General features: G+C 52.4%; 7 protein-coding genes and 2 pseudogenes across 20 annotated transcripts; 5 read left to right on the plus strand and 4 right to left on the minus strand.

Annotated features, from left to right (window-relative positions):
• Positions 1-7,499: 7,499 nt before the first annotated feature.
• On the plus strand, positions 7,500-28,846 carry Ddr1 (discoidin domain receptor tyrosine kinase 1). Of its 13 annotated transcripts, none has more exons than XM_075979311.1 (19): positions 10,138-10,731; positions 12,800-12,952; positions 16,168-16,297; positions 16,385-16,487; positions 16,834-17,062; positions 18,293-18,440; positions 18,654-18,753; positions 20,202-20,388; positions 20,485-20,731; positions 22,061-22,144; positions 22,239-22,390; positions 22,930-23,095; positions 24,015-24,125; positions 25,059-25,303; positions 25,489-25,616; positions 26,299-26,517; positions 26,889-27,123; positions 27,680-27,829; positions 27,918-28,846. In XM_075979311.1, the coding sequence occupies exons 3-19, from the start codon at positions 16,210-16,212 to the stop codon at positions 28,056-28,058; spliced, it is 2,733 nt and encodes a 910-aa protein (XP_075835426.1). In that variant the 5' UTR covers positions 10,138-10,731; positions 12,800-12,952; positions 16,168-16,209; the 3' UTR covers positions 28,059-28,846. The 13 variants fall into 13 exon arrangements, with proteins under 13 accessions (XP_075835432.1, XP_075835424.1, XP_075835435.1 ...); XM_075979312.1 differs by lacking the exon at positions 10,138-10,731 and adding an exon at positions 10,818-11,201; XM_075979309.1 differs by lacking the exons at positions 10,138-10,731; positions 12,800-12,952 and adding an exon at positions 7,550-7,714.
• A 6,067-nt stretch (positions 28,847-34,913) lies between these two features.
• On the plus strand, positions 34,914-40,401 carry Gtf2h4 (general transcription factor IIH subunit 4). 2 transcript variants are annotated; one of them, XM_075979341.1, is made up of 14 exons: positions 34,916-35,079; positions 36,039-36,181; positions 36,444-36,548; positions 37,259-37,390; positions 37,606-37,702; positions 37,887-37,975; positions 38,133-38,244; positions 38,364-38,432; positions 38,596-38,679; positions 38,872-39,004; positions 39,161-39,291; positions 39,453-39,500; positions 39,647-39,725; positions 40,116-40,401. In XM_075979341.1, exons 2-14 carry the CDS (start codon positions 36,042-36,044, stop codon positions 40,286-40,288), a joined length of 1,392 nt encoding a protein of 463 aa, XP_075835456.1. In that variant the 5' UTR covers positions 34,916-35,079; positions 36,039-36,041; the 3' UTR covers positions 40,289-40,401. The 2 variants fall into 2 exon arrangements, with proteins under 2 accessions (XP_075835457.1, XP_075835456.1); XM_075979342.1 differs by lacking the exon at positions 37,887-37,975 and having other exon boundaries at positions 34,914-35,079; positions 37,259-37,386.
• Positions 40,402-40,522: 121 nt separating this feature from the next.
• On the plus strand, positions 40,523-52,087 carry Vars2 (valyl-tRNA synthetase 2, mitochondrial). The gene is made up of 29 exons (XM_075979305.1): positions 40,523-41,053; positions 41,164-41,245; positions 41,335-41,435; positions 41,831-41,952; positions 42,033-42,099; positions 42,196-42,293; positions 43,582-43,663; positions 43,773-43,892; positions 44,214-44,325; positions 44,785-44,873; positions 45,562-45,652; positions 45,741-45,868; positions 45,945-46,048; positions 46,279-46,360; positions 47,008-47,084; positions 47,165-47,240; positions 47,366-47,471; positions 47,560-47,630; positions 47,726-47,851; positions 47,931-48,035; positions 48,122-48,190; positions 48,281-48,359; positions 48,454-48,581; positions 48,654-48,806; positions 49,361-49,567; positions 50,696-50,807; positions 50,921-51,096; positions 51,201-51,323; positions 51,841-52,087. The coding sequence occupies exons 1-29, from the start codon at positions 40,853-40,855 to the stop codon at positions 51,934-51,936; spliced, it is 3,183 nt and encodes a 1,060-aa protein (XP_075835420.1). The 5' UTR covers positions 40,523-40,852; the 3' UTR covers positions 51,937-52,087.
• Positions 52,088-52,676: 589 nt separating this feature from the next.
• LOC142853512 (serine/threonine-protein phosphatase 2A catalytic subunit alpha isoform-like) lies at positions 52,677-54,038 on the plus strand (annotated as a pseudogene).
• Positions 54,039-60,410: 6,372 nt separating this feature from the next.
• Sfta2 (surfactant associated 2) lies at positions 60,411-60,972 on the minus strand. The gene is made up of 3 exons (XM_075978698.1): positions 60,912-60,972; positions 60,639-60,727; positions 60,411-60,497 (listed from the first exon to the last, which is right to left on the minus strand). The coding sequence occupies exons 1-3, from the start codon at positions 60,970-60,972 to the stop codon at positions 60,411-60,413; spliced, it is 237 nt and encodes a 78-aa protein (XP_075834813.1).
• A 4,054-nt stretch (positions 60,973-65,026) lies between these two features.
• On the plus strand, positions 65,027-71,601 carry Mucl3 (mucin like 3). Its single transcript, XM_075979333.1, has 4 exons — positions 65,027-65,108; positions 69,187-69,914; positions 69,966-70,550; positions 70,959-71,601. The coding sequence occupies exons 1-4, from the start codon at positions 65,027-65,029 to the stop codon at positions 71,106-71,108; spliced, it is 1,545 nt and encodes a 514-aa protein (XP_075835448.1). The 3' UTR covers positions 71,109-71,601.
• Positions 71,602-105,172: 33,571 nt separating this feature from the next.
• On the minus strand, positions 105,173-105,279 carry LOC142855220 (5S ribosomal RNA; annotated as a pseudogene).
• Positions 105,280-121,492: 16,213 nt separating this feature from the next.
• C7H6orf15 (chromosome 7 C6orf15 homolog) lies at positions 121,493-124,127 on the minus strand. The gene is made up of 5 exons (XM_075978699.1): positions 124,061-124,127; positions 123,265-123,876; positions 123,063-123,183; positions 121,829-121,961; positions 121,493-121,504 (listed from the first exon to the last, which is right to left on the minus strand). The coding sequence occupies exons 1-5, from the start codon at positions 124,125-124,127 to the stop codon at positions 121,493-121,495; spliced, it is 945 nt and encodes a 314-aa protein (XP_075834814.1).
• A 3,994-nt stretch (positions 124,128-128,121) lies between these two features.
• Cdsn (corneodesmosin) lies at positions 128,122-132,486 on the minus strand. Its single transcript, XM_075979332.1, has 2 exons — positions 132,402-132,486; positions 128,122-130,300 (listed from the first exon to the last, which is right to left on the minus strand). The coding sequence occupies exons 1-2, from the start codon at positions 132,484-132,486 to the stop codon at positions 128,754-128,756; spliced, it is 1,632 nt and encodes a 543-aa protein (XP_075835447.1). The 3' UTR covers positions 128,122-128,753.
• Positions 132,487-138,222: the final 5,736 nt, after the last annotated feature.

A 138,222-nucleotide genomic window follows, 5' to 3' on the forward strand; every position in this document is an offset into this window, starting at 1 on the left:
AGGTCACAGGCATTATACATCCCGAATTCTGAGTTCACAGGCATTATACATCTCGAATCCTGAGATCACAGGCATTATACTCTATGCCCGGCTTGTTGGAGATATTTTCAAATTCCAGACACCGTAGAATTTTATCCATATGGTCTTTGGCCTGGCCTTCAGTCCTCACTAACTCCTTATAGGCTGAAAACACAGAGTCAACGCACAGTTCGCTGTAAGACATTCTATGAAGGTTTAAAACAACACAGTCAAGCTGATGAAACGGCCCGGTGGGTAAGTGAACTAACTGTTCATTACAGGTAAAGACGCTTGCTGCTGAGCCTGGCAACCTGGATTCAATCCGTGGACCAACAGCAGGAAGGAACAGATTCCAGGAAGCTATCCTCTGACCTCCATAAGTAAGCTATGTATCCAGGTGCACCCCATACAAATAAACATACCTTTAAAAACAAACCAATATAAGTAAAGACAAACTGATGTTTTCTAACCAGGTTAGCAGTTCATACTTATAATTTCCAGTACTTAGGAAGTCGAGGCAGGAGGATTGCCACATGTTAGAGGCCAATCTAGCCTATGTAACAAATTGCAGGTAGGTCTAAAGAGTTAGAGTCTGTCAATCACTTAACACTAATCAAAACTCCAGTAATATGTAACCCACTCCACTACTGCCAGGGCCTGAGGTTACAGACTCCACAGCGCTGAAAAGACTTCCTCTGTGCCTTTTATAGCCCCTAGCTGAGGTTTTGGTGATAATTAGTGGGCAGAAGAAAGAGGGCTGGTATTCCAGGTTATAGAGTCTGGCAAAAATAAGAGTATTAATGTACTGTGTAGTGAGCTGCATGGTATAACACCTGATGGAGATGTATAATCAACTCCTGAGATGGCTAAGGTCTGACCTATGCTATGATCACGCAATGATTATCAGCTGCCTGCATATGCGTGAACCTATGGGCAGTGCCCACCTGGCAGTTCGGGGTTGGCAGCCCATGCGTACTTAAGGGCTGGGAGAGGGTTTGCCGAGAGAGGGAGGGAGGGGGGGGAGAGGGAGATAGAGAGAGAGAGAGAGAGAGAGAGAGAGAGAGAGAGAGAGAGGGAGAGGGAGGGAGGGAGGGAGGGGAGGGGGGGAGGGAGAGAGGGAGATAGAGATAGATTGCTGTGAATAAAGTCCTGAAAACTGCAAGAAGAGCTCCAGGTGTTGCATTTTTCCTTGCTGGTCGAGGGTGGACGTGACAGTACTGCTTCTCATTAGGAGAGATTCATTAACCACAAAGTAATGTAGACATCCTTGTAGAAAAATCACACAACCTATGGGGCTGGAGATGGCTCAGTGGTTAAGAGCACTGACTGCTCTTCCAAAGGACCTGGGTTCAAATCCCAGCACCCACATGGCAGCTCACAACTGTCAGTAACTCCAACATCTGACACCCTCACACAGACATAAATGCAGGCAAAACACCAAGGCACACAAAATAGATAAATTATTTAAAAGAAAAATAAAGCTTACACAGCCTAACAAAACAAAACCCTGGGACTCCCAGAGCCAGGAGCTTCCTGGCCTGGTTCCCGAGCTGAAGGGTTCAGCTGGAACAGCAGTGTCTCCTCACACTGACAGCCAAAGTGAGCAAAGCCAGGCCCGTGTTCATCTGCAGAACACTCTAGAAAATGCAAACTTGTCTCTGTAGAGGCAGGAAGCCAGTCAGTGTTTGCTTGGGAATGGGGGGAAGAGAGAAGGAAGAAAGGGGGTGAGGGATGTGCACTCTGTCTGGGGAGATCTGGCTCCACACATGACAGCACTTACCAGTTTTTTTTCCTCCTCCTCCTCCTCCTCCTCCTCCTCCTCCTCCTCCTCCTCCTCCTCCTCCTCCTCCTCCCCTTCCCTCTCCCCCTCCGCCTCTTCCTTCTCCTTCTCCTCCTCCTCCCTTCTCCTCCTTTTTGTTTCAGACAGGTCTGATGCCAACACTGTATACATAAGTAAATTAAAATAGAAAAAAAAAGCCAGGTGGCTGGGCAGCTCATCACCGTACACCCGCCCCCAGCCCTCCCTGCAGGGACAAGTCAGCCTCCTCCAGCCCTCCCTGCAGGGACATGGGGAGTCCACAGGGCACTTCTGGGAGAGATCTTCTGCCTCTGGAAATGGATGTGCTATTTGTAACTAAGGCGTCTGGTCAGCATCAGGAAGTGAGTCTCCATACGCGCAGCAGGGAGAAAACTCCCTGTGACCTGACGACCCCCGAAGTCAGAACCTTCCAGCGTCTTTAGTTAGCTGTCCTCTTATACTCACAGCGGTTTCTCTGGGTAGCCCTGGCTGTCCTGGAATTCGCTCTGTAGACCAAACTAGTCTGGAACTCAAGAGATCTGCCTGGCTCTGCCTCCCAAGTGCTGTGATGAAAGGCGTGCGCCATTTTGCCCAACCAACCACAACATATTCTGTATCTTTCTCCTTTCCTTCTGTTAAGAGTCCAGCCCTTCAAGGCACGATTGCTGGGCTCAGGCTCAGTTGGAAACATGCTTGCTTATCATACACAAAGCCCTGGGTTCTGTCCCCAGCACTACATAAAGCAGACATCATATTCATCTTGTCTGGGGCCGGAAGCAGGAAGATCGGAGTCGTCTTTGGCCACATAACGAGATGGAGGCTGGCTTATGCTATAGGAGATACTATCTTACCACAAGAAAAAAATAATGCATGTATATTTATTTAGGAAAAATTTAGATAGTTCAGGTTGGTTTTGTTGTTGTTTTGAGAAAGAGACCTCCCCCCCCCCCCAAAAAAAAAGCCAAATGTGGTGAATGCCTTTAATCCTAGCTCTCAGGAGGCAAAGGCAGAGGTTCCTGGGTTCCAGGACAACCTGGCCTACACAATGTGTTCCAGGACAGCCAGGAGAGAGAGGTAGAAAAGGGTCTCACTGTGTAGCCCCGGCTGCCTGGCTGATCTGGAACTCCACTGCCTCTTCCTTCCCATGATTAAAGGGGTGCACAATTGTGTCTGGCCTCGACATCCCTGTTTTATATAGTGCTGGGCTTGAATCCAAGACACCGTGCATGCGAGGCAGGTACCCTGCCAACTGAGACACATCCACAGCCCCTCATTTTAATTCTTGAGTCTGTTCTTTAAACCTGCCTTGGCATTCACCCCATCTCCACTCTGTCCCAGGTTCCAACTCTCTTGAGCTCAGTCTTGAGCAGGAGCCGGGCACAGGGGACTTTGACCTTCACTGGGGATTCCAACACTACAGTCTCCCCCTGGAGTCTCCTGAGGCCCAGGTTCGCGTTAGTCCTGCAGTGAGGAGACTCTAGGGAAACATGCATGGCTGCATGAGCAGACGCTTTTGGAAGAACAGTCCTTTTTATGAGCTTGGCTGAAGCTATTTTTATCATGCGTGCAAAATCAGCTAGCTATGAATTCTGCATACTTTAGCAATTAAACAGCGATAAAACCGCAAACAGAGTAGCAACTAACATAAGCAAAAGACAACTTGGAGATGAACACCAATTTAAGGTGATGAATAGCGTTGTTTGCCTGAAACAAGGTTGCTGCTGCGACGTGGACCCCGCCCAGTGCTAGGTTCTTTTGAACTTGGCAGGGGTTTTGCTGTGTGCCCAGCAATGACTCACTTCTTCCCTGGGTCAGGTCTATTTGAATTGCCAAGAAATACGTTAGTACTGGCCTTGTGGCTTTCACTTGGGATGAAAGCAAGAAGACGTTGAGGCTGCACAGGGTAAACACCCACGTGAGTCAGGTGTTCTCCTGCAGGCAGAGTCTTTGTACGTGATCCACACGTGTTTTCTATAATGTTCAGTTTCTGAGGAAATGAAAACACCAAGCGAATAATTTTCACATAGACCCACAGAAGTCTCTGACTTTTGTTGGGAGACACTGACCTGGACTTCCAGTGTGGCCTAAAGTTAATCATTTGCCACTTAAAAATTCATTTAAATTTTTTTTATTTATTACCATTAATTATTATTAGTAATAGCATTTTGGTTTTTGTTGTTGTTTTTCGAGACAGGGTTTCTCTGTAGCTTTTTGGTTCCTGTCCTGGAACTAGCTCTTGTAGACCAGGCTGGTCTTGAACTCACGGAGATCCGCCTGCTTCTGCCTCCCAAGTACTGGGATTAAAGGCGTGCGCCACCACCGCCCGGCTGCATTTTGGTTATTTTGAGACAGGATCTCGTTATGTAGCCTTGACTAGCCTGGAGCTCATTGGTAGACCAGGCTGGCCTAAAACTCAGAGATCCTTTGCCTCTGCCCTCTGAGTGCTGGGATTAAAGGTGTGCGCATGTACCATCGCACGCAGCTGAACTTATTTTATGTGTACGAGTGTTTGATTTGCACGTATGTAAGTGTGTCATGTGTGTGCAGGGCCTGTGGAGGCCAGAAGAGAGTATCAGATTCCCTGGAACTGGAGTTACAGATGGTCGTGAGCTTCAGGTAGATGCCGGAAACCTAACCCAGGTCCTCTGCAAGAGTAGCAGGTGCCTTTAACCACTGAGCCACTCCGCCAGCCCCTTTTCAGATCTCTGTCCGTTCTCTGTGCACAAACAAGAAAGAGAAGTTGCTTGACAGCATTCTCCTGAGAGATGAAGGAAAGAGTTAAGGCCAGCGTTCTTTGTTTTATCTCTTCCTTCCTTTCTTTTTTTCAAAACAGGGTTTCTCAAGGCAGGCAGATCTCTGTGAGTTCGAGGCCAGCCTGGTCTACAAGAGCTAGTTCCAGGACAAGCACCAAAAACTTCAGAGAAACCCTGTCTCAAAAATCCAAAAAAAACAAAAAAACAAAAAACAACAACAACAACAACAAAAAACAGAACCAGGGTTTCTCTGTGTAGCCCTGACTGTCCTGGAACTTGCTCTGTAGACCAGGCTGGCCTTGAACTCACAGAGATCCGCCTGCCTCTGCCTCCTGAGTGCTGGCATCAAAAGTGTACACCCCGGTATGCAATTTAGAGTTCTAAAAACTGTGTTTTTATTTATGTTTGAGTCTGTGCACAGGTGAGTGCCATGGAGACCAGAGAGTGCTGGATTGTTAGGAACTGAGTTACAGGTGTTTATGAGTCACCTCACACCGGTGCTGAGAAACAAACTCAGGTCCTCTGGGAGAGCAACAACCGCTCTAACCGCTGAGCCATCTCTCCAGCCCTGCCTCCAGCAAGTGGATCCATAGAGCAAGCTGACCCCTAGAACTCTGAAGCCCTTGAACTGTCTGTTCTCTTTAGTGATGAGATTACAGGCCTGTGCCACCATGTCTAGCAGGAGTGAACATATTTTAAATTCTCCATCACAGCAGGGCCTGGTGGTGCATTGAGGAGGCAGAGGCGGGCTGATGACTTTGAGTTCTAGGCCAGCCTGGTCTACATAGCGAGTTCCAGGACAGTCAGGGCTACACAGAGAAACCCTGGTTCTGACATAGTGAGACCTTGTCTCCAAAACAAGACAAAACAAAAGTTCCCCATCATAGAACTGCTGCGTGGATCAAACTGAGAAAGTCTGGAAAGGGCCTGAGGGCAGCCTGGTACATTATAGGCTGGCCGCTGGTTCTAAGGGCCCCTTAGCAAATGACACCAGGAGAGAAAGCGACATTTTGACATTTTTCGTTTTGGAGCATAAATGTAAACAGCCTGGCGGCCCCGGCACTGACATTCATCCTTTCTGACCCATCCCTCAGTATTTGTGGCTTGGGGCTCCTCCCTACCCTCCCCCGCTCTGCCAGTTTCCCCACCCCCAGGCCTTTCTCTTCTCCGTTCGCGGTCCGTCTAGGTCACCTGCGCGGCAGCGCCCCCCAGTGGTTTTCTTGTTCGTTGCCATCACTGGGAAATCACGGAAGACAAAGTCTATCGATACAGAGGTTTGTCAAGCGCGCAGAACTCAAGAGGCTCAAGATTGCGTCCAGGGAGCCACGCTAGATCCCCACCCCCATTTTTGGAAAAGTGATATGGAAGAATCCAGAGCTCTGAGAGGGAAGAATCAACTTGCTTTGTACTTAGGGCAAGTTCCACCATCTCTGGCTCTGGTTGGTTGTTTTTTATGAAGAGCCCTGGCCACCCTCCTCCGAGGGCTGGAGAAGACAACACAGAATGGATGGCTGGAGAAGCGACCTACCACGTGTATTACTTTCCATTGGCTATGATTGCCACCATAGGCCATTTCATTCCTGGCTGGGGTGGAAGGTGAGCCACCAGGATAAAGCTGGGGTTACCTACTTTCTTCCCTCCATCGGGGGGGGGGCACCCTAATCCTGTCATTTCCCAGCTCACAGCCCCAGCGCTCTTCTTCAGGGGGCCAAGCTAGTGATGAGAGCGGCCAAGCTGCGGTGCTGGTCATCCTCCCTAGGACCAGACTTCCTGCTAAAGCTGCGGTTCAGATCCCGTGCCGCCTCAGCCAGGAGGGGCCCTGCCTCATCCGCAGATCTTGACCTCACCTAGACCGGCTTGAAGTTGTGCTCTCACAGAGGCCTCACTCAGTCTCCTCCCACCCCTCTCAGGAGAACACATCCTGACTCTCTCCTGGCTCCCATAGCTCTTTCCAGCTCTGTCTACGGCACGTGGAGCCTGCCTTCTGTGCCTACTACACTCTCCCCCTGGAGGCGAAACCCTTGAAGAGAGCATGCTCCATCCCCACCGCTCTGAGCTCTATCAGAGTCCTGCCCCGTGCAAAGTCTTACCAACTCTGTGAAATGGATTAGGAGGCGGGACTCAGAGATCCTCGGCGACACTTCGGAAAGCCGCAAAGGAAGCTGAGGCCAGCGCAGTTACCGCCCACACGAACTCCGGGGCCCCTCATCTTAGTGGGAGGGAACTGCACTGTGGAGACTCAGCCAAGGGAAGGCAGATGGGACAGGGAGTCAACCTTTCTGAAAGCGAGCGCAGAGCCCGGCTTCCTCTCACGTGCTGAGAGTTGTCACCTCCCCCCCCCCCTGCCGGCCCAATCAGTCAATGTCTTTTGGTTTGGGATTCAGTTTTCAGAGCACCGACCGGAGTCCTCTGAAGATGCCTTTTTCATAGAGCAGACGAACTCCTGGAAACAGAAGTTGCCTTTTGGCTTCGGGGGCTTCTGTGGGCCATTGCTAAAGCAGGGGAGCCCTCGCAGTAGAACGCTTTTGTGACAGCCAGTTAAGAAACAGGGATTCTTCTCAGGGAACAAAACCAAAGTTCCAGAAAAGGGGGAGGGGGTGCATTGTTGAGGACTCAGAAGGAGGTCCCGAAAGGACCACCCTTAGTTCTAAACCGTTCTGTTTCCAACTTCAGCCCCCACATCCCACCTTGTCCTCTGCTCTGCTGGGCGAACACAGCTCTAAGCCTTTGGCTGCAGCCAGCGCCTGCTCACCTCCCGAGCGGCCTTTGTCTGGGGGTCTCTTTGTCTAGAGACCCTTTTGGTCCAGTTTCACTCTGTCTCCCCTCCCTTTCTCTGGGTTAGGCCGTCCCCTCCCTCTCTGCGGGGGCTGAGAGGCTCAGCGAGGGGAGCGGGGCTGGGTTGCCATGGTCACCTTGAAGCCAGCCGCAGCTGGCCAGGGCAGCTGCTCTTGGGCCCCTGAGGCTGGAGCTTGGACAAAGCCTGGAGGCTTCAACGGCCTCAGATCTGGATTCTCAAAGGTCTGAGCCTAGGGACACTGAAACCCAGGAGAACCTGGAGGTGAGAAGGAGGAAGTCAGACCTCACCTGGGAGAACAGGAGCAGACCTTGGGGCTGGGCGGCCTTTGCCTTTATGAGGAGGGACCAGGTAGGCCTGGAGGCGTGGTGGGAGGGGAAAAGGATGGAGGCCTTGGGCCGAAACAGGTTGACGAGCCAGCGGGCGGGGCCTTGGTGGCCGGCAGCCTGGAGACAGGATCAATTCCATCTCTGGGCCTTCCATCTATCTTGAGGTTGTCCTTCCTTTCTAGGTCTGCTCCCCCCCCCCCCGTTCTCCCTCCCTCCCTCTTTCCCTTCCTCTCTCTCTCCCTTTTTCTTTCATTCAAACTCCATGCCTCCCCCATATCTTAATTTCATTCCAACCTTCCCTCTCTGTTTTCTCCATCCCTTCCCAAACCTTTGCTTTCCTTCTGTGTCTGATCAGCTCCCCTCCATTCAATCCTTTCTCCTTCCTCTACCTCCCATCTTCCACTTTGGCTCCATCTGCCTTACTCCCCTCTCTGGAGTCAGCTCTGTGCTCCCCCCCTGCTGGGTCCTGTCACCATTGTCTCTCTCCCCTAGTCCTCCATCCCTTCTGGGTCCCTTTCCCAGACTATCCTATCCACGGCTAATCTCTCTCCTTTTTCTGTCCTAATTTATGCCTTTGATGCCCCAGATTTATCTTCCTTTGTCCCCATACCCCAGGCCTCAGTTTCCCATTTGAACACAGTGGTTTTAAAATATGACCCAAGGCTAGGGTCTTTTCCAGCTTCCTATCCTGCCCCTCCCCACCCACCCACCAGAGGCTTCCCACTCTTCCCAGCTGCTGACCCAACCTGCTTCCCCGGAGGCAGCTGCATCTCAGGGCAGGGACTATGGCTGGTGTCTGTTGGGGGTGGTGAGGGTGGGCCCATCCGGTCACCCTCCTCTCCCTGCTTCTGGCCGGCTTCTCTGCAGTGGCGGGTGGTCTGCAGGCCCGCGGCTGAGCTCTTATTTCTCCCGCGTGCCTTTCTTCATATTTTCCCCCAGCTGTTTCTCCTCTTCTTCCTGGGCTTGCAGGGGGGAAAAATCAGCCCCGCATAGGAGAGTGTGCAAGAGCGAGAAGCCAAGAGCCCTTCCCAGGTTCTAGGGTACGGTGGGGGCTTGCGGAGCCACGGATGGGCACACTCTTGGTTCTTAGCTCAGCTCTGTAGGCCCCTGAATGGCTGGGATTTCCCTCTCTGGCCCCTGGGAATCTGGGCTCCAAGCAGCACATTCCAGCCGGCTCCAGCTCCCTTTCTGCTGTCACTTGACTCCGCTGGGCCCCAGGCCTGTGTCCCTCCTACTTCTCCAGCCCTGGACTGGGGCGAGGTGGGCATCACCGACTAGGAATTTTCCCTGGGAGGGTGTCAGAGGGTCAGAGGCTTCAAGACTGGCTCCCTCCATCCCTCCCATGGACCCTTCACTGGTCAGTGTGAGTCTGGGGCGTGCAATGTCCCACGGGGTGTGAGGAGCTCAAGTTCCGCCTATCCCGGGCTTCCCCAGAGCGTCTCTCCTGGGAGGAGGGGCTGTTAACGTCGCAGGTGAGGTTACCGTGAAGCCTTGGCCCCACCCCCAGTCGGACTCCACACCCCGCCCAGCCTCTGCAGGGCCCAGATTTCCTATTGCTGTCTGCAGAGGGGTACGTAATTGGGGGTGGGGGGAGCGGTGTCCCTAAGGGCTCGGTGGAAAGGCCTGAGGCAATTCTCCCCGTGTCCACGAGGGCTATTAGCAGGCCCTTCAGCAGCGGGAGCGTCCCTGGTTTGTAAACTGGATATCTAGCCTGCCTTGGCTTCTCCCTAGGGGCCGCTTATCTTCCTGGTAGCCTTTTCTGTTCTTGTCTGGTTTTTCTCGAGAGTCTTTGGAAATGCTTTTGAGTGTGAGTTTTGAATCAGGAGGTGCAACAGGGTGGTGAGACCGGCAAGGTTGCTGGAGACTTTACTGTGATCTGACATTGTAGAGAGAGGCAGGACTCACAGGTGGTGCTGAACGGGACAGAACACCTCCCACACCAGCTCTGTTGTGGCCCCGCTTCTGCCCCCATCTCTCCCTTCCGAGGCTCAGCAGCTCTCCCCTATCGTTGTTTTCTTGCATCCCTGGGTCTTGCGTTCCAGTCTTTTGGGGCAGCATGTGATTTTCAGGGCGCCTCTCTATCTTTCTCCTCCACCCCCCCTCCTCGTCCTGGCTCCATTTTGCGCTTCTCCTTGCCAGAAACCAGACTCTGCGGCTCCCACCAGGGACTGAGCTGGCTGGGAACTGAGGAAGGCTTGCCTGAGGAGAACTCCAGAGCTAGCCTGGATGGAGAGGGAGCCCAGGGGGACCCAGAGCCTGGGAGTCTGGACTTCTGGGCTCCTGAGAGAACAGGGGGGAGCTGCAGAGCTGGAGAGAGGTTCTGGAAGAAGGGGACGAAGAGAAGTGGAGACTAAGAGTGTGTCCCACCCTCAGGCTCGAGGATGATCTAAGTTGGGAGTGGGGGGGGGAGGGTGCTAAAAGGTAGCAAAGTGGGGTGGGGTGAGAACCAAGTGAGTCTAGCTAGACAGGTGAGCCCGGCTCCCTTCCCCCAGCCGGGTTCCCGTTCTCGCTCCCGTGCTGGGCCTGTGGGAACCCGCTGCTTCCTGCGTGCCCTGGGGCTGCTCCTCCGCGCCTCTCTCCCCCTCTCTCCAGGAACCGAGCCCAGAAAAGGGGGGGAACCATCTCCCAGCGGGGCCACGGCGTGGGGGTCCTGCTGGTGCTGCTGTACCCTAGCCTCCCGGGTGGCGGGGGATGGGCATGCGGATCACCTAGAGGAGGCGAGGGGCGCAGGGGGAACTGCGGGGCGGGCTCCGAGCTCGGAGAGAAACGAGGGGCGGCGCCGGGCGTGGGAGCGCGGGCGCCGGGGCGGGAGGACGGGCGGGGGACGGGCGGGGGACGGGCGCGGGGAGGCGGCGCCTGGGCGCGATCCGGCCCCGCGCTGGCTCCTCTCCCCGGAACAGGCCCCCGACAGCTGCTCGCGGGAGCCGCCTCCCGACACCCGAGCCCCGCCGGCGCCTGCGCTCCCCTCCCGTGCCCCGCCGCCGAGGAGGCCCCAAAGCGGGGCCGGACGCCTGAGTCGGCCCGGGAGAGCGATGAGAGGTAGGGAGCGAGGTGGGGAAGAGCAGGAGGCAGGGGGCGCGGGTTGGGAAGCCCCAGCTTGGTCCGCCGCTTGGGGTTTCGGTTTCCCCATCCGAAACAGAGAGGACCCTGACTTTCCGAGAAAGTGTTTTCTTGTGTAGGGAAGGATTTCTCTTTTCCTGGGTGAGGGGAGAACCGAGCCCCAAGAGGACAGGTGCGCATATGTAGCCCACTGAGTCATCCTATCCGTGTTCCTGGTGCCGTGCCTACGAGCATGCTCTGTTAAGCTGACCCAGCCAGAGGGAGCCAGCCTGACGCCCAACCTACCAGACCAGCCACGCTCGGTGGTTGCCGGGTCGTGCCAAGAGACGAAATCACCGCCCAATGAGCAACGCTCCCAGGGTACCCTCTGGCCGGGCATTCCTGTCCAGCACCCCTTCTCCCAGCCACCGCCCGGCAGACTTGGGACTGACTGGCTGAGGAGGATGGAGGTGTGTCCAGACCCTGGCGGCACTGTAGAGACGGGTCACGGCAGAATGAGTGAGAAAGTGAAGAAATGGCCTTGTGCTTCCTGCTGCTTTTCCCACCCCAGTTCCACCTGTCCCCACCTGCTCTCGGCTTCCCTCTGGCTTAGTCACCCATGCGTGTTTGGGAGGGGCAGTTCTCTGGGGAATCCTGAGTGGGTTCCCCATTGTCTTCTGATCAACGCAGCCTGTGTCTGCCAGTTAGTATTCACAGGTGTCTAAAGGTGGCAACTCGCTAGCTAAACGGTGAGATCTGGCTGTATGGATGACCTCGGGGTGCGTGGCACACACCTGTAATCACCCGATTGGTGGAGGCAGTCGGATCAAGAGTTAAAGGTCAGCCTGCCTTAGCATCATCGTGAGTTTGGAGGCTTCAATACTTGAGACCTTGTCTCAGAAAACCAATCCACTCTCTTGCTGTAGTGGAACACGTCTTTAATCCCAGCACTCAGGAGAGAGAGGCAAGGGGCTCCTGATTAATTCAAGGCCAGCCTGGTCTACCTAGCTAGTCCCAGGCCCACCAAGACTATATAGTGAGACCCTGTCTCAAAAGAACCAGAATAACAACAAAAATTCCTCCAGCCAATCAACCAGCTGCCCACTTAAAAAACATAAAGCAATGAAACACACAACAAAAGATGCTAAGGTGTGTGTGGCGTGGATAAGAGTCGTGTGTGAGCTGGTCTCAGTGGGACATAGGCCAGCAGGATATGCTGAACAGGCAGGAGGGTCAGGAGTTAAGAAAAAGAATGTGTGTGTGTGTGTGTGTGTGTGTGTGTGTGAGAGAGAGAGAGAGAGAGAGAGAGAGAGAGAGAGAGAGAGAGAGAGAGAGAGAGAGGTGGTGAGGCACCTGGAGATGTGAGCGTGGTCACTTAGTTTACTCTGGTGTTTCCAGTGGGCTTGTTAACACTCCACCTGCGTGTGTACCTGTGTGGAGCTGTGTGGGCGGAGTGCTCTGGACTAGGGGATGGAGTTCAGGAAAGAATGAAGAGCCCGAGGCTGACAGTCCTGACCCTTGGCTTGTAATTGGTTGAAGAAGGGCCAGGTCAGGTGCCAGTGAGGTGGGACTTCCAAGCCTGTCTGGCTGTGGGAATCAAGACCTAGGGGACAGAGAAAGGGACTGCCCCAGACCTTGCCGGCATGCTTCTGCAGCTCCTCCGCTTGGCTAGGCGCCCTGCTGTTTACCTCCAGCTTTGTGTTTCTGCTCCGTCTCCCCCTGCCTCCTGTCCCCGCCTGGCTTTGTATCTCTGCCCCAGGCTCCTCTCAGCACTGTCTGGCTCTGATGACTCATCTGGGATAGGCATGAAGGTTACTCAGGAGAACAAGGGCCTTGCTGTTTCTGCAGAGGTGGGGGTGGAGAGTGGCACCCAGGAATTCCCTGCCAGGCTTCCCAGGCCCAGCAGCCCGCTCCCCTGCACCATGGGGCTGTACCCCCCAAGGGACTGGTTATGGTGTCTTTTGGTTCTAGGCTCTCCTTTGATAGCCAAGTGGCTTCTGGCAACCCAGTCAGCTGCTGCTTCAATGATGGGGGGGGGTCTCAGCTGCCTCTTACATTCCTGCCCTAGAGCATTATGGGAGCAGCTGGAGGACAAAGGGATGGGGGAGACTCCCCCCAACTCCTCCTACCTCCTGGGGTGACCTGGCTTCCCCGTAGTTAAGCCCGCCCTCGTCTCCAAGGCAACTCAGTCTTCTCTGCTCAAGGCCTTCTGCTACCCTCAGTAAGTTGGAACTTGGGGGAACTGGGATGTTAAAGGCAGAGCAAGGAGAGCTGGGGGTACCTGGTGGCAGGGCTGTCAGAGGCTCAGTAGGTGTCCCTCTGGATTCCAGGATCTTTAAAATTCAGTACAGACCTCAGGCACTGCCAGGTGTCAGGAGAGCTTCTCTTTCCCCGGGACAGAGGATGCATGTACCCCAGAAGGAATAGAGAAAGAAAACCATTACATGGAGACTCTGACCCTGAGGGTCTAGGTGGGGTCCTGAGTCTGACAACCGTCAGAGGATGTCCAGTCTGCTGGTCTGACTGCCACAGTGACATAAGGAACTGCAGAGGGACCATCAGGTTGGACATGGATGGAGTCTCGCCCTTAGAGGTTTGAGGGGCTCAGGCTAGCTGGTATTTCTATTGTATTTTCCTCAATAAGCCAACTAAACTCTAGGACTTAGGTTTTGGAAACCAGAGTTAAGTTTTACATTGGTTTATACGCTACCTGGCTTTGCCAGTCTCGCAAGTTTAGAGAGCGGACACAGCCAACCTCTCTCCTCTTCGTGTGCGCTTCCCTGTTCACGGTCACGCACAGCCTCACTAGACATACATGTGAGAGTGTGAACAGACGTGGGTTTGTTTGTCCTTTGCTTTCTCGGGGTGTAGTAGTTCCCGCAGTTCTGAGTCTGGCTTTCCGTGTTGAGCAGTGGCATGGGGGACATGGGGGACACATGCCAGGTCAGATTCATACTATTTTCAATTTAAAATCATCTTAATATATATGTATATGGGCTGGAGAGATGGCTCAGTGGTTAAGAGCATTGCCTGCTCTTCCAAAGGTCCTGAGTTCAATTCCCGGCAACCACATGGTGGCTCACAACCATATGTAATGAGGTCTGGTGCCCTCTTCTGGCCTGCGGACATACACACAGACAGAATATTGTATACATAATAAATAAATAAATAAATAGAACAGCAATAATAACAATGCTTAAAAAAATATATATGTATATATATATTCTCTTTATGAGTGCTTTGCCTGCCTGCATGTCTGTGATGTCTGTGTGTACCTGGTACCCACGGAGCTCAGAAGAAGGCATTGGATTCCCTAGAACTGGAGTTATGGATGGTTGTGAGCCGTAGTATGGAAACTAGGAACTGAGCCTGGTCCTCTGTAAGAGCAGCAAATGTTCTTCACTGTTCAGCCATCTCTCCAGCCCGTACTTCGTTACTTTTGTTGGCTTTTGGTTTTGGTGTTTGACTCGGGGTCTTATATAGCCCAGGCTAGCTTCGACTTTAGAACAAGGCTGAGACTGACCTCCTGGTCTCTCACCTCTCGAGTGAATTGCTGGTGTATGCTACCACACCCTGCCTTTCTTTCAAATGTATTATTATAATTATTATTTTATATGTATGGGTGTTTGGGCTTACATGTATGTCTGTGCACCACCACGCATGCATGGTGCCCTTGGAGGCCAGAAGAGAGCGTGGGATCCCCTAGGACTTGAGTTACAGATGGTTGTGAACTGCTGTTAGTTACATTTATTTTCGTGTATATGGGTCCAAGGATGGCTGGTAGTGGCGCACACCTTTAATCCCAGCACTCAGGGGGTAGAAAGGTGAAGCTCTGGGGGCTTACAGCCAGCCTGGTCTACAGAGTTCTGGGCTAGCCGGTGCTATGTAGAGAGACCCTGTCTCAGAAACATAAGAAGGGTCAGTTTTCACCTTCAACCCCATTTTTTCTTTCCACTTGTGAGTCCCGGGGATAGAACTCAGGTCCTTGAGCTTGGAGCCAAGTGCCTAACCCCGCATCGTCTCTCTGGCCCTCCCCTTTTTGTGTTTTCACAGCTACATAGAAAATGAATGCCCCCAAACTCCCAGAACACCCCCATGGGCACTCACATAGTTTAGGGATTTCTGGGGACAGTTTTGAGTTCTTACTTCTCCTGTTCCCTGTGTTTGCACCATCTGGCATGCTCATATTGCTAGATTGCTTACCAAGTAGATTCTGATACTATAACAGCACATCCCCCTCCCCCGAATGGTGGTTTCCCTTTTGTTCCTCTTTCCATGGAAGATAGAACCCTTGGAGAGATGGCTTAGTGGTTAAGAGCACTTACTGCTCTGGCAGAGGACCCAGCACCCACGTGGTGACCACTCATAACCATCTGTAACTCAGGTTCTAGGAGCTCTGCTTCCCTCTTCTGGCCTCTTCAGGTACTGCATGCACAAAGCACACATACAGACAGACTGATATGCATAAAAATTTTTAAAATAAATCTTTTTTTAAAAGGTTTTCTTTTTTAATATTTATTTATTATGTATACGATATTCTTTCTGCGTGTATGCCTGCAGGCCAGTAGAGGGCACCAGACCTCAATACAGATGGTTGTAAGCCACCATGTGGTTGTTGGGAATTGAACTCAGGACCTTTGGAAGAGCAGGCAATGCTCTTAGCCTCTGAGCCATCTCTCTAGCCCTAAAAATAAACCTTAAAAAATACTTTGTCAGGTTAGGTGTCAAGTGTGTATCTGTAATTCCAGCATTTGGGATATGGAGGCAGGAGGATTTCTGCCAAGTAAAAGACCAGCCTTAGGATGTATAGTAAGTTTGAGGCCAGCTTGGGCTACACCAGAAGACCCTGTCTCAAAAAAAAGAAGCATTCCTTTGTCAGTCTGATTTGTATTTTTCTAATTCCAGTGAACTTGGATATGTTTTAAAATATATATTTTAAACATGTTGGCTCTGCTTTTCTATGAAGAGAATACTCAGAGTCTTGGGCCATTTCTATACTGGGTTGTTTATAAAATTGTTTCTTTATCTATTTATAAGAACTCTTAGTTTATTATAACTATTACGCCCTTCTCTTCTGTGCGTTGCCTACATTTTTGTAGCCATTGTTTTGTTTTTACTTTTGTTTTTGTTTTTATTTTCTCTATTGATTGGGGGTGGGACTTTAGGCATGTTATTTAATGAACAGATCTCTGGTTTCTTTGTGTGTTAAATATGGATCATAACATCTACCTTATAAAGTGGCTGATGATGAAGTTATGGACTCTGGTTTAAGGCTCGGCCGGACCCGATGTGTAGGAGGCAGTCTAAAAGTAGAACCTTGCTTCAAACAGCAACTTACTCTTCTCATTCCCAAAGCTGCCCTCCTGTCTGTCTCTTGTTGATGTCTATACCTAGATCCCTTGGTGAGCAGACCTTCTCCCTGTTTGTCCCCTGCAGAGATGCTGTCCCCTCCTCCATAGGCTGGAGGGATCAGGAGCGATGGGGACAGGGACCCTCTCATCTCTACTGCTGCTGCTACTCTTGGTGACCATTGGAGATGCTGACATGAAGGGACATTTTGACCCTGGTAAGGAAACTGAATCTTGGGTCTCTGAGGAATACAGCTTGGGAGTCAGAGAGTTGGGGGGACCCTGACCCATCCTATGTCCTTCAGCCAAGTGCCGCTATGCCCTGGGCATGCAGGACCGCACCATTCCCGACAGCGACATCTCCGTGTCCAGCTCCTGGTCAGATTCCACTGCTGCCCGCCACAGCAGGTACCTGAAACGGGGGGTGGGGGAGCTCTTAAGTGGACCCCCCTCTGCACAGGCCAAGGGGCTTTTGAGAAGGCCCCGGCCCAGCGAGACATATGCCATGTAGTGGAAATAGGCTCCACATAGACCCACGACTAGGCTGGCAGTGTGGCTCAGTTAGGGTACCCAGCTACTATAAAACTCTTTATTCAATTCCCTGCACCCATAAATGGGTGTGGTGTTGAATGCTATAATCCCATCACTCAGGAGGCAGAAGCAGGAAGAACAGAAGTTTGAGGTTACATAGTGAGGCCAGCCTGAGCTACAAATGACATTGTCTCAAAAATAAAAACCTCCTCCTTCCTCCCAGGCTGGAGAGCAGTGACGGAGATGGCGCATGGTGCCCTGCAGGGCCCGTGTTCCCCAAAGAGGAGGAGTACCTGCAGGTGGACCTTCGGAGGCTGCACCTGGTGGCTCTGGTGGGCACACAGGGCCGCCACGCTGGGGGCCTGGGCAAAGAGTTCTCCCGCAGCTACCGATTGCGCTACTCCCGAGATGGCCGCCGCTGGATGGACTGGAAGGACCGCTGGGGTCAGGAGGTGAGGCACCTGGGGAGGATTGCTCTTCTCCTTGCCAGCCTGGCCACCTCTTAACATCCTGTGGCCTCTCCAGTGGACCTCAGTCCCCACTCTTATCCCAAATCTGTTTCTTTTTCTTGTTCTCAGCTTGGGGAAATTACCCCTCCCCCCTCGCATGACCACAAACTAAGATGGTATTGGTGACTCGCGCTCTCTCTCTCTCTCTCTCTCTCTCTCTCTCTCTCTCTCTCTCTCTCTCTCTCAGTTCCTCTCTGTGCCCACCTTCTGGCATTTTCTGAACCCCATCACTGTACACCCCCCGCTTCCAGCTCTAAGCCGTGTGTTCTTTCACCCTGCAGAGATGAAGTCTAAACCTTATTCCACCTGCTTCTGTCCCTCTCTACAAACTACCAAACCCCTTCCTCAGAGAACAGCACACAGTAGCTGATGTAAATCAGATGGCCACACCCAGCTCTCAGCCCAGCACTGAAACAAAACAAAACAACCCATTCTTTGAGTGCAAAGCCTGTGGGTGAACCCAGTTTCAGCTCCAGGGGGTCTTGCCCCCTCCTCTGGTCTCTACTAACACTGCATGTGTGTGTCCAGACCCACATACATGTACATACACTGCCGTACGGCCTCTGTTGCCAGGGCCCCTCCCCACAGTCAGGGACCATCACCTGCTGCTCGCTGTGCCTGGCAAGGCCTCCTCCCAACACCAGAGACTCCCCCTCCCTCCATCCAGTTCTCCTCGGAGATGTCTCCTCCTGCAGATCTGCTCTGGGCACCACCTCAGGGCTCTGCCCCATATACTGCCTCTTGTTCCTCACAGCTGTCCTGGGAGGAGGGGTTGACTTCACCACTGAGATCATGTCCGGTCCAGGGTGATCATGTCCTTTGAATGAACAGAGGGAGTGGGGTGAAGCGGGCAGGGGTGCTGAGATAGGATTCTGGGCAAGGGTCTGGGCACAGCGGCCCGAATGGCTTGGGGACACATGGGAGCAGGCAGGGGAGAGGGTAGGTAGGGTACGACTGAGGACAGACCTTTAGAGCCTCGAGAGGTATCAGTGCCCACTGCTTCCAAACTTCCTTTTGAAAATGCCCAGCTGCATTCCACAGTGTTGCATGTTCCCCTTGCCAGCCTCTCGGTGGCCCCTGCAGGCTGCAGGCAGGGAGCCTCTGAAGCCTGGGTGGTTAGGTCTGACCTGTAGCTCTACCCAGCCATCCACCCTTTTCCTCCCTGGCCCTCAGGTGATTTCAGGTAATGAGGATCCCGGTGGAGTGGTGCTGAAGGACCTTGGGCCCCCCATGGTGGCCCGGCTGGTCCGCTTCTACCCCCGGGCTGACCGAGTCATGAGCGTCTGTCTGCGGGTGGAGCTGTATGGCTGCCTCTGGCGGGGTGAGTAGCTCAGCCCCACAAGAACCCCTTTCCGGGCCTGGAAGCAAGAAATAGAGACGGCAGAGGGCATCAGAAGTCCTTGTCTGTCAGGACTGTCACTGAGTCAGGAGAAAGGCTATGCAGTGTTGCCTTCTCCACACCAACAAGAAGGGGCTGAAATCCGCCCCTCAGGCCTGATGCCTCCTTCTGACTCCCCTCTTTCTACCCTCCCAGATGGGCTCCTGTCATACACAGCCCCCGTGGGGCAGACCATGTACTTATCTGAGGCGGTATATCTCAATGACTCCACCTATGATGGATATACGGCTGGCGGGTAAGAGGGAGGGCCTCCGCGGGGCTCGGAATGGGAGAGAGCTGTAGCTGAGGGTGTGGTGCATGTGTGTGTGTGGTGTGTATGTGGTGTGTGTGTGGTGTTTGCATGTGTATGTGGTGTGTAGGTATTTGTGTGTGAGAGGTGATGTGTGTGTGTGTTTGGTGTGTGTGGTGTGTATGGTGTGTGTGTGTGTGGTGTTTGCATGTGTATGTGTGTGGTGCTCGTGTGTATGTGGGTGTATGTATGTGGTGTGTAGGTATTTGTGTGTGAGAGGTGATGTGTATGTGTGTGTGTGGTGTTCATGTGTGTGTGATGTGTGTGTGTTTGCGCGTGTGTGTAGTGTCTGCGTGTATGTGGTGTGTTTGTGTGTATGTGGTGTGTTTGTGTGTGTGTGTGGTGTCCATGTGTATGTGGTGTGTTTGTGTGTATGTGGTGTGTTTGTGTGTGTGTGTGGTGTCCGTGTGTATGTGGTGTGTTTGTATGTGGTGTGTTTGTGTATGTGTGGTGTGTTTGTATGTGGTGTGTTTGTGTGTATGTGGTGTGTTTGTGTGTATGTGGTGTGTTTGTGTGTGTGTGGTGTCCGTGTGTATGTGGTGTGTTTGTGTGTATGTGGTGTGTTTGTGTGTATGTGGTGTGTCCGTGTGTATGTGGTGTATCCGTGTGTATGTGGTGTGTTTGTGTGTATGTGGTGTGTTTGTGTGTGTGTGTGGTGTCCATGTGTATGTGGTGTGTTTGTGTGTTTGTGGTGTGTTTGTGTGTATGTGGTGTGTTTGTGTGTGTGTGGTGTCCATGTGTATGAGAGGTGAGGTGGAGCACGGAGTAGCCTGAACAGTGAAATGGAAGAGCTGAAGAGAATGCCGGTTAGGTGGGGGTCTAAAAGGTCAGACCAGGAATGAAGGACAGTGAGGTGACCACTAGCCCAAAGGGCACTTTGTTTGGATTAGAAAGAGGTGTCCCATAGTGCGGACAAAGATCACCTCGTAAGAAAAGCCGCAGGGCATCTGGAACTGCAATCCCAGTACTTGGGAGGTAGAGGCAGGAGCATCAGAGCAAGTTCTAGGCCAGTCAGACATTCTCTAAAAACAAAGCAAGGCACCACCCCGGCTAGGAACATCTGTTGAGAATTCTCACATTAAATATACACACCATAGACTGACCCATGTGCCTTCGTGGTGGCTCTTCAGCAGGGTGTGCGACCCACCTTGTGATAGTTTGGGGTACGATGCATGCAAGAGGGGAGAGGGTTGCAGGACGTTGGTGTGGGCTGGGCAGGGAGAGCGGAGTGAGAATCGGCTGTTCAGGCCACCACTGTGTGTGTGTGCGTGCATGTGCGTGCGTGCGTGTGTGTGTGTGTGTGTGCGTGCGTGTGTGTTTGTGCGTGTGTGTGTGTGTGTGTGTGTGTGTGTGTGTGTGTGTGTGAACAGTCCTTTCCCATTCCTTCCAATCAGGCTGCAGTATGGTGGTCTGGGCCAATTGGCCGACGGTGTGATAGGGCTGGATGACTTCAGGCAGAGCCAGGAGCTACGGGTCTGGCCGGGCTATGACTATGTCGGATGGAGCAACCATAGTTTCCCCAGTGGCTATGTGGAGATGGAGTTTGAGTTCGACAGGCTGAGGACCTTCCAGACCATGGAGGTGAGCGAGCTCCGCCCTCCTGAGGATACCGGGGCCGGGGATGGTGCTGCTGCAGCTTCCCGGCCACAACTCAGTGTCCCTCCCCTCTCTTCTCAGGTCCACTGTAACAACATGCACACGCTGGGAGCCCGCCTCCCTGGCGGGGTGGAATGCCGATTTAAAAGAGGCCCCGCCATGGCCTGGGAGGGAGAGCCTGTGCGCCATGCCTTGGGGGGCAGCCTCGGAGACCCCAGAGCCAGGGCCATCTTAGTGACCCTGGGTGGCCGCGTGGGCCGCTTCCTTCAGTGCCGATTCCTCTTCGCAGGACCCTGGTTACTCTTCAGTGAGATCTCGTTCATCTCGAGTAAGTCCCAGAGTGTACCTGGCTCTGTGGTCCTTAGGTTTATCTGACTGTTAACCCTGTAGTGTTCCCAGCATATGGACTCCTGGTATATCACCTGTCACCCGTGAGACTTCGAAAACTGAGGCCAAAGAATCAGACCCCAATCCTCTGTAGAGTCTTTTTTCATTTGTTTGGTTTCCGTGGGTTTTTATTTTATTTTATTTTGCTTTTGGTGTTTTGTAGGTTCTTTTTTATCTTTTTGTATTTTTTGAGATGAGGTCTCACTATGTAGCCCTGGCTGGCCTAGAACTCATAGAGACATGCCTGCCTCTGCTGTCTGAGTACTACCACACCCAGGGAGACTCTTTTTTTAAAATTTAACTTTTAAAGATTCTCTTTAAAAATTATTTGTGGTGGGGGGTAGGTTGGAGAGATGGCATAGAGGTTAAGAGCCCTGCCTGCTTTTCCTGAGGTCCTGAGTTCAATTCCCAGCCACCACATAGTGGATCAAAAACCATCTGTAATGAGATCTCACTGGGCATGCAGGCATACACACAGACAGAACACTATAAACTTAATAAATACATCTTTTAAAAATATTGTTTTTTTGAGACAGGTTTTATAATGTAACCTGCACCAGCCTAAAACTTGTGATCCCCTGCCTCAGCCTCCCACACATTAGGATTATAGATGTGGGGGGGCTGGAGAGATGGCTCAGTGGTTAAGAGCATTGCCTGCTCTTCCAAAGGTCCTGAGTTCAATTCCCAGCAACCACATGGTGGTTCACAACCATCTGTAATGAGGTCTGGTGCCCTCTTCTGGCCTGCAGGCATAGACACAGACAGAACATTGTACACATAATAAATAAATATTAAAAAAAAAAGGATTATAGATGTGGGGCTGGAGAGATGGCTTAGTGGTTAAGAACATTGCCTGCTCTTCCAGAGGTCCTGAGTTCAATTCCTGGCAACCACATGGTGGTTCACAACCATCTGTAATGAGGTCTGGTGCCCTCTTCTGGCCTGCAGACATACACACAGACAGAATATTTTATATATATAGGATTATAGATGTGTAGGATCTTGGTTGTCCCCAGACCTCTCTCTTTCCCTTCTCTCTTTCCTGTATGAGTCCCTCATTCCTGATCCATCTGAGAGAGGGTGACCAGTTCTTGTTCTGCCTCGTTGAGAAAGAGCTTCTTCTCTAAGCCTGCAGACCCACGAGGCCCCTCCCTGAGCTCTCCACTTCCCCTCAGCCAGGGACCTTCCATACTGCTGTACCAGCTGGCTAACCGACATCCCCTCGGGTCCCCTACACTGACTAGTCTCCTCTTTGCTTCCTTCTCCCCAGATGTGATGAATGATTCCTCTGACTCCTTCCCACCGGCCCCCTGGTGGCCGCCTGGCCCACCTCCCACCAACTTCAGCAACTTCGGTGAGCAGTCCTCGGGCGGGCGCAGTACCTCCCGGGCCTTCCCCTCTGGTGCGGCAGGCCTCCTGCTGTGGTGCTGACCATTCTCCCCTGTCAGAGCTGGAGCCCCGGGGCCAACAGCCAGTGGCCAAGGCGGAAGGGAGCCCCACTGCCATCCTCATCGGCTGCCTGGTGGCCATCATCCTGCTCCTACTGCTTATCATCGCTCTCATGCTCTGGAGGCTGCACTGGCGCCGGCTGCTCAGCAAGGTGGGCGGGGCATGGCGTGTGTGGGCGGGACAGATGCACCGTCAGGGTCAGTGTGATCTATAGGGCTTGGCTTAATATCGGAAACAGAGACCCCTCTCAAGAGTAAGCATGGCGTTGTGAGACGAACCTCACCAGAGCTAGGGAGGACCAAGAACCTAGAGTCCTTAGGGTACCTTGAAACAGGCAGGGCCTTCCAGAGCAGAATGTAGCCTCACTTTCTGTCCTCCAGCCAAGCTCTATCCGTCGGAGGTCCCTCTCTCAAAGCCCAACCAATATTGGGAACAGAAGCTGGAGACGAGCGAGTGAAGGGGGCGGGTGTCAGGCCACCTGCTCTCCTTCTGCCCTGGACTTCCCACGTCTGGGAGGGTGATGTCCATTACAGTTGATAATTAGGGCCTGGTCAGATGTGGTTGGGTGCTGTGGGGTGACATCAGGGAAGTGGGGTTGCCATGAGGAGAGAATAGCCGGACTTTAATCCAAACACCCAGGAAGCCATGTTAAGTAGTAGTTCAATTAATGTTGTCTAATCTCATGACAAGGCTGAGCGCCGGGTGTTGGAAGAGGAGCTGACAGTTCACCTGTCTGTCCCTGGGGACACCATCCTCATCAACAACCGCCCAGGGCCCCGAGAGCCACCCCCTTACCAGGAGCCTCGGCCTCGGGGGACTCCACCCCATTCTGCGCCCTGTGTCCCCAATGGCTCTGGTAAGGCCTGCCTTGTTCCAGTCCCGCCTTGTCTTCTGCCTGTGTTCTTGTCTTAGCCCCTCTTCTCCTTTACTGTCCATGCCCAGTCCCAGTTCATTTTCTTATTTCTATGTACCTCCATCTAGTCTCCCCAAGGTTGTCCTGTGTATTACCCAGAATGCCAGTGGTCTCACCCTGTCATTGTGTCATAGATTTCTGTTGTGCCGTCATTGTCTCCTTATCCCTCAACATTTGTTCTTTCCACTCACCCATCCACCCACCCACCTACCCACCCATCCATCTACTCATCCATCCATCCATCCATCTACTCATCCATCCATCCATCCATCCACCCAGCCACCCATCCATCCACCCACCCATCCATCTACTCATCCATCCATCCACCCACCCATCCATCTACTCATCCATCCATCCACCCACCCACCCGCCCGCCCATCCATCCACCCGCCTGCCCATCCATCCATCCATCCATCTACTCATCCATCCATCCATCCATCCACCCACCCATCCATCCATCCACCCATCCATCCATCCATCCATCCACCCATCCATCTACTCATCCATCCACCCATCCACCCACCCATCCACCCCCCCACCCAACCTTGTCCATCCATCTATATTCATAAACCCATTTGTTTCTCCAGCATTCAGCCTCAGACAGCAGTTTTTGCACTCACCGTCATCCACCATCCACTCATCCACGCATACACATCCATCATCCACCATCCACTCATCCATGCATACACATCCATCATCCACTCAGCTCTCCATCACTCTTGAGGGCCTTCAGTGATTCGATCTCTTGTCTCCTGCACTTTCAGTCCCATAAGCCCCAGGCTTGCCTTATTCCAGGTCTCCCTGTCTGTCCAGCCTTGAGTCTCATCCCTTCCCCGTGTCTCCCCCCTCCTTCTCCCGACAGCGTTGCTGCTCTCCAATCCGGCCTACCGCCTCCTTCTGGCCACTTACGCCCGTCCCCCTCGAGGCCCGGGCCCCCCCACACCCGCCTGGGCCAAACCCACCAACACGCAGGGTAAGCCCCTCTGCTGCTGGGCTCTGCAGGCTCCCGGACTTCTACTGGGCAGAGAAAGCCCTCAGACCTTGCACTATCCACTTCCCCACTGTGGCCTTTTCTGCTCTCCTGAGCTCCCAGCTGGAAGCTCTGCGGCCCCTGGAGCCAAGGGGACCTCGCTTGTGCGAGCTGGTCTTAGCTCTGTCCCCTCCTCCTCTCGCACTGCTCTCCAGAGCTAGAGAGGACGCTGCTGTGGTGCGCTCTTCTGTAACTCCGCCTTTATTCTCCCCTCTCTCTAGAGCTGCGAGGAGGAGGGCCTCACCCTGGGCGCTTGCCCTCTCCCCCCCTGTGTCCTCTCTCCACAGTCCCAGAGGTGAAGGCTCACGCTGCCCCTCCTGTCTGCTCCTCTTTTCTGTGTTGCTTCCTCTTTGCGGCCCTTTTCCCAGGGCCTAGAGGGGACAGCTCTGCCTCCCTCCTGTCTGTAAACTTCTTGCTGTGAGGACCTTCCCCCCTCCCCTCTCTGTGTGCCCTGTCTCTGCCTGTCTTTGAGCTTGGTGTGTTTGGGATTGGGAGCCACTGTGACTGGGAGGGGCTGGGCCGGCAGCAGCAGGAGCTGGTGATCAGTGGGACGGGGGTTTGGAACATGGAGGAGACTCATGACTCAGATGCTGGGTGGAGGAGTTCCTCTTCCAGCCCAGGCTTACCTAGTGGTCAGGGTTGTGCCAGGAAACCCCCAGAGGGGGAAATTTTCGGGTACTTTCTGCTTAACTGCCTGTGCTGCCTCGAAAGCTTTTGGGTGTGGCACACAGTTCTCGCATCGGCCTTCTCTGGTTTGAGGCTGGGACAGAGGGGACATAGGGGCTGGGACCTCTGGGAGATTGGGGCGTGAAGAATTGTACCGCTCAGGGCTGCTCCTGAAGCCTCATCCTGTCTTCTCTCCCCTCACCTCTCCAGCCTGCAGTGGGGACTATATGGAACCCGAGAAGCCCGGTACCCCGCTGCTACCCCCACCTCCCCAGAACAGCGTCCCCCATTATGCCGAGGCTGACATTGTTACCCTGCAGGGCGTCACTGGGGGCAACACCTATGCTGTGCCCGCCCTGCCCCCAGGGGCAGTTGGGGATGGGCCCCCCAGAGTGGATTTCCCTCGGTCCCGGCTCCGCTTCAAGGAGAAGCTTGGCGAAGGCCAGTTTGGGGAGGTAAGGAGAGTGCCTGTCCTGGGCCAGTTTGGGAAGATAAGGAGGATGCCTGTCCAGCTTCCACAGCGTCGAGCCGGACTAGGGCTGTCGCCACGGCTGCATGCTTCCTTGACTGTGCTGTGCTGCCCCTCTGACACCATGGCCTTGGAGGACCTTGTGACGCAGTGATGACCTTCCCTCTCCAGGTGCACCTGTGTGAAGTAGAGAACCCTCAAGATCTCGTCAGTAGTGATTTCCCTATCAGTGTGCAGAAGGGACACCCCTTGCTGGTGGCAGTGAAAATCCTCCGGCCAGATGCCACCAAAAATGCCAGGTGAGACCCACGGCAGTAATAATGATAGCACATGCCGGCGTAAAGGGGCGACCACGCGGGGCCCCACTCGTAGATGGAGATACAGACAACCAACAACTTCTGAGAGAGGGAGAGCTCATCCTCCCCAGAGCTCAGCCCCCTGAAGGGTTACCTAGTCCCAAGTGGCCAGCCTTACAACCTACACATACTTTAACACTAAATGGATTGGGCAGAGTGCACACATAGATTTATCCATGCACGTATATATAACAACAGTAATTAGCCAGGTGGTGGTGGCACACGCCTTTAATCCCAGCACTCGCGAGGCAGAGACAGTGGATCTCAGTGAGTTTGAGGCCAGCCTGGTCTACAGAGCGAGTTCCAGGACAGGCTCCAAGACATAAACAAAACAAAAACCAAAAAAACACAATAATAATTAAAGAATGATTAAAGAGAGGCCATAGATTGAGGAAGAGTAAGGTGGATGGAGAGCCTAGAGAGGTTGGAGGGAGAGGGGGAGGGGAGATGATGTAGTCATACTTTAGCTAGGTAAGGACTAGGGGTGATGTCTAGAAAAGGGGGGATGCCATGGCAATCAGGGAGCAGCAGAGCCTGGTATCTGGAGGGAGGGAGGGAGGCCCTTAGGGGAGGAAGGAGGATGCACTGCCGTGGCACTTCTCCAGCCTCCTCCCTGCTTCCCCAGGAATGACTTCCTGAAGGAGGTGAAGATCATGTCCCGGCTGAAGGACCCAAACATCATCCGACTCCTGGGCGTGTGTGTGCAGGACGACCCTCTCTGCATGATTACCGACTACATGGAGAACGGCGACCTGAACCAGTTCCTCAGTGCCCACCAGCTGGAGAACAAGGCAGCGCAGGGCGTGCCTGGAGACAGAGAGTCTGACCAGGGCCCCACAATCAGGTACCTTCCCCAGAGCACCCCAGATGGGTCTCCTGGCCCTCACTGAGCTGGGGAGGGAGGAGGGGAGCATGGGGCAGGCCTAGGATGAGGAGCTCATCTCCATGGTAGTCCATGAACTAGGCCGGGAAGGCTGAGCTCTTAGGAGCAGGTGAAGAGACTGCAGCCTCCATGATTCTCTCTTGCCTCAGCCTAACAAAGCGTGAACTCCTTGGGATTGGATGGGTAGAGTAGGACCTGCCCCATTCTGAACCTCTTCCCTGCCAGGATCAGAGAGTGGCTGAGGTGTGGGCTCCACTCCCTCTCCTAGACAGAAGTACGTCAGGTGGGGAGGAGCCAGGGCTGCTCTGTGACTTTCTCTCTGCTTCTCTCAGCTACCCTATGCTGCTGCACGTGGGAGCCCAGATTGCCTCGGGCATGCGGTATCTGGCCACACTTAACTTTGTGCATCGGGACCTGGCCACCAGGAACTGCTTGGTTGGGGAAAATTTCACCATCAAAATCGCCGACTTTGGCATGAGCCGGAATCTCTATGCTGGGGATTATTACCGTGTGCAGGGCCGGGCAGTGCTGCCCATTAGGTGGATGGCCTGGGAGTGCATCCTCATGGTGAGCACCCCAAAGACTGGTGTGTGTGGGGGGACACTGGCTGCCCCTCTGCCATGGTGAGCACCCCAAAGACTGGTGTGTGTGGGGGGACACTGGCTGCCCCTCTGCCATGGTGAGCACCCCAAAGACTGGTGTGTGTGTGTGGGGACACTGGCTGCCCCTCTGCCATGGTGAGCATCCCAAAGGAGCAGACTAGGGGGGGACACTGGCTGCCCCTCTGCCAATTTTGTGACTCCTCTTGCCTTTCTGGGGCTCTACTTTTCTCCCTTGAAAATTGAGGGTACCCTGGATCAAGGAACTGGGAATAGAAGAAACAGGAGATTCAGGAGCCAAGAGTGGGTATTGGGCTGGGGGGTAAGAGTTGGAAATGGGCTAGAAGAGGTAGGATAGAGACTCAGGACCAGCAGGTGGAAAGGGATAGGACCAGAGCAGGGGGAGGGGTGGGGAAGCCAGGAGCAGAGAAGCAGGTGCGGGAGTCAGGTAGGACAGCCCAGGTAGACTTTGAGTCTCTCCTGTCTGAGGTCTTCCTTTGCCTTCCTTGTGTTCTGTGTGTCAGGGGAAATTCACGACAGCGAGTGACGTGTGGGCCTTTGGAGTGACCCTGTGGGAGGTGCTGATGCTCTGCAGGTCCCAGCCCTTCGGGCAGCTTACAGACGAGCAGGTCATCGAGAATGCGGGGGAGTTCTTCAGGGACCAGGGCCGGCAGGTCAGAGCTGAGGGAGGGGCCGGGGGGACAGACCCTATGGTGAGGGTACCTGTCCCTAACTCTCGTTCACACGGCGGGCGTCTCGCAGGTGTACCTGTCCCGGCCACCCGCTTGCCCGCAGACCCTCTATGAGCTGATGCTGCGGTGCTGGAGCCGGGAGCCAGAGCAGCGGCCGCCCTTTGCCCAGCTTCACCGGTTCCTGGCAGACGATGCGCTCAACACAGTGTAAACTCAGGACCCTGCAGCCCTCGCCCGCCGGAGCCATCCAGGGGACGCTGGACACCAGAGAAGCCTATGGCACCCCACCCTTCCATCCCCGAGAGGCAGCGTTTCTGCAGGTGGGCTGGGCCTGCCCAAGGAGCTGAAGCCTCTGTCACTGGACACGCACCCTTCCTGGTTCCTTCCTGAGCACCACCCACCCAGCTGGCCCTGGGGTTGGGACCCTGCCTGACTTCTTGTAGCCACCCCTTGGGGAAGGATGGGGGCAAATGCAGGGCGCACACTGGACGAGGCCCACTGGAGCACCTGGGCCCCACTGGACAACACTGGTTCCTGGGGAGGTGGCTGTGGCCCCGGCCACCTTCCTGTTACACACTGGACACTGCCAGCTGAGAAACTGGGGGACGAGGTGGACAAGGAGGCCTAACCCCTACAGCGATCCTCAGCCCTGGCTTCCTTCTGTTCCGCCCCCTGACACACTGGACCCGGGGGTGATCCCTGACCTGATCCTCGATCACACGCCCCTCCATCCCACCCTCTATGCTGCAGCTAGAACTTCTCAAAGCCTATATGTTTCTGTGGAGTAAATACTAGGATGGGGGACGGAGGGATCAATAGCCCGAGGCTGGGGGCGGGGATCTCTATTGTAGCTACCACATTGGTTTTTCTATAATCACGTGGGTTTGTACATTTTTGGGGGGAGAGACACAGATTTTTACACTAATATATGGACTTAGCTTGAGGCAATTTTAATCTCCTGCACTAGGCAGGTAATAATAAAAGTTGAGTTTTTCCACAGCTGCAGGTGCATTTCCTGGGGGTTGGGTACGTCTGCCTCCCCCCACTCACTCCCAGCCTGCTGTCTTCCCTTTCCCCAGTCCGTGTCCCACATCCTGCCTGACCTAGCATTGGTCTGTGGTCACATAATCCGGGCCCATGCCCGCTGGGCCCTGAGAGCCCTGTTCACTCCGATGCTCTGCAGGGAGAATAGTGACGTCCACTGGGGGCTGGCGAGCTGGCTCAGTGGACTCAGGTTCAATTCCTGGCACCCACATGGCAGCTCTCAATGGTCTGACACCATAAGCAAAACAGCAATGCACATAAATAATAATTAAAAGCAAACATAAATAAATAGTGGTGTCCAAGACTACAGTGCACAACCCCAGAGAAGCGAGGTAACAAAGAGGGCCCTAAGAGAAACATCCGTAGATCCTCCTAGAAAGGAGAAATAGACAAGATCTTCTGAGTAAATTGGGAGTGAGTGTGGGAGGGAGGGGTGGGGGTGGTAGGGGAGGGGGGAGGAGAACGTGAGGGATCCGAAGGTCAGGTTGAGTGAAGGACAGAGAGGGAGAGCAAGGAAAGAAATATCTTGATAGAGGGAGCCATTATGGGATTAGCGAGAAACCTGGCACTAGGGAAATTCTCGGGAGTACACAAGGGTGACCCCAGATAAAACTCTAAGTGATAGTGGAGAGCTGGACTGAACTGGCCTTCCCCTGTAATCAGATTGAGGACCACCATAACCGTCAAACCTTCATCCAGTAACCAATGGAAGCAGATACGGAGACCCACAACGAACCACTAGGCCAAGCCCCTGAAGTCAGTGGAAGAGAAGGGGGGTGGCGGTATGAGCGAAGGGGTCAAGACCATGATGGGAAAATCCACAGACGACTGACCGGAGCTAGTGAGAGTTCTCGGACTCCAGCCTGACAGCTGTGGAACCTGCATAGGACCGAACTAGACCCCCCGAATGCAGGTGACAGTGGACTGGGCAGTTTATGAGGCCACTGGCGGTGGGTCCAGGATCTATCCTGAGTACAGGAACTGGCTTTTGGGAGCCCATTTCCTATGGAGAGATACCTCGCTCAGCTTAGACGGGGTGGGAGGGTGGGAGAGGGGCAGCTTGCTCAGCTTAGACACAGGGGGAGGGGGGCGTTGGGGGTGGGAGAGGGGCACCTTCTCAGCTTAGACACTGGAGTGGGGGAGGAGTGCCTTGGTCAGACCTCAAAGCGGTGATGGGACAGACTTCCTTGACTCCCCATGGGAGGCCATACCCTAAGGAGCAAGTGGTGGGTGGGGTGAGGAGAAGGTGGTGGGGGAGTGGGATGAGGGGAGGGAAGGAGAGATCTGGGATTGATATGTAAAATTAAAAACGAAAATTAAAAAAAGAAAAACCAGTGGTGTTGATCGGCGGCAGTCAACAGCTACCTCAGAAGCCACCAGGAGTTCTCTCACTCCCCATAGATTTTGGGTTGAGGGTATCCAAAATAAGGGTGTGATTTCTTTTCCTTGTCCGATTCTCGGATCCCAAGGGTTGGGGAGACCCAGGTGATGTCTGGGTTTGGTTTTGGAAGCATGCTCATGACTCCTGCCCGTGAGTTGTCTGGTGGAAGCCACAGCTATGAGCCTGGATGTCTCAGGCCTGCAAGGACAAGCTGCAGTCACTGGGCAAGCTTGAGAGTTCATTTTGGGAAGCAAGGAAAAAACAATCGAGTTGCAGGTTTGGAGAAAGCAGCCCCATCTTCACAGCCATTTCTGTGAAACAAGGACCCTGGGGTTTTGGCTGACGATATTCACAAAGTGAGCCAAACAGATAATGAGAGGACAACAGTAAAGATAATTTAATCTGAGGCTGGATTAATGGGCTCTCAGGGCCCAGGTCACAAATCTAACAGTCTTGTTAAAGCTGCGGAGGTCAGGCTACTGCCTTACGATTAAGACAGACATTGATGGGTTAGAGTTCAGAGGTCAGACGTTAGAATAATAAGCAATGGAATTCCTGGCAGGGAGCCATAGCTCCCAGGGTTCTGTGCCCAGACTTGCTTTGAGTAAGCTTTGGAACTATGTAACTCTGGCTCCTGTGAAGCTCAGGACAGCGTGTCCAAACCTGCCCCTCTCCCACCGTGGCAGCAATGGCACCCTCGATCCTCCTCCATGCTGAGTCCAGTCCAGTGCGCAGCTCATAGGTCCGCTGCCAGATCTTCGTTCTTCTCGACATTTCCCCTGCCCGGGCACAGGCTGCTACACTGGCGTGTCCTAGCTAGTCACCCAGGACCGCTTCTGTCCCTCTCCGGTTTGTCTTTAGTTCTGCAGCCTCAGTGACCTTTGTTTTGAGGCTGGATCTTATGGTCTCATGTGGCCCAGACTTGTCTTAAACTTGCTGTGGAACTTGCTCTGCCTTTACCTCCCAGGTGCTGGAGTTGCGGGCACACAACGCCGTGCCGGGGCCTCTGTAGCTTGTATTTCAAAAATTATTACATATTAAATCTATGTAGTGTGCGTGCATGTGTGCGGAAGTGTGTATGCATGTGTGTGCATGCGTGTGTGTGTGTGTGCGTGTGTGTGTGTGTGTGCGCGTGCGTGTGTGTGTGTGTGTGTGTGTGTGTCTAGGTTAGAGACAACCTGCAGGAATTGGTTCTCTAGCTCCACCATGTGGGTCCTGGGTAGAAAACTTAGGTATGGTGGCAACTGCCTTTACCTCTGAGCCATCTCACCAGCCCCTTTAAATTGTTTTTTACTATATTTTATTTTATGTTTATGTATGTGTGATGACAATAATGGTGATGAGTGCAATGCCGGGGTTGGACCCAGGGTCTTGCACATGCTTGGCGAACTCTCTCCCACTGAGCTGTACCCCTAGTCGCTTTTGTGGATCTTTCTGTTGCTTTATTCAGATGGGGTCTCACTGTGTAGCCAAGACTGGCCTGGCTCCCTATGTAGACCAGGTTGTCCTTGAACTCAGAGATCTATGGACCTCTGCCTCCTGAGTTCAGGAATTAAAGGCCTGTGCTGTTTGCTATAAGAATCTCACTACTAGCAACCCTCCTGCCTCAGTCTCCTGAAAGCTTATAGTAGAAGTGTTCCACCAAGTCCATTTCTGATTGCTCTGTCCAGGGCTGACTTTCTGGGCTAGCACACTCTCCTGCACACACCACCGTTTTTTCAGCTTCTCCGAGGCCGAAACTGTTCCCTGGGTTTTGTGTGTTGCTAGCCTTCAGCAATCTCCTCTGGTCAGACCAGATCTCCACCAACGCTCTTCAGCCCATGGGGTTCCAGAGAAACCCTGTCTCGAAAAACCAAAATAAATAAATAATAAATAAATAAATAAAACTGAAATTAAAGAAGCAACCAAATCTTAGCAAGAAAGAAAAAAACAAAGCTACGTGTGGCGTTATGGGCCTGTAATTCTGCCCGGGGTGGGTAGGTGGAGGCAGGAGGGTCAGGAGCAGTCACGGAGCACACCTTATTCCCAGTGCTCAGGAGGCAGAGTCAAACAGATTTCTGTAAATTCAAGGCCAGGCTGTCCTACAGAGAGAGTTACAAGACAGCCATAAAGAGACCCTGACTCAAGAAACAAAACAAAAAAACCAGGCAAACTGTAAATTCCTAATCCTACTGCCTCCGGTTCTGGAAGGCTGAGATTCCAGGCAAGCATTACCACCTGGAACTAGCTCTTGTAGACCAGGCTGGCCTCGAACTCACAGAGATCTGCCTGTCTCTGCCTCCCGAGTGCTGGGATTAAAGGCGTGCGCCACCACCACCCGGCATTGTTTTTATTCTTTTTGCTTCTTTTTTTTCCCCTCTCCAGTCTGCATTCCTTCCACCACCTTTAATTGCAAATCAAAACTTTCCCATCTCTTTACAAGATGGGATTTCTTACTATTGCTTGCTATTTCTTTTGCTAATCTAGTATGTTTCTTCTTCCTTATTTTACTGTTAGATTTTTGAAGCATCTTAAAGAGACAGGAGGCAGAAAAGAGGCTGGAAATGGACCTCAACAGACTGAAGTGCTTACTTCAAACATAGAGGGGCAGACATGGCAGTAAGGGGGGTGTCTGCCAAAGACGAAAGAGATGCTTGGGCTTTATAGAGGAGGTCTGGGGAATGGGAAGTTAAATCCACCTCTGGGGCTGTGTGCAAGCCTTTGGTTTCTCTTCTTGGAGTTGTTTCTAGACAAGGTCATTTTATGTTTAGAAACTGCCTTCCCCCTGCTATCAGGATGAAGGTCATCGTGAACGAGGGGGGAGGGGCTGGCACAGAGTTTACTTTAACATTGACAAACAAGACAATGTCAAATGACTTCATTCATTATTCCTGTGAGTGCAGGAGGGCAAAGGCGGGGGGGGGGGCTTCATATTGCCATGGCACGCATGGAGAAGTCAGGTCACCCGGTGAGCACAGCGAGTCTTTACCCACTGAGCCACCTCACAGCCCTTGTTGTCTTTTTTAATTGCTCCATAAGAGGTGCTTTCTGTCAGTTCTGCCCATTTCATCCAACATTTATTCCCAGACTGTGACTCTTGTGTTTGAAATATACAAACACTGTACCGTGTGCTGAAAAGCGCTGTCAGCTTCGTGATTGATGCTCTGCTAATTGTAGATACCGACTGGCAAATAGTGGGCATAATAAGTCATAACAAAGTCTTACATGGTCCTGCCATCTTTTGTCCTTTGTAAATGTGTTTCTTATCCCAGCACTGCGGATCTCTTGTGCAAATTCCTTATTCTTGTTGGGCTTGGTATTCTGTGATGTAAGAATAACAGAATTTAAGCCGGGTGGTGGTGGTGCCTGCCTTTAATCCCAGCACTTGGGAGACAGAGGCAGGAGGATCTCTGGGTTGAAGACCAGGCTTGTCTACAGAGCATGTTCCAGACATCCAGGGATTCACAGAAAACCAAAAAACAAACAAAAGGCCAAAAATCAGAATTTGACTCATAAGAACTGGAGAAATTATAGTTGACCTTGGTGGATGTCTTCCCTTGCCTTACCTTTCTCTCCGGTAAATTCATCAACCAAATCAGAGCAAATGGCAGCTTTCTTTTAAAAATTGTAATGGAAGCCGGGCAATGGTGGCGCACACCTTTAATCCCAGCACTTGGGAGGCAGAGGCAGGAGGATCTCTGTGAGTTCGAGACCAGCCTGGTCTACAGAGCTAGTTCCAGGACAGGCTCCAAAGCCACAGAGAAACCACGTCTCCAAAAACCAAAAAAAAAAAAAAAAAAAAAAAATTGGGGGCTGGAGAGATGGCTCAGTGGTTAAGAGCATTGCCTGCTCTTCCAAAGGTCCTGAGTTCAATTCCCAGCAACCACATGGTGGCTCACAACCATCTGTAATGAGGTCTGGCGCCCTCCTCTGGCCTTCAGGCATACACACAGACAGAATATTGTATACATAATAAATAAATAAATATATTAAAAAAAATTGTAATGGAGCTGGGCGGTGGTGGCACACGCCTTTAATCCCAGCACTCGGGAGGCAGAGGCAGGTGGATCTCTGTGAGTTCGAGGCCAGCCTGGTCTACAAGAGCTAGTTCCAGGCCAGGAACCAAAAAAAAAAAAAAAAAGGTACAGAGAAACCCTGTCTCGAAAATCAAAAAAAAAAAAATTGTAATGGAGTCTTCCAACTGTTTAAGAGCTGGAGGGGGACTCTGGAGGAAGGCGAACTGGAATGTGTTAATCCTCGCCTCGTGAAAATGCTCTGCGCGGTACATTATCTCAATTTCGTGGGGAACAGCAGAGGTCAAGAAACCCAGTTTTTAGGTCTCTAAATCCAACACTTGGCCACCGAGCGGCCTCAGCGGGCCTCTGATTGGAGGCCTCGGGAGCATCTCCAGATTGGTTGCCGCCTCCTGTCTGGGCGGGACAAGGACTCTTAGAGGCAAGGGAAAGAGAGAAGTGGAACTAAATGGTCTGTCGTAGGGTGTTCTTAGGGAATTCAATGAAAAACCAGCTTCTCTCGGCTGGTAGTCTTGCGGTGCCTTTCGGGAATTGTAGTCAAACCGTCCTCACGATGCTACAATGCGGGCAAGGAGAGGACTACAATTCCCAACACGCCACGCGGCAAGCGAGTGCAGTGCCTATTCTCATCCCCTTTACTCTTCACACTTTTTCTGTGCTTCCTACCCTTTGGACTGGTTATTGGCTGGTTCCTGTCTGTGGAAGACTTCGTGGTTCTCCCACCGTTTTCTCATCCTTTATTTTCAGCCAATGCGAGACATTGGCTCTGATTAAGCGACGGCTCGTGACCCGGGGTATGCGAGGGGGATCCGAGTGGCGAGGGGGCGATATGAGAGAGATAAGGGAGAGAGAGTTAAGCTAGAGGTGGCATGAAAGGAAAGCCAGGAAGAAGTGAGGAGCTCGGACGGTGTGGGACGGTGAGAGGGTGAGGCTGGCGCTGGGGAAAAGAGATAGAAAGGGATTTATACCAGCATGGAGGTAGTTTATAGCCGGGTCTCCAGATGAGAGCTAAGGACTCGACAGTTTTGGATCTTGTAGACCGATCTGACCAGGAGGGTGGAGGAGAGAGAGGGCTGGGTTCAAATAAGCATCTTTGTCACTGCTACGATAAATTTGAGGCGTCGTTAATATGCAAAACTCTTTTGCAAGTATGGAACAATAAATGATTCACCTGGCCACATTGGTGAGGATCTAGACATGATCCTCGGGGCCACACACAAAAGTGGGAATAATCCCACCAGTTGGAGACTGAGAGAAGGTTTAACTTTAGGGGAGATGTGGGATGAAAAGCCAGCATTGCTACATTCCTGTAACCCCAGCACTTGGGAGGTGGATACAGAAGGATCAGGTGTTCAAAGCCATCCTTGGCCACATAACAAGTTCAAGGTGATCCTGGGCTGTTTTGTTTTTGTTTTTTTTTTTTTTTTTGATTTTTCGAGACAGGGTTTCTCTGTGGTTTTGGAGCCTGTCCTGGAACTAGCTCTTGTAGACCAGGCTAGTCTCGAACTCACAGAGATCCACCTGCCTCTGCCTCCCAAGTGCTGGGATTAAAGGCATGCGCCACCACCGCCCGGCGATCCTGGGCTGTTTGATGAAGAAGCAGGAACATGAGGGGTTTGGGAGAAGTAAGGAAAGAGTAGCACCAGGGAGGAAGGTGTAGAAATGGTGGGTGATGGTGGACCTGATAGATCTGAAGGCAGAGCGACACTGGCTTGGATCGTGGGGGAGTACCTCTGATGTTTGTACCTCTCAGGTGATGGAGAGCGCCCCTGCAAGGGGTGGACTGAACCGAGCACACCTACAATGTAGGAATCTACAGGAGTTCTTAGGGGGCCTGAGCCCTGGGGTGCTGGACCGATTGTATGGGCACCCAGCCACTTGTCTGGCTGTCTTCAGGTGAGAGCCTCTCAAAGCAAGGACCGTGGTTTGGGGAATGTAACGGGGCCTGCAGACTGGAATCTTATGGGGAGAGGTTTAGCTTAGTGTGAGCACCGGCGCGTTAGACATTACCACATGGTGTGGCAATGCAAAACAGAGTGTGGGGGCAGTGGGACTGGTAAAGAGGTGGGAGGTGGGGTGAGACGTTCCAGAGGCAGATGTGGGCCGAGGTGCAGGCGTGAGGCAGCTTCTGGTAACCTTTGGCCTCTGAACCTTTCAGGGAGCTCCCTTCTCTGGCGAAGAATTGGGTGATGCGGATGCTTTTTCTGGAGCAGCCTCTGCCGCAGGCTGCAGTGGCCCTGTGGGTGAAGAAAGAGTTCAGCAAGTGAGTCCTGAGCACAGCTGTGCCGGCTGCCCAGCGGCTGCATTCTCAAACTGCACCGCTAGGATACACAAGAAGCTAGGGGTCAAACCTCGGGCCTCTCCGCAGGCTCTGCCCTGCACAGGGAATACCCTCCAAGAGTACACTTGCAGTGGTTTCCCCTTTGGAGGTTGTGATTTCTGTAACTAACTGGTTGTATGCTGACTTAAAAAAGAGAGCAAAGAAAAGAAAGAAGCAGTCCTGAGAGTTGGGAGGGAGAGCTAGCAAGAGCAGAAGTTCAAGGGCTCCACGGTAAGTCTGCTTCATAGGACCCTTTCAAAAACAAAACAAAACAAAAGAAGGAAAAAAAGAGAAAAAAGGGATTAACTTAGAAAATTAAAGAGAGAAACAAACAGTGATTAAAAGAAGAGAAAACAGCCAGGTGGTGGTGGCACACGCCTTGAATCCCAGCACTCAGGACATGGAGATAGGTAGATCTCTGGGGCGGAGGTCAGCCTGGTCTACAGAGTGAGTTCTGGGACAGTCTCCAAAGCTACAGAGAAACCCTGTCTTAAAGAAAAAGAAAAACTAGGCTCTACTTAGCGCTGTAGTTAGAAACACAGCTTCATTCTGGGACACTGTTCCAAGGGCTGCCAGTTTAGAAAAGGTAGAAATGGAAACCCTGGAGGTCTCTTTCTGCTCGTAACACGCCCCTTGCCTCTGCTTCTGTCCAGGGCTCAGGAGGAGAGTACAGGGCTCCTTAGTGGCCTCCGCATTTGGCATACGCAGCTGCTCCCTGGTGGACTCCAGGGCCTCATCCTCAACCCCATCTTCCGCCAGAACCTCCGAATTGCCCTTCTGGGTGGGTATGTCATTTCCCTCTCTTCCTGAGCTAGGGCAGGGGAACTGCTGATGGCAGCGATGGAGGAGAAGCCCCTGAGAGGCCCCCTCCCCCTTTGGAAGCTCCTTCAAAAATATATTGGACCGAGTGTGGGTACAGGGTGTAGGAAATGCCCCCTCCTTGTGGTCCGTGGGGAAGCAGACAGGGCTCCTTACTCCTACTCATCCTGGCTGGCCGCAGGGGCAAGGCCTGGTCTGATGACACAAGTCAGCTGGGACCAGACAAGCACGCCCGGGACGTCCCCTCACTCGACAAGTACGCCGAGGAGCGCTGGGAGGTGAGGACCGGGCCTCTGTGTGCCTCTGCTCTGCCCCATTCCTGGAACCCTGAGATCCAGTCCGACCCCTTTGTCTCTGCTCTGCCCCCATCCCTGGAGCCCTGAGATCCAGTCCGACCCCTTTGTCTCTGCTCTGCCCCCATCCCTGGAGCCCTGAGTTCCAGTCTGACCCCTTTGTCTCTAGGTGGTCTTGCACTTCATGGTAGGCTCCCCCAGTGCAGCCGTCAGCCAGGACCTGGCCCAGCTCCTCAGCCAGGCTGGGCTTATGAAAAGGTGAGGAGGACAGAACACAGCAGCTCCCTGCTCATTGGGTCTCAGATAAAGCGGGTGTCCAGTGCTCAGAAGGATTGAAAAGAAAGAGGTCTGAGTAGGTATAAGAAACAGGCAGCCCCTCTCTGCGTGCCGTTACCATCAGCCCCTCCGTTTCTAGCGCTGAACCTGGAGAGCCGCCCTGCATCACTTCTGCTGGCTTCCAGTTCCTGCTGCTGGACACGTCTGCCCAGCTCTGGTACTTCATGCTGCAGTATCTGCAGACAGCGCAGGTAAGAACCTGGGCCGATGACCATGTGTCCGCTCTCCTCTGGTCCCTAGACTGCGCTCCTTAACCCCCTCTTCCTGCCACTCTGCCTCATATCCTCTCTCACCTCCCCTTTCTCCTCAGAGTCGGGGCATGGACCTAGTGGAGATTCTCTCCTTCCTCTTCCAGCTCAGTTTCTCTACTCTGGGCAAGGTAAGTAGGGGCTGGAGGACAGGGAGATAAAGAGAGGTTATGGAGAAGTGGAGTGTATGAATGACCACAGAAGTGCCTGAGAAGGCATGAGGTGGGCAGTGCAGGGGCTGGGTGGCCAGTGGTGGGCTGTGTGCCCAGCCTTCGCTGGCCGTTTCTTCCCCAGGACTACTCCGTAGAGGGTATGAGTGATTCTTTGTTGAACTTCCTGCAACACCTGCGTGAGTTCGGACTCGTTTTCCAGAGGAAGGTACACACACCCAGCCGCCTGGCTTCTAGGAGAGTAGGGTATTGGGGTGCAGAAAGCTCTTGCCAGGACTGAGTGCTTGGGTTATTTGGGGGGGAAGTTCAGGGTTGGTTTTGCACCCTGAACCTGGGGATCTGTCTATCAGGAAGATGCTAGGGTGGTGACAGAGGACCCTATTTCCCCGTGCCCTTCCAGAGGAAGTCCCGACGTTACTACCCCACGCGCCTAGCCATCAACCTCTCGTCTGGCGTCTCTGGGGCTGGGGGCACTGTGCACCAGCCGGGCTTCATTGTCGTGGAAACCAATTACCGACTGTATGCCTATACCGGTGAGGCTGGATGGAGGTGGAGGGGAGACGCAGGAGGGATTCCAGTTATGCCATGTTTATGGTTAGGAGCGCTCTGGTATTTTGTCTAACACACGAGGACAGGGCTAGAGGGAGGCAGGAGTAGGCACCTCCTCATTCCTCTTCATCCCTGGCCAGAGTCGGAGCTGCAGATCGCTCTCATCGCCCTCTTCTCTGAGATGCTGTATCGGTTCCCCAACATGGTGGTGGCACAGGTGACCCGGGAGAGCGTGCAGCAGGCCATTGCCAGTGGCATCACAGCCCAGCAGGTATCCCTACCTGGAAAGAAGGTTGGGAGATGGGGGACAAGTCTTCCTGTCATGGAAGCATAGCTTCAGCTCTGTCTGGCTCGTGGCTAGCAAGTGCAAGAGATGCTGTTTCAGTGACAGAGACCGCTCAGACGGCTTTCTGCATTCTTGTGTTTTCTTAGATAATCCATTTCCTAAGGACAAGGGCCCATCCAGTGATGCTCAAACAGGTATGGGTGGGTGGGGTACCAAGATGCTGGAGGCTGGCAGCCTGGGCACCTAGCGACGGAAGAATGGATGGAAAGAGGCATCTAAACCACAGAGACTGCTTTGGGCTCTTGCCCTGGGTCCTATAGCCCCACCCTTGTTCCTGCAGACTCCTGTGCTGCCTCCCACCATAACAGACCAGATTCGGCTGTGGGAGCTGGAGAGGGACAGACTTCGTTTCACTGAAGGTGCGTTGCTTCTGTTGATCTAAGAGGCAAGGCCAGCAGTTTGGCCATGGTGAATGAAAAGGGTCTCGGGCATTTCTTATTTGTTTCCCTCACAGAGAGGGAGAGGAAAGCTGATCCTTTATTTTGATATATTTATTGGTAGCAGGAAATAGGTCCCAATTCAGTGTAGTTTGGGTTAAGCTATCTAGGTGAGGGTAAGAAGCAGGGTCATTCAGTCATCGCCCTGAGTAGGTTTGCATGGTTTTTCTTGTGGTATTCCGTTGTCTTTTCGAACGTCTGGATGGCACGAGTTCGTTCTTAAAACTGGTCTGCTGCCTCTGCCCTGATGCTGCCCGAAGGGGCCGAGGCCACTGCAGCCCCTCACCTCCTGCCTGTCCCACCCAACCTCAGGCGTCCTGTATAACCAGTTCCTGTCGCAAGTGGACTTTGAGCTGCTGCTGGCCCACGCGCGGGAGCTGGGCGTGCTGGTGTTCGAGAACTCGGCCAAGCGGCTGATGGTGGTGACTCCGTCCGGGCACAGCGACGTCAAGCGCTTTTGGAAGCGGCAGAAGCACAGCTCCTGAGCCGGCCGGGTCTGGGCCCGAACGGACGAGCGGGCGGGCAGCTTTCCAACTCAGATGTATTTTGTTTACACACCAGGACATTTCTTGTTTAATAAAATTAAGGAAAAAGCTAAGCGGCTCCGGACACCTGTCCGCGTTTTCCCATCCGAGGTGGTGGTACCCACGGCTACACAGTAAACCCTCGGAGCGAGCGTCTTCTACGCACGCGCCGGCGTGGCCCCGCCCCTGCGCGCTTGCGCACACTCGGCGGCTTGCTTGTCCGCACGCCGAATCCGCTGGGGAGTTCAGGATAGAGTGGCGTGTTGGAGGTTTGGGGGTTTCCTGGTTTCCGGACCCCAGACTTCTCTTCCGCGTGTCCGCGTCAGCGCAGGGTGACCGCCAGAGCCCCTGCCTTCTGGACGCCAAGGTTTCAGCGACCCAGAATGGTGTTGACACCATGCACTCCGCCCCCAGGCGGAAGGACAGAGTGAGAGGGTCCAGCCGCTGGGCTGGGAGTGACGGGCTGTGACCTCCTGCACCCCGGCCTCTTAATGAGCGCACCTGACTTCTTCCCAAACTCTCCCCATGTCTCATTTACCTCTGGCCTTCTTCCGGCCACCGCTTTGGGTGCTGAGGCCCTCCTGGGGTCCCTCCAGGCCCCAGCCACTGTGTACACAGCCAGAGCTCCAAGGCTCGCCCCTCTCTCGGAGGAACCGAGAAGCCAAACAGAAGCGCCTGCGGGAGAAGCAGGCGGCCCTCGAGGCTGGGCTAGCTGAGACGAGCAAGGTCAGGGGTCAGTCCTTGGGAAGGGACTGAAGGAGATCTGGTGCGGGGATCCAGATGACTGTGGTGTACTTACTGCGATCTGCAACCCCCCCCCCCATTTCCTCCCACAGTCACCTGCAGTGCCCACCAAGGCCTGGAGCCACAAGGAGGTAGTACTGTATGAAATCCCCACCGAGCCAGGTGAAAAGAAAGGTAAACTGTGGTTATGTTTTTGCGATTTTTGTTGCTCTGTGGTCTGCTGAAATGCAGCTCAGTAGTGGCTCTCTCTTCTGCTTGAACAGATGTTTCTGGGCCCCTGCCTCCTGCTTACAGTCCCCGATATGTTGAGGCAGCCTGGTACCAGTGGTGGGTGCGAGAGGGCTTCTTCAAGCCGGAGTATCAGGTCAGTGCTGGGCAGAACGGGGCTGCGAGGGCCCAGGGACCAAGTGGACAGCCCTTGAACTTTGTGGGCACAGGCCAGCTTCACAGCTCAGCTTTCTTTCCACCCCGACTGCTTTAGAGGTTTCTTTTTGCTTTCAGTACATTGGATGAAATTCTATTAATCATCATCATCATCATGATTTGTTTTTTTGAGATAGGGTCTCTATGTAGATCAGGTTGGCCTCAAACTCACCGGGATCCACCTGCCTTTGCCTCCCGAGAGCCAGGATTAAAGGTGTGATTTACTACACCTGGCCTCCTAAAGTTCTTTTTGACCTGGGCACAGCAGAGGGTGCTGTTGCCCTCCAGGTAACACACAGTCCTCTCTTGTGCCTCAGACCTCCTCATTCCTTCTAGGCGCGGCTGCCCCACGCTACAGGGGAGACCTTTTCCATGTGTATCCCACCTCCCAACGTCACTGGCTCCCTGCACATCGGTCACGCACTCACAGTAGCGATACAGGACGCGCTTGTGCGCTGGTGAGAGGACTTGGGGTGGCCGCAGTTCTGAAGGGAAGGGTGAGTGAACTCAAGGGTCCCTTCTGGTGTTTCCGTTTCAGGCACCGGATGCGTGGGGATCGCGTGCTGTGGATCCCTGGCTCAGATCACGCAGGAATTGCTACCCAGGTGGGTCTTTCGTCCCGGTTCCCTTTCTCGGTCAACGGCGCAGTCTTTATCCAAAGCACCTGACCAGCTTTTCATCTGCTCCTGATCCCACTCCAGGCTGTGGTGGAGAAACACCTGTGGAAGGAGCAGGGTGTGAGGAGACACGAGCTGAGCCGGGAAGACTTCCTCCAGGCCGTGTGGCAGTGGAAACATGGGTACGATGGTGGGGCCACTTGCATGACTGACTGGCTGAATCTTTGCTTTCTCCTGACCGGTAGCATTCGGTTCTTCCAAACCATCTCAGGGCAGAAGCTCTGGGTCTCAGCGTTTGAGGGACCGGGTGTCCAAGCTCTGTGTGTGTGTGTGTGTGTGCGCGTGTGCGCGTGTGTGTGTGTGTGCATGCATGCTGTGTTTATGTCAGAATGTAAATGTCGTATATGTGTATATTATGGATCTATGCACGTATCTGTGTTGTTGGGTTTTTTGTTGTTTTTGTTTGTTTGTTTGTTTTTTTAATCCTGTCTGCTTGTCTTATTTCCTCTTGGATTCCGTCCTCTCCCTCGCACCCGGGCCTGTCTCCTTCACGTCTGTTGTCACATGCTTTTGTCTCTCTCACTTTCTTAGGTTTTTCACCGTGTGACTGTTCCTGGGCAGGCATATACAACACAACCTGTGGCCCGTGGGCCACGTGCATCCCAGCATAGCTGTGAATTGTAAACTTATTTAACATGTTGGGGACTTGTTTTGTGTGTGTGGTTTCTTTCTTTTGCTTTATTGCACAGTCCTCAAATGTGAACTTTCAAGATGGCAATGTCGTGTTACGGTGTTGTGCAAAAAGCAGTGTCGTGTTATGATGTTGTGCAAAAGCAATGTTGTGTTATGGTGTTGTGCAAAATGAATGTATGTGTGCGCTCACAACCCATGGGCTGTAGCTTGTGTGTGTGTGTGTGTGTGTGTGTATGTATGTCTATGTCCATGTCCTCATAATCCGGGGCCACAGTGTAGACACCACAGGGTGTAGCCCAAGGCAATTATTAATCCTGCATGGCTCAAAGAAGCCAGAAATTTAGACACCCCTACGGAGACCTCTGTGCAGCTTTTAAAGCCGTGGAAAGCCCCACCCTGGATGTGTGGTTCTGTCTCCATCAGCTCCACCCTGGGTGTGTGGTTCTGTCTCCATCAGCTCCACCCTGGGTGTGTGGTTCTATCTCCATCGGCTTCCACCCTGGGTGTGTGGTTCTGTCTCCATCCGCTTCTTCCCTAGGTGTGTGGTTCTGTCTCCATCGGTTTCTACCCTGGGTGTGTGGTTCTGTCTCCATCAGATCCAGCCTGGGTGTGTGGTTCTGTCTCCATCGGCTTCTACCCTGGGTGTGTGGTTCTGTCTCCATCCGCTTCTAGCCTCTGCTGGGCCAGTGCCACGTGCTACCCGGCATTGGTGAGCATTCTTGGTTAGTGTGTGGGAGGTGCTCTGGTCATGTTTACCGATAGGAATCTCCGGTACAGGAAAGGAGGGGAGATTTATGAGCAGCTGTGCGCTCTGGGTGCCTCTCTGGACTGGGACCGAGAGTGTTTCACCATGGACGCTGTGAGTTCACGTTATAGTCGTTGTGGGTTTTCTGGGGAGGGTGTTGGGAGAGGAACGAGGGGAACCTCTGGGTTCGGCTGAGGGAGCATGTCGGGTGTCATCCTTCGAGGGCTCCTCGGCAGCTGTGACGGAAGCGTTTGTGCGACTCTACAACTCGGGATTGTTGTACCGGAGCCGTCAGCTTGTGAACTGGTCGTGCACTCTGAGATCGGCCATCTCAGACATTGAGGTGAGGAAGAGGAGGGAAGCAGGCTGGCGGGGTCAGGCCCTTGCCGCTGGCAGCTGTGTTTGCCTGTCTCAGCTCTAGACATCCTGTTGCTCCCCTCAGTCAGATGGTGGCGCTTGCCTCGCGGGGGCACTGTAAAGAGTCACAGAATTTGTACTCAGCGCAGTGCACTGCCTTGGCTTCTGAGCTCTGTGACTTTACCGTGGACGTTGGCTCGTCAGCCCTCTGGGTGGACGCCAGGGAAGCGGGACACATGGTGGTGGATATCCTGGATGTGAGCTCTGTGGAGAGGCTGCTCTCTCACCTGCCTCCTCAACCTTCCAGGTAGAGAGCCGGCCCCTGCCTGGCCGCACAGTGCTCCAGCTGCCCGGCTGCCCGACCCCTGTGTCTTTTGGGCTCCTTGCTTCTGTTGCTTTCCCTGTGGATGGCGAGCCCGGTGAGTGTCAGCCTAAAGTTGCCCTCTTTCCTCTGCTCCCCATTTTCTCGAGCACATACTGGGCCTCTGGGACCCCTGGTAGGTTCACTGCTGTGGGTCCTTACTCTGGGGGTCCTCTTCTTTGGGAACTTAGGGTTCACTCAGGAAAGAGGTGAAAGGTTAGTTCTGACTAATGATGGCACACTTGCGATCACAGTGTTTAGGAGGCAGAGGTGGGAGGATTCCAGGTTTAGGGCTCACCTGGTCTACCTAGCAAGTTCCAAGCCAGCCAGGGCAACATTGGGCCCTGTCTCAGGAAAGCACGCAAAGGAAGGTAGCTGTAGCGTGTAGTTTTTAATGCTTCAGCTGGTCGGAAGGGGGCAGGAGGCAGCATGGGGCCAGCCGGGCCTTGTCTGCTTCACCTGTGTCAGGGGAAGGCCGGGCGGTAGCTGACTGCAGGGCTTGAATGCTTGTCTCCAGGTGTGGAGATTGTGGTGGGAACCACGAGGCCCGAGACGCTGCCTGGAGACGTGGCTGTGGCCGTCCACCCCGATGACCCACGATACACAGTGAGTAACTGGAGTGGGCCTGCACCCCACACTGCACCCTTTCCTCACTTTCCCCTTCTGAGACCCCTCCTCCCAGCTCTGCGGCGGCCCAGTCTGTGCCCCCTTCTCTTTGGCTATTCTGCTTCTCCTCACGCTCAGGGTTAATCACAGCCCCCAGACCAGGCTGCTGCCCTCTGTATCCACCACGCTCATTGGCTCCTGTGCTTCCCATGGCTGCCTTTGTAGGAGCAGCGGAGGAGCTGTTCCAAGTGTCTGCTCCTTGGCTCACTCGCCAGGCCTTCTGCCTTCTGCCCTCTTGCTCTGGGGTCTCACGGGTGGACCCTCTGTCCCTCTTGCTGTGGGGTCTCACGGGCGGACCCTCTGTCCCTCTTGCTCTGGGGTCTCACGGGTGGACCCTCTGTCCCTCTTGCTGTGGGGTCTCACGGGCGGACCCTCTGTCCCTCTTGCTCTGGGGTCTCACGGGTGGACCCTCTGTCGTCCCTCTTGCTCTGGGGTCTCATGGGGCGGACCCTCTGTCCCCCTCGCTGTGGGGTCTCACGGGTGGACCCTCTGTCCCTCTCGCTCTGGGGTCTCACGGGCGGATCCTCTGTCCCTCTCGCTCTGGGGTCTCACTGGGCGGACCCTCTGTCCCTCTCGCTCTGGGGTCTCACGGGTGGACCCTGTTTCTGACACTCACCTTTCCCTTTAGCATTTACATGGGCGACAGCTCCGTCACCCTTTGACAGGACAGCTCCTCCCGCTCATCACAGACACCACTGTTGAGCCACATGTGGGCACAGGTGTGTGGAAGCCAAGGGTTCAGGGAGAGGGGGGGACACAGTGGGAGAGTCATGCGAGCGGGCACCTCACAGCAGCTCCTTCCCCCAGGGGCAGTGAAGGTGACCCCGGCTCACAGTCCAGCGGATGCCGAGATGGGGGCCCGGCACGGCCTGACCCCACTGAGCGTCATCGCAGAGGATGGGACAATGACGTCCCTGTGTGGAGACTGGCTGCAGGTGGGGCCCGTCTTGGTGCTCCCCATCTCCTGTGGGCACTCTCCACCCTGCCTCATCCTGTCTGTCACCTCCCCAGGGTCTTCACCGATTTGTGGCCCGGGAAAAGATTATGTGCGCGCTGAGGGAGCGGGGGTTGCTCCGGGGCCTGCAGGAGCACCCCATGGTGCTGCCTCTCTGCAGGTAGGGCCGTTTGTCCTCCACTGGGGGCCGTCCCGAAAGGGGGTGAGCTCTGTGCCGGGGCTTCTGTTTGAGTCGGGGTCTTGATCGTGTAATCTGAGCTGGCCTGGAACTCCCTGCCTCAGTCTCTCTGGTGTTAGGATTATAAAGGGGCACCACCAGTCCAGGGTCCTGTGAGATTTTGGCCCCAGCTGCTCCCTAGCACATGGGTCCTAACCCTGCCACCCTTGCAGCCGTTCCGGGGACGTGGTAGAATACCTGCTGAAATGCCAGTGGTTTGTCCGCTGCCAGGAAATGGGGGACCGAGCTGCCAAGGTAAGGCCCAGTATGGGGAGGAGGGGAGCCTCCGAGGATCATGGTGAAACACAGACTGGGATCCGTCCTAAAGGCTCTGTGGCAATGGAGGCAGGTGGCCCGAGCGGGCTGCCATGCACCCTTGTTCTTGGACAGAATTCAAGGCCCTTTCTGTTTGTTTTTTTCCCCCCGCGAGACAGGGTTTCTCTGTGGCTTTGGAGCCTGTCCTGGAACTAGCTCTTGTAGTCCAGGCTGGCCTCAAACTCAGAGATCCACCTGCCTCTGCCTCCCAAGTGCTGGGATTAAAGGCATGTGCCACCACCGCCTGGCTTCTTTCCTTGACCGGCAAAAGCTCTGGCTGCCACACTTGGTGCTGGAAGAGAACAAGTTGACCTATGACCTCTATGTGTGTATACATACATGGACATATTTTCTAAAACTTAAATTATTTAATCGCCTGTGTGTTATGTACACAGGTGGAGATGAGAGGCTAAAGTGTGGAGTGGGTTCTTCTGTGGGGCTAGAATTCAGGCTGTCGCTCTGTAAGCCAAGCAAGCTCTTTGCCTGCTGAGCCATCACACTGGCGGGACTGGAACAGACTGACCTCACACTCAGAGGCCCACCTGCCTGTGACTGGGATTAAAGGCGTGGGCCACCTCTATTTCCAGGCTGTGGAGTCAGGGGCTCTGGAGCTCTGGCCTGCCTTCCACCAGAAGAGCTGGCAGCACTGGTTTTCCCACATCGGGTAAGGGGGGCGCTCATGAAGGTGGGGAGGGGGAGGACCACTGGGCACATCGAGGCATCAGCTGGGATCATCTTTGGCAGGGACTGGTGTGTCTCCCGGCAGCTGTGGTGGGGCCATCGGATCCCGGCCTACATGGTGGTTGGAGAGAAGGCAGAGGTCGGTGAGCAGCAGCTGGTGTGGAAGGAAGCCCCAGGCGGGGAACTCGGAGCCCAATGTGTGACAGTACCCCCAGGCGGTTTCTTCTAGAGAGCCTGCAGCATTAATCCCGTGCTTTTTTTCAGGATGACGGGAAGGAATGTTGGGTGGTTGGGCGGTCAGAGGCTGAGGCCAGAGCTGTAGCAGCAAAGCTGACCGGGAGACCAGGAGCAGAACTGACCCTGGAGAGGGGTGAGTGTGTGGCTGAATCTGTGAGGGGCACTGGGACTGGCAGCAGCAGCCAAAGGTTCTAGCTGTCCCCATTCCGTTCTGTCCCCAGACCCTGACGTCCTGGACACTTGGTTCTCCTCGGCTCTTTTCCCCTTTTCTGCCCTGGGTTGGCCCCAAGAGGTGAGGTGGTTAAAGCAGAAAGCATGCGGGTGGGCACCACAGGTGGACAGAGCCGGCCAAGGCGGCCGTGGCCCTTACTGCTTATCCTGTCCTAGACGCCAGACCTCGCTCGTTTCTATCCCCTTTCACTGTTGGAAACCGGCAGTGACCTCCTGCTGTTCTGGGTGAGCCGCATGGTCATGCTGGGGACCCAGCTCACTGGGCAGCTCCCATTCAGCAAGGTAATGTACTCTAGTGCCCCACATGCCCAGTCTGCCCCTGGTCCCTAAGCCCTTCTGCTGACCCCCTCCATGTCTCCAGGTGCTTCTCCATTCCATGGTTCGAGACAGGCAAGGCCGGAAGATGAGCAAGTCCCTGGGGAATGTGCTAGACCCACGGGATATCATTAGCGGGCAAGAGCTGCAGGTAAGGACAAAGACTTCAGCTCAAGGGATGAAGAGGTCAGAGGGGAGCACAGGGAGCATGGTCCATGAACTCGTCACTCGCCCCAGGTGCTACAGGCCAAGCTGAGAGATGGCAATTTGGACCCGGGAGAGCTGGCCATTGCAGCCGCAGCACAGGTAAGACCCATGGCCAGGCCTCTAACGTGGCTGCCAGCTTTCCCTGCAGCCTTGAAGGCACTGGCCACCTCTGTCTTCCTTTGGTTGCAGAAAAAGGACTTTCCTCATGGGATCCCTGAGTGTGGGACAGATGCCCTGAGGTTTGCGTTGTGCTCTCATGGAATCCTGGGTGAGCCTTGGCGGCTGGCATGGCAGAGGGCCCCTGTGTGGACAGCCAGCCCTGCTTGCTGAGGACAGGGAGACTCCTGTTTCTTTCCCTCCAGGGGGCAACCTGCACCTGTCTGTCTCTGAGGTCCTGAACTACCGCCATTTCTGCAACAAGCTCTGGAACGCCCTGCGCTTTATCCTCCGTGCCCTGGGGGAGAACTTTGTACCCCAGCCAGCAGAGAAGGTGGGAGACGGCAGCCTGGAGTGACCGGGGACAGGGCCCAGCCATCCGGGTCCTCATGGCGCCTGCTTGCAGGTGTCTCCCTCCTCCGCCATGGACGCCTGGATTCTGAGCCGCCTGGCCTTTGCAGCCCACGAGTGTGAGAGGGGCTTCCTCAGCCGGGATCTGTCGCTCGTCACCCACACCCTGTATCATTTCTGGCTCCACAACCTCTGTGATGTCTACCTGGTGAGTGGTAGGGCAGGGCCTAGAGTTTCCAGAGTTCTGGGGTGCGTGCACCTGTTCCTCCTTCACTGCCTGGCCCCTGGAGTGCAGCCCAGCACTGCTGCCTGTCAAGGTTGCTTCAGCCACTCCAGCTGCTGCGTCCTAGGGGGACTGTGTGATGGGTTTCAGACCAGGGTCTCTAAGCATTGTCCATGACAGTCACCCAGAGTGCTTGCCTGCCTAAGTTCCCCACTCAGGGTCACTCAGGGCATGCAGCGGTGGCTGTGGGCTGGTCTCCCTCGCTGTTTCTCAGTCTTGTTCCAGGGCAGAGGACTTGGTGCATCGGACACTTCTGTCCCCAGCCCTGCAGGGAAAAAAAAACTGTCCCACTTTCTCTCCCACACCTCTGGGAAACACTGCACGGGGCCCTGTTCACATGCACATCCAGGGATAGCATGGTGTTGGTGATGCTCAGGACCTTAGCATGTACCCCAGCCCAGGAGCTGGTCCCACCGGCACAGCAGTGACAGGCAGGCAAAATGCGGTGTGGCTGTTCTACCTGTCAGCTTCCTCCCTAGGAAGCGGTAAAGCCAGTGTTGTCGAAGGTTCCATGTCCCCCAGGACCCCCTCAGGTCCTGTTCTCCTGCGCCGATGTTGGTCTGCGCCTCCTCGCCCCACTGATGCCCTTCCTGGCAGAAGAACTTTGGCAAAGACTGCCCCCCAGGCAAGGTGGTCCCCTTGCCCCCAGCATCTGTGTGGCCCCCTACCCCAGTGCCCACAGCCTGGTAAGTCAGGGTTAGGGGTGGAGGGGTAGCCTTGCGATGGCTGAAGGTTGTGGGGCCACTGCCACTTAACCATGGGGCTTTTCACATGAGTTCCAACTCAGGTTACCACGCTTGCCTGGCAGGCATTACCTGCTGAGCCATTTCCCAGCCTTGTTTTTTGTTTTTCCCATTTTGAGACAGGGTCTATGTAGCTGGGCTGTCCTGGAGCTCACTGTATAGACCCGCCTACCTCTCTGCCAAGTGCTGGAATTCAGGGCATGTGCCACCATGTCGGGCACTACTGTTTCTATACTGTCTCACTAAATTGATTCGTACCTCTAATCCTAGCACTTGGGAGGCAGAGGCAGGAGGATTTTGGTGTTTGTTTTTTTTCGAGACAGTGTTTCTCTGCAGCTTTGGTGACTGTCCCGGAACTAGCGCTTGTAGACCAGGCTGGTCTCGAACTCACAGAGATCCGCCTGCCTCTGCCTCCCGAGTGCTGGGATTAAAGGCATGCGCCACCACTGCCCGGCAGCAGGAGGATTTTGTAAGTTTGAGGCCAGCGTGGTCTACATATCAAGTTCCAGGACTACATAGAGGGGAAAGGCCGGGCAGTGGTGGTGCGCGCCTTTAACCCCAGAACTTGGGAGGCAAAGGCAGCTGGAGCTCAGTAAGTTCGAGGACAGCCTGGACTGTTACACAGAGAAACCCTGTCTCAAAAAACAAAACAAAGAGGTGGGGGGGAGTCTGAGACTAGAGAGGTGGCTCAGCAGCTAAGAGCATCTGTTCTTGCAGACGACCAGGGTTTGATTCCCAGCAGCCGCACTGTGGCTCTCAACTGTAACCCCAGTTCCAAGAGATCCCGCAGGTGTGCATATGCTGTACCGAGTACTTGCTTGCAGAACATTCAAAGTAAAACTGTTCATGATTTGAACCTGACACTGGGCTTTGTGTCTTGATAGTATTTGGATTTCTCGCCCAGTGGGGATTGGTTGGTACTGCAGAGTGAGTACAGTCATCAACTACTGGTCGTGCATTCCCGGAGATGGTGGTGCCCTGCTCCTGCAGGCGGAGCGCTGTTCTCATTGATGAGGCAGGTGGAGCGGGTGCAGCAGCAGCAGCAGTGCTGACTCTGGGTTTTCTCACCAGGAGTCCTGGCGCCAGCCCCAGCTGGAACGCTGCTTCTCCAGGGTCCAAGAGGTTGTCCAGGCACTACGGGCCCTCCGAGCCACCTACCATCTCACAAAAGCCCGACCCCAAGGTGAGGCTGGTCCTGGGTGTCGTCATGAAGGGGCTGTCAGGGAAGGGCAGCCAAGGGTGGGGTGGGAGCTGATGGCCTCACTGACCCTGACTCACTGTCCCTGCCTCCACTAGTGCTGCTCCAGAGCTCAGATCCAGAAGAACAGGGCCTATTCCAGCCCTTCCTGGAGCCCCTGAGCACCCTGAGCCACTGTGGGGCTGTAGGGTTCCTGCCCCCAGGGGCAGCAGCTCCCTCCAGCTGGGCCCTCGCCCCACTGAATGACACCATTAAGATCTACATGGAGCTGCAGGTGAGCAGAGGAAACTGGAGGGATCTCAGAAGAGGATGAAGGGGAGGGTCTCAGGGTGGAAGCTGCAGGCTGCCGGTGTCTCAGCCCTCACTCCTGATGTCTAGGGCCTGGTGGACCCCCAGAGCCAGCTACCTCGGCTCGCTGCCCGGAGGCAGAAGTTACAGAAACAGCTCGCTGACCTCTTGAATCGGACTGCGTCAGAGGGGGTTGCAGAGAGGCAGCAGAGGGTAGGTGAGGAAGCCCAAGCCCTGGCGGGGATGGTGTGGAGCCGGCTCACCCATTCTCGTCCTCCTCGGCCAGCGGGGATGGTGCGGAGCCGGCTCACCCATTCTCGTCCTCCTCGGCCAGCGGGGATGGTGCGGAGCCGGCTCACCCATTCTCGTCCTCCTCGGCCAGCGGGGATGGTGTGGAGCCGGCTCACCCATTCTCGTCCTCCTCCTCGGCCAGCGGGGATGGTGCGGAGCCGGCTCACCCATTCTCGTCCTCCTCCTCGTCCAGCGGGGATGGTGTGGAGCCGGCTCACCCATTCTCGTCCTCCTCCTCGTCCAGCGGGGATGGTGCGGAGCCGGCTCACCCATTCTCGTCCTCCTCCTCGTCCAGCGGGGATGGTGTGGAGCCGGCTCACCCATTCTCGTCCTCCTCGGCCAGCGGGGATGGTGTGGAGCCGGCTCACCCATTCTCGTCCTCCTCGGCCAGCGGGGATGGTGCGGAGCCGGCTCACCCATTCTCGTCCTCCTCGTCCAGCTTTCCTCCCTCCGCCTGGAGTTGTCAAAGCTGGACCAAGCAGCCTCCCACCTCCAGCAGCTGATAGAAGAGACGCCCAGCGCCAGGGAGCTCTGAGCCCCACTTGCACCATGCCAGCCTTCCTTCCCAGACCTGTGGTGCAGGGCGGCCTCAGAAGTGACCCGTGTGCCTTCCTTGTCTTGTAAAGGAAGCAGACCTGAAGTCCCCACAACGCAAGAATGAGGAGAGGGAGATAAAATGATGAAACCCCAAATATACCGCGTGTGATCCTTTCTCTCCCTTGCTCTGGGAAGAGGGCGGCTGCCCTGGCGCTCTGGTGTGACACTGGTTCCAACAGTTCCCTAAAGTTAGAGGCAGGGCCCTGGTGACCCTGTGCCTAGAGGCTGATACTTTTTTCTGGGCTTTAGGGCGATAAGGACTCTGGGGAGCACAGACGTACTCAGTGTCTGAGTTCCATGCAGATGCCGGCAGCCACCTGCACCCAAATGCCTCACCTCAGTGAAACTCAGAGCCTGCTCAGCCCCTCTGCACAGAGGGACTCAGGGTAGATGTTTGTGTTGAGCCTTCTGTGGCTGGGTCTTCTGTCACTCCTGATACCTAAGAACAGACTCCTGTGGGCTTTAGCTTCATCTGGACACAGCCAGAGAATGGAAGGAACTCACCCAGCTCACCAACAGGGACTCAGCCTAGCTGACCCAGCACCCCGGCTCCGGTGCAGCGCTTTCTGCTGCAGTAACCACATTTCAAACACGACGGTTGCTCTGACGCATGCTCCTATTGCTGGGCAGAAGGGCAGGACTCGGCTGCCACCTGACACATTAGCTCCAGTTGCTGCCATGCGTCTGCATGCTTATCGAAGGAAGCAGACAGGTCTCCTGGTTTTCCCCCCTCTGGGTTCAGTGGGTGATAGTTTAAAAGTCATCAAATGCAGACTGGAGAGAGATGGCTCAGTTCCCAGCACCCACATGGCAGTTCTAGGGAACCCAACATCCATGGCAAAACACCAATGCAGACAAAAATTTTAAAAGTCACTGAACGCGAGGGACAAAGGGAAGACAAGGGAACTGAGTGTGTTGAAATATAAAAGGGTCAAGAATCTTAGATGGGGTTAAGCAAAGACTTCTGGGAGGTTCAAGAATAGCCAAGTTGGGGCAGCTACCCTTACAGAAAGTCCTGAGCTAGGGAGAGCAGAGGAGGAGGGCCAGCAGGGCAGGTGCTAGCGCCTAGCATCCACCAGGGGGCGCACAAAGCATGGGGCGTGGAGGCCTGTGGCCCAGGTGCAGGGGCCGGGCTCACGGGAGCAAGGCAGAGCGGCAGCTGGTTCATCATCACGGACAATAAGTTATCTACCAAGGAGCTGGACCAGAGCAGCGAGCACAAGCAGCGTTCTGAGTCCCAGGTCAAGAGCCTGCGGGAAAGCTAAAGAAATCCTGACAAAGGAATCCAACCTGCAGAGGTTCCATGTCTGGTCACTGTGTGGGGATGTACATGGGCAATTTCATGACCTCCGGAACTCTTTAGAAGGGTGGTAAATCAGATACAAATGACTTGTTTATGGGAGACTATGTGGAGGAGGATACTACTCAGTTGAAACAGTTACATTGCTTGTAGCTAGCTCTTAAGATTTGTTTCCATGAGCAGAATCACGACAGCACACAGATCACACAAGTTTATGGCTAATACAGAAATGCAAACGCTTGGAAATACTTCAGACCCTTTCGACTATCTTCCTCTCACTGCCTAGGTGGATGGGCAGATCTGTCTACCATCCACAGACACACCTTGTAGACCTGAGACACGGGTCATCCTTGAAACTAGAATGCCCCCTTTACGGTGTTCGGGGGCAGCTTACGCCCCAGCTCTTGGGATCTCTCAGCTGCTGGCCCACCAGAAATCACTCCCCTGCCATCAGGGTCTCATGCCCAGAGCAGCTTCAGGCTGCTCAGAGCAGAGGAAAACAAGTTGTTTACAGGAAACTCAGGGTCTGGTGGTCCGCAGTCCCTAACAACACTGGATCACATCTGAGCACTTGATCACCTCACGAGGGTCCAATGTGTGACTTGCTGTGGTCAGATCCAGGTGACTGTGGCGGCTGGGGGATATCTCCTTGAGGAGCTAGTTATATCCTTGGCCAAGATATTTCTGAGACATTTAATCATGCCAATAGCTGTATGTTGGTGTTCAGAGCTCACCAGTAACTCCAAAGTGTCAGAAAATAGTTAACATTCAAAAAACTTTTTACACGGACCAAAAGATGTGCCTTATAAAAATACAAAGCCTCTTGTCATCAACAGCCATGACCACTTTAGAACAAACCAGTTGATTGCATGCTAACGCGACATTGTTGGTCAAGAATCCAGTTTCTACCTGGATGCAAACATTAACACCTGAGTGCAGCTGACTCCCACTTAGCTGTGGCTTACTCAGCATGACTGTAAACAACAGCAAACAATCACTGGGGCTTAGTGAAAGTTTTAAATAAGCACCCAGGCCTTCCCTCTAGCTGTTTCTTTTCAGGGATACCATTTAGTTTAATTGTGTGATTTGTCTGCGCACACGTTGTACTTTGTTGTCAGAAACCCTGGTGAGTTGTTTGGATGAAACCGTTTCCCTCCTCTAAGATGATGTCACTGCACAAGTCACCTCAAGGCTTTCATAACTGGAGAAAGGAGAGAGAGAGAAAGAAAAGAATAGCCAAGTTGGTGGCCGGGGAAAGAGTGTTCCTCAGAGAAAAGCTGAGATGGGGCACACAAAAGAAAGCCCAAAGGAGGTGAGATAGCAGAAGGGTGTGGTAGGGAGCTGTGCCGTGGCCAGCTACTCAACTGCAGGAGTTCCCTCAAACTGGCTAGCGGCTGCTGCAGGGGTCCAGTTATAAAGCGTCTCGTTACAGAGGTTTGTATCGTGGGGCTCTTTGAAGGGCTGGACTTCCCTCCAGAATGGAAACCCTTTCCTCAAGGATATTAATATCTGCCCCCCCTTGCATCATGTCGGATAGAATATCATCATATAGCCAGCCAAGCTGCAGAGGGAGGCAGGAGGTGTTCCTTAGGCGCCAGGTACCAGCTCAGTTCCGTGGCCCTAGGGAAGGAGAATGGCCGCTGGTCTTTGCCAAGCCTACTGTCCCATTATCAGCCACAGCTGACAGTGTCCATGGTGCCCACCTCCTGTTTGGTCCCCAGATGTGCAGGCTGGAGGCTTTTGGAGAGAACTGGTTATTCAAGCGCCACACTAGAGACTAGTATCACTGAAACGGGTTGCATGCATGAGTTCTTTTGCATCCTGCCTGCAAGGTTTCAGACATGCTGGGCCTGCATCCAGACCAGAGCATTTGCCAGTCACTCTGCCCACTTACCAAAAGGAACTGGCTGTTCATCATGAGGCCAAGGGTTTAAGGCAGAAAGCAGTCATAGGGTGAGATCCTTAAAGTGATCTCAAACTATGCCTGGAGGGGCAGGGGCTTCCAGCTGGGAGGAAAAGTCATGGTCCCAAGGATAGAAGAGCCCATGGCACAAACATGGATACCAAAAGGACACTCCTGGGGCTGGAGAGATGGCTCAGAGGTTAGGAGCATTGCCTGTGCTTCCAAAGGTCCTGAGTTCAATTCCCAGCAACCACATGGTGGCTCTCAACCATCTGTAATGGGGTCTGGTGCCCTCTTCTGGCCTGCAGGCATACACACAGACAGAGTATTGTATACATAATCAATAAATAAAATATTTAAAAAAAATAAAAGTAGCCGGGCGGTGGTGGCGCACGCCTTTAATCCCAGCACTCGGGAGGCAGAGGCAGGCGGATCTCTGTGAGTTCGAGACCAGCCTGGTCTACAAGAGCTAGTTCCAGGACAGGCTCCAAAACCACAGAGAAACCCTGTCTCGAAAAACCAAAAATAAATAAATAAATAAATTAAATTAAAAAAAGGACACTCCTGACCACTCGAATAGTAATATCCTCCAACCTCCAGAGCTGCCCCGACCACAGTGACCAGACAGAGGCCATCCTTCAACCTCCGGATCTGCCTCGACCACAGTGACCAGACAGAGGCCATCCTCCAACCTCCGGATCTGCCTCGACCACAGTGACCAGACAGAGGCCATCCTCCAACCTCCGGATCTGCCTCGACCACAGTGACCAGACAGAGGCCATCCTCCAACCTCCGGAGCTGCCCCGACCACAGTGACCAGACAGAGGCCATCCTCCTTCCATCCTCTGGAGCTGCTCCGGCCAGTGAACAGACAGAGGCTAAGGAATGGCACCTGAGGTGGAAAGGACCAGCTGAACAGGGTAGTCCATCAGAAGCTACATTCCCCTCTAACCAGGAAACTGGAACCTAGAAAGAATGGACTGTGGGTGCTCAAAGGGCCCTGCTAGCCTCCTTGTTTTTGCCACCCTGCAGAAGCCAGCAGTCCCTGCTACCCTAACTGTGCCCTTGTTTCTGGTGCTGCCAGGAAAGCGCCTCCTTAATTGACAGCTCCTAGCTAAAACGAAGGGCTTAATGATTCTGCAACAGTTTATCAAACTTCACAAGCAAGAAACCCCTCCTCCCACCAGCCAGCTCTCACCCACGCCAGCATCCACTCACAGGTGCAGACCTCTCGGTTTTTACATACTGATATTTTCTACTAGACGCCATTGGGGGAAAAAAAGTCCTCCAGTTTATATTAAGGTCAGGTCCGTGTGCAGAAAAACACCAGGTGTTCCCTTCTTAGACCCACGATCAGTCCTAGGAAGGACCATGGGAATCTCTGCTGATGAGGGCCATCTGTAGGCAAGAGACACTGAAACATCTTCCAGACCTTGCCAGAGCATCCTCTTGGGATTTTACTGACCTGGTATGTCAGTACCCTCTCCTTTCTCAGTAGGACCAAAGAGAAAAGGGGGAGTTTATTCAGATTAATGAATTCCCTTGCCAAAAAAAAAAAAAAAAACAAAAACAAAAAAAAAACCCACCACTCAAAACAAAACCGGGGTAAACATTCCATCGAACCATCTTTCCTCCTCAAGTCTATAATCTGTAAGCAAGCCCAGCACCTGGGGTGAATTATTTATCACATGTACCTGTGATCTAGAGAATACAGAAGCCCCCCCCCCCGCCGCCTGTTTATGTTATAGCAACTGGAAATTAAAAACAAAAGTGGATGCCCAGGGTGTGAGGGGGCAGAAACAGGCAGCAAAGAGGAAAAAAAATAGAAGCCTGGAGATGTGGGGTGGAAAGAGCTGGTGTGAAGACCCAGCGGAAGCCGCAGCTCCAGCCTCCCCTAGCAGACTGAGCCTCCCCCAGCCGACCGAGCCTCCCCCGGGCACAGAGCCTCTCCCCCGGTCGACCGAGCCTAGCAGTTACTGCTAGCAGCTTGGCTAGAATCTGACCCTAGGCTGCTGCAAACCTCAGTGCTGGGGATGGAACCCAGGCCCTGTGCAAGACTAGGCAAGCCTTCAACCCGTAAGCCAGATCCACAGCCCTACAGCCTGTTTTTCCAGCCACAGGACACTCGAAGTTCAGGGTCTCAGCAAGGGGAGTGGGGAGCACTGCACACACAATAGGGCTGGGGGTGGGGGATGTCTGGCGTGGGGAGATCCTGATTTAGAGGATGGGGTAGGGTGGAGAGGTCATTTGTCCCGTTACTTCAACAGTAGCCATTTGGGTTCTGAACAAACAACAAAAGCCGTCGGGGTAGCAGCATGCAACAAAGCCTTCCTGCCCCTAAGAGACCCCTGACCGCCTCACCTGTCGCTGCCTCCACTTTCAGACACTTCCAACTCAAAGCAAGTTTGCCACCTCTTTCCTCTGCCTCAAGACCGCTCTGAATTCTCCAAAGTTACAACAGCTTAGGAAGCAGTGCAGAGAAACGACTCAGCTCTTCAGAAAACCTAGGTTTTCATTCCCAGCACCCAGGTCTGGGGCACACAACTGCCTGTGACTCCAGGGGATGTCTCTGGCTTCTGCGGGGCGCAGGCGTTAACGCGCCGGTAAAGCTGAGTCTTCCCTACCCCCAATACAGCCCACCTCCAGGTGCCCGCACTTGAGGAAGCTAAGGCCCTACCCCATGGTCCTTTCTCAGGTGTGCTGAGTGAGGAACCTGCCCGCTGCAACCCTTCCTTCCCAGTACCTTGGGGCCTGGTTTGTCCTGTCTCTGCTTAGGAGTGGTGACTTAACCCGCCACCGTGGTTCTCAAGAGAGAAATCTCTAGCTGGTCATGTAGGAGCTGCTGAGTGTGTCCTCTGGAGAACTGAACACCGGGGAAAGATAAAACACAAAGCTGCAGAATCAGAAAAATAACAGCCCCAAAGTTGATCATCTACTAACGGGAGCTGGCTTGGGTGTTATATAAGGTCCCTGGGTCCGCCCCCTTTCACCTATTGGCCCTTTTTAGAAACCCCGCCCCCATGCCATCCTGCCATTTCTTCTTGCAATGTCTTCTGGGAACAAGAAACCCCCACCTCAGGGAGATTTTCATTTTCCTTGTCCCCCTCACAACTGCGGTGAACCCCAAGGCGGTATCTCCACTGCTATAGGGAAAGAATCCAGAAGCTACGCGCTGATGAGCCCAGGCCTTGAGCACTAGGAGCTGGACAGAACAGACGTCTGTCTGCTCCTCAAGCCCCTAGCTCACCTGGAGTCTGCACGCCTGACCCGTGGGGGCCACTTCCCTCCTGGGGCAGTCCAAGCGCAAGTCATAGAACACCGGGGTCCCCCGGGGACCTATGGGTTACCTCTCCTTGATGCTGCATGTTCCAAGACAGCCAGAGGAGAAGAGAGGCAGAGCAAAATGTCTGCTTCTGCTTCCTTCCCATCTGTGCGTCCTCGGCTTCAGAGATGTTCTCTCTGGGCTTCAGAGATGTTCTCCCTGGAGTATCTTCCACACGAGTCAGCTCTTACGTGGGGTGACGGTGGCATGGGTGGAGACCGGGAAGGACAGTAGCAGTCATCCCAACCCTCCCAAGGGGTCAGTCAGGTCTAAGGTTACAGGATTTAGTCAGTTTTTGAGACAGGGTTCCACTATGTAGCCTTGGCGTTATGCCCGGATCATGGGGACCCCCAAAAGACCACCAGGGAGACTAAGCTTGAGCTTAGTCTGTCTGAGGCAGAGAAGAGAGCCGAGCGCTCCGAGCCCAGTTGGGGTGGGGTTTTCATCATAGTAAAAGTTGGAGTGAGGAGATTCCTAAGGTTCAGGACCCCTGATTGGGTGACATTTGTCTAGAGGTGTCTGGGTGAAAGGGATGGATGCGTGCTGGGCTAAGGAACCTGGCAATCCTATCTACAGTGGCTGGAAAGGCAGGTATTGTCCCCTTGGATACTGATTGGTCCGTTCCTGGGTGGTACCTGGGTAGTCTCAGTTTGTGGTCTTTCCTGGAGTCAGGCATTGCTTAGGGTAAACAGAAACTTGGGCCTACTTTCTGGGGGGTCTCACTGCTGCTTGGGTCCCACACCTACCTGTCCTGGAACTCGCTCTGGAAACCAGGATGGACTCAAACTCAGAGATCTGCCTGCCTCTACCTCCCGTGTGCTGGGATCAAAGGTGTGCACCTATAGGCCCAGCTCAAGATAATCTTGAGGAAGGCAGTAGGGTAAAAGTAGAAAGAGGCATCTGGGTACCTGGCAGGATTTGAACTGATTTACTCTGACATCAGTCTGTCCCAAATGTGCCCACCTACAGTATGGCAGGCTCTGCGACCCATCCTCTCGAGTCTACCGACATTGTTCTCAGAGGAGTCCTAGCATGCAGGCTTTGCCACCACCCCCATCTTGTGAGTAGAAGCTTGAAGAGGACCCACCCTTCGAGGACACCTGTGATCCCAGGTTCACATGTCAGGTGTCACACACTCCTCTAAGGGCTGCCTCCCTCCAGCCTCCGGAACTGGAACTCGAACTTGCTGGCTACTTCTCAGCTTCACCCCTCCCTTGCCTCTGAGCTCCCTCTACCCCGCTCTCCACCCTGACCAGCCATGAAGGCCAGTAGGACCCAGGGCCAATGGGCTGTGTATGTCCTGAGATGTTCTGTCCGCATTCCAAGGGGTTCCTGGACCTACAGCCCCGAAGCTTAGGACAAGAGGCTGCAATTAAAATCTTCCTTAAATAAACTAAGACATCTGTATGGCACCTGGTTTCATGGCGGCTGTTGGACCTCAGGATAACAATGCTCTCTGGTCTGGATTTTCTCTTGTAAAAGAAGATACTCTTTCAGAGCATTCGGGAAAAGCCGGGGACAAGGAGGACCACAGCCGGAGAGGTGTTCCCTCTGTCTGTCTGTCGTCTGTCTGAAGTTATCTCACTCCTAATATTCTAGGCTTCCATGATGTACAGAGAGTTAGCACCTCTGCTCAGAGAACAGGAGAATCACTCCACCCAGATGCTGGCATGCCCTGTGCTCACAGACCCAGACGCTGGCATGTGCTGTGCACACAGACCCAGACGCTGGCATGTCCTGTGCTCACAGACCCACTGCACACACCAGGCCAGTCATTAGATCCCACCTGTTTATTAGCATGTGGTATGGCGGCGAGGGCCTGCTAGGTCAAGGCCGGCTCACTTCTGTTACCCACTCCTCAGAGCTGAAAGCTGAATTTAGCTGCCCTCAAGTTTTGCAGGTGAGATGGTGTAGTGGCCCCTTGTGATGGAGGGTCATGTTGGTCCCCGATGGGAGGTGGAGGAGGAGGCAGATCTGGGGAACAAAAGTGAGTAGAGGTTGAGCTGCAGATGGTACCCCACTCTCTCCCCCTCCCCCGTGACTCAGGCAGCCCGAGCAGAGACCCGCAGGAGCTCAGAGAAGCACACAGCACCCCATCCCCTTTCTAAGAACTACCTTTTGGAGCATGCCCAGGAAGCTGGAGTCCTGGGAGGCCTTGGCCTGGAAAACCTCCGCCAACTTTACTTTCAGAATAACCTTTGGTCCTGGGAAACCAAAAATGTGATTCAGGGCCCAAGAGTCAGGGTCATGATACCTCCTGGTGTGTGTGGGGGGGCATGTCCCCTGCCTCCGCCCCAGACTCCCTTTCCTCCAGTGCTGCCCCATCAGATCAGGGACTCAGTACCAAGGAATCCTCCCCCCCTCTCGTGTCCACCCTCCAGCCCTCACCTGTTGCATGTGAGGTGTTGAGGAGAGCCAAGAGGAGGAAGAGGGGCATCGAAGACCCCATTGTGGCTACCTCACTTCTCCCACGGCAGAAGGGAAATGGAAACAGCCACTCTTTACCTGGGCCCTCAGCACTGGTGTGGGGGGCACTAAGAGACCCGGCAACTGGATTTTCCAGTTCTCCCAGAGTGGTTCCCATGACCCTGGAGAGGGCCACTCACTGGCTCCTGGGTAATGTGGAGGGGTACCCCCCCATTGTTTGCTTCAGACCTCAGAGGAGAGAGAGGTAGGGACAAGTGGGGGCCCTCCTGCAAGTGCCAGGCCCCACCCAAGCCTGGGTCCCTCAGAGGTTCTTGAGGGATTAATGATTAACTGTCCTTAGCTGTCATCATCCCTGCCAGAGAAGGGCTCTGGAATGTGCACCCCAAAGGGAGGGGTGGGTGGGGCCTCACCGGGTCCCTCTTGGTGTCTTGACAACCCAGTCTCCGTGGCTTGCCAGGTGGGAAACCTGGGCAGCGGAGAGCTTCCATCTTTGAGATTTCATTTCTATTTTGTCTTCTGTGAGTGAGTGTTTTGCCTGCATGTGTGTATGAGCGCCACGTGTGTGCAGTGCTCACAGAGACCAGAAGAAGGCATCGGATCCCTCTGTAACCAGAGTTACAGACGGTTGTGAGCTACCATACAGGAATCAAACCCAGGTCCTTTGGAAGAAGAGCAACAAGAGCTCTTAACCCCTGAGCCGTCTCTCCAGCCCCCATGCCGGGCTTTTTATGTGGGTGCTGGAGATAGAACTCAGGCCCTTTTGCTCGTACAGCAAACACTTTACCAATGAACCAATGATAATTCCTAAACGGTAACGTGTGGCAGGTGTGAACCACCGCTGCAGGCTGGTGCTGTGTGTTGCGGGCACACTCTTCAGAGCGAGAACTGAGCCGTGGGTGGAGCAGCCTCTACCTCAAAGAGATCCTGGGAGCATCACATGAGTGTGCGTGTGAGGCACTAATCGCGCTGACTCTTAATCACCGCCGCTCCTGCTCAGCAAAGAACCCTGACGACTGGGTGGTCACAGGAAGCAGTACTCCACGCAAGAGCCCAGATCTGGGCAGTTGGCCCCCGGACCTCCTGATCAGGACATCCTATTCATTTTTCATCTCACAGACATGCCAGTTCTGGGGGAGATGAGTTAGGAGTGAAGCTGTGACCCCTTACATTGCTACCATCTGGCTGCCAGCAATGCTCATGACAGGTAGGGCTGAAATGGCTAAAAACAAGATGGCTTTGCTGACCTTGTCAGTTCCCACAAGAGGCTCCCGTGACTGACTCCCCTGCCTCCGACTCAGACAGAGTCACCTCTTGTGACTGGAAGATGTTTGCTGGCCTCGTCAGTTCCCACAAGAGGCTCCCATGACTGACTCCCCTGCCTCCCACTCAGACAGAGTCACCTCTTGTGTCTGTAAGATGCCATCTTGGGCCAGGCATGGCAGTGTCTTCCTGTAATCTCAGCACCCAAGGGGCAGAGGCAGAAAGAGAGTCACCAATTGGGGGCCAGCCTGGTCTTCATAATGAGTTCCAGGACAACCAACGTAAGATACCAAGATCCTGTCTCAAAAAACAAAACAATTTAGTAGTCAGGTATGGTGGTACATGCCTGTAAGCCCAGCACATGAGGGGGAGATCATGAGTTCAAGGCTATCCTCAGCTACATAGCAAAATCAAGACCAGATGGAGTACAGGACACCTTGTCTTAAAGCAAAACAGATACACATATGTACATACATACACACACACACACACACACACACACGAGAGAGAGAGAGAGAGAGAGAGAGAGAGAGAGAGAGAGAGAGAGAGAGAGAGAGAGAGAAAGGGAATTAAGACAAGTAAAACAGGGGCTAGAGAGATGGCTCAAAGGTTAAGAGCACTGTCTGCTCTTCCAGAGGTCCTGAGTTCAATTCCCAGCAACCCACATGGTGGCTCCCAGCCATCTGTAATGAGATCTGGCGCCCTCTTCTGGCCTGCAGGCATACATGGAGGCTGAACACTGTGTACATAATAAATAAATCTTTAAAAAAAAAGACAAGTAAAACAACAAAAAATTTAAAAAGATAAATTGAGTGCCTAGGGCTGGAGAGGTGGAGAATACTCACTGATCTCCCAAAGAACCAGGGTTTGATTCCCGGTACCCACATGATGGCTCACAACTGTCTGTAACTCCTAACTTTGATCCCAGGAGCTCCAACTCTCTATTCTGGCCATGGGCGCTGCGCAACTGTTTTGCAGACACACATGCAGGCAAAACACGCATGCACATGAAAAAACATACTTAAAAGAACAGCGGTTAGTGAGTTATTCTAGAAACCGAGTCTGTTGGCCTCTACCCATGCCAGGCTCCTTCTCTCTAGACAGCTGGGTCTTCTGTGAGCTGTGACCACAGTGGGAGGAGGGTGTTTGTTCACAGGCACTGGTTGGAGTTTACTCCCAAACAGAAACTCTTGTGGCCAGCAGCATCTCTAGCCTCCTCCCGCTAGATACCCGCAGCACGCATCTCTGTGACATGGATGCTCCTGGAATTCCCGAGTCTCCCCTGGGGAGGAAAACTGGCCCTTTCCACAGGGAGCCAGTGTCTTGGAGCTAGGGACTCTAGAGGAAGCGTGGTGTAGAAGACAAGTGGAAAAGGAGGCTGTCAGGGGCTCTAGGGTCTGGATGGAGCTGCAGGGAGAGGCCTGTCTCTGCCTCAGGGTCCTCGTCCTGCAGGCTTCGCTGTGATTTCACAGGCTGCCCAGCTCTGAGCTGGCAGTCTTAGGCACAACCACAGAGGCTCATTAATCTCCCGTTAATTGAGTTCATGGCAGTTGACCTCTCTCCTTTCCTGATCCAGCCCTAAGGGCGTAGGCACTACTCATGCTGGACCACTGGTGCTCAGGAGCCTCAGCTGCCCCAGCCCCAGCTCCTACCCTGAGGATCTCAGGTCCCCCTATCCCCTCTGCTGCCCACTTCCCTTAGGGAGCAACGGCCCTGCTTCCATCCCGCCAGGGGACTCACATCTTTTATGGTGTTGGAGTTAACACAATCACTCCCCATTGAGCCACATCCCCACACTGGCAACGGATCGCTGACTGACTGTCTGCTGCACTGCCCCAGAGACTGGGGATGTGGATGTGGGGGGGGGGGACGACAAAGGCATTGCCCCAGGGTGCTCACAGTGTAGGAGGCCTTCGAGTAGATCAGATGTAGGGAGGGGTAGGGGCTCCTCTCTCCTAGAACCTCGGTGGAGCTGGTCTCTAAGCTAACACTTGCTCTAGGTAGGGAAAGAGTGAAGTCTCAGGTACGGGGTTCAAAGGGGATATGAGGTGATTCCCCCTTGAGCCCCACAACTGAGACTTTTCAGTGAGGAGAAAGGGGGGCAGAAAGTCTAGAAATAGGAGGTGCAGTTTTCTGAGCAGGGGCAGACGCAGCTTTGAGGTCGAGGCAGCTGCTGCCTGGGATGGCAGAAGAGGTACAGAAAGGACAGATGTCCCCAGAGGGGACAAGTAATGTCAGCCCTGGGGTTCCCTGCCTCAGCTGTCCTCACAGCCTATCCTTACGCAATGGAAGCTTCTGTGTGTCATGGACCACGTGAGGGCTGCCCCCTTCCCTGCTCTTTCACCTAGACTTGGGGACACTCCACCCAGGGCAGAAAGTGTGGCTGGCTATGTGTGAGTTAGGGGCGTGGGGCTGGATGACGCTAGAGACACAGGAGGGTGAGTATGAGCCTCCTCCCAAAGCCTGGACCTGTCCAGTGCCCTGTCCAATCCCTCTAGAACACAAGAATTGGCTCAGAGCCTGCAGGCCACCCCATACAAGCCATTCCTTCTGCAGGGGCTGGATAAGGAGGCACCCTGGCTACCCCACCCAGATCCCTTCTGAGTCTCCAGATCCCACGCCTTTGGTGGAACCCAGGTACCTAGCTCATGACACAGCTGCGGTCTCCCATTATCAGGGCACCCCTATGGGTGGGGCAGCTCCATTTGCTTAAGGCTTAGCTCAGAGTAGCCCCAGCCCCCGTGACGTCAAACCTGACCCCTTATAAGATGAAGGGTCCCTGGTCCGTGGTCCCTCAGCGGCCTCCTAGCTCTGACATGGCTCAACTGACCAGCGGTCTCTGTTCCACGTTTGGCTTCCTCTGCTGCCTCTTCTTCCTTCCAGCTTCTTGGGAGGCAGGTAAGATGCTCAGAGAGGTAAAGGGGTCGCCATTATATAGGGGATAGAAATCACAAAGGTCTTATTTCTTGGTGTGGATGGGGCTGGATGATCGGCCACAGCAATGAACTATGGCGAGCGGCACGAATGGCTGTGAAGGGTTTTGCCTAGTGTGTTCACGACACACAGGAGAGGAATCTAGGGTTAGGGTTAGGGTTAGGGTAGCAGCACGAATGGCTGTGAAGGGTTTTGCCTAGTGTGTTCACGACACACAGGAGAGGAATCTCGATTCTGCTCCGTTTCTTTTGAGATGGTCTGGGGGGGGGGCTACACCTGCCTAGAGCTTCAAGCTGACATAAAGATGCTGTGTAGACTTTAGTTCTAGGGGGACAGGGGAGGGAGCTCGCACATCCTGGGCACTTACCACAGGTAAGGAACCCACTGACACTCATGGTGCTTCTGCCGGTGTCTCCTTAATTCCCCAGAGGGTCAATGATCTCCATCTTCTAGCGGAGGAGTCACACAGCTGGGGGTCTTTGCAGGGCAAGAGCGCAGGGTGGGTTCCGGAAGGTTCAAGACAGACCCAGCTCCCCCACTTGACTCAGCCATTTAGCTCACCTGTCAATGATACAGCAGGAAGGATGCTGACGGCCTGTGCCCGTGGCGGGGGTACAGCCTACTCTGCACAGGCATGGTTCTGGCATTTCGTCCATATTTATTCATTTAACCTTCACAGCAGCTCAACGAGGTTCTGTTTCCATCTGATAGGTGAAAAATATCCCAAGACTTGGATAAGAAAAGTTTGCCGCACACAAGAGACGCTAGGGAAGGAGGTAGCATCGTTAGGTCAGTTCACTTAGTTAACAAACAGTGCTGGGACAGGGAGTAGAGATGCCAAATGCAGGGAACACTTTGATGGGGCCTGGACCTCTACGGGGGCGTCTTTATCATGTAGACAAAAGTGCAGAACTCCTACCTCCCTAACAGATGTGAGACCCTCAAACCAGAGTTCTGGGGGTGGGTACTTCTGGGGCATGGCAGGCAGCACCTTCTTCCAATAGGCTCACCTGGCGAAACTGAGCTGGGGCTCCTGCCCTGAGCTCGGGGTCTTGCTGGGGTTCCCGTGGGGTGGCAGGGTTGGGAGCTGAGACTCTTTCAGCACCACTGACAGACCTCTACAGTGTGCTCTGTCGGCATTCTGAGCTGACGGCCGTGCTCCTACCCAGATGGCCCTGCGGCACAGCCCTAGAGAGCCTGTCCGAGCTTATCTGTTTCTCTCCATGTCTATGGATGTCCACCTGGTGTCAAGCTGCTGCACGAGTGCAACAAACCAGTAGGGGGCGCAGGGGAGCAAGTTCACCCTAGTCACCTGGAGATTTGCATCAGGACAGAAGGCTGGGTGCAGCAGTGGTGATGGGTGAGGTCGGGGAGTGCCCTTGGATATTGGTGGGGCAGGATGCGGGGAGAGACTGGAGGGTACACAGGCATGTGCACACAAGTGTGTGTGTGTGTGTGTGTGTGTGTGTGTGTGTGTGTGTGTGTCTGGACCAGGGTTGGGGCACATGACTGTGTACGGCAGAAAAAGAAAGTGGGCAAATTCCTCTGGACTGTTCCGATGTGGTCCAGCATCTGTCCACAGGACCTGTTGGTCCCCAGACTCAGGTAGGGCACAGAACTCCAGAGCCTACCCAGGGAAGTTCAGACAGAGGATGTGGGAAGAGGGGCTGGGGCTGTCGTTACAATGGTGCAGTTCTAGGCAAGCATGCTTGAAGCCCTGAGTAAGGTTCCCCGCACTGTGGTGGTGCACAGCTGTAAACCTAACACTGGGGAGATAGGTGTAGGAGGATCAAGACAAAGTTGATGGGGACAAAGCCTGCACTTCAAGCTTGTCCCTCAGTTCTGCAAGGCCAGTGGGATTCAGCACTCTCCGCCATGAGTGACTCATTGGTTCACTCTGTGGGTCTCTATCGGGCCCTTGGTGTGTTTGAAACATGGAGGGTAGTGGACGCCTGGGTAGTGGACACCTGGGTAGTTAGATCTCAGCTTCCTCCCCACCTGTAAAAACGTGGGTTTGTGAAAAAGATTAAATAAACAAACGTGTAAGCTGCAGCAGGGCCCTCCCCTCCCCAGAGAGACTGACCCGGTTCTCAGGGTCGGTGCTGAGTTCTTAACCAGTCCTAGTCTGGGGCTGGCATCCTAGGATGTGTGTTCAAATCCTGACTCCACCTCTTACTGGCTGGGTATCCCAGGGATTACCTAACCACTCTGAACCCCGTTCCCTCCGTATACAGCAGGGAGAACAGAAGATAGTTCTCACCCGCAAGAGGTCCTTGGGGCAGATAAATGAGGATTATAGGAAATACTGAACAAAAGTTGTTGTTGCTAAGCGGGGGGGGGGTCACTTCCTCCATGAGATTCCAGTTCCACAGATGGAAAAACGGGGAGACTGGCAGCTTCTAAGAGCCTGGTGAGGGCTGGAAGCTCAGCCGTGGTGAGTGAATATCTGTGAAGGTATCAGGTGCCTGGCTTGCTGCGTTAGCTCTCCCTACTTGTAGCAAGATGCTGGAGGTTATGGACTTATGAAGACAAAAGTCTTGTTTGGGGCCATAGTTTTTGATGATTGCATCCATGAACAACTGGCCCTGGTGCTCTGAGCCCATTGCAGCCCGTTCTCATGGGACAGAGTGACGCCATTCCCTGATTGGTCAGGAACAGGAAAGAGAAAGGAGCCGGTAGCCTAGCAGTCTCTCCAAGGGAATGTGCTATAACCCAACCTCCTTTCATAGACCCCGCCTCCCAACGGTCCCATCACCTCCCAGCAGTGCCCATCTGGGGACTAGGTATTTAACTCCTTTAGGGGCAGTCTGGATCTACACCATGGCATCTGGAAAATGGTGCTCCCAATCACCGAGAGGAGAATGCTTTCAAAGGGAGATCAGAGGGACAGTGAGGCCTCTTCCTTGCAGCTCATGGGACTTGGGCTTCTCTATTCTCACCTCCTGGTCCGCTCTTCCCACACTTCCTAGGACTGAGTCCCCAGCCCCCATTCTCACCAGCGGGAAGGCAGGTGGATCTGTTTCCCACCACTGGGAATCAGCCCTGAGCCGGGTGCCACCCTGAGCTAACAGTGCTGACAATCTCAGCTATGTCTCTCTACTCCCTGGTAATCTCCGGGCTCTCGTTCTTCTGGTCAGCGTCAGAGACACATCTGTCCCTATCCAGTTGTGTTTTCACTAAGGCCCATATCTGCCTGCTGATAAAGGTGTTCTCCTGCACACCCTGTCCCTAAACAGAACCCCTCCCAGAATCCAGCTGATTGCTCACCGCTGCCAGGACCTGCCAGGAGAAACCGTTTTCTGTCAAGAGTCTCCCTCATCTATTCTCAGACATGGTACAGAGAGGGGACCCAACGTGGGTAGAAACAAGGGCTGAACTACCTCCCTTCGCTCAGACCAAACTTCAGCACCCGAATGGAAGTCTCCCTTTTCCTCTCCCATCCTCTTCTACCTCATCCTCCTCTCTCAACCTCTCACCTGGAAAGTTCTGCCTGAAGTGTGCCTCAGTTTCTCACATTGTCACCTCTGGAATGGAACTGGGATGCCACAGAAAGACCGAGATTCTGACATGAATTCCTTTTCCTCTCAGCAATTCCGTGGGAAGGGAGACCGAGGCAGGTGCAGTAGGAAGGAGATGTTCACAGGCACACAAGCAAGCGAGAGGTTATTGGAGGAGTCAATGATGATACGTTTGACAGAATGTGTCAGCCAATGGGAGGACCACAAGAGTCCAAACGTGTCCCACAGGGTATGAGGGAGAGACCATATTAACCAACGAGAGATACTAGATCTAAAGAGGACCCAGGAGAGATGCCAGAAGGCTGAGAAGAAAGTTGAGGTATGGGTGTGGGGAAGGAGAGAGACTACATTTTTGCTGAAGGTGCAGTTTGGGCAAAAGTTCCACGGCTAGAGGTGAGAATGGGGTTAAACAGTGTGGTATTCTAATGAGCCTTCCAGAGAAGACAGCTGTGCATCCTGAGGACGCCTAGTACAAAGGCAGGCAAGACTGTAGGGAAGCCCCTCATCTGTCTCTCTCTCCACAGGTGCTAACACAGTTCAGGAACTTCAGAAGACCGGTGAACCTTCAACATCTGATCATCTGCTCACCCTTACTCCAGGCCTTACTCACAAGGCTCTTTCTGTCCACACTGATCTGAACCCCCAACGAGCTCCGGACCTCCCTAAGTCTACAGCAACCCAGAAGCCCAAAAAGCGGTGCACCACCGTACGCCTTGACAAACCAGTTCACAAATCTGTAGACAACTCCAAAGCCACAGATAACCAAAACACCACTGTTCGCCATGAAATGACCCCTGCTTTGGAAAAGAATGCCACCAGTCCAGGAAAAGACCCAATGATCCAGAATGGACGCTCAGCTGATGACCCCAAATCCACTAACACAGAGAAAGGATCAGAGGGAAGTCATCCAACCTCAGCACCCAGGAGAAGAACAACCTGTAAATCTACAACAAGCAAAACCAGAGTAACGCGGAACTCAGGTACACCAACGAGACCTGTGGATACCAACACTGGGCTAAGGACCACCTCACATAAACCCACAACTCCTTCCCATGACTCAGAGCTCAGTAGAAAAACCACATCTTCCTCAGTAAAATCCTCAGAAGCCCCAAAGACCTCATACAGGACTCCAAGGACCCCAGCAACACCAGCAGCTGAAGCTCACAGGACTCCATTTGCCTCAGACAAGCCTGAGCAAACGACTACAGAACACATCAAAGAGACCACATCAGCCAGCGAGAAGACCACAAGAGTTCAAGTGACTCCGGCAGAGCATGAGGGAGAGGATTTATCAGCCAGTGAGAGGACCACAAGATTCCAAGCAACACCCACTCAGTATGAAAGTGAGACCGGCTCAGCCAATGAGAGGACCACAAGAGCCCAAGTGATGCCTGTAGAACATGATACCACACTGGCCAATCAAAAGACAACACAAGTCTCAGCAAAGTCTACAGAACACCCAGAAGAAGCCACGTCAACCACCCAGGAAGCCACACGAGTCTCACAAAGTCCCACAGTATTCCGGAGGAAAACCACACTGACCACTAAGCCCATAAACGCTCCAGGAAACCCAGAGAAAACAGTAGCAGTCCTCGTGAGCACGGGGCCTCCAGTCAAGGTCACAGAGGGCAAGTCTACTGCTCTCTCTCCTCGTCTCCCTAAATCTGAGACCACACAGCGGGGACTCCTCTGCTCTGGGACAACTAGAACAGACCTGGGATCCAGCACTTCAGGGACTCACCAGCAGCAGAGCAGCCACAGCTCACCTGGAGGCCTCCACGCTGAGGGGGCAAAGGGAGAGAACAATTCGTTCCCTGCGTGGGCCATAGTTGTCGTGATCCTCCTGGCCGTGATTGTCCTGCTCATCTTCATTGGCCTGATCTTTTTGGTAAGGGCAATGGGGCAGGGCTAGGGGAGACAGACTGAGGAGAGATTAGGGTTCGGAGTTAGAGAGAATAGTGAGCTGGGGTATAAAGAGGAGAAACCCAGCAAATCTGTAAGATGGGAAGAGTTGGAAGAGAAGGCCATGGCTGAGATGGAAGGGGTGTGGGAGAGAAAATCTGGGAGTTGGTTGTAGTCTTGGGTGTGAGGGTAGGGATTTAAGGATAAGGTGACCAGGGCAGAGGGGGTTGTGTGTGGAATCTGGGACTCTGTATTGGAGCTAGGTCTGGAATATGGACCAGGGCTTGGATAGAACCTTGGACAAGCAAAAGGTGCAGGTTCCGAGAGAAAAGCCCAGGGGTGGTTGACAAAGTCGAACAGCTGGCGGTGACCTTACTCCTTCCTGCCATCTCAGGTTGCCTGCGCGTCGCGAACACGCCGTGTACCGACGACCCAGAACTCAGAGGATTTCGACCCTGAGGACAGAGGGGGCCGCAATTCCTACCCCGTCTACCTGATGGAGCAGCAGAATTTGAAACCAAGCCAGATCCCGTCCCCTCCATGATCTTGAGAACTGCACCCCCAGCTCTTCCAGGCTTCTCCCCTTTTCTGGAAGATGAATTAGACTCACGACGCCAACTTCCTGGGCGTAGAAAGGGCAGCAAAAACTGACAGATAACAGCTGTAACCCCTATCGGCCATATTCTTAACTGAGTAGTTGAGGAGTCACGTGGTAAGGGTGACATGTACCTGTGGGGGGAAAGAGAAGAATGAATAACGCAAGCGCTCTCTGTTGAAAGTGGTGATGTGGGAATAAGGCGGTTCACGGACAGCAGGGGCGGGGCCAGGGCAGGACCAGTTCTGAGAGAGGCGTGGCTATATGAGGCTTTGGCACCTCAGAAGAGAACAACCCAAGAGTGAAGTAGGACCCTGGGAGGCAGGAGGAATGGAGGCAGTGCCCAGGTTTAAAAACTGATGTATAGCAATTCTGTCCACCCCCACTTAAAGGTGCACACAATTCTAAGCTCCCCGAGTACTAGATCTTATTTTTTTAATTAAAAAAGGACCTAGGAATAAAGAAAGATTGGAGTGTTTTCTTTCCTATCCTCTCCATTGCTTGGAGAGAGAGACCCCCAACCAATCTTGCGAAGATCCCAAAACTCCTCTCTGTGACTCTTCCCGCCTCCGTGTGAGTCCCTTGGTTGTTCTGGGTGTCTTTGGCGGGTTTTCTGTTTGTGGGTGGGTATGCACAGAGGAGCTTATGTTTGCCTGTGGTCTTACCCACCCACCTCACGCCCAACCTTCCCTGGTGGTGCACCCACTCAGCATGTCCTCTGGCATCTTTCCCCAAAAGTGGGTACTGGCTTCATCTTGCAGCGCCACCAGCTGCTCCCCGCCGTGTCCCCTCTCCACACTCTCCCACCACGCTCTGACGTTTCCATCTTATAGGCAGTTCATCTCTCCAATTTATCCCATCATTCTATCTAGTACTGATGGGGCGGGAGGGGGGTTAGTAGACAGAGGACAGGTGCCCTCTGCTGGATTTCTTGTTTTTGTTTTTTTTTTTTTTTTTTTTTTTTTCGAGACAGGGTTTCTCTGTGGCTTTGGAGCCTGTCCTGGAACTAGCTCTGTAGACCAGGCTGGTCTCGAACTCACAGAGATCCACCTGCCTCTGCCTCCCGAGTGCTGGGATTAAAGGCGTGCGCCACCACCGCCCGGCCCTCTGCTGGATTTCTGCAATAAAGCAGTAGGGACTCCAGACTGCCGACTCTCAGGTGTCCATGGCCTTATGGGTGACCCTGGGCAGGAGGCTGGAGGGCAGGACCGGAGTTCTTTGAAGATCCAGAGAGAGGAGATAGGATTTCTGTTGGTTCTAAAATGGCTATGTGGGTTCTAAAATGGTTCTAAATGGGTTTAGGCAAAAGCTCAGTTCAATTTTCAAGGGAGGGGGTGGAAAATTTAGTATTGATAAGAAAGGTTTTATTATTATTTTTTTAGACACACACACACATATGCAGTTGCCCACAGAGGCCAGAAGGGGGCACCAGATCCTCCTTGGTGTCGGGAACCAAACTCAGGCCTCTGCGAGAGCAGTGCTTGCTCTCCACTGTGGAGCCATCTCTCCAGCCCAGGCTCTGAGGCCACTTCCACTGGAGACCCTGGACAATGGCAGTGTCTTCCACAGAAACCAGAGCACCTGATATGCCCACCTCTGCTTCTGTTTCCCTGACCCTGGAAGGGACCCCATGCACACTATCAACAGCTCCAATGCGTCTCACCTGGGCATACATCCCTGTGGCAGCATCATGGACCTCCATCTTAGATCAGAAGGACCAGTGTCTTAGGCAGGGTTCCTGTAGCTGTGAAGAGACATCGTGACCACGGCAACTCTTACAAAGGAAAACACCTCATTGGGGTGGCTTACAGTTTCAAAGGCTTAGTCCATTATCATCATGGGGGCTTGCAGGCAGACATGGTGCTGGAGAAGGAGCTGCAAGTTCTACATCTTGATCCCCAGGCAACAAGACGTGAACTGTCACTAGGCAAAGTTCGAGTGTAGGAGACCTCAAAGCCCACCTCCACAGTGACACACTTCCTTCAACAAGGTCACACCCACTCCAACAAAGCCACACATCCTAATAGTGCCATTCCCTATGAGCTTTTGGGGGCCAATTACATTCAAACTACGACAACCAGACAGTTCATCCATTAACTGACCCAAAGACAGGGCCATATAATAGGGTTCGTATCAGCCAGGCCATGGTGGCACACGCCTTTAATCCCAGCACTCGGGAGGCCGAGGCAGGCGGATCTCTGTGAGTTCAAGGCCAGCCTAGTCTACAAGAGCTAGTTCCAGGACAGCTAGGACTGTTACACAGAGAAACCCTGTCTCGAACACCCCCCCCAAAATAAACAGGGTCTGTATCAACAAACACCCCCCTCCCAAACAAACAGGGTCAAACCAGCTGGATATTTTCATTCGCTCCCTCATTTCTCTAGTTTTAGCCGCTGTGGGTGTTGTGGGACTGAGTGTCTGCGTGGCGAGTGAGTTTGTTTGGAAAGAGGGAACTTTCCTAGTGCTGCCAGATATTGAGAACGTGGAGCCAAGGCAGAATGGCTTTGGTCCTAGCCCAAGTCACCGTGACCTCAGAAACAAACCTGTGGCCTCCCTAGGTCACGTCCTGCATCAATAGAAGCCATATCAGAAAAAAGAAAGTCCTGTTCAAGTATCCAAGCTATGGGTTTTGGTGACATTTAAATAGAATTCTTTAAAAAAAAAACTTCTATTACATTTATCAGTTGGTTGCAGGAGGCATCCCACCTCACACATGGAGGTCAGAGGAAAACTTGGAGAAGTAAATTCTCCTCCTACCATCTGAGTCCTGGGGATGGAGCTCAGGGCCTCAGGCGTGACAGCAAGCACCTTTACCCACTGAGTCATCTTGCAGGCTCTAGAGTGGAATTTAAATAAATGGAACAGGGCAGGGCTTTAGGGGTCAATGGAGGCTCTAGACTGTGAGACTCCATTTTCTTCAGAATTACACAGTATAGTGTAGACCTACCTCCCACTCCTGCCTCGACTTCCCTCAGACGGGCCTGAAACCGTAAACCCCTTTCTCCTCTAATTTGCTTTTGGTGGGGGGTTTTATTGTAACAACAGGATGAAACAGTAACACTCTGTAATGGACCAGGGTCCTGGCTGAAAATATGCTGAGGGAAAAGAGAGGGGCTGGGGAGTCTTCTTCAGGAAGCTGTTGAGTTGACAGGACAGGAGGCAGTGCTAAAGTTAAAAACTAATGAGCCAACCCCGGGGATGCCAGCCTATGAAGCCAGCACTCGGGACTGTTGCAGGCAGTCTGGGCTGTGTGGCCTGACCCTAGATACACAAAAGACACCTGCGTTGACACCGGACGTTGAAGAACCAGGAAGCAAGAAGCAGCCATGGAATTTGAGCTCAAGGTATTTCAACCTTGGTGGGACCAGTCCAGGTGGCATGTCCAGTAGTCCTCATTTAAATCACGAACCCTCCCCGAGAATATAAGCTAAAATTAAAATCATCCTTCATACAAGTAAAATCACCTGCCTCTAGGCATGGTACGGAGGAGGGTAAGGAGCCTCGGGAACAAACACAGCAGTATCTAATGTAACTCCCAGCTAGATGAAAGACCTCAGTCCTGTAATACTTGAGGCTTAACCGCTAGAGTTGAGATCTTTTTTAACATATTTGAATTTATTTATTTAGTGTTATTTATTTATTTAAAAGAGGGACTCACATTCTGTAGATCAGTCTGGCCTCAAACTCACAAAGATCTGCCTGTCCCTGCCTCCCATGCACTAGGATTAAAGGTTATGAGCCATGCCTGGCTTGAATTTGTTTATTTTTATCTTGTGTGTGTCTTGCTTAGATACGTGTAAATGTGTCACGTGAATGCAGTCAGGCAGGGTCCAGACCAGGACAGTGGATTCCCTGGACCTGGAGCTTTAATTGTCTGTGAGCCATCACGTGGGTGTGAGGATCCTAACCTGGGTCCTTTGGAAGAACAGACAGTGGTCTTAATTGTTTTTTTTACAGGGTTTCTCTGTGGTTTTGGAGCCTGTCCTGGAACTAGCTCTTGTAGACCAGGTTGGTCTCGAACTCACAGAGATCCGCCTGCCTCTGCCTCTGCCTCCCAAGTGCTGGGATTAAAGGCGTGCGCCACCACGGCTGTGGTCTTAATTGTTAAGACCGGCTGTGGTCTTAATTGTTCAGTCACCTCCCCAGCCCCTACAAAAGCTTTTTATTTTTATTTTTTTTTTAATATTTATTTATTTTTTTATTATGTATACAATATTCTGTCTGTGTGTATGTCTGCAGGCCAGAAGAGGGCGCCAGACATCATTACAGATGGTTGTGAGCCACCATGTGGTTGCCGGGAATTGAACTCAGGACCTTTGGAAGAACAGGCAATGCTCTTAACCACTGAGCCATCTCTCCAGCCCCTACAAAAGCTTTTTAAAAGCCAGGTGGTGCATGCCTTTAGTCCCAGATCTCTGAATTCGAGGTCAGCCTGGTCTACAAAGCAAGTTCCAGGACAGCCAGGACTACACAGAGAAACCCTGTTTCAAAAAACCAAAATAAACAATCAATTTAAACAATATATTCAATGTAGTTCAAAGCGTTTGCTGTGCTGGAGACCTGGTTCACTACACAGCACCCACAAAGGTGACTTTCCAGCTGCAGGGATCCAGTACCCTCTCCTGCACCACCTCCATACTAGTAGATTTTGTTCTTTTAGACAGGGTCTCTCTTTGTAGTCCTGACTGTCTTAGAACTTGAGACACAGATCACAATGGCCTTGAACTTACAAAGATTCCCCTGCCTCTGCCTCCTGAGCACTGGTGTTAAAGGCCTGAGCCACTATGCCTGACATAGGATTGTTTTGGTTTGGTTTTTTGAGACAGGATTTCTCTGCCTGGCACTCACTCTGTAGACCAGACTGGCCTCAAACTCACAGAGATCTGCCTGCCTCTGCCTCCCAAGTGCAGGAATTAAAGGCATGCATCACCACTGCCCAGCTAGAATTCTATTTTTTTTTAAAAAAATATTTATTTATTTGGAATACAATATTCTGTCTGTGTGTCTGCCTGCAGGATCTCATTTCAGATGTTTGTGAGCCACCATGTGGTTGCTGGGAATTGAACTCAGGACCTTTGGAAGAGCAGGCAATGCTCTTAGCCGCTGAGCCATCTCACCAGCCCTAGAATTCTATTTTTTTTTAAATATTTATTTATTTATTATGTATACAATATTCTGTTTGTGTGTATGTCTCCAGGCCAGAAGAGGGCACCAGACCTCATTACAGATGGTTGTGAGCCACCATGTGGTTGCTGGGAATTGAACTCAGGACCTTTGGAAGAGCAGGCGATGCTCTTAACCACTGAGCCATCTCTCCAGCCCTAGAATTCTATTTTTAAGGAGGAAATGTGGCCTAGTGTGGTGGTGTACACCTTTACTCCCAGCGCCCAGGAGGCAGAAGTTGGGGGAGGGGGGAGATCTCTGTGAGTTCAAGGCCTTCAGTCTCAAAACACAACAAAAGAAACAAACAAAAACTCTCAGTCTTTCTTACAAGCCAATCTAAAGACTCTCCAACCGGCCACACCTGTGTGTGCTTGGTTCGAGGAGGAAGGTCTTTCCTTCAGCCTGGCCTTCAGACAGGTACTCTAAGAGAAATCCACACAGAGTCAGAAATCCTAAATGTAAACAAACATGAAATAAAGAAGGCTCAAGTCTACAAAGACTTTCACTGTCAGGAACATTGTAACTGTAAAGTAAATGGGTTTGAATGTGTGTCATGGCTTCATAGCTACCCACAAATATCCACGGCCATCGTTAGTTTTGCTCTTTGTTTTCGAGGGGTGGGTTAGATGTGAACTGAGACAGAGTTTCATGTACCCTAGGTTGGCTTTGAACTTTCTATGTAGTTGAGGCTGATTTTGAACCCTGTATTCTTCTGCCTCTGCCTCCCAAGTCCTGGTGTCCTAGGCGTGTGCTATCATACACAGTACGGTTGCTCAAGTTGTGTTCCTCAGTGTCCTTTGTGCCTTCGTGGAGCTGTGTGACAATGTTCGGCTGATGGCATTTAAACAAACCAGTAACGTTAGTCTCTCCTGAAGGAAAAAGGATACAGTAGAATTTAAGCCAGGGGGCTGCAGCTCTGTGGGGGTGTAGAGCGCTGCCTGACATGCAGAAGGCTCAGGCCAAGCACCACACAGACACAAAAAGGCAACACAGATTGCTGGGTGTGGTGGTGCACACCTAACACAGGAAGGACAGGGCGGGGCTGGGGGGCCTGGAGTTTGAGGCCATCCTAGGCTACATAGCAAACCCCTGTCTCAGGCAGCAAACAGACTCACGGCATTCGGGTGTGACCCTGGAGATGAGTCATGAGAGCTATTGAGGTGTTCCAAGTTCCCTGTTTTGAGTGGAGAGATTAGTTACTTTTAGATTCTGATCAGTACACCCAGCACAACTTTTGGAAAGCTGCTAAATCACAGACTGAATTTGCAGCTAAGATCCTTCCCTCCGGCTAAGTCTGGATTGGGCTGGCCAGATCTTTCTTGGAGAGCCGACAGTTTTTCAGCTGTAGAGTTGCTGGGCACCTAAAACCTCACTTGTCACTGCAGGCTCTTGCTTTAGTCACAGGAGTGGCCCATCGTGGCCACAGGGGAGACCCGCTTCTGAGCCTTTCCCAACGCCACATCCCTTGCTGTCTCAGACCCTTTCATTCCAAGCTGCGTCCCAGTTAACAGCCAGCTTCCTCACGACAGGTCTTATTCATGAAGATCGTCTGCTCGCCTGCACACAGACCACCAGAAACGTTTCCTCCTGCGTGAAGCTTCTCCTGTTGCACAGGAGGGTGAGGGGCAGGACGGAGTGACAGACCAGCGCCCCTCCCCCCGTACTTCCGAAACCCTCTGCTCATTTGGATCTGTGCGGTCACAGTCGTTTAGTTGACTGTGTGCTGCAACATCCTGCAACATCTCTGCTGGCAACATCCAAGTGTCCAGACCAAACTCAACACTCCCAGAAGACCCAGACTGTCTAAGCCCACTTCCGTTAGACTCAGTCTTCCCAGGCAGGGCCTGCCTGCGCCTCGCCCAGGTGTATACTCCTGAGAGGCGCCTTGTTCAGAAAGATGAAATGGCATGTTGGAAGGAGGGGCACATCCATGGTTGAGAGTCAAGCGGTGGGACCTAGCAAGAGGTGACTGGGGTTTTGAGAGGGGTCACTGTTTGTCTCATGATGAGGGGGAGTGTTTTCTTGCTCTGGAGAGAGCAGGGTGTTATCAGAGAACCTATGATATTCCTAAAAATCCTTTCTTCATACCTCACCATGTGATCTGTTCCGCTCACACGTGTTCTGCCATGACCTGATTCACCATCAACCATCATCATGATGGAAAGAAGAGCCTTCACTACAGGCAAGCAGATTGGGGCTGCCTAATCCTGGACTTTGAGCCTCTTAAACTATGAGCTAAATCAACTTTAAAAAAAATAAAGTATTTTAAAAAAATACTTCGGGCATTATCCTGAATAACTATAATTGTCAACTTACCACAGCCTAGCATCATCTGAGAGGAGCTGTCTGGATGGAGAAATTGTTCTAATACATTAAGTCTGTAGGAAACCATTGATTGTTAGTTGATAGAAGAGGGTCCAGCCCACTGTGGGTAGCACCATCCCTAGACAGGTGGAAGAGGGTCCAGCCCACTGAGGGCAGCACCATCCCTAGGCAGGTGGTCTTTCACTGTGTAAAATAGCTAGCTGATCATGGGGCCAGCAAGGGAGCCAGGGAGCAGGGCAGAGAAGCAGCCTTTCTCCATGGTTTCAGCTCTCCGCTTCTCTTTGAGCCCCTTCTCCGACTTTCTTCAGTGGTGGACCATGACCTGGAAGTGCACGTTAAATAATACATCTTTTCCTCCCCAAGCTGCGTTTGGTCAGAGTGTACGAAACAGCAACAGAGATCAAATAGGACAGGCACTTTGTTATAACAACAGAAAATAAACAAGGAACCCAAAGAAGGCATTGCTAACGATGGCTCTCTCTTCCTCTATTGATTCAACGCAAGTTGATGGGTGTCTGCCACTCACACTGCAACCCAGGAGCCCAGATGCCTACCGACTGCTGCTCCCTTCGGAGCCTCACGTTTTCATTTGCTTGGGTGACGTAGGGCCCTGCCCTTCAGTTGGGGTCTTTGGGGCTTCTTCTCTGCTGAAGTCAAACCACAGAATTTCTTGACCAGGAAACAAAATCTTGAGCTAGAACAGGTTTCTGAACCCATCCCTGCCTCAGGGGTGGGTCCCTTCTCACTGGCAATTTTGATCTCCTTTCCTTTTTCTCTTCCTGTTTCAACCCAGCCCTGTGTGACTGGGTCATTTTTTGTGCCATCCCCTTGAACCTTAGGCCGCTGCCTTCCCAGGCTCAGGACTGTTTCCTTACGTGCTCAGCATTGGCAGCCCGTCAGGGTAAGTGCCCAACCGCTCCCTGACCCACAGGAATCTATAAAGGTCTCAATGATCAGAACGAGGAGACAGCTTGGAGCTCAGGAAGCCTAACAGCTCAGGCATCCAGCCACCCCCTCCCCAGGAAGCCCTTAGAGGAACAGGACTCCTGGGAGCTCATCTTCATCTCTTCTTTCTCAAGAACTCTCTAGAACTTGGCCGCATTTGGGATCCAGGTATCTTCGCTGGCCAGACACAAGGAGGCAGATGGCAACACGGAGGGAGAGCCATTTCTGGTGCTGGCTGCTTTTGCAGCTCCTGCTTTTGGGAGATGGTGGTGAGTGATTTTATCTAAAGTTGGATGATCCGGGAGCAGCTGAGGAGATGGGAGAGGTTGTGGCAAGCCCCGAGTCTCCCCAGAGTCCAGGAGGAGCCAGCAGCTGACACTATGGGCTCTGGTCTCACATTGCTACAAGCTGTGTCATGGCTCCACTAGCACTGTGGAGGCTTCCCTGTGCCTCAGTTTACACATCTGTGAAAGGGTGACACCTGTGTGGTATGGGTCAGGTGTTGAGTAAGAAGAGTTTGCTGAGTTTGCTGGGTTTTTAAAAAGAGAGATTTATTATTTATTTAATTTGCACTGGTGTTTTTGCCTGTATGTATTCTGTGTGAGGGTGTCAGATCCCCTGGAACTGGAGTTACAGACAGTCAAGAGCTGTGTCATGCGGGTGCTGGGAACTGAACCTGGATCCTCTAGAAGAGCAGTTTGTGACCTTAAGCACTGAGCAATCTCTCCAGCCCTGAGTTGATTGTTTTTTAATATCAATTTTTCATATTGTAGACAATTTATTTTATTTTTATCATTCAAAACATTCCCAGTCAAATCCACCCTTTTCACATGTCATGTCTACTTGGGTAATCCTTGGCTTTCCTGCCAGGGCTGGGGGAACCATAGTCTGAAATTGTGGCTAAGTCCTTCCGCCCGTAAGGCTGCTTTGTTGGATTTTATAACAGCAACAGAATCTGTTATATTTACACTGAGGCTCAAATACAGGGCTTTGCCCACACTTGGCAAACACCACTAAAGTGCAGCCTTTGTAATTCCTTTATGATATTTTTATGGGGCTGGAGAGATGGCTCAGTAGTTTGGAGCACTGACTGCTCTCCCACAGGACCCAGGTTCCACTCCCAGAATGCACAACAACCCTCTGTAATACCAGTTTAGGGGGATCTAACACACTCTTCTGCCCTCTACAGGCAGCAGGCAAACATCAATATTTCCAATCTCAACGTGAGATAATTGATAATAATGGTGTCCACAGAGCAGGTCATGAGCACTGAATAAAGTCACCCATGTAGTGAATTTGACCAAGCAGGAAGCAGATAGCAAATATGTTCAACATGCATGGTTATCTTTCATGGTGATATTAAAAAAAATTTTTCTCTTATACCATAGTAAATACCAATACTACGGCCACAACAACCTTGACCTCTGCATCAACACCAAAGACCACAGAGCCAAAAAGATCCACTGAGTCTCAAAACACCCCAACCACAGCTGAGACCAGCACAACCATCAACTCTACACCCACCAAGAACACAGAAGAGACCAAGACAACCATCAACTCTATACCCACCTCAACAACAGCTGGGACGAACACAACAATCACCACTACACCCAGCCCAACCACAGCTGGGACCAGTACAACCATCCACTCTACACCCCCCTCAACGACAGCTGGGACCAGTACAACCATGAACTTTACACCCACCTCAAAGACAGCTGGGACCACTACAACCATCAACTCTATACCTAGCCGAAACAAAGATGGGACCAGTACAAACATCAACTGTACACCCACCAAAACCACAGATGGGACCAGTACAACCATCAACTCTATACCCACCTCAATGACAGCTGGAATCAGTACAACCATCAACTCTACACCCAGCCCAACCACAGCTGGGACCAGTACAACCATATACTCTACACCCACCTCAACAACAGCTGGGACCAGCACCGTGTCTGGCTCTACACCCACCTCAACCACAGATGGGGCCAGTACAACCATATACTCTACACCCACCTCAACAACAGTTGGAACCAGCACCGTGTCTGGCTCTACACCCACCTCAACCACAGATGGGGCCAGTACAAACATCAACTCTACACCCACCTCAATGACAGCTGGGACCAGCAAAGTGCCTGGTTCTACAATGACCTCAACCACAGATGAAACCAGTACAACCTTCAACTCTACAGCCACTCCAACCAAAGATGGGACCAGTACAACCATGAACTCTACACCCAGCCCAACCACAACTGGGACCAGTACAACCATCCACTCTATACCAACCTCAACGAAAGATGGGACCAGTAAAACCATCTACTCTACACCCACCTCAACGACAGCTGGGACCAGCACAACCATCAACTCTATACCTACCCGACAAAAAGATGGGACCAGTACAACCATCCATTCTAAACCCACCTCAATGACAGCTGGGACCAGCACAACCATTAACCCTACACCCACCCCAAACACAGCTGAGACCAGTACAACCATCCACTCAACACCCACCTCAACGACAGCTGGGACCAGCACAGCACCTGTCTCTACAACCACCCCAACCACAGATGGGTCCAGTATAACAATCAAATCTACACCCACCCCAATGACAGCTGGGGCCAGTACAACCATTAACTCTACACCCACCTCAATGACAGCTGGGACCAGCACAACTGTCAACTTTACACACACCTCAACGAAAGATGGGACCAGTAAAACAATCAACTCTATACCCACCTCAACGAAAGATGGGACCAGTACAACCATCAACTCTACACCCACCTCAACGACAGCTGAGACCAGTAAAACCATCAACTCTACACCCACCTCAACGACAGCTGGGACCAGCACAGCGCCTGTCTCTACAACTACCACAGGTGGGTCCACTATAACAATCAAGTCTACACCCACCCCAATGCCAGCTGGGGCCAGTACAACCATCAACTCTACACCCACCTCAACAACAGCTGGAACCAGCACCATGCCTGGCTCTACACCCACCTCAACCACACATGGGGCCAGTACAAACATCAACTCTACACCCACCCCAACCAGAGCTGCGACCAGCACAACCATCAACTCTACACCTACCCCAACTACAGCTGGGACCAGCACAACCATCAACTCTACACCTACCCCAACTACAGCTGGGACCAGCACAACCATCAACTCTACACCCACCTCAACCACAGCTGGGACCAGTACAACCATCAATTCTACACCCACCTCAACCACAGCTGGGACCAGTACAACCATCCATACTACACCCACCTCAACAACAGCTGGGTCCAGTATAACAATCAAATCTACACCCACCTCAATGCCAGCTGGGGCCAGTACAACCATTAACTCTACAGCCACCTCAATGACAGCTGGGACCAGCACAACCATCAACTCTACACCCACCTCAACCACAGATGGGGCCAGTACAACCATCAACTCTACACCCACCTCAACCACAGATGGGGCCAGTACAACCATCAACTCTACACCCACCTCAATGACAGCTGGGACCAGCACAACCACCAACTCTACACCCACCTCAACGACAGCTGGAACCAGCACCGTGCCTGGCTCTACACCCACCTCAACCACAGATGGGGCCAGTACATACATCAACTCTACACCCACCTCAACCAGACCTGCGACCAGCACAACCATCAACTCTACACCTACCCCAACTACAGCTGGGACCAGCACAGCCATCAACTCTACACCCACCCCAGCCACTGCTGAGACCAGTACGTCCTCCAGCTCTGGCTGGACAACCCCCCACAGCGGCTCTAGCCTGGCAGTTTCAACCTCCACCTCCAACCACACCACCACAGTTGTAACCCCAGTGAACGCAGCAAAGCCCAGTGGGTCCTTGGAGCCATGGGAAACCATCCTCATCATCCTGGCCTCTGTTGTTGTGGCCACAGCACTTTTTGCTGGAGTCTTCCTTTTTGTGGTGAGTGCTTGATATGTAATAAGGTGCTTAGGGAAAGGAGCGGGTTGTGGATCACAGAGGCCCCAACTCAGAGGTAGATAGGGAAGAAGTAGAGATCAGGAGTTACAAGTAGAAACAACAAGTTATAGTCAGAAGGATGTATTCACATCCCAAGGAAACCATGGAGTCTGAGCAACAGTGTTAAGAGGAATGAGGGCCAGCTGGGGGTTTTAGGGGAGGAGATGGTTGTAGCATAAGAAAGAGCTGTGGGAGAGGGGAACGGTTACAGAGTCATCCGTGGTACATGCCTGGGAGGGGCAGACATGGTTCTTAAACTATGGACTCTTTTTGCAGAGGAGTCTCCTGTCTCTGAGAAATGCTGCTGACATAGCTGTCTACATCCCCCACAACTGCCACCCTGGTCCTGGAGAACCCCACATGCCTCCACGGAGCCCTACCTGGTCCTGGAGGAGACCAGTAACCTCCGGGGTCATGGAGATAAATGAGAGATAACAAGTTCTGCCCACGAAGCCCAGGACTGCATCCTTCAGAGGAGATGGGGGCTGCTTCGTATTCCGTACCCCCCAGGAGTCCCTTCCCAACTCTGTTTGGGTCCCTTGAGAAAGATGCATTCTTCCCTTTCCCGGTTTTTACCAGACACAAGAAGGAGGACAATGCATTGGTCATTTCACAAAGAAATAAATACATCCAACATGTCTGAGGAGAGAACCTATGTGTATGGGTGGGTGTCTAGAGCTCTGGAGGGAACTGTCCGGTTACATGAGGGAGCTTTCATGGTGGAATCTGTGCAGTCTTCACAATCTCCACAGCAAACTCCAGAGACCTCGCTTGAGATTCTTGTGTTCCCATTTTCTTAGTCTTCCTGCCCCAAGCAGGATCCATTATCCTGGTATTTTAGCTATTTTTCTATTGCTGTGATGAAACACCGTGACCAAGGCAATGTATAGAGGAATGTGGAATCAGCCTTCACGTCTGGATGAGGAGAATCACGCTGGGGCTGGGAATAGGCTAAACTTAGAAACAAGGCAGACTTAGAGCCATGTTGAAAAGATGATATGACAGTGAGAATCAGGAACTACGATATTTGCTAAGTAAGCAGTGTAAGCCACGCAAGGTCAGTTTCAAAGCTGCACTGGGTCCTTTACACCTACTGCTAAAATTCTTTTCCAGGGGGAAAACATGAACAATCTCCCCCCTTCTCCCAGAGTCCCTGTGACAAACCGAGGCACAGTTCCACCAGAGTTTATTCGGTTTCCCTGGGGCGCATAGAGAAGAGGCTGTTTACAAGTGTGGGCGCTCACTTGTCCTTGGGCACAGCCAGCATGACTTCAGGGGTGGACGTGATTAGGGCAGCACAAGAATGAAGACAAGACAGATACACAGAGAAACGCGGTAGGCGGTGCTCTCTGATGAAGCTGCAGCACCCAGGAAGCTCGGCACATTTATAATATAGTGTTGAACTAGGGGTGGGTATTGCGTACAGCTAAATAAGGAGGCCGGGTTTGGAGTGCACAGCTGAATCAGAGACCTGTTTAGCTAATCTTGGCAGGAACAGTCTTTGGGCTGTAAGCATCCAGAAGTGAAAGTGATGGACGTTTTCTGGGAACGCTATCAAGACCCAAACCAGAGGAGGCGTTGTCGTTCCTCTGAACCAGCGGGGAAGGCTTTGCCATTTCCCCATGAGTCTGAGGTTATGGAGTCCTTGACACGATTGTCCACACCAACAACACACATCCACTCAGGGATCCGTCCAATCCCCACATAACCCACAGTAAGTGACACATGGAGAGGCTTTGCCCAGCAGGGATCAAGGTTCCCCATAATTACATAGATAGAACCCCCCCCCACTGTGTTCCCTGGCCTTTATATATTCTAGTTCCTCCCCAACGTCACAGGCAATTTCATACAGAATTTCATACAACAGACAGCAAGGAGCTATTGATACTCATGTGTGGGTCTTGTGTCTCTTCTTAACTCTCCATGAAAGTGGTGTAAGCAATCAAGAAGCCCAGATGGAATAAATCTTTTGCTCAGAGACACAGCTGAACTCGCCCGACAGCAGTCACTTGGCTCAAAGGAACACTCACAACAGACGTCTCTACTTTATCACGTGCTCCTCACACTGATAAAGTCATAGTTCCTAAATTCCTTGTGCTGTCAGGTCTTAGAGAAACCTGGGACAAGTCTCACCCCGTACCTCCGGCTCCTTCCAGCACTTCTCGCCCCCCCCACTACCCTGAGCCCCTCCCTCTCAGGGGCTGGACTTCCTTCCCTTCGCCCAGCTTCTGGCCCCTCCATAACTTAGCCATTTTGGACACACGGTCTCTTTGTCTCCTGGCTTGCTCCTGGCCTCTTGGTCTGCTTGCTCCCCTCTCTCTTCTCCTCTTCTCTGGCTCTCCATCCAACCCGCCCTCCGACCCCAGCTCATGGCCTGGTTCAGTCTGAACCCTTCCAGAAGCCTCTGGCTGGCTGTCCCTCGTATCTACAGTAACTTTCTCCCCAACCATACCTAGAAGCAGTCATGTCCTCATTTTTTTTTCATCCAAAATTGACCTCTCTCACTGAAAACAAGCACGGGCTCTAAGCCTGAAGCCCCTGCAAGTGTCTCCCTTTGCAGCCATTGGCTTTCCAAAGAGGCACACAGAAAGTGTCCTCAGAATGCCGGGCGGTGGTGGCACACACCTTTAATCCCAGCACACGGGAGGCAGAGGCAGGTGGATCTCTGGGAGTTCGAGGCCAGCCTGGTCTACAAGAGCTAGTTCCAGGACAGGCTCCAAAGCTACACAGAGAAACCCTGTCTCGAAAAAAAAAAAAAAACAGAAAGTGTCCTCAGACTTGACAACTTCCCTAGGTCAAACTGCTCCAGAGTCATTCACTGTGACCTGTCTCTTCTGATGACACTGTTTTCAAACTCACGTGGCCGGGCCTCCTCAGCACTGGCGGTTTTATAGTCTAGATACATTCTAACCATGACCACCCCAGAATTTTTAATCCAGAACCCATCTATCCTATTGATGGAGTAGTGTGTTCATCAGTGGTCTGTCAATGTAATAAAGTATCTGTCAGTGGTCTGTCATTGTAACAAAGTGTCTGTCAGTGGTCTGTCATTGTAACAAAGTGTCTGTCAGTGTTCTGTCATTGTAACAAAGTGTCTGTCAGTGTTCTGTCCTTGTAACAAAGTGTCTGTCAGTGTTCTGTCATTGTAACAAAGTGTCTGTCAGTGTTCTGTCATTGTAACAAAGTGTCTGTCAGTGGTCTGTCATTGTAACAAAGTGTCTGTCAGTGGTCTGTCATTGTAACAAAGTGTCTGTCAGTGGTCTGTCCTTGTAATAAAGTGTCTGTCAGTGTTCTGTCCTTGTAACAAAGTGTCTGTCAGTGGTCTGTCATTGTAACAAAGTGTCTGTCAGTGTTCTGTCATTGTAACAAAGTGTCTCAGTGTTCTGTCCTTGTAACAAAGTGTCTCAGTGTTCTGTCCTTGTAACAAAGTGTCTGTCAGTGTTCTGTCCTTGTAACAAAGTGTCTCAGTGTTCTGTCCTTGTAACAAAGTGTCTGTCCTTGTAACAAAGTATCTGTCAGTGGTCTGTCATTGTAACAAAGTGTCTGTCAGTGGTCTGTCATTGTAACAAAGTATCTGTCAGTGGTCTGTCATTGTAACAAAGTGTCTGTCAGTGTTCTGTTCTTGTAACAAAGTATCTGTCAGTGGTTTGTCCTTGTAACAAAGTGTCTGTCAGTGGTCTGTCAATGTAATAAAGTATCTGTCGGTGGTCTGTCCTTGTAACAAAGTGTCCCAGTGGTCTGTCCTTGTAACAAAAGGCTGAGATGAGCTACTTACCAAGAGAGCTTTATTTTGACTGCAGATTTTAGGGGTTTCAGCCCATGATCACCTGACCCTGTTGCTGTGGGTCTGTGGGTGGCAGAAGAGGAGAGAGGAGGGGGCCCCCATCTTCTTCAAGGTTCAGTCTCCAGTGGCTAGAAAACCTCCAACTAGGCCCCATCTCAAAGTTTCCACTCCCTCCCAATAGAGCCACACTGGTTTAGTTTTTGTTTGTTTGTTAGTCTTTGAGATAAGGTCTCACTGTGTGTCGCTCTGGCTGGCTTCCCATGCATGACAATTTTAAGGCCTCCTCAGCCCGAGCCTGCTCTAAATCATTGGGTTTTAACTCAGGCATACACTCATAGTGACTCTTCAGAATACACCACCTTCTCCTCCAGGAGGCTCCTCCCTGCCCCTCCCTGTCCCTCCTCATTCCTACCAGCCTGAAGTAGCCACTATTTTAACTTAATCATCATTAGTTGACTTCTCCCTGAACTTGCCCTCTGCATAAATGAAGCCACACAATAATAGCCACTGCTAGAAATCCTTTTGAAGGAGTGGAGTTGAAGCACCAGTACTTAGGAAATTTAGACGTGAATTCCCACCAGAAGGATGGTCCTCTCTGCCACCAATAGAAATGAGGGTCCAAGTACTAAGCAATGACAGCAAACGGGAGTGTGTTTTCCCTGACACCTGTGACCCCGTGGCATGCACTGAAGCTCACCGCTTTGAGAAGCCTAAAATCAGTGTTCCTGGTGGTTAGAACCATGGTCAATGCTGAGAAATCATTATGAAAGACAGGCCCAGGGGGATGGATGATTCTGAGCTTCCTCCCCACTCCTGGAAGAGGACAACAGCCTGCTTTATAGGACCCCAGAAGCTGGACTCAGTCAACACCCACCTTCTCCATCCTTAAGGAGTCCAGGGGCCACGGAACATGTCAGTCACACAGCGACACCCTCCAAACCCCCACCTTCCCTCACATGGAAAAACTCAAGTTTTAAGATGTTTACAATGTTGTATGTTGCCTGCATGTGTATATGTGCACCCTGTATGTGTGTGGTGCCTGAAGAGGCCCAAAAATGGGTGTGGGATCCCCTGGAACTGGAGTTACAGGCAGTTAAGAGCTGCTTGTGGGTGCTGCGAACTGAACCTGGGTCCTCTGCAAGCAGGACACAGGCTTTTAGCCTTTCCAGGCCCCCAGGTGAGATTTTAGTGGCTGATTAGCATCTGATTCCCAGGTGCACTCTGATTAAGTCACTGTGGCCAAGGATCCCGAGTCCTGACCTGGCCATGGTGAGGCCTCCATGGAGGAAGAGCCCAGCCACAGGCTGTTGTCTCCCTGCAACCCTGCCATACCCCTGAGATCAACAAAGGAGTGATTCAGCCCATAACGTTTCTGCAGCGTTGGGGGCGGAACGTGAAGTTCTGTGCACATTAGACGAGAACTCTACGCCTGAGCTACAGCCCCAAACCTCCCCGCTGCAATCAAGGACAGGCGTCCCACCACCATACCTGACAAAGAGCTGCCCAGATCTTGTCACAGATGTGGGTCGGTCGGTCTGTGCCTCTCCCTTCTGAAGCCTAGATGAAGGAAGCTTCCATCAACCCTTCTGGGAGGACACACTGGAGTCAGTCACACAAGTAAATCAGCTCCAATATAACTAGTCATGTGAGCACACCTTTGATATCAGAACTTGAGAGGCAGAGGCGGGTAGATCTTTGTGAGTTCAAGGCCAGCCTGTCTACAGAGAGAGTTCCAGGACAATCAGAGCTACAAAGTGAGACTCTTATCTTAAAGAAAAATAAAGGAGCCGGAGAGACACTCAGTGGTTAAGAGCACTGACTGCTCCAGAAGAAGACAAGGATTTGATTCCCAGCACCCATGTGGTGGATCACAACCATCTACAACTCCAGTTTCGGGGATCCAATGTCCTTTTCTGACCCCCAAGGCACCAGGCACTCATGTGTTACATGGACATAACACATGCAGACAAAACACTCATCTGCATAAAGTAAATAAATCTCATAAGAAGAAAAATAAATATAAATGAATCAATGAATGAATGAATAAATGGAGCTGAGCGGCCAATATATTCTCTCTACCTGCCAGCCCCGCCTATCCTTTCTCCTCCCTCGCTATTGGCCGTTCAGTCAGGTGTTTCAGACAGGCAAAGAATCACAGATTCACCGACTTAAACAAATTGCAGCATAAAAAAAAAGTCACACACCTTAAAACAATATTCCCCAATGTATGGATGTATATCACATGCATGCCTGGCGCTCAAATACCCTTGAACTGGTTTTACAAACAGCTGTCAGTCACCATGTGGGTGCTGGGACTGGAACCCAGGTCCTCTGCAAGAATAAGTTCTCTAACTGCTGAGCCATCTATCCAGCCCCTTTGGTTCTTTTTTTTTTTTTTTTTTTTTTTTTTTTTTGGTTTTTCGAGACAGGGTTTCTCTGTAGTTTTGGTGCCTGTCCCAGAACTAGCTCTTGTAGACCAGGCTGGCCTTGAACTCCCAGAGATCCACCTGCCTCTGCCTCCCGAGTGCTGGGATTAAAGGCGTGCGCCACCACCGCCCAGCCACTTTGGTTCATTTTAAAGGAAAAAAAGTGTGAGAAATTTTACTTCTTACACAGGGTCACCGACCACACTCCTTGTCTATCCCCCACATGGAACATTCCATTCCAAATCAACTTACAAATGTCCCCCATTGTCCATTTTCAGTACAGGGTCTCATGAATCCCAGACTGGTCTCAAACTCACTGTGTAGCTGAGGATGGCCTTGAACTTCTGATCTTTCTGCCTCAGCTTCCTGAATTCTGAGATTGCAGGTGTACACCACAACACCCAGATTTTATGCAGTAATGGAGATCAAACCCAGGGCTCTGTGAATGGTAGGCAACAACCAACGGAGCCACATACCCAGCTCATCTTCCAAGCCCTTTCCCAGGTTTTATAAGAGCGTGATTCTTGCCCCATCCCCAACCAAAACCCCCTTTTCTACCATGATCCCTTCTCTTCCTACTTCTAGAACTTGTTCACTCAGGCTTTCTTGTATATTTGAATAACAGCTCCAAACGAACTCCTAAGTCCCCTCTTGCTCACTGAAGGTTAACGACAGTACCCAGTAGACACTCATGAAATATCAGTCGCCTGGTTGTGAGCATCCTTCCCTCTCATGGCTGCATACACACACTGGTTCATATGTACCTCTTAATACTCTGAGATCCTTCCTCTGCCAAGAAGCCAGGTTCCTGGAGAACGGAGCAACAGCTTGTTTGGTCACACATCATATAAAGTTAAAATTCCCACAGTCTAGCCTGAAGCTTTCACCATGCACTATGGTCAGACATACCACCAACACCTCATCCCATCGGCATCTCTGTTCCCTCCTGATAATTCTTTGCACTCCTTCCCCTGGTCCTATCAAATGTCAAATGAGATGTAAGCCATGCATGGTGTCTAGTCACAGTTTTTGGAGGAGGTGGGCTGGTATCTTAAATGATATTGGCTGAAGGAGTGGAATGTGCTCCCACAGCATCACAGAGCTTAGAATATGGAGGCAGGAGGATCAGGAGTTCAAGGCCAATTTGGGACACATAGCAAGTTTGAGGCCAGCCTGTATTACATGAGATTCTGACTCAAGAATTCAAAAGTAAATGAGTAAAAAGAGGCTCTATAGCAGAGTGCTCGCCTAGCATGTTCGAGACCCTAGGTTCAATTCCCCAGAGCTGCTGGTAGGAGCTCAACTCCCTGGCAAAGGGAAGAAAAAGCTGGTGGCTCAGCTTGGCTGGCAGAGCCCTGCTCAGCCCAGGGAGGGCTTCCCATAAATGAAAAGGAGGACCAAGGAGGGTCTGGCAGCTAGGGCATCCTTCTAGTCGGCATTGCTCTTGGTAAGTCCTTCTGAGTGTGACTGGGGTAGGGGGGCTCTGTCTGTGGCTAAATTCTCACTGCCAGTGTAAGTCACAGGATGCAGAGCTGGAAAGAAGTGGGCGGCTTGGCTGTGCACACACGGGCAGCTTGGCTGTGCACACACAGGAAGCTTGGCTGTGAACACACGGACAGCTTGGCTGTGCACACACGGACAGCTTGGCTGTGCACATACGAGTGGCTTGGCTGTGCACACACGGGTGATCTGGCTGTGCGCACATGGACAGCTTGGCTGTGCACATATGAGTGGCTTGGCTGTGCACACATGGGCAGTCTGGCTGTGCACACACGGGCAGCTTGGCTGTGCACAAATGGGAAGCTTGGCTGTGCACACACGGCAGCTTGGCTGAGCACACATGGGCGGATTGGCTGTTCACAAATGGGAAGCTTGGCTGTGCACACTGTCCCCACCATGCATGCACTTGACGTGTGTGCCTTCCTGAGTGCAAATCAGAGCAGTGTTTGATTCAGAAGTGATGAGTTGAGGCATTTTTATCTTATTTTTAAGTCATTTAATTCATTCTAGATTAATACTATTTAATTTTATTGATGGCAGTTTCATTAAAAAAATACTAAAAATGTAACAATAGGCTCTTGCTACAGTCATATGCCAACACGAGTCTACCTCCACAACCACACCCCAGATCCCGTACCCCAGAGGTGTCGTCCTTACAACCTAGTTCCCACCCGGTATCTCTCCCCACTCTCTGTGACACCCAAGGGCCTGTCTCCAGGTCTCATTCACCTGAAACCTCCCCTTTCCAGAGTCAGTTGGAACCTCCTTCTCATGTCCTGCTTCCCCAGGTGTCCCAAGGCCTTCCCTTGACTCTAACTGACCAACCGTGGAAGCCAGAAGACATTAAGCTTCAGGCCACATCTGCCGGGTTTGCTGGACTGTGTGCCAAGGCCAATGAAGGTTCCTTGGACTGGCGGCTCCTAAACTTTTGTGTGCATAAGTGTTACCTCATAGCAGTAAAGGATATGTTTCCATCTCCCCCACCCTGACTCCTCTGACCGTCTTCTTTAGAAGGATTCAACGCCATCTGGAAGGTTGTGCGGCGTGCACCCCGGACCCCCCCACTGGAAGGTTGTGCGGCGTGCACCCCGGGCCCCTCCACTGGAAGGTTGTGCGGCGTGCACCCCGGGCCCCTCCACTGGAAGGTTGTGCGGCGTGCACCCCGGGCCCCTCCACTGGAAGGTTGTGCGGCGTGCACCCCGGGACCCCCCACTGGAAGGTTGTGCGGCGTGCACCCCGGGCCCCCCCACTGGAAGGTTGTGCGGCGTGCACCCCGGGCCCCTCCACTGGAAGGTTGTGCGGCGTGCACCCCGGGCCCCTCCACTGGAAGGTTGTGCGGCATGCACCCCGGGCCCCTCCACTGGAAGGTTGTGCGGCGTGCACCCCGGGCCCCCCCACTGGAAGGTTGTGCGGCATGCACCCCGGGTCCCTCCACTGGAAGGTTGTGCGGCATGCACCCCGGGCCCCTCCCCTGTCCCTTTTGTGCACGCCGTCTGTAAAACCCCGCGGAAGGCTGGAGAATCAACAGCACTGCCCGCTGTGACCACAGGTCGCTGCCTCCTGCACGCAGATGTGGGTAGTTATGGGCTACACACTGACTCTGGGGTCGGATTGAGTTAAGCCTGCTCCGCTACTGTCTGCCCAGAACGGTTGCTTTATTTTGCTGATTTTCAGTCTCCTTGTTTCTAAAATTTGGGGGATGACAGATGCTGCCTCATGGAGAGACCATACAGATCTGAGATACTAATTCCTATGTGGGTGGCACTTTGCACGATGCTTGCAACATAGTGAGACTCCATAAGAGACAGCTATCATTATTGTCATTGTAAGGAGCAATATGAGATAGTAGCCGCTGAACTAAGCTAACTTTACGGTGGAACTGACCAGCAACACTTCCTCTGTCTCCTACCCCACTACGCCATGCACAGTTTCCAGTCAGAGCCCCATAAGCCCTGACCCTGGAGCCCCACAGTGAATCCCTCTGGAGCCACCACACCTGGGACAATTATAACAGTGGCAGCTCCTGGGTCCAGCACGGTGACAGCAGCCTCCGACATCAACAATACAGCAGCTACAACCTCCAGTGTCACCAGCGCAAGCTCAGTCGCTGCAGGAAGTGAGGGAAGCCTAGCGGGCCAGCTGAGACCATGGGAAGTTGCCCTAATGGATTCGGCCTCAGTTGCCCTGGCTACAGTTACTGCTGCAGGGCTTGCAGCCTCTCTTGTGAGTACTGACCAAGTAGGAACCCCTTTTCTAACCAGGAGTGCAGGCAAGAGGGTAGACAGCAGAGCCTCTTAGTGGGGGTAACAAGGAGAGGGACTGAGAAAGAGTTACTCAGAAATGGTGGGCTAGAACGGGCAAGAGAGAGGGTTGGGAAAGCCAGGTACTATCTAGATGATGTATAGCTGGGCAGAAGTAAGGAGTGAGCTCCCACAGGGCTAAGGGTGCTGCGGATGGAGAGATGGAAGCGGGGCCGTGCCTCTCAAGGCCCCTGAGGGGTTTCATCTTGCTTCCTAGAAAAACTATCCTTGCCTAAGAAACCTCCCCACAAACCTGAGCTACCCCCAGGGCCCCAGCCACAGGCTACACCCTCAAGGCTAACATGAGCCAAGCACCACTGGAACTGGTTTCAGGGACCAGAGTCCTCCTGCAGCCATGGAGCTAGCTGGAAGAGCTGTCTGTGTGATCCAAAAAGCAAAAGTCAGCTCAGCATCCTCAGCAGGTCGGGAGCTGACCTGGAGGACCCAGCCCTAGGGGAGCAGCCAAGTAGCCTCCCTCCTGCTTCCTTCCCACCAGGAAAAGGAAAAGTCTACAGCTAAGACTGTGTGATTAAAGAGAACTAAATGAATCTACCGTGCACAGGAGCCTGACTGTGGATGTTTACACATCACTGAAGACAGGTGCCTACCCCAGTGATGCAGCTTGCTCTCTCTCTCTCTCTCTCTCTCTCTCTCTCTCTGTCTCTCTCTCTGTCTCTCTCTCTGTCTCTCTGTCTCTCTCTCTGTCTCTCTCTCTGTCTCTCTCTGTCTCTCTCTGTCTCTCTCTCTGTCTCTCTCTGTCTCTCTCTCTGTCTCTGTCTCTCTCTCTCTCTGTCTCTCTCTCTGTCTCTCTGTCTCTCTCTCTGTCTCTCTGTCTCTCTCTGTCTCTGTCTCTCTCTGTCTCTCTCTCTGTCTCTCTCTCTCTGTCTGTCTCTCTGTCTCTCTCTCTGTCTCTCTCTCTCTGTGTGTGTGTGTGTGTGTGTGTTTTGGTTTGGTTTTTGGTTTTTTTGAGACAGGGTTTCTCTGTAGCTTTGGGGCCTGTCCTGGAACTAGCTCTTGCAGACCAGGCTGACATCAAACTCACAGAGACAATGCATGCCCACGGTATACTTAAACACAAATAAAGCATCCATACATATAAAATAAAAATAAAGTCAATCCTTAAAAAGCATTAAGATCCATCTAACTGAATGCTGAAGATCTGTATATTATAATGTAAATTTTGCCTCTATTAAAATAAGAACAATGTCATGGGTTTCATAAAACAATATCCTGAAGCAGTGATTTGTCACTCAGCCACCCTGTCTTCGGCCAATCCAGTCCCTCATCCTTTATCTTAAAACCTCCATCTGCTTCCTCTTGCTCTGTACAAAGAGCTTGCTTGGCACCTAAGAAGGTCCCTGGGAGGGGGAGATGGGGTAGGCTGGTCAGGGGGCAAGGATGACCTGAGGGTACTGTGGAGGGACAGGTTTATAGACAGAAGACTAGTAGGCTGTGATCAAGGCTTTTCCACTATCCTTCCCCGGAGGGACACAGGGAACTTTGCCCAGGAGAGGCGGGGCTGCTCACCCAGTGGCAGACAGGTAGGGTCTGAGGAGTTATGGGGCAGAGACGAGAGTACAAGGCAGGCTGTGGTTGCAAGTCAGGGCATGGCTAACAAGGGGTCGGAAGACTCATGGAACTAGATAGCATCACACAGGGAAAGCCCTGGGGTTAACCCAGGGCTAGGAGTGCCACACACTGGAGTCAGGAGTTCAGCCCGTCCTAACAGGAAGCCAGCCGGCAGGACAGTGTAGGGTGTAAGGGACTGGGTGTGGGGGGGGGGGGAGTTGATTACCTGAACAAGTAGAACATGAAGGGCAGAATCCAGTCAGAAAGCTCTCCCAATGTCCCAGCAAATATATCCAGGGTCCCCAACATGCATGGGAAGAAAACAATAAAATGGGGATTTCAGGAAATCTGACCAGCACTTTTTTAAAAAAAATGCTTTTATTTATCCTTTGATAGTTATGTACATGTATTCACTGTCTCTTGATTATATCCACTTCCGACTCCTCTGCCCCTCACCCATCCCTCATACTTGAACATCCCCCTCACACCCCAACAATTCCCCTCACACCCTGACACATCCCATCACACCCCAACAATTCCCTTCACACCCCCACACATCCCCCTCACACACCCCCACTTCCTCTTCTTTTTTAAAAATTTGTTATATATACAATATTCTGTCTGCATGTATCCCTGTGGGCCAGAAGAGGGCACCAGATCTCATTACAGATGGCTGTGAGCCACCATGTGGTTGCTGGGAATTGAACTCAGGACCTCTGGAAGAGCAGCCAGTGCTCTTATCCTCTGAGCCATCTCTCCAGTCCCATCTTCTCTATTTTTCCAGTGTCTCACTGAAGCTTAAGAGGGCTGTCTGCAGGAATATGGATGACCTACCCTTGGCCACACCCCCAGAGAAAAATGTCTCCCTTCACCAGCAGCAGTCAATAGCTCCTAAGATGGGGTGAGAACTCAGGAGCTTCTCCCTCCATGCTGGAGTGTCTGCTGGCTTGATCTTAAGCAGGTCACTACAGCTTCCTGAAGAGGAAGGCATGGCCGCCAGAGGAGGAAGCCGAGGGCTCAACTGAAAACACAGAAGGACCGAGCAAAGGAGGGGAGGTCACAAGTCCACCCCCAGGGACACCTCATTCCAGCAAGGTCATGTCTCCTAAATCTTCCCAAACTGCACCACCAACAGGGGAACCAGGTGCTCAAATACGGGAACCTATGAGGGACATTCTTCTCAGATCACCACAGGATTTTTTGGGGGAGGGGTGAGCGCTGGCGACAGGGGAAGAAAGGAAGTTGGAGAAGATGTGGGATGTGAAAGAGAACTTTGTGGAGACATGGGGAGCGGTGGGAAGAAAAGAAAGGAGAAACTAGAAAAAATGAGGGGGACAGAGGAATGTTCAGAGGTAGAAGAGGAGGCAGAGGCCTGGAGAGGCCACTGTGCACTGACCTCTGCACCGAGAGGCAAAGCCCCAGATCTCAATGCATCCACACGTGTGCGTAAAATCACAGGTGAGAGCCGGGTGGTGGTGGCACACACCTTTAATCCCAGCACTTGGGAAGCAGAGGCAGGGGGATCTCTGTGAGTTTGAGGCCAGCCTGGTCTACAGAGCTAATTCCAGCACAGGCTCCAAAGCCACAGAGAAACCCTGTCTCGAAAAACAAACAAACAAACAAACAAAAACCAACCAAAAACAAGGATGTGGGTGCTGGGAATAAGATCCGGGTTCTCTGGAAGCACGCACCAGTGCTCTGAAGCACTGAGCCACCTTCCAAACCCCCTTAAAAAAAACCATGGGTGATACACATATGGTTAAGACATTCAGATCACGACGCCTTGACACTAAAGCATTCAAGGGGTGGCCGATGGGAGGAATTTAGAGGGAAGTGGCCACAGGTCCTTCATTCATGCACTACTCACACTCAGTTGCTGACAGAGGCCAGGGTCATTACTCATTGGAAGAGGTCCTCCTTGCTTTAAGGAAGCCAAGGGCGCAAGCCCCAGCACCCACAAAAATTTCTGATAGAGAGACATTAGTGACGTTTCTTCTTGCTATGACAAACACCTGAGGAAGCAAGTTAAGAAAGCTCGGGTTTATTTTGACTCACAGTCCAAGGGTTGGGGAGGCTGCAGTAGCTAGAAGTGGTTAGTCACATAGTAACCACTGTTCAGAAACAGAGGAAAAGATGAGTGGTCTTGTTCAACTGCTCTCTCTCTCTCTCTCTCTCTCTCTCCTCACACGTGTGCATGTGTGTGTACACACACTTGGTGCCCTCAGATGTCAGATCCCCTGGAACTGTGGTTCCAGATGGTTGTTAGCCAATATGTGGTTGCTGGGAATGGAACCCAGGTCCTCTACGAGAGCACCAAATTCTTTTTTTCAATCGATTTTTATTGATCTCTACATTCTCTGCTCCCCTCCCTGCCTTCCTCCTCCCCTTCAACCCTCTCCCAAGGTCCCCATGCTCCCAATTTACTCAAGAGATCTCGTCTTTTTCTACTTCCCATGTAGATTAGATCCCTTGTGTCCGTACCTCTACCAGGGACTTGCCTGGTCCTTGCTGAACCCCCAGATGACCATGTCATGGTCCTTCCCAAAGCACGGCCACCTCCACGTGGTACTGGAAGGAATGCACAACTCCTGCGCTGAATACCCTGAAAGATGCTTGAACATCTGAGCAGGATTAAAGGGGTGTGTGTGTGTGTGTGTGTGTGTGTGTGTGTGAGAGAGAGAGAGAGAGAGAGAGAGAAAGAGAGAGAGAGAGAGAGAGGGAGAGGGAGAGGGAGGGAGAGACAGACAGACAGACAGAGACAGAGAGCTGGTACGACACTCATGATTAGTTAGCCATGTCTGTGCCATCTCTCTAGTCAGGGCATCCAGCTAACTCCGTGTGAACTCAGGACCCCTCGGACAATCCCACCGCCACCCCATGTAAAGTCTCTGTATAGCTAAGGAGTGGAACCAAGCCCAGGGGTCTCAACTGGTACATATGATTACTATGCTGCCCAGACTGAGGATCCAGGCAAGCCCAGCCGGGGCCAAATCACACCTGCTTGGCATGCCACCCTCACGGAAACATCCCTGCGTGGACATTCCAATCAGTCCTGCCTCTATACCAGCAAGGACACTGTGACGTTTTCCGGCGGTAAGGATCGACGCCTTCCTTACACGGTATCTTTGACACCTTGGTAAACACAGCTGCTGTTTTAGGTGTAGTCAGGACTGCGGAGTTATCTGACACAGACCCAGCCTTCAATCTCTAACACCGCAGTGGAGCCGGCCAGGCGGTAGACTTGAGTTTCCATGAGTGTGTTTGTTCACTGCCGGGACCCTGCTTCTGGAATGCTACTTCCCTGAGAACAGGGGTCTGAAGGGGAGTGTGTGGGACAGCGCAGGTCCTCAGGGATCAGGCATTCATCCATCCCAGGCGCACAGCCCCCCCGGGTGTTGCGGGTTAAGGCAGGGCCCTGTCTTACTGGGTGGATGTAAGCAATGGTGCCTTTGTACCAAGGTCACCTTAGAGCTGACAAAACGTGTTTCAGAGGGCGTGAATGTAGGCTTGCTTTATTTCGGTCCGAATTCTTCTGTTTTGATCTTATTTGAAAACACAAAGAAATTAAGGCTCGGTTAAATGAGTGTCCAAACATGATGGGGATTTTTCATCTTTATTGAATCTATTTGCTTTTTCATTTATTTTGTGTGTGGGGGGTCTGCATTGCCACGCACGAGTGTGGAGGTCATAGAGCAACTTCAGGCCAGTTCTCCCCTTCTGCCACGTGGGTCCTGGAGATCCAACTCAGGTTGCCCTGTGGCATCTCGCCAGCCCACCTCCTTAGGAGGCTCACAGGAGTGACCCAGTCCCTGCCCTCAGACACGGGACAACTCACAGTGTTAACACAAAAGCACCGAGTGCTGTAATCAAGGAGATGTGATCACACCCTTCCATGCACCGTTTCCTTTATTCTATTTCTTACACTGTTTATCTGCTCGAATACCGAATTTGCTCCGTTCCATATTCTGGTGCCCCTTTTCTCAAAATATTTTTCCCTGCTCAGCTTGCTCCTTTTCATTCTATATCTCCATTAGGGTAGCACTAGCAACCACATAGCAGTGTCTAGACTAGGCTGTTTTGAGATTTCCTTTGCCAGGGGAATTAATCCAAAACTCTTCACTTTAGCCTCGGGCCAACTTTTCAGGCAAGGCAAATGGCAGCCACATTCTTCACCAAGAAAGAAAGGAGGAGGGAGGGAGGGAGGAAGGGAGGGAGAGAGGGAGGGAGAGAGGGAGAGAGGGAGAAAAGAAGCAAGCAAGGAAGGAAGGAAGGAAGGAAGGAAGGAAGGGAAGAAAGAAGGAGGGAAAAAAGACCAAAATGAAAAAAACATGCAAAACTGAAGTTGGGTGTGGGGTGTGGGTGTGTTAATGCCAGCACTCAGAAGGCTGAGACAGGAGGGTCTCAAGTTCAAGACCAACCTGACTTCATAACAAGATCCTGTCCAAAGAGACAAGAGTGAGAGGCAGGAAGAAGGGGGGGAGGATAGGACTGAGGCTCAGGAAGACTGAAACGCTCACACTGACGGGAAGAGCTTTTAGCTGGTGACCTCTGCAGTCCCCTAGTTCCACATCATTCTCTGCCTCTCTTGAGCTGAGCCCCAGGAGATGGGCAGCAGCTTCCATCACCTCACAGAGTCCTCTTCTGCCTCGCACAGTCTGGGTACTTCTTTAACGTTTTGAGCCTAGTCCCCACCACCACCAAAAAAAAAAAAAAAAAGGTTTCTTGAAGCTCCCGTTCTAGTCAGCTTTCTGTCGTTCTGGCTCCCACACTCCCGGGCTCTTGTGCTTCCTCTGCCACCTCACCTAGGTCCACCGCAGACAATGAGGAGCATGCTGTCGATTTTGACGCTCAGGGCACATGTTGGCCTTTGCTAGAGTTTTGGGTTTTGTCGTTTTTCAAGTCAGGGTTTCTCAGTAGCCCTGGCTGTCCTGGAACTCACTCTGTAGACCAGGCTGGTCTTGAACTCAGAAACCTGCCTACCTCTGTCTCCCGAGTGCTGGGATTAAAGGAATGCGCCACCACTGCCTGTCGGTCCATGCCCTTTCTCTGTACCCCATCAGCATGCTTCAAAAAGCTAAGGAAACCAGGCGTATCGTTCTCAAAGCCAGGAAAAGGCAAATCTGCCAAGATCAAGGAAAACAAGAACAGGCTGTGAGATGACTCAGCCAGCAAGGGCATTGTGACAGGCCTAACCCCTGAACTCCGTCCCCGGGACCCACGAGGTACAAGGAGAGAACAGACTCCGCAGTTGTCCCCAGTCCACCACATGCTGGAATGTGTGTGCACGCGCACACACAGAGACACGTGCACACACACACAGACACGCACACACAGAATAAAGAGATAAATGTAAACAAAAAATGCAAATAAAAACAAGGGTATCTAGCACACAACTTTAACCCCAGTACTTAGGAGGCAGAAGCAAGTGGATGATTCTAATTTCCAGGTCTGCCTGTCTACACAGGGAGTCCCAGGTCTGCCTGTCTACACAGAGAGTCCCAGGTCTGCCTGTCTACACAGGGATTCCCAGGTCTGCCTGTCTACACAGGGATTCCCAGGTCTGCCTGTCTACACAGAGAGTCCCAGGTCTGCCTGTCTACACAGGGATTCCCAGGTCTGCCTGTCTACACAGAGAGTCCCAGGTCTGCCTGTCTACACAGGGAGTCCCAGGTCTGCCTGTCTACACAGGGATTCCCAGGTCTGCCTGTCTACACAGGGATTCCCAGGTCTGCCTGTCTACACAGGGATTCCCAGGTCTGCCTGTCTACACAGAGAGTCCCAGGTCTGCCTGTCTACACAAGGAGTCCCAGGTCTGCCTGTCTACACAGGGATTCCCAGGTCTGCCTGTCTACACAGGGATTCCCAGGTCTGCCTGTCTACACAGGGAGTCCCAGGTCTGCCTGTCTACACAGAGAGTCCCAGGTCTGCCTGTCTACACACAGAGTCCCAGGTCTGCCTGTCTACACAGAGAGTCCCAGGTCTGCCTGTCTACACAGGGAGTCCCAGGTCTGCCTGTCTACACAGAGAGTCCCAGGTCTGCCTGTCTACACAGAGAGTCCCAGGTCTGCCTGTCTACACAGGGAGTCCCAGGTCTGCATGTCTACACAGAGAGTCCCAGGTCTGCCTGTCTACACAGAGAGTCCCAGGTCTAACTGTCTACACAGGGAGTCCCAGGTCTGCCTGTCTACACAGGGAGTCCCAGGTCTGCATGTCTACACAGAGAGTCCCAGGTCTGCCTGTCTACACAGAGAGTCCCAGGTCTGCCTGTCTACACAGAGAGTCCCAGGTCTGCCTGTCTACACAGGGAGTCCCAGGTCTGCCTGTCTACACAGGGATTCCCAGGTCTGCCTGTCTACACAGAGAGTCCCAGGTCTGCCTGTCTACACAGGGAGTCCCAGGTCTGCCTGTCTACACAGAGAGTCCCAGGTCTGCCTGTCTACACAGGGAGTCCCAGGTCTGCCTGTCTACACAGGGAGTCCCAGGTCTGCCTGTCTACACAGAGAGTCCCAGGTCTGCCTGTCTACACAGGGATTCCCAGGTCTGCCTGTCTACACAGGGAGTCCCAGGTCTGCCTGTCTACACACAGAGTCCCAGGTCTGCCTGTCTACACAGGGAGTCCCAGGTCTGCCTGTCTACACAGAGAGTCCCAGGTCTGCCTGTCTACACACAGAGTCCCAGGTCTGCCTGTCTACACACAAAGGAGGAGGCAGAGAAGTTGCAGCGGTCCCACCTCCTGGTGTGGCATGGCAGCGAAGAGGCTGAAACAGACCAGTCTCCCAATAAACACTATATTAAGTTATTTTAGATTTACTTATTTTACGTGTGTGTGTGTTTTGCCTTCATTTATGTGTGAGCACCATATGTGGGCCAGGTGTCCACCGAGGGCAGAAGAGAGTGTTGGATCCCGTGGAATCTGAGTTACTGATGGTTATGAGCCTCCGCATGGGTACTGGGAATTGAGGCTCAGGCCTCTGCAAGAGCAACAAGTGCTCTGAACCACTGAGTCACCTCTCCAGAACCCTGGACTGTATTAGAAATCTTGAGAAGTTTTAAAAAAGAATGTGGACCATTAAAACGTTCACAGCTGCACCGTGGAGCCGGAGGTTTCCTCTCACTGGGACAGCAGACCTAGTCTCTCCGGTTCCCACCAGTATCCACGCTGGGTGTTTAGCTGCCTGCTGCAGCCCCCCTGTGTGTGCGGACGGTTTAGAGAGTGACCAGCAGAGTCAACCCCCAGGAACGTCATGGTTGATAAAAACAGAAGGTAAAATTGTTAGGTTGACGTGGATAAAGATTAAGTCTGAATATATGCTCAGCATGCAAAAGTAAATAATGGAGGGAAACAAGCCACGCCGGTCAAATAACTATGGAAACAGTATCCATGACAACAAAGGCAGGCCTGAAGAGACAAGCAAGACAGCCTGCAAACCCAGATGAGCGTGCTCATGAGCCCCCTAGTGGCAATAACTGGGTAGTGGCCCAGGGATCAGCACCTCCCCTGATCTAGTCGCAAGAACTACCTCAGGGGACTGACCTGGCTGGGCGCCTCGCACTGAAGTCCCCAAGCTCCGTGTCACACCCCAGCTCCCTCCTTGAGAGCACTTGATGGTGCGTAGGCACAGCACACGTCCACTGTGCTGTAAGTGGATTTACACTGACCGACTACAAAGACCGCACTGGCTGCATATCCCCATCCTTGCACGCACCACTAAGACAGGAAAGTCAATCAGGCGAGGACCTGACGCTGGTGCTGACATATCTCCACTCCAGAGCTGTTAAACGTGAAAATGATGATGTTTTATAACCCACAAAACGCGTTAAGGGGCTGGTGAGTCACTGAGCCCTGGGGCCTCCCTTCCTCGCTCACAGCAGCCACACCCTTGGGCCACTCGCTGGCTCACTGGCTCACTCACTCGTTCCGCACACCTCAGAAGTGCTAACTCTGGGGCAAGCGCTGACCTCAGCACGGAGGGCTCAAGAGAGCAGAAGTTTATGGAGTTGGTTCTCTCCTTCCCCCGCGGGGATCCTGGGGCTTGAACTCATGTCTTCAGGCTGGGCAGCAAGTGCCTTTGCCCACGGAGCCATCTCCCCGGCCTACTGCAGGATGTCTTATATTGTTTTGTTTGTTTTTGACAGGGTTGAACGTAGCTCAGGCTGGCTGTGAACTCTATATATTGCTAAAGATAACTTTGAACTCCCGATCCGCCAGCCTCTGCCTTCCAAGTGCTGGGACTACAGGAGTGCAGGACACCTGACTTGACTGTAGGCTCCTGACGACCCTTGCCACACTGACAGCCTGAGTCAGCGGTTCTGCAGAGACCAGATAAGGTATCTACAGCAGCGTCCTCCAGTAGCTGGGCTTCTCAGTATTAATCACTCTGTGCTCCAGGTTAGTTATCAGTGCAGCAATGGACCGATGGACACGGTCAGGTCTCACCTGCTCCACCTACCTCCTGGCTTAGCAAGACAAGGTCCTTAGAACAAAATACAGTGGCAGTCAAAAAAGCAAAGGAGGGGCTGGAGAGGTGGCTCAGCAGTTAAGAGCACTGACTGCTCTTCCAGAGGACCCGGGTTCAATATCCAGCATCCACATGGCAGCTCACAACTGTCTGTAAACACAGTTCCAGGGGACCCTACATCCTTACACAGGCAAAACACAATAGACATAAAATATTTTTTTAAAAAAAGTCATTAATTCCAGCACTTGGGAGGCAGAAGCAGGAGAATATTTTTGAGTTTGAGGCCAGCCTGTATGTAGCAAGTTCCAATACAGCCAGGGCTACATAGTGAGACCTTGTCCTAAAAACAAACAAATGAAAATATCAAAGTACCTGTGGCTATGGTTTCCACAGCAACCAAGGTCCTATCTGTTCTGCCCTTGAATCAAGGATACTCCAGAATTTTTCTTGACACCTATAGGTGTTACACAGTATCATTTGCTATATATAAATATCTAACACAGAATAAGATCATATTAATTTAAACATTTAAAATATAGGTCTTCTAGCTCCTTGGTGGATAGTGGTGAACTGAAGTCTGACACACTCCTGCAGACCTGAGCGGAAGGCAGCCTGGTTTTCTGTCCTGGGGTTGAGGTGTAGGAGAAGCTGGGTCCGGACCTGTGGTCCCCACATTTTCAGGACAAAGGCTGAGTTTCTGGTTAAGAAGGTGGGAGCCGCGCTAGAAAGCAAGCTAATCGTGTCTGACAAGGCCACAGGAGGGTGTGAACAAGCCTAGGCAGAGAGAAGCTGAGCTCTCCATCCCTGGGCCTGTAGGGGTAAGAAAGCTAAGGAGGGAGGGCCCCCTTCACAGCAGGGAGTTGCTACTGAATTGCCAGCGATGCCATAGGGAATGGGGGCTCAGAAGAACCCATAGATGAACCCCAGTTGGGGACAGAGATCTGCTGCTTTCTTGTTCTGATTTGAGATAATGTCTCTCTATGAAACCCAGGCTGGGAACCGGGCAGTGGTGGCGCACGCCTTTAATCCCAGCGCTTGGGAGGCAGAGGCGCAGGAGGATGTATGTGTTCAAGGCCAGCCTGGACTACAAGAGCTAGTTCCAGGACAGGCTCCAAATCTACAGAGAAACCCTGTCTTGAAAAACCAAAAAAAGAAAAGAAAAGAAAAGAAAAGAAAAGAAAAGAAAGAAAGAAAGAGAAATCTAGGCTGGGTTCAAAACTCACAATCCTCCTGCCTCAGCCTTTCACATGCTGGGATAACAAGGTTGTCAGGAACAAGCATTAAGGGCTGGGGATGTAGCTCAGTTGGTAGTGTGATTGCCTAGCATGTCCAGGCCCTGGGTTCGAAACCCAGGGCTGCATAAACCCAGTATGTGACACATGCTTTTAATCCCAGTCTCTTGGGAGAAGGAGGCAAGAGGAGCAGGTGATGTTGCTAGCCTTGGATACATATAACTTCAAGGATAGCCTGGTCTACCTGACACCCTGTCTCAAAACAGATCAGGCATTTCTTTCTACATTTATTTTTTTTTAAAGCCTACAGCACCCGGTATTCCCATCCAAGTACTAACCAGGTCCGACCCTGCTTAGCTTCTGAGATCAGGCGAGATCGGGCGCATTCAGGGTGTTATGGCCGTAGACCAGATCAAGCATTTCTAACACAGAGTAGAGGCATACTGAGAGAGAAATCTCTTACATGTCTTCAGATGCCTGTGTAACCCACACTGAGGATCAGCCCATAGTGTTTGCTTTTGGTGTGGATCTAAAAGCTCAGGGCCAGGAACTGGAGAAAGGCTCTGTAGTTACCAAAGCACACTGAGGATCTGGGTTTAGCTACCAGCATCCTTGTTGGCTGGCTCTCAGCCATCTGTAACTCCAGCTCCAGGTGACCTGGTGCCCTCCTCTGGCCTTCAAGGGAACTGCACCCTCAAGCACATACCCAAATTACACACACATGTATATTTTTTAAGAATAAATATATTTTACTTTTAAAAAATAAATACTATTGGGCTGGAGAGATGGCTCAGCGGTTAAGAGCACTGACTGCTCTTCCCGAGGACCCGAGTTCAAATCCCAGCGCCCATATGGCAGCTCACAACTGTCTGAAAATCCAGTTCCAGTGGATCTGACACCTTCACACCAATGCACATAAAATAAAGCTAAATAAACCATAAAAAACAAAAACTTACCTATAAAAAAATAAATACTATTTTTAACAAAATCTCAGGGGCACTGGGAGGTGGTGGCTCACACTGTTAATCCCAGCACTTGAGGCAGAGGCAGGGGGATCTCTGTGAGTTCCAGGCGGCCTGGTCTACAGAGTTCCAGGACAACTAGGGCTACATAAAGAAACCTTGTCTCAAAAAAAATAAAATAAAATAAAAAAATAACACCAGCAAAAAATCCTCAGGGACATGGGGACTAAAGTGTTGGCTCAGAGGTTAGGAGCACTGACTGCTCTTCCAGAGGACCTGGGTTCAATTCCCAGCACACACATGGCAGCTCACACCTGTCTGTAACTCCAATTCCAGGGGATCCAGCATCCTCACACAGACACAACAATCACTAGAGAAATATAAAAACAAATAAATCATTTTTTAAGCCAAGACATTCTGAGTATGCTGGTGAAAACCTGTATCTCAGCACTTGGGAAGCAGAGGCAGGAGGATTGCCTTGAGTTTGAGGCTAGCCAGAGCTACATCGCGTAATCCTGTTTAAAAAAGAAAAGAGAAGGAAAAGAAAGAAAAGCGAGTAAGGTAGAAGGGACGGGGCAAAAATGAAGACTCTACAAGTACTAAATGGACACCCTGGCTTCTCTCCAGGTGGTCTGACGGTCTCCTTTGACTAAATGGGGAGGAAACTTAGCGGTTGAAACAGGACGGAGCCTGAGCGGGCAGCGGCCTTAGCGGATAAGATTGTGGGAAATCCTACAAGCAGAGACTTCCACAGCCAGGTCTCAGTGGGGATGGGGACACCAAGCGCCTCCCAGCAGAGGTGTCTTGACTGCCCGGACCTAGCTGACGAGCCATAGGATGCCCAGCCCCTGCCTGACCCCGCGTGGCTTTGGGACCCCTGCATTCCACCCTGGTGGTTGGTTTGCTCTCCGAAGCCTGCCACCCCAGCCTTCTCAGCTCTCCCCAGGCGGTCCTGAGAACACGGCAGCCGGACCTGGCCCAGGAAAACTAACGCAGGAATGCCCTCCGTGAAGGTGGCCAGGCCAGTGACATGCGCAGACGCACAGAGCCTTCTGTGGGGTCTCCCAATGGGGACTGGGCTACTGTTTGCTTCAAACACTCTCCTCTAGTTGGCTTGGCTGAGGAGGAGAGCAGACCGGGGCTTAGGTTTCTTCCCATTTTATTAGTCTCCTCAGCACAGGCAAAGGCCTGCAGCTAAGCAGCCTCCGCTGACTCCAGGGGCAGCAGTTGGTGCCTAACTGCAGGGGCACAGCTTTCCTATTACAGCTTCGTCCCACCCTCTCAGCTACACCAGCCCACAAGCCAGTTCTTTCAGTCTGAATTCCTGCCCCACAGGGACCTTCCTTCAAGTAACCCATCCTTTCTTTGGTTTCCCCAGTCTTTCTCCCCTCTGGCACCCCGTCGTCCTTTTTGCTCTTTTTAGATCTTAATATGTGGTTAGCATATCTACATAAATTTTTGTCTATTTAATGATGTGTGCTAATATTCTTAGAATTTGCAAGGCTGAAGCAGGAGGATCCCTGGAAGTTCCAGGCCAGCCTGTGCTGCAAAGTGAGATCTTGTATCAAAAATAAATAAAATATTTAGTTATGAGGGATTTTCTCCTACACCTCAGCAGAGACTGAATACCAACGATTTCTTCTACAGAATCAGTTCCACCCAATGCAATGCCCGGACCACACCCAGACCTTGGCTCAAAATGTCTGCTGCAGAGCAGCCAGGGTAGCACGTGCCTGTAACCCCGGCACCTAGGAGGCAGGGGCAGGATGGTCAGGAGTTTGAGATCATCTTCAACTCCATGGTGAGGTGGAGGCTTGCTGAGCTACCTGAGAATGTCTCAAGAACCCCCAAATCTGGAGCTGGGGAGATGTCTCAGCTGATAAAGATGCTTGCTCCCCCCCATGCCTGGTGACCTGGGTTCTATCTCTGGGGCCCACGTGGTATAAACAGAGAGCTAATATTCAAACAGTGTCCTTGGACAACACACACACACACACGATTTCTAAAATAATCTGAGACTTGAGAGATGGCTCAGAGGTTAAGAGCACTGGCTGCTCTTCCAGAGGACAGGCAAACGTTTGGCTCCCAGCACACACAAGGTGGCTCACACTGTCACTAACTCCAGTTCCAGGGGATCCGACTACCTCTTCTGCCGTCCGTGGACACCAGGCACACACGTGATTTTCATACATACAAGCAGACATAGCATTCACACACATAAAATGAAAATAAACATGAAAAAAACAAACCCCAAATCCAAAAACCAATCAAACAAAAAGATGTCGGCCAAGGATTCAAGGTACAGTCAGAAGACAGGAGTCAACCCGTAACCTGAGTATTTGACAGAGACTGTGGCTTAGTAAGCAATGCGGGAGCAGCTACAGCCAAGTAAGGACAACCCAGAAGCTCTCCCGGGCTGAGTGAGAGCACCCCTGCAAAGGCAAATGTGGAAGGCGCTGCCTCTCAATTCTGCACCAGAACTCAGGGCGGGCGGCAGGAGGCCCTGGCTGACAGACGACATCCCTTCTATCCTGGGGTACAGTCTGGAGGGGACCGGTGGCCGAGGCCAGTGCGTGGAGGGAAGGCGTGCCCTTGGCACGCAGCTGGGACCGAGACCCTTGAATGTTGCTTCACTGACCCCCAACTGCAGCCACCGTTTTCCTCGGGCCGCGTACTTCCCGCGCCCTCTGCTGGCAAAACTTTAAATTGCGCTGGCTGCAAAGGACGCGGCTGTGAGAAGACAGATTCAGAGCTGAGAGGCAACAGGTGGAGAGGCACGGGCGCCTCGTGATGAGCGCCTCTGATAACGATGGAAAGCAAGGTTTGGAAACACAGAATTAAGAAAATTTGGTGAAAGGCTAGAGAGTCAGCTCAGCAGGCTGTTCTTCCACAGGACCCAGGTTTTATTCCCAGGAACCTCACAACAAGAGTGGCTCCAGTTCCAGGACATCCGGCGTCCCCTGCTGGCCCCCACCGACACAAAGTATCCATAGTATCAATACACATAAAAATAAAAAGATAATCCCTACATTCTCAGGGTCTTACCTTCTCAGGCAGTCCCTCACAGTTGTGTCCGGGGGTTATCTCTAGGTGAATTTAGACCCTGCGGAGTAGACAGTCAGCACTAACCACCGCTATGCTGGATAAAATAATCAAGGGCTGAGTCCCAGCAGCAGTGTGTGAGACCCTCGTGCGGCCTGCTCCGCAGCCCTGCTGGGGAGGATTACAACCCGCTTCAGAAATATTAGGAAGGTGTGATCTCCAAAGCCAAGTATGAAAACATTCGTCACTGGGATTGGTGGCGTGGCTAACAGCCAGGTGACAACTCTGGCTAAGAGCTTGTGGAAACACCTTCCCAATTGCAGTAAATATCTCGGGATAGCTTCTTCAATCAGAACCTGAGACACACACAGAGGAAAATGGGTCTTTGCAGTATGAAGTACTTGAAGTGCTTAACGTGGAAGGAAAAAAATGATCTGAGCTGTTTAGTGTTGGGAGGAAACCCAGGGCACTGCGCGACCAGCAGCCTTGGAAATGCTCAAGGGTTCCCATTTTAATTGCAGAAGGTTTCCTTCTCTTTAATTGTAAGTCACTGGACACCATGTACGTCTGAGGCTACTTTCCAACCTTCCCATGTGGTACTGGAGGGTACTCGGGACCCTCCAGCGTACTTGGATGGCCATGTGGGCCCATGTACCTAAGACAAACACCAGAAGTGAACGCTATCACCTGGGAGATTGTTTACCTAGATAGAATGAGATCTAAAGAGGTGAGGGGAATATAAGGTGGGAGCAGACGGGAGCTCAGGGTTCAGTCTGTGAATTTGAAGGAACAGGATCATTCTTTGGTCTGAAGCAGATGTAAGAACTAGAGGCCAACGCTCTGCTTCTCTGATCTTTTCACTCTCCCGCCTGATCGTCAACTCCAGGTTTTTATTATTTAGACCAATTAGAATCCGTGCTACAGTGGGATTAAAGGGCATGCAACACTACGCCTGACTAAAAACAGTTTCTGAATAAAAATAAATAAACAAGAAGAATGTAAGGTTTTGATTGGCAATTAGAGCTACTTGCTGGGTAAAGTGCCTGGAAACCCAGTGACAGGTTTATAGACCCGTGATCCCAACATCAGAACAGGTGAACACGGGGACGAGCATTGCTCTGTGTGACACTGCCCGAGGCTCTGCACCTGCTCACTCGGTCTTCCTAAGGTCCTCTGTGTAATCCCTTCCTATTCACTACACAAGAGCAACCTCTATGCCAGGGCGCTAAATGCTGCTTGGTAGACACACACTGTTAAGGGATAAAACAGAACTCTGAGGCTGGAGAGAATGGCTCGGGAAATAAGGGCAGCACTCTGCTTTTGGGAAGGACCCAGGTTCGGGTCCCAGCATCCACACTAAGGTTCACAACCATCTGTAACTCCTCTTCTGGGTTCCTTGAACACTGGGTACACATGTGGTGTGCAGACATACACACGCAGGCAAACACTCGTGCATATAAAAATAATAAATACTTAAAGAGAAAAAACAACGCAGGGGCTTTGAACCCGACTGGCGGTAGCCATGGCCTGGTGCATGCATGTTGCAGTTTCTAAGTAAGACTGTAGGACTCATTTTAGGAAGTGATATACATTAAGGCAGTAAAGAAGTGCACTAAATTTAAGACAATCAAGGCGGGAGAGATGGCTCAGTGGTAAAGGCACTTGCTGCTCTTGCACAGGAGCCAAGTTCATTCAATTCTCAGCACCCACATGGGCAATAACAACCACCTAGCTAACTCAGGCTCATGGGGACTGCTGCCCTCTGGTGGCCATCAGCAGCACCTGCATGCACCTGTGTGCACAGACATTCACAAAATTAAAAAGTAAAACCTTAAAAAATAAATAAATAAAACATGTTTCAAAAACTCCAGCGGAAAAGATCTCCACCACCCATAAAGACTATCTCTTCCCTTTGGCAGTGGTGTCTGGACATTCCCACATTCTTGGATATTTACAAGTGTATCAGGCAACACCTCCTGGAAGCCAGGAGCCCATCAGCTTCCGTAAGGTGCACGGGAGTCTTGAGCCTCTCGGCTTCCTCTCCGGCGCACTGTAGATGTCTCCGCTTACACGAATCCTCCTGTCTGGAGCTGACCGCAGTGCCGTCCACAGGTTTCAAACCATGGCGTCGTTTTCAGAGCCCTGTCTTTTCCATGGTGCAGTCTGGTCCTCTCCTGATTCCCACCACTCTTCCAGATACCCAGGACTCGGTGAGCCTTCTGCTAATGGGATCCGCCATGCTCTGTGGGTTGTGTCCCCTCAGGCTTGGCCAGAGTCCAAGTGAAAGACAGCTGCTCTTGAGATTTGAGAGTCTCCAATGGCTGAGGCCCGAGGTCCCGGATCTCTGTGCACACAGATGACACCTCTCCTCCTCAACTGTATTTTTAAAATTACCCATGAAGTTAACTTGCTTTTGTTTTTGGATTTTATATTTACTTTTTATTTATGTGCATGAGAGGTGTGTGCATATGACTGCAGTTGCCTGTGTCGGCCACAAGAGGGCACTGTATCCCTTGGAGCTGTGATTATAGGGTGTTGTGATGGGCCCAACAGGGGCTGCTAGCCAAATCTAGGACTTCTGGAAGAGCAGTAAGCCCTCTTAATTAATGAGCCACCTCTCGGCTGTGTTTCTAGGCTCTGCCAGAGGCAGATCAGTAATTAAAGATGAGGAAACGCAGACGAGGCTCCAAACTCCAGAAGCACTCCCGTCAGTGCCCTACTGAGACCTGGGGGAAGAATGAAGAGCAGACCCCACAACTGAGGCTGCTCCGGAAGGCAGGTGTCCTGACAGCGAGCGACGTCTCCTGCCAGCAGGGCATACCCTTCAGAAGAGAGACATTCCAGGCAGAATCTCTGCCTGCCAATAGTCAAGGCAGTACAGGAAGGAGGTTGATCCCGAAGTGAGGTGTGGGTGGCGCTCTAGCCACGTGGTAAGCTTACCAAGGGCAGAATCCATTTAATGGCTTATATGACTTGAGTCTTCATGTCTGCTGTACTCAAAGTCCATACCTCATGCAGGGTGGCTCATGGCTATCTTTTGTAAAACCCTGCAATCTAGGCTGTTTTCAGCTCCCCTCTCTGACCTTCTGCAGGGGAAGTTTTTGTCACCATTACTCAGAGAGAGAGATGCATGGTGTGGACCACAGGGGGATCACTGCGTGTGTGGACCACAGGATGATCACTGCGTGTGTGGACCACAGGGGGATCACTGCGTGTGTGGACCACAGGGGGATCACTGCGTGTGTGGACCACAGGGGGATCACTGCGTGTGTGGACCACAGGATGATCACTGCGTGTGTGGACCACAGGATGATCACTGCATGTGTGGACCACAGGGGGATCACTGCGTGTGTGGACCACAGGATGATCACTGCATGTGTGGACCACAGGGGGATCGCTGCATGTGTGGATCACAGGATGATCACTGCGTGTGTGGACCACAGGATGATCACTGCGTGTGTGGACCACAGGATGATCACTGCATGTGTGGACCACAGGGGGATCACTGCGTGTGTGGACCACAGGATGATCACTGCATGTGTGGACCACAGGGGGATCACTGCGTGTGTGGACCACAGGGAGATCACTGCATGTGTGGATCACAGAGATCACTGCATGTGTGGATCACAGGGGGATCACTGCGTGTGTGGATCACATGGGGATCACTGCGTGTGTGGACCACAGGGGGATCACTGCGTGTGTGTACCACAGGGGGATCACGCCATGGTGTGGGCACAATGTTTCAGGCTCCGTCCTAACCATGGGGGACACAGGGTGGAGAGGATGGTCATTATCTGGAGAGAGTTCAGACATGACCATCACATGTTAATCAGGAAACTGGACAGCAGAAAAAGAAGGAGTACCCTCTCCCCTGTTAGAGCCTGAGGGATCCCCATAACAAATACCAACTAAAATATGGTGTGTTTCATAACTTTCCTAAGATAGTGTAATTTTGCTAGGCACAGGACATTACTGATCCATCCTATGAGTCTCCCCCAACCCCATTTTTTTTTTAAAGACAAGAGTCTCTGTACAGCCCTGGTTGTCCTGGAACTCACTCTGTAGACCAGGCTGCCCTCAAAATCAAAGTTTGCCTCTGCCTCCCAGGTGCTGGGATTAAAGGCAGGCGCCACCACACTCAGACAATCCTGTAACTCTTTAAAAGTGATAAGATAAAACAATGTGAAAATTTGTTTCAAGACTGGAGTATGTTAACTATTGCTGAACCTATACATTTTTTCTAACTGTTGTTCAAAGCTTTTCCATTGCAAAATTTATTATAGAGCTGTCCCAGAAAGCCACGTGTGCTAATAAATATAGTGTGTGTGTGTGTGTCTGTGTGTGTGTGTGTGTGTGTACACTCATTGGAAGAGAATACAGAGAAAGGAGATGTTCAATGCTCCAGGAGGGATGGAGGTGGTCCGGTCTCTCACGTCTTGAACGATCCAACAGCGCCACCTGGTGGGAAGAGTGCGCCATGCCTTCGCCAACTGTGAAGATTCTGAGCTCCAAGGTTTTCAAACCGTGCATCGCGGGCGTCAGGAACATTTTCAACAATAAAAGATTTCAGAATGCAAAATTCCCACAAATAAATTCAAAATCGAAGACCTAGCGAACTAGGATGCTTCTAGTCTGTGCTGCTGCATGCTGGCATCCCAATGCAGCCTTGGCAGGAGCACACAGTGTTCAAACCTGAGCTCACTGTCGGAAAGACCAACAAAGGCTGCATGAAAGACCATGAAAGACCGACGCTCATGTTGCAGGCTCTTCTACGTGACGAACCGCACTGTTTTCTCTCTATATACACTGTTTCTGCTCTTACAGATCATGACAGTTTCATGATGGAAAGCAAACACTTAATATTTCCTTGTCATTCCTCAGAACGTAATTATCAATTAGTCCATCTCCAGACAGCATTAGGTTAGACAAGCTACCGAATCCATCTCGCCAACGTGCTCTCTGCTCTATTCTAAATAAGTAAATAAGGAGTAAAGTTACATATACAAAACAAGTCTTTTAAGATAAACTTGTTACTATGAATGTTTGATTTCTATGCCTACCTTCTATAAATTTGTAAATTACTGCCTATGTGTTTGGTTTGAATGCCTATTTTTCATACTCATAAACTCGGGATGACATAAACATTTCTCAGGTGGGTATGGAAGATGGCTCAGCAGGCAGAGGAGCTAGCTGGCTGCCGAGCCTCAGAAGTCCAGTTTAATCCCCAGAACCCACATGATGGAAGGAGAAACCCAGCCTCTTCCTAGTGTCCTATGACCTACACACACACACACACATGCACATATACACACATGCACACACACACACACACACACATAAACATGCACACATACATGCACGTGCACACACACACGCAAAATAAATAAATTTTTAAGACTTCCCATTCAAACAAGAGTATTCAAGTGGAAAAAGCTAAAGCCTGTACTAACATTATTAGAAAAATGCTCCAGACATCCAGTAAGTTAATAAACCAAGACATGATTTCAAAACAAAACTTAATTAGTTAAGGCGCTGGCAAGATGACTCAGTGGGTGAAGGCACTTGCTGGCAAGCCTGACGACCTGAATTTGATTCCTGGGACGCTAAACACGGTTGTGGCAATACAATATTCTGTCCAGGACAGACAGCAGGAAGTGACAGAAAAGAGGAAAGCAAGACAGCAAAGGAAATAAATGAGCCGTGGGTCCCACCGCAGCGGCAGGGGCTTTGGAGGCCAGAGCTCGCTCTTGCTGGGGCCCTTGCTAGATTCAGCCCGGAATCCCAGAGGCTCCGCCCCCGCGGTTCTGGGCTGCAGGCTGCGGTGGACACTGCCAAAGGCCGAGCTCCTTCTAACCATCCTTCACCAGAGTAGCCCTGGGAAATCAGATGAGGCCCGGAGCCCACAGCTCTGGAGAAAGCCAGGCACGGTGGTGCACACTTGCTATCCAGTACTGCAGAGGTCAGGGGGTCGGGGCCAGCTTCAGCTACCTAGTAAGACTGTCTCCAAACAAACAGAAACAAAGTCTGCAGGAGTGAAAAGTGAGTCATTTATTCCTCTTTGGCCTAAAGGAGAAGTCTGAATGGCTATTTTACCTTCAAAGAGTAAAAGCATTGGATTTTCTTGGGGGAAGGGACGGGGCGGGGTGGGGGGAGCGGAGATAGGTAAGCTTCATTGTGACTGAGTTATAGGAAAGAAGCTGTGTCCGCGAGACACCACGGATTATGAGGGAAAGAATGGGCAAACGGGGAGACCAACGGCTGGTATTTTGAAACACTCACATGCCTGGGTTCTGGATACCCCCATAGTGTCAGCCCACGGTGCCGCCTTCGGCGGGCAGAGCCTGCCCTCTAGTGGCGGGGCCCGGGACGACAGGCGCTTTTTTTAAAGCGCAGGTCACCACACCTGCTCTTACCGAATAGCCATGGGGGAAATTAATGATTATAGCCTTGGCAATGGGGAAAATTAATGATTATAGCCTTGGCAATGGCTGGAACAGCAGCTCCGCTAAGCGAGTCCCGCGACTCATCATTTCATCCCTGCCAAGACGGGAGTCTTATGTCCCGCCAGCCGCGAAGTGCGCCCGTACCATGGCCTCCCTGCTCAGGGCTCTGCTGCCTCAGGCTTGGTCCCTTGGTCAGTGCCATCCCCTGGAAGGCTTACAAATCACACGTGGTCTTGCCTTCTAAAGCCACAGGGCTACACCGCAAGCCTCTACGGCAGAGCGGCAACATCGTCCCGAGACTCTCACCTCCGCAGCCAGAAAAGAAACTGAGTCGAACTCAGGATTATTGCTGGGTCGCCAGTGCCTGGCCACTTAGCTACCAAGGTAAAATGTTTTCACCCATTGTCCGGGGTGCAAGCGACCTGGGAAAGCTGCCAATCAGACCCTCCGAATGATGACCATAAAGTCAAAGTCAGAGAGGGGAATACTTGGGGCAGAAGATCACAGGATCATTTACACGAGCCTTGATTTAACATCTAAAGCCAGTGCGACCCCGTGCTGAGCCTCTAACGTGTTAATGTCGGGTGGCTTCCTCCCGAAAGCCCTATTACGTAGGAGCTCTGACTGTCCCCATTTCACGGATAAGGAAACTGAGGTGGAGAGCTTATGCCTGGCCCATTAGTTCCATTACCAGAGCTGTAATTATTCAAAGTCATGAGAAAGGTAGCATGAGCGTGGGGAGGTGGCCAGGGGTCAGGACACTCACCTGTGAGTCACCTGCAGATGCATGGGCTTGTCTGTTTGGTTGTTCTGCTCTCATGGCAAACCACTCTGCATGGCTCTTGAGAAAGAACAAAGTTAGGGGTTGAAAAGACAGGTGGGGTCTGCCCTGTGTAAGATGCCAGGTGCCCTTGGCCCACCTTCAAGCCTCTGAATAGAGTGAGGAGGGCAAGGCCAGCCTATGGTCTAGACGCTTTTATTTACCTGCTCCTCCCTGGGGTCTCTCCAGTCTGTCCTGCAGCTGCAGACATAGACCCCTGCTCTTGCTGAATTAGTAGGTACTCTTGAATTGTTAACAAAGAGATTTTAAGTTAATACTTGACTGTGTATGCAGATGCACATGGGCCTGAAGGCAGAGGGCAACCTCAGACGTGGTTCCTCCTGAAGCGCTCCTCATCCACCTCGTATTCCGAGACAGCATCTCTCATTGGGATCTGGGGCAGGATGGCCAGCCAGTGAGCCCCGGGGACCCCAGGGTCCCCAGTGCTGGGGTTTGCAAAAATCACTCTCCATTACAGTCAACTTAAAAAAAACAACATTATTTTTATTTTACATATATGTGTGCCATGTGCATGCCCAGTGCCCATGGAGGCCCAAAGAGGACACTGGGTCTCCTGGAACTAGAGTTAAAGATGCATGTGGGTACTGGAAGAACAACCAGTGCTCTTACCTGCTGAGCCGTCTCCAGCCCCAACACCCAGTTTTTAATGCGTATGATGGAGATCAAGCTCACCCCTGTGAAGCAAGCAGCTTACCAATAAGCCATCCTCCCAGCGCTAATATTTTTTTAAAACACCAGGGACAATTCAGATTCTTTAGTTTTCCCTTTGATCCCCGTTTCCCATCCCCCCCAAGGCTCCCCAGACTTTGTGAACTAGAATCTAGTGGGTGGATGGACCATTGATTAGACAGAGGAAGAGGTGGGCGGGTGACCGGGGCAGGGTGCAGAGTGACCCGGCTTTAAGGCCAAGTCACTGGCTAGGTCAGCAGGCGGGTCAGCGGGCAGGGACCTGCAGTTTATAGACTGATTCTTTAACTCAAACATTTTGAACGCCATTCCTGACGTCCATCCTTGCCCAAGGCGAGGATAAGGCACAAAATCGGTCCAGACAGTGGCTGCCCAGGACTGACCCTCTGTGTGAGCTCCGAGTCTGCAGCCAGCTAGTCTAACAGGGTGTGATGGCCAGCTGGGAGGACTGGCCTTGACGGAGCCTGTCCCTGAGAGAAAATTAGGAGGCTGCCTAAGCTCCAGGCAGGAGTCACGGGGCTCCCCGTGTGAGAAAGAAGGGAACAAACAGGAAACAAATTTAATAATTACACAGAGGCACCTCCCTCCTGCACGCCCGAGATTGAGCCCCACAGAAACATTTGAGGAGTCACTTCCTCCCATGGCGCAGGAGTCGGCCCCTGGCAAGCTTCAGGCACCGCAGCTGTCCTGAATGCACATAGTACATTTTCCCTACGGAAGCTCCCTTCTGAGGGCACCCCGATCTATTTCCTCGGTCACCCACACTTATCCCTCACAGGCCCTTCACCATTCCAAGAAATTGTCTGAAATAGTAAATGTGGGGTCGGAAGACAGCTCGGCAGTTGAGAACGGGTAATGCGAGGACCCCAACGGGAGGACCCCAGTGGGAGGACCCCAATGCGAGGACCCCAACGGGAGGACCCCAGTGGGAGGACCCCAATGCGAGGACCCCAACGGGAGGACCCCAATGCGAGGACCCCAACGGGAGGACCCCAACGGGAGGACCCCAATGCGAGGACCCCAATGCGAGGACCCCAATGGAAGGACCCCAGGTCAGTTGCGGCACCTCCATCGGGGGACTCACAGCTGCCTGTAACTCCAGCTCTCCCTGATCTTGTGTCCTCCTCCGGCCTCCACAGGTACCTGCATGCGCGTGGTACACTGACACACATGTATACACCACTTTCAGGAGTCAGTCCCCTCCCTCCACCACGAGGGTCCGCGGAACTGAACTTAGGTCACATCTGTTACCTAAGTTACCCGATGTGTCATCTTGACGGCCCAAGGGAGACTCTAAAATACTTTGTATGAGCAGAAGACAGAGGCTGCAAGTTTTTAAAAACCTCTCTGAAATCTGTGTACCTAAAAAGAAGAATTCTATTCTAAGCTGGCGTGGTGGTGCAGGTCTTTAATCCTAGCATGAGGAAGACAGAGACGGGTGGACCATCACATGTTCAAGGGCAGCCTGGATGGTCTACATAGCAAGACCCTCACTCAATAATCACGATAAATCTGACAAGAAAGGAATAAAGTACGAAACATGGAAAACACTGTGCTAACAGACGATAAAGCTTTGTGTGATCTTACATGAAATGCTTCCGATAGACCAGTTCACAGGAACAGAAAGCAGGTAGCCTAGAACTGGGCAAGGGCTGTTCTCAGGGGGCCTGGGCAGATAACAGTGAGTTAAAGATCTCACAGGGTCCCCAATCTATCCTGTATCCCCCTGGTCAACACACTGGTGTCCTCTCAAAGAGAGGCCCAGGAACTCATCTCAGCTCTTTCTGGAGTATGGGGCCACCTTCAGGGTCAGAAGTTCTCACTGGGGTGACAGTAACTTCAGGGTCAGAAGGTCTCACTGGGGTGACAGTAACTTCAGGGTCAGAAGGTCTCACTGGGGTGACAGTAACTCCCTCCACCCTCAGTGTACTGGGAACTGAGTGTTCCAAGGCTAAGGCAATTCTCTAACCGTGTTGGGATTGTCTAGAGATTTCCTGCTTACAGACAGCCAGGCCCAGGTCACAGAGCCCAGTCACCAAGCACGTTCAACGCTGAGACCCGGGAAGGCACTGGCACAGAGGTGACGAGACTCACTAGCCCAGCCAGGCTGTTTCCACTCATCCCTCATGTCGGTGAAGGGCCAGCGGTCTGGTTTTTATGTTGCCTATCTGTAGACCAGCACCTACGTCTGTTCCTCTGCCCGCTTCCATCTGCTGGCTGGCATTCTCCTTTTGCTTTCCAGGAACTTGTGAAGACAGCAGAAACGTGTGTTTTCTCATGGGAGTGTTTGTCAGGTGCAGGGTACCGTCTGGGTCGTGAAGGCCTGTTGGGTTCGGGATGGTGGGTGGGTAACTAGAGCTTCAGGTCCCATGTAACGTATACAACTCAGAGAATTTGGGTGTGTTCACAGATTGGCCGGCAGGCAAGTCTATGGGGGGCATTATATTGATTAATGATTGACGTGGGAAGGCCCAGCCTATTGTGGCCATATTGTGGCGGGTGCCAGTCCTGACCAGGTGGTTCTGGGTTGTGTAAGAAATGAACCTAGTGAGCCAGGGAGAGCAAGCCAGTGGGCAGCCCCCTCGCATGGCCTCAGCTTCAGTTCCTGCCCTGCTTTTCCTCCGTGACTGTCTTAGTTTGGGTTTTTCTGTTGCTACAACAGAGCCCTGCCTAACAAGCAAGCTGGGGAGAGAAGTGTTCATCAGACTCACACTTCAGCCTTGCCGTTCGTTACCGAAGGAAGTCGGGACGGAGCTCAAGCAGGGCTGGAACTCGGAGGCAGGAGCTGATGCAGGGGCATGGAGGGGAGCTGCTCACTGACTTGCTTGCTCAGCCCACAGGGATGACACCACCCACCATGGGCCCGGCCTCATTGATCACTAAATGAGAAGATGCCTTACAGCTGGCTCTCATGGAGGCGTTGCCTCAGCTGAGGCTCCTTCCTCTCTGGTGACTCTAGCTTGTGTCTAGCTGACATAAAACCATTCAGTACAGTGACAGATTGTGACGTGGAAGTATAAGCCAAATAAGCTGCCTGTAACTCCACCTCCAGGAGATCCACGCCCTCTTCTGACCTCATTGGGTACCACACACTTATGGTGCACATACATTTTTGAAGGTAAAACACTCATAGACATAAAAATAAAAATTTTAAAGACCACTCTGACGTGATTGACCACAGCTCCTCAGAACCCTCTGCCACTGGTGTCTCAGATTTTAGGGGTTTTCAGCCATACTTGCTAAGGTGAGCTTCACCCCCTTCCCTCAGTGTTGCCTAACCTGCGTGCAAGCCCTCGGCCCACCCTGTTTGGGCCTCCGTATCTCCCCTGTACAAGGGTCACGGCATCGCCTTGCTGAGGGGATTTCTGGGGGAGATCAGCTGGAAGGATGTGTGTGAAACACCCTGACCATGATCTGGCACACATAATAAAAGTTAGTTGGTATTTCTGCTAATTACATCCGTATCCGAACACTCCCTGGATGGGTGAGGAGGAGGAGGCTGAAGTCACTGCCTCTGTCATCCATGACCTGTGTGAGTTGCTTCACAACTCTGTCTCTGCTTCTCTGTTGGTGAAGACGAATCATAAAACACATTCGTCACAGGTAATGACGAGGGTGAAGTGATGAAACATTGCGAGAGCCGAGAACAGATTCAGGAGGCTCCGGGAAGGACACGGCAGCAGTTCCGATGAGGCCCTGTGGAGACTTGGGTGTTAGCTACCGTAGCACTTCTGAGAGAACTTACAGAGAAAAGCTTTGTTTGAGCCCACAGTTTTGAAGGTCATCCCTGTTGTCTTGGGGTCTGTAGTTGTCTTGGGCAGCCATCAGGGAGCACGCTTCTGAACCAAACCTCATGGAAAACCAGGGAACAAGGAGAAAAGAGGACAGAGTCCCCTGATCTTATTTAACAGCAGCCCTCCCAATGACCTGATGTCCTCCCTGCTAAACCCAGCTCTTAATGCTTCCACTGCCACCTAAGGGCGCCAGGACGGAAACCAAATCTGTAATACATGGGCCTTTGGAGACCACACTTGGTACAGTGTTGCCTGCAGGTGCATGAGAATGGATAGGTGCATAGCTGGATGGACGGACGATGGATGGATGGATGGATGGATGGATGGATGGATGATGGATGGATGTAAGGATGGATGTAAGGATGGATGGATGGATGGATGGATGGACAGACGATAGATGGATGGGTGGATTGATGGACGGATGGACAGACAATGGATGGATGGATGGATGGATGGATGATGGATGGATGGATGGATGGATGATGGATGGATGGATGGATGGATGGATGGATGGATGGATGGATGGATGTAAGGATGGATGTAAGGATGGATGGATGGATGGATGGACAGACGATAGATGGATGGGTGGATTGATGGATGGATGGACAGACAATGGATGGATGGATGGATGGATGGATGGACAGACGATGGATGGATGGATGGATGGACGGACAATGGATGGACAGATGGATGGATGGATGGACAGACGATGGATGGATGGATGGACAGACGATGGATGGACAGATGGATGGATGAATGGACAGACGATAGATGGATGGATGGACGGACGGACAGATAGACAGACAGAGGACTTGCTGACTCATTCGGTGTTCGCTGAGTGCTTGCCCTGGCTCAGACACTGTCCTGGAGGTGCAACAGCGAACAGATGAAGTCTTTGTCTCACTGGGACAATTATAGTGAGTCTGTGACACAGACCGATAACTTAAAAATGCATTAGGAGCGACCGGAGCAAGGCAGGCAACTAGAATGAGAAATGAGCTTGCAGGCCTGAAATGATCTGTTGAAAAAGAAAAGCTTAAACAAAAAAAGCCCCATAGTCTTCCCCAGGACTGAGAAAAATCAGGAATCCAGGAGGGAAGAGAGTTGGGTTGAGGCGACAAGAGAAAGGTGTGGTCAGATAGGGGAAAGATGGGCTTATGAGGAAGTGTTCCAACAAGGATTTCTCACCACAGACACCAGGACAGCATGTCCCACTCGGGCAGGTGGCTCCCATCCCTTGGGCCCCACCTGCTTCTCTCCTACAAGTTGCCCAGCCTCCTGGATCTGGGGTGATGCCAGGCTGTCCAGAGGGTACACACACCTGGACCACAAGGGCAAAGTACACAGTGGAGAAAATGCAGTCACGTCTGTCCCCACTGACGGCTGTCTTCTCCTTTGTAGAACCCCCCCCCACACACACACACACCCGCTGCCCTCACTCCTGTCCTGGACCAGGATGCTGAGCTCCTGGGAACTCCAGAGAGTGGAGGGAGAGACAATAGCCCAAGCAGAGGAAGGAGCTGTGAACCAGAGAACAAAGCAGCAGATGCCGCCACCATGGTTGCTGGCTCGGGGGCCTGACTTTTCTTTTCTCTCGTCCTTTATCAGAGCTGAGGTTTATTCAGCGGATGTTCAAAGTCTGCGGCTCTCTGCACACAAAGCCCTAAGTGATGCATGATGCGTGTGAAGGAGATCAATGCACCCTCCATTTCCAAGAATCTTGACCGTCTGGGGAATAAAAGATAAATGTGGGCCACATGACCTCACCAGGCCCTGCGTTCTGTGAATGGGAAGAGTTGGGTTTTTTGTTTTGTTTTGGTTTTTGGGTTTTGTCCCTTCTGGCCTGGTGCCAGCTGGATGGACCTCCTCCCTCCCTCCCGCCACAGGTGAACTCCCAACTCTTTTCCCATGCTTCCTCTTCAGGGCCATTCCACCAGCTGGACAGGGGTGAAGGTGGAGTGGGCCCACCCTCTCAAGTACCTGGATTTTGATCTTTCTCCCCCAAAGATGGGGACAACAAGATGGGCTATACAGGGACCCAAGAGAGACAAGGGGAAGGCTAGGAAATGAGGGGCCCCAGGTGCACTGCCGTTACTCCCAGAAACAAAGACAGGGAGACACATCAGATTCAAGAACTGCTTGCGTTTATTGGCGACCAGCGTAGATCAACAGAAGAAGCGTTGAAAATGGGGACAGAAGGGAAAAGCATGTGACTGAGCCTGACTGAGCTTCTGCTGAGCTCTATTCCCACTGCAAACTGGGGTTTGGGAGGCTCCCCGAAGAGCCAGGGGGTCGGACTCCAGGAGGAAGCTGATTGGGACCGGAAGGTCGGACTCCAGGAGAAAGCTGATTTCTACCAGGAGGACGGACTCCAGGAGGAAGCTGATTCCAACCATTGCCCCCCCAACTTCCTGCAGGATACCGGCCATTACTCCCCCAGCTACCTGCAGGATACCGGCCATTACTTCCCCAACTTCCTGCAGGATACCGGCCATTAGCCCCCCAGCCTCCAGCGGGATAACGGCCATTACCCCCCCAACTTCCTGCAGGATACCGACCATTACCCCCCCAGTTGCCTGCAGGATACGGACCGTTGGGCCCCCAACTGACTACTGGGTGCCGACCTGCTAATTGACTATTGCTACCCCATATTCCAGAAGGGAATGGCATGGGCCTTCTTCCCCACCCGGTTCCTGCCCCTCCAGCTCCCCAAGATGCACTGGGACTTAGAATCCCCCAAGGAAAACCAGGCAGTAATCTGTGGATGAAGTACAAGAACGGGTGCTGGGCGAAGGCTTCTGCCTCGGTTCTCAGCGGACTGGAACCAGGCTGTACAGACTCTGAGTCCTCGGGTCCATAAGTTTCGTATGCGGAGGAAGCCATAGGAAGAGGTCTGCCTCTGGAAAGGTATGGCAGCGCTTCTGGCAGCGCTCGCTCCAAGCGGTCCTCGGCAGCAGCCCCCATCCCTTGCCGAGGGTCCTCCTCGGACAGCCAGAACTCCATGGGGTACTCTCCCCAGAAGGGAGGCTGGCTGGGCACCTCAGGTAGAGCGCCATCTTGTAAGAATCCAGGGAACCTTGGAAGAACCCGCGGTGGTTCGTGATTCACAAGGTCAGGCTTGGACTGAGGCTGTCCCAAGCCCGCTGTCTCAAGCTTGAAGAGGCTGGCGAAGGAAGGTTTTCCAGAATGTGGAGAGATTTTCTCCTCTGGTGCCCCAATGCTCCGTGCAAAGAGGCCTGACGGGGAAAAAATGGAGAAAATGAAGCAGACAGTGGATAGGATTTGGTACCAGCTATTCCTTTGACCCTTGCTGCTTCTCACCTCCCTGGGGATTCAGCTGCACACCCGACCACATGTGCAGACTCCTGCCTTTACCTACTCACTAATCCCAGTTCCCAAGGACCCCAGTGCCCTCCATACCTGGCAGATACAGACAGATCAGGAGCAGGCCCAGGGGAGCCTGGCTCCCACCTGCAAGGCCCTGCATCTTGCTTGGCTCCAGCAGTCTCCCTGGGCTCCAGGCAGCAGGCTTTATCCCGTTGGTGGGGTGGGGGACAGCAGAAACAGGCTGGGCCAGTGGTTGTGGAGACAATAGATCTGCCCATTCCACCCTCATTCTCGATTCGGTCTGTGGCAACAGGTGTCACTTGAATGTCCCAGAGGAACTGGGTGTTTCCCATACCTGCTTCTTTTCCTTGTACTCCCTGCCCCTTCCTCACCCAGGTGCACTGGTCCACAGGTCACCCCTAGTTCCCAACCCTGCCCTGGCTTGTCTCTACCCAAGCCTTAGGATGCTGGTGTCTTCACCGTCTCCCACGGCAGCAGCAACACTCAGCAGGCTGACTCTTGGGATCTAGAACCTCACTCCAGCACCCCTTGTTTATATATCCCCACATCGTCCCCTGGATGCCGACAAGCTGGACATCCTGGGGTGCAAAACTTCCCCCATCTGAGGTGCTCTTCCTGTGTGAAGCCCTTAACCTGGAGAAAGAGCTTTGTCCCCCTGAGCCTATAACAAAGCCCCACAAGCTGACGATTCCCAATGCAATGTAATATTGTGGGTTTTGTTTTCATTTTGTCTTTTGTTTCATTTGCTTATTTGTTTCCTATTTTGCCTGGTTTTCTTTGAGGAGAGTGGAGTTGGGGTAAGTTAAGACAGAGTCTCACTATGAGACTGGCCTCAGACATATAATCCTCCTGCCTCAGCCTCCCAAGTGCTGGGATGACAGGCATGTGCTGTCAAAGCCCCTGTAATCAAGCTTGTAAAAGATTTTTAAACTGTTTTTGTTTTTTTTTAAATATTTATTTATTTATTATGTATACAATAGTCTGTCTGTGTGTATGTCTGCAGGCCAGAAGAGGGCACCAGACCTCATTACAGATGGTTGTGAGCCACCATGTGGTTGCTGGGAATTGAACTCAGGACCTTTGGAAGAGCAGGCAATGCTCTTAACCACTGAGCCATCTCTCCAGCCCCCTTAAAACGGTTTTGTAGATTTTATTTATTTTGTTATTCTATATTATGAGCCCACCCAGGTCAGAAGGGAGCTTTGGATCCCCTGGGACTGAAGTTACAGACATTTGTGGACCACCATGTGGGTGCTGAGAGTTAAATCTTTTTTTTTTTTTTAAATATTTATTTATTTATGATGTATACAATGTTCTGTCTGTGTGTATGCCTGAAGGCCAGAAGAGGGCGCCAGACCTCTTTACAGATGGTTGTGAGCCACCATGTGGTTGCTGGGAATTGAACTCAGGACCTTTGGAAGAGCAGGCAATGCTCTTAACCACTGAGCCATCTCTCCAGCCCCCTGAGAGTTAAATCTACATCCTCCGGAAGAGCAGCCAACTCTCCAGCCCTTGTTCTATTCTTTTGTAGCCCTGGCTGTCCTGAAACTCACTCAGCAGACCAGGCTGGCCTTGAACTCACAGAGATCCACCTGCCTCTGCCTCCTGACCGCTGGGATTAAAGGCGTGCACCACCACCATCCAATTCCTTACTTTATTCTTAATTATGTATATGCGTGTGTGTGCCTGTGGGGGGGTATGCATGTGTGTTCCTGTGGGGGGGGATATGCGTGTGTGTGCCTGTTGGGGGATATGCGTGTGTGTGCCTGTGGGGGGGTATATGCATGTGTGTGCCTGTGGGGGGGGGAATGTGCATGTGTGTGCCTGGGGGGGGGGGAATGTGCATGTGTGTGCCTGGGGGGGATATGTGTGTGTGCCTGTGGAGGGGGATATGCATGTGTGTGCAATGCCCAGAGAGGCCAGAAGAGGGTGTCAGACTCCTTGAGCTGGAATTACAGGTGGTTGCCATGAGCCTGATGTCAGTGCTGGGAACCAAAGGTGCTCTTAACCACTGAGCCAGCTCTCCAGCCCTGCTGTCATTGTTTAGAACAAAAGTCCAGAACGTGTCTTTCTGAGTTAAGATCAAGGGATCTAAGGACTGACTCCTGTCAGTCGCTCTAGAGAGACTCCACTCCTGGCTGTTTTCAGTTTCCAGGCCCCACCCCCCTCCCCATGCTCTCTTCTCTGTCTTCCAAGTTTTTTTCCCACACTCTGTCGTCTGGCTCCCTCTTCTGCCTCCCAAGCCCACATGTTAAACACTGTGTTTATACTGGGCCCACCCGGATAATCCTGGATAATCCGTTTATGGTAAGGTCAGATGACTAATGACTTGAACTACTTCAGGAGCCCTGTTTCCGTTTGCGGAGTAACCTGACAGATTTGTAAATTCCAAGCACTGGGATGGTGACATCTTTGGTGGTGTTGGTGTGGAGGTGACATTCTGCCTAATGCAGGTGGTCAGACGTAGCCAGAGAATATAAGAGATGGGGTCCGGGCGGTGATGGTGCACACCTTTAATCCCAGCACTTGGGAAGCAGAGGAAGGTGGATCTCTATGAGTTCAAGGCCAGCCTGGTCTACAGAGCTAATTCCAGCTAAGGCTGTTGCACAGAGAAACCCTGTATCAAAAACCAAAAAGAGAGAGAGGAGAGAGAGAGAGAGAAAGGAAGGAGGGGGGCTGGGAAGATGGCTCAGCAGTTAAGAGTAATTGCTGCTTTTATAGAGGACCAGACTTTGGTTCCCTGCTGTGGGATAATGCTCTTGTACACTGTAAAGATTTGTCACTCATATTAATTTAATAAAACATTGATTGGCCAGTAGCCAGGCAGGAAGTATAGGTGGGGCAACCAGACTAAGAATTCTGGGAAGAGGAAAGGCACAAAATCAATCACCAGCCGGACACAGAGGAAGCAAGATGAGAATGCCTTAGTGAGAAAAGGTACCAAGCCACATGGCTAAACATAAACAAGAATTGTGGGTTGATGTAAGTTGTAAGAACTAGTTAATAATAAGCCTGAGCTAAGAGGCCAAACAGTTAATAATTAATATAAGTCCCTGTGTGTTTCTTTGGGACTGAATGGCTGTGGGACCGAGTGGAGCAGAAACTCTGTCTACAGTTCCCAGGACACATATGGAGGCTAACAACCTCCCTTAACAGCAGTTACATGAGATCTGATATTCTTTTCTGGTGTCTGTGGTCACCAGGCATGCAGTCAAAGGGCCGTGACTTCAACCTTGTTGCACTGGGGTGATGGGAGCTCATTAGTGATTTGTCTAGTTTTAAATGGAGATGCTATGGTTTGCATACGCTTTGCTGGTGTTCCTCTCTAGTCTCCAGGGTGGGGATATTGAGAGATGTGGGACTTTTAAGAGGTGGGGTCTAGTGGGAGGTAGGAGGGAGATTAATGGAGACTTGTCAGAGTGAATTAGCACCCTTGGCAAAGGATTTCTATTGGAAGAGTGAGCTTTGTCTCCGATGGCGTGCCCCAGAGCATCTGATCACTGGGAAGCCTCTGGTCCTGAACTTGAAGCTTCAGCCACTGTGGTCGGCACCTGCTCTCTTCTTCCTAAAAGGAGGGGAATGGGTTTGACACTGGGGCAGCAGGAAGCTCCCTTTCTAAAAGCTTTGAGAGCCTTGCACATGGAATAAGGGCCTTCCTATAGGGACACCCACAGCCCTTCCTGCGCTAGCGTCTGCCACAGCCAACTCAGGGGTGAGGAGGTAGAGAGGACACTGTAGGCTCTGTCTGTCATGGAACCGTGTTAACTAGGCCAGTGAGTCACCAGGCTTGGTGCACTGCAGCACACTGGGATGTTGTCTTCCTCTCCCCGCCCCCAGCGCTCAGAACACCCAGGCTCCTGTTCAGTCTCCAGGAATCTGCCTGGGCTGGTCCAGCGTCCCAGAAACTCAAGATCGACTCTAGGGACTCCCAGAGAGGACGGTGTTTAGAGGTGAGGCTCCTTAATGAAGGAGAAGCCTAGGTGGGAGAAGAAAATAATGAGGGCTTTTTGGAGGAAAAGAGAAGGGGAAAAAAGAAGGGGAATAGAGCTGAGAAGTGAGGCGTGGAGAGCAAGAATCCGGACACCGGGCAACTCTGACGTCTCAGTTCAATCAGTATTTATTGTTTTCCTTCTCCGTGGGAGGAGGCGTGAGACAGAAAACACTAAACCAAATTACGAAGAGAAACTGGGAACATGCGCCCTCCAGAGGCACAGGAGGTGTACTGCCCAGGTACTAGAGAAGGGACCTAGGACTCCAGGAAAGCAAAGAGTTTGCACAAAGTTCACAAAGTTTATTGAGCCCTGTCCAGGATCCCAAGAGAGCCGGGAGTCTGTGCCAGGCTCTGCCGATGCCCTGGGGGTCCACACGCACAGGACAGTATCTGTGGTAACCTAACAGGGGCTCAGATGGCGAGCAGAGGAGGCTCGGGTGCGTTGGGAGTGGGTCTGGTAGGGTGGAGAGGTCACTGAGAAATGCGGGGTGATGGGCTGGATCTCGCCTTATTTGGCAAACGGGCAGAGGCACGGTTGACTTGGAGTGTTTCAAGGACTTCCCAGTCAAGAACCCGAATAAGTGAGCTTTAAGGTGGGTGATCAGGCAGAGAGGGCACCACAGCGGAATGGGAGGGCAGCACCAGGAGAGGAGAAAGGGACGGAGTCCACCATCGCCGGCGCCGAATAAGGGTGACCAGAGCCTGCGGCACAGGGCTCTCCTGGAAGGCGGGCAGGAAACATCTTCCAGTTGGGAGATGGCTGGCTTGTGTGACTTAAGGCTTGTCAAGTGGCTCTCCCTGTGGCAGGAAAACTTCCGGATCTGCCAACTGGGGCCCCAGAGGCTTCACTTGAGCCAGAATGTCCCGGATGGAACGGCAGGGCACCTTTCCAGGGCTGTTGAGACCACAAGGCTTGACTACCACGGTGGGGACAGACTGAGGAGAGCCATTCAGACCTCCGTTCAGTGTAGAGGAGGAAACGGAAAGGCAGGGGTAGCCGGGAGAGCTAGACTTGCTGCCGCAGGGCTGGAGGACAATTTTGCCGGTGGAGAGGGAGGAGCTTCCCCCACCGATGGAGCCGGTGCCTGGTGGGGAGCAGGGCCCCTGGGAAGCACCGCTGCCGCAGGGCTGGAAGGAGGTAGAGGAGCTGCTGGAAGTGATCTGAATTCTCGAACCGGAGCAAGGCCCCTTAGAACCGACACCACAGGGCTGGACTCCGCCACTGCCCACGGGCTGGAACACGATGCCCGAGGCTGGGTAGGCATTGGAACTGGAAGAGCTGTAGCTGGGGATGATGGGATTGCCGGAGAAGTACTTGCCCTCCGAGACTGGGGGCCCAGCCGCAAAGGAGGGGGCCCCTGGCGAGCCCTTGACAGGGTTGTCCTTGGTGAAGTAGCCCACGGGGTAAATTTTACCCCCACTGTAGGTCATGCCTGGGGCCAGATAACTGTTGGCAGAGCCACCCACCACCTCGTAGCCGCCATAGGGTTTCTGGACAGAGGTGATGGGAGGACAGGGCTTGCCCGAGGGGCCGCCGTTGCTACAGGGCATGCCTTGAAACCCTCCAGGACCACCAGAGCCGTGTTGCTCCACCACTACCACTACAGGCCTCTGCCCGCCCGAGACGGTGTGAGAGCTGGAGATGTAGGGCCCGGAGTGTGTGACGACGGGACCCCCACTGCAGGGAGAGTCGGGCACGTTGGAGCTACAGGGCCGCTGGTTGGAAATGCTGCTAGACACCACGGAGCTGTGGGAAGTGTAGGAGCCTCCCGACTGGAAGGTGCCTGAGGTCTGGCGGGAAGAGCTGTCATCGGTTGGCAGAGCAGAGCCATTTCCTGGTCCCTCCCGGGTACTACTTCCTGAGCTTCCAGACTGAGAGCTGCTGCTTACCCAACGGGAACTGCTGCTTCCTGTCTGAGAACTGCTGCTTCCTGTCTGGTAATGGCTGCCTCCTGTCTGATAGCTGCTGCTTCCTGAGTGGGAGCCACTGCTTCCTGAGTGGGAGCCACTGGAGTGGGAGCTGCTGCTTCCTTGCTGAGATCCGCTGCTTCCTTGCTGAGATCCGCTGCTTCCTTGCTGAGATCCGCTGCTTCCAGACTGGAAGGAGCCAGACCCAGAAGAATAGGGGTTCTGGGAATACCCTGTTCCTGGTTTAAAGATCAGAGATCCTGAAGAAGCTCCCTGGGAACTGCTGGATCCACCGTGGCTGCTGAGGCTGCTGGAGCCAGCCTTTCCAATGAGACAAGGGTTGTTGGGAGAGGTGATCCTCGTGGGGTCCTTACAGGGGTCTGAGAGCGTCCCGATGCTCTTCGCCAAGGTTCCTGGAGGAGAGTAATGTCTGTAAGGACTAGATTGAAACGGGCTCCCCGCCCCCAGTTGTCTGCCCTGTCTCCACAGAGGAACCCAGGCAAGTTCAGAGGTAGAAAAAGGAAGAACTGGCTATCGTCTGTGAAGGAAATGAGGGTGACAGGGTCAGGGTAGTTTTATTGTTCTAGCTGTGGGGATTGAGGGCAGAGGTCATGTCTTCGATAACAACGGATGGTAAAACTCTGAAATGATGGACATCAAAGGAGCACCCTTCAGATTGGGGGGGGCAGAAACACCGGTCAGGAACGAGACAGAGTGAAGGGGGGGCAGGACGATCGCGGGTCAGGCCGTAGAACCAAACAGAAGAACATAGAAGGCAAAGCAGGGGTCGGGGGCATAGGCGGAGCGTTGGCTAGCATGCACAAGACCGTAGGTTTGGTACCACCAGAGGAGGGGGAGGGTGTGCGGAGACAGGAAAGGGCAGAGGTGCCGCTTACAGAAGGCGAGCACCCGTCATAGCTGGTACTCTGTCGCCAGCTCCCTAGTGAGAGTCCAGACTGCAGAAGGAGTGGGTCAGCAGGGTGCCTGCTTCCTGTCCCAGCACTGGCCAGGCCAGCAAACCTTGGGTGGGGGCCAGGATGTGGGGGCACTCATCTGTTGCTTCAGAACCTGCCTGTACCAGTGTGACAGGACACCGCACCCTAAGCCACCCCTGCTGTCCCTGTCCCAGCCCAGGGAGCCCATGGAACCCTCCTCCCCATGACTATCATCAGCCTCCCTCTCTCCCACCCAGCCATCACACGCACCTGCTGCCCCCATTCTGGCTACCTTGGGCCGTCTTTAGACCTGGACCTCTGTCCTCTCCTCTGCCCTCCACCCACTGACGCTCGGCTCCTAGCTTCACACTCCTTTGGCCTCAGTCTCTCTGTAAAGCTCTCACCTCTGTGTTCTGCCCACCCCGACCCCTTCAGAGCCACACATCAACAGGTGACTAACCTTCTCTGGGTGATATAGTCAAAGAGGCAAAGAACGTCATGCCCTTCCCACACAGCCACCAGGAAGGCCATTTAATAGCATCTCTCTGGACCACGTGTCCAAAAACAGTGAATGAGACATGGCAGTTCATAACCAATATTCATGTTAGAGTGGTCCACCAGCAGCCAGTCTGCTGTGGTCTGCAAAGTCCCCAGCCTCATCTCCAAAGGCTCTGGTGTACCCCACAACAAACCCTCCCCGCCTGTCCCTTCACCCCTCAGTGTGGGATACACATCGCCCAGCCTGGGCTCAGGATCCTGGATGCCCTGCTTCTAACTGCAGTCTGAAGCCAGTTTCCTTCCCCTCAGGCCTTCCGGATCCTGAGCTGCAGAGTGGGAAGGGCAAACTATCACACAGGTCTCAGAACATTAGTGTGTGGAAAGGGCTGGCTACAGTCTAGCGTTTCAAAAGGCTCTAAGCTGAGCGTTGTGGTGGTGCTTGCCTGCAATCGCATGTCTGCCGTCTTAGCTCTCAGGAGGCTGGGCTACAAAGCAAGACCTTGTCAAAAAATTACACACACACACACACACACACATATATATATATATGATATAAAAGGGCCAAGTATATAGTAGATCACTTAACAAGCATGCATGCATGAGGCCTGGGGCTTAACTCCCAGAACCTCAGTAAAAATAAAATAAATAAACGCAAGTTAATTAATACATCTAAAATGCTTGTAAAAGGCGGTTCTGGAAATGGTAGCAATTGTTATTCCTATAAGACACCTAGATCCTATCTTCTAGCGGGGCTACCGCCACTCCCACCCCATCTAGAACTTCCAAGCTGTGCCATTTGATCTGAGATGGAGCCTGGGGTTTGACGATAGTCGCCTTATGTCTAGGCTTCAGAAACAAGCTCAGAACATTTACATAGGACTTGAGGATGGCGCAGAGGCAGAGCGCCTGCCTGCTCAGCCCCCGTGGAGCAAAGGAAGTGTCCAGACAAGGATGAGGAGCAGTCCTAGTTAGCCTGTGCCCCTCTCCTGGACCCTGTGCTGCAGGCCCTGGATGGCCCCCAGCCGCTCTGACCTAGCCCTGTGTTCCACGCTGTCCCTCTCCCAAGGCCCCAGACTCCTACCTGGTAGAATGAGACTGGCCAGCAACAATGCCATCAGCCCGTGCCCGCCCACACACCCCATCCTGGGTGCCCGAGAGGAGCTCATTGTGCACGGTGTGGCCTCCAGACTGACAGAAGCTCACGGACACCGGGACCTTTATGCTGGGGCTGGACATTCTCTGGGCAGGAGTCACTGTGGGGAGGAGGAGAGATGGAGGGGGAGGCTGCCTGAGGGAACTTGGTGTGGCAGGAGGCTGAAGCAATCAGGTATCACATGTGTCTACTCAGCAGCAGTGATGGCTGCAGGGGACCCGAGGCCACTGGGCACGAGCCCCTACCCTGGCTGGCCTTCCCGAGGTCCTCATTGCCTAATCTAGAGCCAGCTGCTCTGCCCTGGGTCCACCCCCTCGAGGGTGGCCACTCTCACCCAGGGACCCAGTCACTCTGCTCTTCCCTCCCTGGCCTGCCCAGATCCCATCCTCCCAGTGTCCCTCCACTGGAAGAAGGGTGGACATTTTAGCTTTCCCTCCTGACCCCAAGAAGCACCCTGCCCCTGCCCGTCCCCAACTCTGCTGGGGCTCACATTGTTGCCCCCATCAGCTTGTTTCCTTGGCTTCCGTTACTCAGTCTTCCCTTCCTGCTTCGGATCTGAAGATCTGCCATCACCCCGGACTCCCTTAGAGCTGCTGCCTTAGTACCAGCCTGCCGCAGGCCTAGGAAAGTGTCCCATCGCCAAGCAAGCCCTTTTCCCTTCTCAGAAGCAACATCCACATACTAAAAACCTGAGGGTTCCTTTCTGGGGGCTCTTGGGACAGTTGGGCGGTGGTGGGGAACCATGGTTACCAGAGCTTGGATGAGGGAGAGGCCTGGGTTGGGACCCCTGTCATAGCTGGGCCTCAGTGACTCACAGGCCGCTCACAGTGCTCACAGTCCCCATCCCATGGTAGTGACCCAGACTCAGGAGGATGAGCAAGAGGCCAATGAGGCTAATTGGGAAGGTGGTGGCCAGGCTGCCCATTAGCCTGCCCCTTGGCCTGGATGGACAAACAGAAAGCATCCGAGGCTTGAGCCTGAGTAAGAAGGGTCGGATCAGCTGCTGGGTCCCTGAAGGAAGAAGGGTCAGAGACCTGGGACCCAGAAAGAAGGAGGTGGTTTCTCCTGCACTAATGTGACCCAGGCCCCACCCCAGCCAGCTACTCACTAGCACTGTGGGAGTATCAGTATCAGTTTGCCCTCCCTCGGTCCCTCCTCCCCTCACTCCTTCCAGAGGTCCCTCTCTTCACAGGGGCATCTCTGTCCCTCCAGCCCTTGGCTTGGCCCCTCCCTTTCTCCCTGCCCTGCCCTGAGTTCTGAGAATGTGGCCTGTGTCATAAAACCCCAGCTCTGCCCAGGCCACACAGGCTACAAATGCTTACAATGGGACTGGTGTACCTCACTGATGCTTACAGTGGGACTGGTGTATCTCACTGATGCTCACAGTGGGACTGGTGTACCTCACTGATGCTCACAGTGGGACTGGTGTACCTCACTGATGCTCACAGTGGGACTGGTGTAACTCACTGATGCTTACAGTGGGACTGGTGTAACTCACTGATGCTTACAATGGGACTGGTGTAACTCACTGATGCTTACAATGGGACTGGTGTACCTCACTGATGCTTACAGTGGGACTGGTGTACCTCACTGATGCTTACAGTGGGACTGGTGTACCTCACTGATGCTTACAGTGGGACTGGTGTAGCTCACTGATGCTTACAGTGGGACTGGTGTACCTCACTGATGCTTACAGTGGGACTGGTGTAGCTCACTGATGCTTACAGTGGGACTGGTGTACCTCACTGATGCTCACAGTGGGACTGGTGTACCTCACTGATGCTCACAGTGGGACTGGTGTAGCTCACTGATGCTTACAGTGGGACTGGTGTAGCTCACTGATGCTTACAATGGGACTGGTGTAACTCACTGATGCTTACAGTGGGACTGGTGTAACTCACTGATGCTCACAGTGGGACTGGTGTACCTCACTGATGCTTACAATGGGACTGGTGTACCTCACTGAGGTTTTTATGTTTGATTTAATATAATTAAATTTAAACAACCTCATGCAGCTACAGGCCTGTCTGGTCCTTCACTTCCTGTGGTGCCTAGAGGAAGGACTGGGAAGGAGAAAGTCCAGGGAGCCCTGCAGAAAGCAGTGACTAGAATATAAGCCCCGAGCTGGGTAATGGACTGGGACCACGAAACAACCGAGGCTTTGGAACTGAGATGACAGGGGTTTAAATCCTGCCCTGTCCTGGGCTTTGACAACCGAGACTTTGGAACCGAGACGACAGGGGTTTAAATCCTGCCTAGTCCCGGGCTTCCAGCCATTTGATTTCTTTCTTCACCTGTAAAGTGGGAGGTGGGGTGGGAGCCCTGAAGTTGGAACCCGAGGCCTTGCTCATATCGGGCTGTTGGTCAAGTGTGGCGTAGCATTGAGTTACTTCTCCTTCTACCAGACTGTTTCTATAATTTCCTTGTTTTAATTTCATGTGGGTGTGTGGTTTGCCTACATGTGTGTAAGTGCAGTCCTTGTGTGTAGTTCCTGAAGAGGCCAGGAGAGGGCACTGATTTCCTGGAACTGGAGTTAAAGATGGTTTTTAGCCTCCATGGAAGGTGCTGGAAATCAAACCCAGGTCCTCTGGGAGAGCAGTTCTCATATATAACTGCTGAGACATCTCTCTAGCCCCCTGGGATTATTTTAAATATTGCCTGCTTTCTGCCGGGCAGTGGCGCACACCTTTAGTCCCAGCACTTGGGAGGCAGAGACAGGTGGATCTCTGTGAGTTCGAGGTCAGCCTGGTCTACCAAGTGAGTTCCAGGACAGGCTCCAAAGCTACAGAGAAACCCTGTCTCAAAAAACAAAACAAAACAAAAAAAGTTGCCTGCTTTCAAAGGTTTGTAAAGATCAAACAGGAAATTACCAGAAAGAGTAGCTTAAATGGGACCAGGGAGTGTCCCCTGAAGGGTGGCTCACTGGCCATAGTTCCCAGTTGCTCTCACCCCAGAGACAGAATAGTGGAACCTGTGGTTCCTCCCCAACCCCTCCCTAGACTCTCAGGCCCCAGCCCGGACCTGGGGAAGCAGTGGAGCTGAGGCAGGGCAAAGAGCGGCAGGGACAAGACAAGGGAAAGGAGCCTTTGTGGTCTGAGAATGTGGGCATCCGCTCTCCAGCATCACTTCCCCGAGTAGGCATCCTTTGTCTGTCTTGTTTTCTTCTTTCACATTCCTCCCTGCTGCTGTCAGACCTTGGCCAAGACAGCCAGGCTGGAGGAGGCAGTCTCTCTCGGCCTCCCGCCAGCTTCCAGCCACCCACGCGGTCACATTCCTCACCTGGCCTCTCTCCTCCTGTCTTCTCTGTCCACCCTCTTCCTATCCCCCCACTGCATGCCCACATCTGGGGCCTAAAAGCTCCGATCAGTTCCCTGTGTACTTACCTAAACATCTGCTCCCCCTTATCCAGTTTCCCACCCCACTGTGTCCATTATCCAGAGCCGGAAACTGATGCCCTGAAAGGGCTGGAGAGATGACTCAGTGGCTAAGAGTGCTGGCTGCTCTTCCAGAGGACCTGGGTTCAATTCCCAGCAACTACGTGGAGGTTCACAACTGTAACTCCAGTTCCAGAGGAGCTGATGCTCACTCTGGCCTCTTTGGTGAACCGACATGGTGCAGTTACATACACACATAGCCAAAAGACCAATGCACATTAAATAAATGTTTTTAAAATGTCAATAATGCATCTGGAAATTTCAGAAGCAAGCAATTTGTTACTTGTAAACTTCCAATATATTACATTGTTATAACTGTCCTGCTTTACTGTTTATCTCAGTGTAATACATTGTAACACATTGAAACCCCAGTTCAAAGGGTGACCCTTTGAGAGGAAGTCCAAATCAAAGGATGGGAGAACTCCAAGGCCAGCCTGGTCTACAGAGGAGTTCTGGAACAGTCGAGGCTACACAGAGAAACCCTGCCTGGAAAAACAAAAACAAAACAAACAAAAAGAACTCTATTCACCTCAGCATCCCCAACCTTAGGGAGATGTGGACAGATGGGAGAAATAGGCTGGCCAAAGAGGAGGCTGAGGTGAGACAAATGACCATCCACTGCCACCGGTGGAGTGAGATAGCCCCTTCACTGGCAGTCCACCCGTGGAGTGAGATAGCCCCTTCACTGACTGTCCGCTGCCACCCGTGGAGTGAGATAGCCCCTTCACTGACCATCCACCGTGGAGTGAGATAGCCCCTTCACTGGCCGTCCACCCGTGGAGTGAGATAGCCCCTTCACTGGCAGTCCACTGCCACCCGTGGAGTGAGATAGCCCCTTCACTGGCCGTCCACCCGTGGAGTGAGATAGCCCCTTCACTGGCAGTCCACTGCCACCCGTGGAGTGAGATAGCCCCTTCACTGGCCGTCCACTGCCACCTGGGGGGCAGAATAGCAGAAATCCTAGAATAAGAATCCCTTAGAGGGGGTCTTATGTGGAGTGGGGTATGGCTGGGGAGAAGGAAAGGGACAAAGAGGAAAAGCTGAGGGGCCTCTCTGAGGCTGCCCAGAGCCCACGGGCTCCTCCCCTCTGTCCCTGAGTTCCTGTCAGAGCCGTCTCTCTCCTGTCCTCTTTCATCACCTGTCCGTCAAGTGGACTCATCTCCAGTCACACGCCTTCCTCTCCCTCCGGTAGAACGTGATACTCCTGCCCACTCCCACTGAGCTGTTTTTCCTGTAGCGTGGATGGGTGGCCCTGACTCACCCACAGTCTTTATCTGGTGGCTCTCAGGACCTGGACACAGAGGGATGGGATTTATCTGCATGTAGAGTCCCTACCAGACTAGGCCCCCTGTGACAGGAAAATGATTCTTAGGGTCCCCATCTCTTCTCAGCCCCCCTCCTGGGAGCACTCTGCCCGCGGCATCTGCAGTTTCTGCCCTGTGGGTGACAGCTACCTTCCTTCATTCTCTTCTTACCTGGACCCTGCAACACGCTGTCTAGGCTTCCAAGCAGGATGGTTCCCTTGGACCTCAGACTCGGGGATAGTGCTGATGTATGTGCTGAGTTCCCAGCACTCCGCCTTGGGAAACATGGCGATGTGGGATGTGTGTGTGTGCGCGCGCACACATGAACTATATACCTGTTCATGTGGGTGTTCTCATACATGTGCACATGGAAGCCAAAGGTCTTCATTGAGTGTCTTCCTCAATCGCCATCCACCTTTAAAAAAACTTTTTTTTTCTTTTTGACTCAAGGTCTCTGTTGCCTGGAGCTCAGTAACTGGCCTCACTGGCTGGATCCACCTGTCTACACTTCCTCAGCCCTTGGATTACAGGCTTTTGTGTAGATGCTACAGATTCAGACACAGATCCTCACGCTTGCCCAGCAAGCACTTTGTTGACTGGGCCGTCTCCCCAGCCCAGCAGCTGACGATGTGTTTTTGGATTATGGGCTGTGTCCAAGCCACAAGACCTCTTGCTGCTTCCCCAAGAGTACACAGTACCTCTCTCTGGATCCTGCACTTCCTCCCCAGCTGCCCCACCCTCCTCCCCTTCCTGCCACATGCGAAGCACCCCACAGGTGATGGAGAAGAGAGAGCAGGGACCCAGGTCTAGCCACCGACTGCCTGCTGGCTCTCTCTCTCTCTCTCTCTGTGCTGCCCTCATTCCTCCCAGATGACTGACTTCCCTAAGCCACTCTTTTCCCTAGTGGATTATAGTTTCCCCCAGGAATGCAGCCCGGCTCTGTTGACAACAGCGCTCACGTGGCTGCGATGAGGAAGGACAGGCCTTTCCCCTGGACCATGAAATAGTCAG

The sequence above is a fragment of the Microtus pennsylvanicus genome, chromosome 7 (assembly GCF_037038515.1).
Source record: "Microtus pennsylvanicus isolate mMicPen1 chromosome 7, mMicPen1.hap1, whole genome shotgun sequence".
Lineage (NCBI taxonomy): Eukaryota > Metazoa > Chordata > Mammalia > Rodentia > Cricetidae > Microtus > Microtus pennsylvanicus.

What these genes read in the sequence shown, in the direction of transcription:
- Mucl3 (XM_075979333.1), top strand. Translation starts at nt 65,027, where the DNA reads ATGGCTCAACTGACCAGCGGTCTCTGTTCCACGTTTGGCTTCCTCTGC. An exon ending in TCCAGCTTCTTGGGAGGCAG is followed by an intron (nt 65,109 to 69,186) that starts GTAAGATGCTCA and finishes CTCTCTCCACAG; the next exon opens with GTGCTAACACAGTTCAGGAA. An exon ending in CCAGCGAGAAGACCACAAGA is followed by an intron (nt 69,915 to 69,965) that starts GTTCAAGTGACT and finishes TCAGCCAGTGAG; the next exon opens with AGGACCACAAGATTCCAAGC.
- Sfta2 (XM_075978698.1), bottom strand. Translation starts at nt 60,972, where the DNA reads ATGGGGTCTTCGATGCCCCTCTTCCTCCTCTTGGCTCTCCTCAACACC. An exon ending in CAACACCTCACATGCAACAG is followed by an intron (nt 60,728 to 60,911) that starts GTGAGGGCTGGA and finishes TTGGTTTCCCAG; the next exon opens with GACCAAAGGTTATTCTGAAA. An exon ending in TCCTGGGCATGCTCCAAAAG is followed by an intron (nt 60,498 to 60,638) that starts GTAGTTCTTAGA and finishes TTTGTTCCCCAG; the next exon opens with ATCTGCCTCCTCCTCCACCT.
- C7H6orf15 (XM_075978699.1), bottom strand. Translation starts at nt 124,127, where the DNA reads ATGCAGGGCCTTGCAGGTGGGAGCCAGGCTCCCCTGGGCCTGCTCCTG. An exon ending in TAGCAATAGTCAATTAGCAG is followed by an intron (nt 123,184 to 123,264) that starts GTCGGCACCCAG and finishes GGTATCCTGCAG; the next exon opens with GAAGTTGGGGGGGTAATGGC. An exon ending in AGCTGGGGGAGTAATGGCCG is followed by an intron (nt 121,962 to 123,062) that starts GTATCCTGCAGG and finishes CTTGTGGTCCAG; the next exon opens with GTGTGTGTACCCTCTGGACA.
- Ddr1 (XM_075979309.1), top strand. An exon ending in ACTGCTGCCCGCCACAGCAG is followed by an intron (nt 16,488 to 16,833) that starts GTACCTGAAACG and finishes CCTTCCTCCCAG; the next exon opens with GCTGGAGAGCAGTGACGGAG. An exon ending in CTGTGTCCCCAATGGCTCTG is followed by an intron (nt 23,096 to 24,014) that starts GTAAGGCCTGCC and finishes TTCTCCCGACAG; the next exon opens with CGTTGCTGCTCTCCAATCCG.
- Gtf2h4 (XM_075979341.1), top strand. Translation starts at nt 36,042, where the DNA reads ATGGAGAGCGCCCCTGCAAGGGGTGGACTGAACCGAGCACACCTACAA. An exon ending in GTGAAGAAAGAGTTCAGCAA is followed by an intron (nt 36,549 to 37,258) that starts GTGAGTCCTGAG and finishes GCTTCTGTCCAG; the next exon opens with GGCTCAGGAGGAGAGTACAG. An exon ending in GTTTCTCTACTCTGGGCAAG is followed by an intron (nt 38,433 to 38,595) that starts GTAAGTAGGGGC and finishes TTTCTTCCCCAG; the next exon opens with GACTACTCCGTAGAGGGTAT.
- Vars2 (XM_075979305.1), top strand. Translation starts at nt 40,853, where the DNA reads ATGTCTCATTTACCTCTGGCCTTCTTCCGGCCACCGCTTTGGGTGCTG. An exon ending in CACTGGTTTTCCCACATCGG is followed by an intron (nt 47,085 to 47,164) that starts GTAAGGGGGGCG and finishes CATCTTTGGCAG; the next exon opens with GGACTGGTGTGTCTCCCGGC. An exon ending in CCCTGGGTTGGCCCCAAGAG is followed by an intron (nt 47,631 to 47,725) that starts GTGAGGTGGTTA and finishes ATCCTGTCCTAG; the next exon opens with ACGCCAGACCTCGCTCGTTT.
- Cdsn (XM_075979332.1), bottom strand. Translation starts at nt 132,486, where the DNA reads ATGAGCTCCTCTCGGGCACCCAGGATGGGGTGTGTGGGCGGGCACGGG. An exon ending in GGCCAGTCTCATTCTACCAG is followed by an intron (nt 130,301 to 132,401) that starts GTAGGAGTCTGG and finishes ACTCTCCTCCAG; the next exon opens with GAACCTTGGCGAAGAGCATC.